Here is a 144,179-nt window from a genome sequence, read left to right as displayed (position 1 = left end):
GATTGTTGCATGGATTTGAAGAACTTGAATCCATCGAATGTGGTGTTTCGTGGAATGGTGAATGTGATATTGAGTTCGTGAACGCGTTCGTGTGTGGTGCATTTTTCTATTGGTGTATGAGGGTTTTTCTGGTGATAATTTCTTCTTGCTTCTGCTCCAAGTGATAAGTAAATAGGGCTTTTAACTTTTGTGTCTGCTTCATCCCACGGTATTCTGTCTACTAGTGCTCCTTTCCGTTCTATTACCTTGCAATTCGTTCTCAAAGTCTACTCTCATTCTTTCGTTTCTCTGCTCTCTATTTTTTGCTTCATCTTCTGTCTCTCCTTCAAATTCCTCTTCGTATGTTGGTAGTGGAGGGTAAAATAAGTCTGTGGGTTGTGGTTTCAGTTTGAGTAACTTGTCTACTTCGATGCTGTCGCGTGCAATTATCGCCATTTTAGTGTGGAGAATCATTGTATGCATTCTATTGGGGGTGTTGCTCCGGATTCCCAAAACGGGTTTACTCCTAATGGAGTTTTAGCTGACTGCGCCATGTCGAGAAGGCAATTTGAATAAGCGATCTGTCGTGTATTTGAGGATTTAAACTGCTTCGAATAGGGGATGACCAAACCAGTTGGTTATCAATAATTGTGTTAGAGGTGGATGTTGACGGTACAATTGATGTATCTATTTCTTCGTTCATATGAGTTTCACTATTCTCTAATGGACCCTCTAATGGAAAACCAGATTGTGCAGTAACATTCAATTGGCCACAAGGCGACCGTATCATAACGCTATCTTTTCTCGTCTGCACTCTATCAATGTGTTATTAACACTTTTTCTGTGTAACAGACAGGTTGCTGCGAAAGAGCAACTAACACCAACTGGTACTTATTTACAAAGACAGTATTTAAATAACATATGCATAAAGTGTTTATACGTAGACAGTATAAGGCTTAGTTACTGACTCCTACACACTGGATACTCCTGTATCACAGAAGCAACAGCAATCAACTCAACTATTTAAATAAGTTCACTTCTGTCTGCAAATGAAGCCATTATTTTTACATAATTTTTTTATATGCCAACAAAAAGAACGTCAGAAAAGGAAGAACAACAAAAGTTTCCATTGAATTCTGATAGAGGACGGTGTCGAATTCATTAAAACCATAATCTATTCGGTGAAAATGATTGATATGTTCACCTGCGCTGTCTTTTTAAAGGAAGATATCTGATATCTGACTTGTCAATAGAAGAACCAAAAATCGTGAAGATGAGAAAATGTCCGATAATCGAAAATTTTTTCTGGAAATTAGAAATGTCAAAGACAAAAAAACATTACCTGAAACGTAAAACCGCAGAAAAATATTAAATTTTCATCAGTTAGAAAGGCAAACTGAACAGTGTCTACTCAACTCAAGCTAAAGATGGACCAAAAAAACAGCAATTGGCTAAGCTCAAAGAACCGTTTTTTATTTTGATATTAAGTTTTTTTTTATAAAAGTCAAAATTTTTTTCCGAAACTCACATGCCTCTGACTAACTAGATATGTTTTCTTGACAACCCTAAGACTATAATTGGAACTACTGCCCTTGATTTGAACTATTCTGTTCTGTAAACTATGAAGAAACGCAAGTAAATGCCAAAATATTTTTTAAAAAGACAGAAAAAGAACGGAATTTTTTTGGACTGCAAAAAAAACATTTAGACCAAAATTAACCTTGTTGTTGCTGTTCCACCATTAAGTACACTTAGTCTTTCCAAATATTATGGATATGAATTATTTGACGCATTCAAAATGATGACAAATATTGAGTTAAACCAGGAAAAGAACAGCAAAATTTTTACTCAATGACACTCTCAAAGGATGCACAAGTAAAATTAGCCCTCTTTGACGTTAACCAAGATTTTGTCAGCGGTGTTTAGGTGTCAGTGGTTCCGGCAAATTTAAAAAAGTGAATGGACCAGAGAAGGGAACGGACTAGAGACGTTTTTGATGTACTGTTCAACTAAACTGTTCTATCTTTAGAGTTAACACCAACAACAATATCGTTGACCAATTTGATACATTTTTTAGCAAAACTAGCAACGAAATGCGTTAAGACAAAAAAATATTTGAACAGAATCAATGAAAATCTGTCAAACGTTCACAAAACTTTAAAGCTTGATAACGCAAAAAGAGAAATTCAGAAAAAAAACATTTCAATTATATTTTCAACGATAGACGGACTTTGCAATGATACCACTATTTTTTTTATAGTCCCCCCAAAGTGGGTCAAAAGAAAATTGTTCAAAAGTTAAATCTCCCTAAATGTACCCCAATTTGTTAGAACTGAAGTGCACATTCACTAACCAACCCCTTAGATTAGATTGTAAAGAAGGAAGATATATGAGTTCAAATTAAAATTCAATCGCTGTTTTCATTTCGTTACTAGGATTTGGAATTTTTGTCCGGCCATAAATTGGACAAATAGAGGTCAAGAAAAAATTTTAGTCAACAAAATAACTGAAAAAAACAGGCAAACCTAGAGTGTGTTTAAAGCGGAAGTCCCAGTGAAACTATTGACCATGTTGAGTGAGGTTCATTAGAAACGTGGTAAAGGTCAAGATACGATCGCGCTATATTAATGAAGTCACAAAAAACAGATGCATGAAGTGTGATTAATCTTTGATGTGTTGATAGTTAATTTTTGGTTTTTTAAACAATATGTGGCTACAGCTGACTATAAAAACTATCTGCATCGTGAGAAACTACTCGGCAAAGCATTTTGGTAATTAGTCATGCGGTGTTCCTTCTTTTTGCGTGAAATTTAATATTGCCAAAAAATGAGATTGAGGCTTGGATAATTGCCAGTAGTGTGTTACTGCAGTTTAGAGTACCCCTAAAGTGGGTCGAAAAAAAGCTTTCAAAGTTATTTCTCCCTATGTGTACCCAATTTTGTTGGAGCCGAAGTGCATATTCACTAACCAACCCCTATCGATGGCACATGAAGTCAATGGTTGTCAGATTAGATTGTAATGAAGGAAGATATATCAGTTGAAATTGAATTTCAATCGCTCTTTTTGTTTCGTTACTTGGATTGGGTTTTTTTGATCCGTCATAATTCAGACAAATAATTGTCCAGTAAAAATTTTAGTCAGCAAAACACCTCAGGAAAAGAAACAAACGAGAGTGTGTGTGAAACAGAATTCCGAATGAAACTATTGACCATGTTGAGTGATGTTAATTAGGAACGTGGTAAAGGTCAAGACACGAACGCGCTATGTTAATGAAGTCACAAAAAGCAGATGCATGAACTCTGACATAACTTGGATGTCTTGATGGTTAATTTTTGGTTTTTAAACATCATGTGGCTACAGCTCACTAAAAAAAATATCTGCACGGTAAGAACCTACTCCGCCAAAAAAATTGGTAAATAGTCATGTGGTTTTCCGTCTTTTGGGCGGGAAATTTAATATTGCCAATAAAATTGAGAGTGAGGCATAGATAATTGCCACGATTGTGTTACTGCAGTATTGAGTCGCCCTAAAGTGGGTCGAAACAAAAAACTTTCAACTATTAATTCTCCCTAAATTTACTCCAAATTGTTGGAACCGAAGTGCACATTCATTAACCAATCCCTTATCAAATGGTACAATAGTTCAATGGTGATCAGATTAGTTTGTAAAGAATGAAATTATATGAGTTCAAAACAAAATTCTTTCGCTGTTTTCGTTTCGTTACTAGGATTGGAATTTTTGTTCGGCAATAAAACAAACAAATAAAGATCAAGAAAAAATGTTAGTCAGCAAAATACCTCAAATAAACAGGCAACCCGAGAGTGTGTTTAAAGCGGAAATGCCAGTGAAACTGTTGACCATGTTGAGTGGTGTTAATTAGGAACGTAGTAAAGATCAAGACTCGAACAAGCTATACAAATGAAGTCACAAAAAACAGATGCATGAAGTCTGATATAACTTTGATGTATTGATGGTTATTTTTTGGTTTTTAAACAACATAAGGCTGCAGCTCACTATAAAAGCTATATGCACGGTAAAAGCCTACTCCGCCAAAAAAGTTTGTTTAAAAGTCATATGGTTTTTCTTTCTTTTGGCGGGAAATTTAATATTGCCAATAAAATTGAGAGTGAGGCTTGGATAATTGCCATTATTGTGTTACTGCAATATAGAGTCCCCCTAAAGTTGCTCGAAACAAAAAAACTTTCAAAAGTTAAATCTCCCTAAATGTACTCCAAATTGTTGGAACTGAAGTGCACATTCACTAACTAATCCCTTATCAAATGGCTTAAGAGTTCAACGGTGATCAGATTGGATTGTAAAGGAGGAAGATATATGAGTTCAAAGTAAAATGCAATCGCTGTTTTCGTTTCGTTACTAGGATTGGGACTTTTTTTTGGCCATAAACCAAACAATTTAAGTTAAAAAAATGTTAGTCAGCAAAAAACCTCAAAAAAACAGACAACCAGATCGTGTGTTTAAGTCGGAAATTCCAGTGAAACTGTTGACCATGTTGAGTGATGTTCATTAGGAACGTGGTAAAGGTCAAGACTAGAACGCGCTTTATTAATGAAGTCACAAAAAACAGATGCATGAAGTCTGATATAACTTTGATGTATTGATGGCTGTAATTTTGGCTGTAATCGGAAGGTTAAACGCGAGAGAAAATTTCAGCTCTGTTTTAAGATTTTGGTATAAACGGGAACTTTTTTGTTTTGAGACTTCAACAGAAAAACAACTTAGTATCCATTTAAGGCCAAGCTCGTGTCCCTTTTAAGATTACTTTGTTGCCGATTGTTCCGATTGTCATTCGTGTAAAAGCGCACATTACCTAAAGAATATTGATTGATTGATTTATCTATCAACTTTACTTGTTTATTACTATATAGTTCATTAATCAACACTTTAGAACGGCCCGGAGCAAAACCCGGGTCGAGGTGTCACCGCTAAAAATCGCTTAAAGATGTAAGATTTGCGGTTAATTTGAGAAAAAGTGTAAGATTTGCGCTCAATGCGATGAATGCGGTGAAAATAATTTTTAAGCGGTGAAAATATTTTTTTCACCGCATAAGCGGTGAAAGAAAATTTTTCAACGCAACCAGTAGAATGCGGTGAAAAAAAATTATTCACCGCTACCAGTAGAAAAACTCTGTACTCCAGTTTATTTTTTGTACGAAATCCAGTGAATGCGGTGAAAAAAAATTTTTCACCGCTAAATTCAACGCAAATCTTACAAAAATTCACCGCTTTCACCGCATTCAACGGTAAAAGATGCGGGCGCTTTGCGGTGAAATAAGTCTTTTTCACCGCTATTCACCGCTAATCTTACTTTTTTTGATAAAACCTCGACCCGGGAAGGCTGGGAGGTGCCGTGGCCAAATTTGAACCAATTTTTTCATCAATATCAGCAAACAAAAACTACCGTGCCGAATGGACAAAAATTATCTCCAGTATAATTTCTCACTTTTTGCGAGTGTAGCTAGGTCTTCAAACGTTTTGCCATCTTCACATGTTCTTGATAGCATCAACCGCTGCTGATGAAGCTATTGACTCGAAGACAAGAATAAATCGTTTCAAAAATCAGGACAGTTTGCCTAAATGACTAAAGGATATATTTGTCTCCTGTTAACAAGCTGTAAACAATTCTTCTGTCCAACTGCTCGTAAAGAATCACAAGTCCCACTTCTACAAAAGGTCAAAAAGATAAAAAAAATAAAGAAACAGTCAGGAAACTGCCAACCAACCAACTTAACTAACCAACTGGTCGAAATAATAGACGAAACCTCTGTACAACTGATGACGCGCTCAAACTAACGCAGCACATATCAGAAGCGTATCTGTTGTCCAAAATGTTTTTGGTCTGCTTAGATATTGAAGAACGTTTTAAGCAGTGTACTAGCACTCCCAAACAAACAGCAAAATTTAGAATGCTCATGAATCTGTGATAAAATGGAGTCAAGTGTATTATGATAAATAAACAATGAGTAAACTGTAAATACGAGGGGTTACGTAGTTTCATTCTCATTTATTGCATTTTACTATTAACAGTTACAGATAACACCGAAAAGTAGATCATCTTCTTTACTGTTACACCAATGAGTTAGAAATCAATGGAATAAAGATATTTAAAAATTTACGCCTGCATATATAATTTACCTTAACTTTATTTAGTGTGTATTAGCTTCAGATTTAGGGAAGCTTTACTTCAGCGTATTTTGTCTTCAGTTGGCTCAGTAATTAAGGTTACAATAAAGTTAGTGCTAAAGTTACGCATTAGGATATTTATCGGATATTGTCAGGAGTCTGACTTCAAAATTGTGAAACAGGGAACTCGGTTGTTTTGGAAAATCAATGGAAAAATGGCAACTGTTCTTCAGTAAAAAAAATGTCAAAAGTTTCTTCTTCTTTTATGCAAAATCTTCAGGGGTTTACGGATTTTTAATATGTAGCAAGAGTTTTCTTATCTCTGATATCATTGAATGGCAATCTGTAAATTATTTGTCTCTTTTGATAGAAACAGGTAACTATAACAGGCATGTATAGTATCCCAGTGATATTTTTGGTGATTCGCTTGTTCAGATTCTTTTTCTTCATTTTGTTGGTTCAACACACGGTGCGTAAAAATGACTTATTCAAGTTTTGTTTGATTCTAAGTGTTAACTTCAACCATTATTTGACACAAAATGGTAAAATTTTGTTTGGAAGGAAAGATTCTATTGAGTTGGCAGAAGGTAACAGAGATGATACAAAAATATTTGTAAAATTGATAAGTTGAAACCTCCCTTTTGAACAGTATGTAGAACAGATATATCCTGATTCAGTTAAATATTGATTAAAAATGTTGATTAGCATTGATGTCACCGGTAACGCTAATAGACCGTTAAGCATTATGCAGCGACAGAATTTTCACTGAACTTTCATTTTGCTTAATCCACGCAACGCAGATATTGATTTGAACTGACTTGAAAAGAACAAATGGATACAACTTTGATTTGAAATCCATTGAACAACTTTTGCCCTTAAAAGTTTAATTTATATTATTATCAATTATGTCAGACGAGAACTCGGAAGAAAAGACCATAGAGCAGATTATTGAAATCTAATTGAGGAAGTAAAAGTACTTCGACAACAAAGTAAGGTTACGAATCAAATGGTTAGAGACTGAGGAAATTTTGTAGATGAACTTAACTATACACTCCGCGACGAGATCGGGAACCGTATACACAGAAAGATAGTGTGCTAATCATGAACGCCAGTAGAATAATCCTTTGACGCCAGTAAAAACGAAACCTTGGCGGAAGAGATCATAACTTTTTTTGAAAATTGTTTGGATATTAAATGCATCACAGAGAGGGCATTATTGGCGTTTCTTGTTTTCCCTTCTCGCAACACAAAACCGGCAAGAAACATGCCCAATGTGATCATTAGGTTCCTTCAATTTTATAAAAAAGGCATTTTTTTTTGAAAAGTCAACGCTAACTAAGATGTAAAAAAAACCGTTGAATGATATATATATATATATATATATATATATATATATATATATATATACATAAATACATATATTTATATATATATTTATATATTTATATATATATATATATATATATATATATATAAATATATATATCAACGAGCCTCTTGGGCCTGTAGAAAAAAGTATATTCTCAGATGCTGAAAAGCGTGGGCTTAATGTGACGCCAAGAAGTTGCAACATTTCATAATTATGCTTTGAAACTGACAGCGATGTTAAAGTATTTGTGCTTGTGGACTATCTGAATGATCTCGACAAGTTGAAAAACTCTATCAAAAAGCAAGCTAGGCAAAATATCAATAAAACACGAGAGTGGAAGCAAAATCATGATCGCACAGAAAAGGCGAGGTTACGAGCTCAAAGAATGTCTTCGGAAGAAAAAAAGCAAATGACTAACAAAACCTCCCTAGCTGAAGCAGAAGAAGGAAGAATAACTCTAACAATCTAAGCTCAAAATTTTTTTGTGGTGTTCGTTAAAATTTTTTTTCTCGTTTGAAAACATATTTAGGTTGTCCTCTAGGGGAGAGTCTCGGTTCAACAATCTCAGGATATTTTTTGAACGTTTTCTGATTTATGTAAACTAGATTTTCAAAAAAGGGGTCTTGTATTTTTCTGTAAGAAGTTTCGTTTATTTTCTTTCAGAAATTTTAAAGATGATTTTTCTTTTTATTTCGTCAATGTTTTGTTCTGCGACTTTCACAGAACAGCAACAGTTACAACAAGGTATTTTTATGAGATAGGATGTTTTTCTGCGACTTCCGCGGAGATTCATTTGGGAATACTTTTGAGAATATTTACGCAAAAAGTACAATTGTATTCCTTTGACTTCCAACGGGTTACAATCAAACTGACGGAAGCAAGTTTTTTATTTTGTCGAAAACTAACCGTTCGATAAAGTTTAATCTACAGTCAAATTATTGCGACTTCCTGATATTTCATGACTTTTTAATTGAGCACAACAATAAATTTTTGTTTTTTGTCCTTTTAAATGAATTCTTGATGGTGAACCGCAACTATTTTTTCTTTCTCACTATCGCAATGGTTTAGCGTGCAATTATGTTAAATAGATGGAAAAACTTCTACTTTCTTCCTACTGCAGAATGTAACTCCAATGAGCAAAAATTGTGAAAAACTAACTCATTTGGTCTGCAAAAGACACTCTTTGGTAGTAGTTTTACCTGGAACATGGACTACTGAAATTAGGAATTCAAAATTGTTGAAAGTAAAAAAAACTATCAGGAAGTTTTTTATGCATCCGGAGAAAAAACGAGGAGCTTGTGTATGAATCTGCCGTAAAAGGACTTGAGTATGTAGTATTACATTGTGAACTCAGCAATGCTACGCAATTGCTTACCATTTCTGTTCTTAACAATGAACCTCAGTTTGCATTCGCAATTGTGTACAAACCACTTAATACAAACGAAGATATTTTCCATGCAAGCAATGAATTTACATCTAGTCAATCTACCCAGAATTAAAACTATACATCATGTTGTTTGCGAGAAATTCCATATTAATCTGTTGAACAGTTCGTTCACGAAATCATGGTTAGTAGCATTTATGGAGAGCTACGGTTTTTCTCTGACAAATCATGAACCCACAAGACAAGGAAGGATTTGTACAATAGATTTTTGCCTCGCCAGTTTTACCCTTTATTGTGACGTTGAAAAAACCGATATAACCATTTCAGCGTTCAAGGCATAACAGGTATATTTAAAAATGAAAATATCCCACTTGAAAAGTTTTTTTTGAAGGACTGGGAAAAATCTGAACACGAAACTTACTTAAGTCAACTTAAAAGTTGGATGTATTTTGCTGTTCAGGATTGTGAAGAAGAACTCCGAAATTGGGATATCAATTACGATTGTGCATAGATCATTGGTTTAATAAGTGCAGCAGTCTAAACTTTTTTTCCAAAAAAGAAAACCCGAAAATAAATAAACTAAAAGCAAGGTTTGGATTACAAATAACATCAAAAATGCTTGGATAAAAAAAATGAAGATTTACAAAAATTTCTTTTTTTTTGGAGAACCCAAAACTCTTGATAACGCTACAAAAACCATAGAAACAAATTAAAAAAAACTATTTGACGAAACGAATAAAAAAAATTATCAAATCGGTTTTAATGATACCCAGGGCAAAAATTAAAACTTTTTAGGATAATGAAAAAAAAATTCCAGAATGAATGAATTAATGACCAGCTCTGTGTAAATAATTTAAACGCCGATAGCCTGAAAACATATTTTGTTAATTTTGGTAAAAAATATTCCATCAGTTCAAAAGTAATGATAAGTGTAATCATCTTTTTCCTCAGACAAACACGTCTTGAAATCGCTGGATGTATTAGTAGCCTTAAGAACAGTGTGTGTGAAATTTTTATGGGTAGACGTATGAATGTTTTAAAATTTTTCAATTCTGAAATCAGCGTAGATGTCTTTCCTGATTAAAAGGGGGGAAAATCCAAATGGTTTAAAAACAAGTTATTCCATTATTTAAGTCAGGAAGTACACTAGGTTCCAGCAATTATTGTCCTTTATCTTTGCTCTCTGAAATCAGCAAAATTTTATAAACAAGTTTTGAATACAAGAATCGTTTATGTGCCAGAAAAGTTTAATCTGTTGTGCTCCAAGCAATTTGTTGTCCGGGGAAAACGAAGTACTGTAGAAGCAATTACAGATATATTTGAAAGACTCAGAACTAATAATATCAATAAATTAAAAAGTATCTGCAAGTTCCTTGATTTCAAGAAAGCATTCGAGACTCTTGATCACAAGTTGCTTCTACAAAAGTTTTCAAAATATAGTTTAAGAGCACTAATGTTAGCAATTTTGCAAGACTATTTTTCCAACAGAACACAATTTGTCATCCCTGCAGCCAAAAAGTCTGACTTACAAAAGATAGATACGGGGGTTTCCCAACGTACTTTGCTCGGTACCAATCTCATTCTCATATATATAACTGATCTTCAAAAACATTTTCAGAGATTCAAGTAACATCAATTGCAGACAACACATTAGTACTGCAGAACTACAAAAATAATGCTGGAATTTCAATTGCAAATGAAAATTTAAAAATATCAACTGGTTTGCAGAACAATAAATTACGGTTAACATGTCAAAAACACATATAGTTGAGTTTCCTAGCAACTCTGGCAAAAGTTTTGTTAATGGACAAGAAAAAGAAACAAGCCACAGTGTCAAGTACCTAGGTTTGACCATTGATCAGAAACTGGTTTTTGAAGCGCACTTATGAGAAATTACAAAAGCTATAATACCAAATGAGAGTACAATAAAATATTCGTCTAAGGTTGTTCACCGTTAAAGGTTGATTAGAATCAATATTACCTACATTCAACCAGTTAATCATTCCGGCATATAAAACTATGAGACAATAAGTATAACGAAGATCATGAAAATTGAAATATATCAAAGATTAATTTGGAGAATTATCTTTAATTTGAAGAGAAACTATCTTGTCAGAAAATCAAAAGTAAAACAGAAAACCATGCACTGTGAGGGAACTCCACATATACGAACTTTGTAAACTTCTATAAAAACGTCAAATAGACAATTAGGCGGAACAAAACAATTCCGTACGGAAATTTTTACTGAAGAATAGTTTAGAATAATACAATCAGATTAAAGAAGAATACAGTTAAAATTAAGCAAAAGAACCAAAGAAAAAACAAAGATGATACGGAATGGGTTGAGACGATTTACTAATAAGATCGTAAATGTAGATAGAGTCATAATAAACAATTTGTTAAGGCTAAATTTTGATACCGCCAAAACGTTCTAACATAATTTTCCGACAATTACATATGCGGTACTGAAGATCTTTTTTGCCCCTTTTGGTGAAAAAAAGTTAACCAATATTCAATTAACGTAACAGAAGTGACTCAAAACTTTCAATCTGCTCAGTCAATGCGTCTCTAAACAGGCTTCTCAAAACTTTGATGTCCTTGCAAGTACATTGTTTATGTTCTTGAAAGTAATTTATCATTATTATTAATATTACATGTAACAGTTTTGAACGAAGACACCTGAAAAATAGGGATACACAATTGGCTTGCATGCGTTAATTCGAGTGAAATTTCCTTTAAAAGAGTGGATTGAAGTTTAAAATTTTCTGCGTTTTTAAGATTTAGCTAATGGTGCTTCGGCTTTGATACTACAAGTTTTCGAAAATTTTTCTTCAATATTTGGACATTTTCTCATTCTTTTCTTGTTTTATCAAACTATTGACTCCTCAAATATCACAAAACTGGTCTTCAAAAGCAGACACGTTTGAACTGTTAGTGATTTAGATCTTTTTTAGTGAATAGATTATGGTTTTAAAGGCTTTATCACCGTCTTCGAGAAGAATTTAATGGAATCTCTGTTTTTGTCTTTATTTGTCGTTTTATTGTAAAAGTTGGAAAGACTCTGGATAATTGTAGGTGTTATCAGCTTCCTCTTGATGAACAAAGGAACGAATTTTCTCATGATTTTAGAATCAAACATTTTTTTGTAAAAAATATAAAGAAGTATTTTTTAAGTTTGCACTTTTCTGTTCGTATTTTTGTTTAGTTGTCACCTAGTCTCGTTACTTAAAGGTCACAATCATAATTTTGGTTTTACAGTATTCGCAAGTTTTATATGACTTTCTGTTTTTTGTCTGTTTTTGTCTTTCGCATGACATATATTGGATAATAAAAGATCTCAATGTCTTCATACGGAAATATGAATTAACAAAGCTATTTAAATGGTTGTTTTGTTTTCAGAAAATATCGAAGTATTTTTTGAATTTGCTGTTTTTCTTTTTCTCTACTTGTTGCCGAGTTTTATGTAGGAGTGTTCACTTGTCTCGCATTCTTGTCTCGCATTCCTTATAATTCCAGGTCTCATCGGCGCTCTAATGTGGCATTATTTACCTTAAACGATTTGAATTGGTAGCAATTTTTTTATTGAAACACCAATAATTTTTGTAAGAATTGTAAGAATTGCTGATAAGTTTATTTTTCTACAACTGACTGCATCTCCCGAGTTAAAGAAACCAATGCATTGTGGCAAAAATTTGGAAATTCATTTTTTTTGAAGTGCTCTAAGGAAAAGATTTCAATAGTTTGACGGCTATTTTTCATATTTTCAGAATTAGGTTTTTGAATTTTAGTTCAGCATGTCATAATTTTTCGAATATTTTTACTCTGTTAAAAATGAATGTTTAATTGATATATTATTGAACTATATTTTTTAAACAATTATATTGTACTAAACCATAATTAATGTTATTTTCTAACATGCAATTGCTTTTAGCGTCTTGCAAACTCTCTTCGAGAATCCTCCTACGCCAAGGAAAAAGGGATCCTAATGTTGCAATACTTTTGAGCGTGTTGCTCTGCTCGTATTTCACGAAAATTTGAACCGGAAATTGTCAAATGTTTTTCTTTTCTTCGTGTAAGGCCTCTCCTTCCTGATACCATAAGTTGTCTTCAGTATTCTGTTCGCTCTAACTCCAAAATATCAAATTTAAAAAAGGCGCTAACATAAAACGCGGTCACTCCGCCCATATTTGTTTAAAAGTAAATACTTCAAGAGTTTTTTATCACTTGAAATGTCATTTTGAAGATAGCTGTGGCTTCAGATTTGTGAGAAGTTGCTCACAGCTATACATGAGAATGTTCACAAATACTTATGAAATTCAGCAAATCTTTGTTTGGTTCAATGTTGGTGATTACAAATATTAAACAGTAAAACCTTGATCACATACAAAAATTAAGAGCGCTTTGAATTACATTTCTTCAATTGGTGCATTAATAGGCAGTGAAATTTGATCGTTTCCCTCTCATTGGATGAGATCAAAAAGATAAGAGTGTTTGCACCCTCTCAAAGGGTGGAAAGATTTCTTGATAAAAACAAGCATAGTTGGTTCTGATCGTTCAACTGACCTCCTGCTTCTCAAGAGAAAAGAAAATAAAGCAACTTCTATTTCTTGTCAGCAACTGTAATAAATCTAAAGAACTTTTTACAAAGAAAGAGAAAGTCGGTTTCAAATGGATACAGCAACTCCGAGTTCATAAACTTAATCTTGGAATTTCAGTTGAATTGTATAATTTCCTTTTTCCTGCGTTTTGGGATAAATAGTTGCTATTGTTGATCACTATACGCAGAAAAAGGTGACATTGAATTAATATAACGTATCTTATATTGAGGAAAAAATCTTGGCTACAACAAATGAAATTGTTTCGGAAACCAACCCCTTTATATTCTGTCAAAATCTATATTGTTTTTTTATAATAGCTGATAATAGAAACAAAATGCTGACATTTTTTACAAACAGTGGCGGTTACCGAAACAGATTGAGATGCTTTATTCCAGACTCCGAATAAGGACAAGGTGCATCCTATAAGATTGTGATGGGGAGGGGGTGAGGAACCACATGTGGATATTGTTGGGACTTTTGGTTGAAAGGACCTATAGAGAAATAGTATCATTGTCCGGGGGAGTGTTAAGAGTATATGTTAGCATTGACAATCTGTGGCTGCTGGCTCTTCTGTTTCTCGAGATAGACGACCTCAGTTGGTTTGATCTCCTTCACTCTGATGTCTCTCTTATAGCAGAAGAAGTACATCCATACACACCCCAGTCCCACTAAGTAAACCCACCCCACTATGATCACCACTAGGGTAAACACCCAGATACCTGCAACATCATCTTTATACACAAAAGCTACCACGGTCAAAGAAAATTGAACATAGAAAAAATTTTTGACAAAATTTTTAGCGGCAAATGATTTGAAACCAGTGCAACATCTGTTGTAGAAACGCGGTGAAAAATTTACCAATTTTAATCAGTCCGATTAAAAAATTTCACGTGTTTTCTTTCTGATAATAGTTTGTATAACCTAACAAGTGGGTGAAACTATCAGAGTTAATGGGATGTGGCTGACACTTTTCGAGGAGTTAATGCAATTTTACGCAAATTTTGTGAAAATTTGGCATACTGTTATTTTGCTCTCATTTATGGCTATTTTCGATTATTTTTTGCTGAATTGCGTTACTATTCTCAACATGAAAATGCATATGGTTTTATTGTGAATAGATACTGTTATCTGAGAAATTAATAGTTTTTCGACCTTGACACTGTTTTCATTGAAAATATAAAAATTTTGTTAAGTATCAAAAAACACACAGGGTTTCATTGCAGTTCTATTGAGGTCAAAGTGAATCTTTAGAAGGTTTTCAGTTATTTTATGGTATTAAAAACCAGAAACTGTTTGTTTTCGAAAAACCAGTTGCAGTCGAAATACGAAAAATGGTAACCGTTTTTTCTGCAATTTTGTCACAGCATCAAAACCTGAGTAACAAAAATTTTAACTGATTGCTCGTTTCATAAATGAACCTTTTCAATTGTTGGAGTCTCCAAGACTAACAATTTCCAGGGCTAACAAAATTTTATTTCTTAAAAAGTGAATTTCGAGATCTGACCAACCGTTTGCGTTGTTATTTTTGATTTCTTGCCCTTTAAATTTGTCAACAAGATCCTCCATAGTTAAAAAAAAGAGGCATCTATGAAACCTAAATTTATTTTTAATTGAACGTTAATAGTAGATATGTAATTGGTTTTTGATTTCGTAGAATTTTGGAAACATTGTCTGATTTCGACTATTTGGTTCTTATACTTTCTGATTCAAATTAGCTAATGATTCCAGTTAGTAGCTTATTTTATGGTTGACAGTTTTGCTATTGATTGGCTGCCAATTTCAACATCGGATATCGGATTTTTTCATAGTTGATGCCGTTTACGTTCAGACAGATTTTGATTTTGTTAAAACTTTCATTTATTTGTCATTTTTTACTCATTGTTTTCCATATGCGCGTATTTTGACTTTTTTATCCAGCTGTTTTTTTTGTTTCTGGCATGAAGATTCTCTACAGAAACTGAAGTTCTTTTTTCAGCATCTTTTTGTTTTTTTTTCTAACCACATGTTTCGAACCGAGCATACGACTTAATTGTCAACCAAATGAAGAGATAATCAAAAAAGATGTTTGAGTTTAAAGAAATCGTTACACACTCAAAAAAACCCACTGAATTACATAACGCCATACCTCATCAGAGCACTCACAAGATCTACCATTATTAAAATAACAAGAAAAACAAACAAAAAAGCGAAAACACAATTTTTTTACAGCAAAAACTTATTATCTAAATTTAAAAGCACCTAGTAACAAACTAAAATTGCAATCAGAAAAACCCTAATTACATAAATTTACTTTTTTTAATTACAAAGCAGACTGGACTTTTCTTTAATGGAACTAGGTAACAAGTCGACAAAAAGAAGAAATATTGAAGAAATTAATGAACCAACATTTTTAAAAAACCAAGTAACTTCAAAGGTCTTATAAACCAGTAGCTCTTATTTAAAAAATAGATAAAATTACTACAACGTCATTAAGAAATCAATGAGGCCTCTCATTGATTAGACTAAGCCTTAGAAATGGACTAACGGTTCAGAAAAACAAACAAACAATTTGCGAAAACAATGGATTTAGGGAATTAAAATCCTCAGCTAATGTGATTACAATTTTTATTTCAGTTGTTTTAAACGCTAATTCAGTTGAAAATTTACTGAAGGCTTAAATTCTCGGCCTCATTTGAAAAACATTGGGGTATGTTATTAAGAAAATTTGCTTACAAGAAGACAAAAAGAACACAATAAATGACCACTCACAAAATATTAATGAAAACGCATATTGTCCAACAAAAAAAAACAGTTACAACATAATATCAAAAAACACTTGAAAGTTTGAATTGCAAGGAAGTGGTTGGGACCTCTCAATGATGAGAATACGTTACAAGTTGACAAAAACAAAAAAATAAAATGAAAAGTTAAAAAAAACTTGACAACTATCAGAAAATTCAAGACCTTTAACTATACACTGCATTGAATAAGTTCGTTCAATCCTCAATTAGAAAGTTTGGAACTCTCAGCATTTGGACAAAAATTTACGACTTACAAGAAAGAAAACAAGTGAAAACAGCAATTTCAAAAAAAAGAGCGAAGTGTCAAAGTCATTAAAAAATGAACTATTCTGCAAAACCTTTTTTTCAATTAATTTTTTAATAGCAAAGAGGTCGTTTTTGTAACAAAATGACTGAAAACGTCAATATGAACAAATATATCAAAACCACGAAATTTTGAGAACACGCGTAGTTTCAAATCTAATAAATTCAATAGCTTTCAACAATATTCAAAAAATACGCTAAGCACTGCCTCGATGTGAAGGCAATAATATATGTCATTCCTAAGTCTTCGATAGGTCATCAGAACAAGTCCTATGACTATGAAATTGACAACAAAAACAAGCGAAAACAAAAAAGTTTATTAGAAAAATGCAAGAAGAAAAGGTCATTAAAGCTATAAGCTTTTCTCTGAAAGATCATTTGAACTCCTTCTATAAGACAATGGGAACTATCGAAATTAGGATAATATAAGATTTCAGAAGAAACCAAAAATATTTAAAATATCCAAAAATTAATTTAAAAACTTTGAAAACTCGTGGCATCGAAGTCATAAAACCAATGGTTAAAAGATAAAACCACTGATCAATTTAATTTGGTTGCTGTAGAAGAGAAAGTGATCCTGTCATCATTGAGACTGACCTACAAATACACAAAATAAGCTTAAGATGGGTTAGTTTCGAAAAAAAATTGAAAAGCTGTTTTTGAAGTCCTAACAGCTATTAGTTGTCCACTCAAAACACTAGATAGGTTTAGTTGATGCCTATAAGGGAACATATTTCCATTTTAGTCAATGAGACTTCCATAGCAAAAAATTAAAATCAGAATATCAAAATTATATTAAAAATTACGAGTCGAAGCCGTGAAAAAGTTGAGCGAATTGTTCAAACGAAATATTTGGTCTTTGGGCATCGCTAGATTGTAAATGAGGTTTGCTTTTAACTGAACCTTGATATGAAAAGTGATTAGTCTCTAAGTGACTTCAAATAAAAAAACATGAAAAATTTTTAATTAACAGCTCAATTAGACTTCAATTTTTTTGATTCCAAAATTTGCTATGAGACCATAGCTAGCCTTTTTATTGCCTTTCGTCTATTAGGAACACGAAACTGTTTGATTTTAAAGCGTAAAATATGATTTTTAAAAGAAAAAATCTATATTTGAGCAAAAATTCACCTAAAAGTGAACAAAATCATGCAACTATCACATGCTCACACGTGTTAACCCCGCTAACTCCTCGGAAAAAAACGAAATTCAAAAAATTAAAAATTCAAAAAAAGGATACCACTCACATTCCTCAATGGTGAATACATCGATCGGCCAGTCTGAAAAAAAACCCATTTGAGTACATATCCCCCCACAATTGGGGTCGGAACAATTAACTTGTTACTTATAAGACAATACTAATTTGAATCTCAATCAAAAGCGTGACAGATGACGATTTCTGAATCTCAATTTTTATCGTTTGGTAAAAATTAGTTAAAAAAAAGAAAACATTGAATTCCAAAATGTTACACACCTTAAAAGTGTCAACAAAATAGCAATGTACAAATTCTAATATACATAAAACAAAAAGAATATATTTTATTTACAACGTTCGGAATACTAAAAACATTTAAAAAAACTATATTGGATAATTAGGAAATTAAAAAAAATGAAAGCTTAAAAAAGGTCCCTCAACAAATCTCTGTACTCCAGTGCCTTTGGGTCCTTCAGGTATTCCTTGAAATAGAATTCTTTCAAAAAACGTTTGATGTTTTTGACCTTATCAATTTTTTGTCTTTGTTCATATGGAACTTCATTGTACAATTTCATGGCTTGCAGCATCAATGATTTATCGAGGAATTCCGAATTACTTTTCATAGCCGGATAAATTTTTCCCGTTCTCGCATTTTGCTTACAATTGGAAGTTTGCAGTTCATTGTTGTTACTAAAAGCCTGGTAATTGTTTCCTAACATATTTCTTGAAAAATACCATACATCGATATTTGAGAAGGAATTCAACAGGCATGATTCTGTTTTTTATTTTTGAATCAGTCGAGCGATCAAACTTTTTTCTTTTGAAACACACTTATTTCCCAATTAAATTGTTTTTCTAATGTTATCATGAGATTTTTTCTGATACCAACAAGCATAAGAGATGAGTATTGAATGTGACTTAAAACAAGCGCGTTCAATAGTGTTACTCTAGTTTTTATAGGAAAACAGTTCCTTATATCTTTCAAGATTTTGATGCTGCACGCCATTCTGGAGAGTATTCTTTTGATCTCTTCTTTAAAGTTTAATTTGTTGTCTAGTATTACTCCTAGATATCTTACCGACGACGATTCTCCTATGTTCACATCGTTAACCTTGAGATGAGACGGAGTTTGTGCTTTTTTTGATGGAGCAAACACGATATATTCAGTCTTCTTATTGTTCATCATTAATTGGTGTGATTGGAAGTAACAACATAGTTTTTCAATATTTTTTTCCAAATAACTTCTAGCTATATTTTCATTAGTATGAGAAGAATAGAGGAAAGTGTCATCGGCGTACTGGATTACTTGACAATTGTGACTATCAATAACTATATGAAGATCATTCACATAAATGTTGAACAATATTGATCCTAACACTGTCCCTTGTGGCACTCCTCTGTTAAGTAAAATCCAGTCGGACTCATTTCCCGAGAAAACTACTTTTTGAGTTCTGTCTTTCAAATATGATCTAATCAAGTGTGTAGATGTTCCGTCGAATCCTGAACATTTCAATTTTTCTATTAGTATTTCGTGTGAGATTGAGTCAAATGCTTTTGAGAGATCGAGGAATGCTCCACAAACTGTATTTTTTTATCCATTTCAATTCTTACATATTCCGTACATTGTAGTAGGGCATCTGTTGTGGGCACTTTTTTTCTATATCCAAATTGTTTAGGTGACAGCAATCTATTTGAGATCAAATAGTCATTAATTTGGATCCTTATAACTTGCTCAAAATTTTTTGCCAAGGCGCCGGTTACTGATATTGGACGATAGTTAGTGGGATCTTCTGTGTTTCCTTTTTTATAAAGAGGTGAGACCAAAGCTTTTTTGAGGTCAGTCGGAAAAGAAGACTCAGAAACAGACTCATTTATCAGAAAACAGAGAAGCTCCGCAAGGACCGATTGGGCATCTTTCAACGCCCATGCGGGAATTTTTGAAGGACCCAAAGGTTTGTTCACAGTCAAACATTTTATTAAATCATGGACTTCTTTACAAGTAACATATTTGAAGAAGAATCTATTTGCATTTCCCGTATCAGCTGAGAACAATGTTTTATCAAATTTTTTTCTGTCGCCAAAGTGTTCCCCCAAAACTGAAAACTTGAACTTGAAATTCAAAAGGTTTGCGATGTCCTTTCCGTTCGCGATAAGCTGACCGAAGCTGTTACGCAGAGTGTCTATTACAATTCGTTGTTTTTCATTGTTCCTAACTTCTTGTATAAATTTCCAGCGACTTTTTTCTGTGTTCAGAGAAATAAAGTCTTTTAACAAGGAAGCTTCATTTTCTGATTTGAAATTTTTTCCAGATAGGAACTTATTTCTATTCAGGAAAATTTTCGGTTGGTCATTCCTCACAAAACAAGATTTCAATGGTGCATGCACATTTATTGCCTGCTCGACTATGATACAAAATTGCAACATCATTTCGTTAGCATTTTGTGACATCCAGAAAAGACTCCAATCTGAACTCCGAATATATTCCTGGAAATTTTCTTTAGAATAGTTCTTTTTGTCGAAAAAATTTTTTTGATTGGCATTTGTTTCATCATCATTTTTTCGTCTATTATAGCAACTGTTCCGTAATGATCACTATTCAAGATGCTCTCTGTAACAAAACATTTTTTGAAGTTTTCCGTGATGGTATAATCAATCAGTGCAGTCTTATTGACACTCTGTCTTGTCCCTATATTTGTGTTACATGACACCAACCCGTACGGAATAAATAGCGTTTCTAATTTTCGTTTTTCGTTCTTTTAATAATCAATATTGTAATCGCCCATTAAAATTATTCGTTTGTTCTCAGCTGCAGCACAGTCAATTCCCAGAGCCAGTTCTGACAGAAACATTTCAGAAAGGTGTTTGGTCGGGCAGTACGAAATATTTATCAATTACTTTTTTTTATTGAACTGACATTCTACCCAGATGCTTTCGAAACGGGATTCCGAGACGGTGGTAAGATCTGAACGTTCTTTAGGTTTAAATGATCTAGGTATATAGAATAGCAGGCCACCTCCACTTGTTTTGTCATGTAATGAAAGATTCCTATCTTTTCTGAAACATTGAAAATTTTCACTGCGTACTTCCTAAAAACGGATATCGTCATTCATTTTGAGCCATGTTTCTGAAAAGCCAAAAATTGTGTTTTTTCACAAATCATCCATTAATTGTTTCAAGGTAGAGTTCTGACCAACAGTACTTCTACAATTGAGGGAGAAAATCTTTACAATATTCTTAAAAGACGCACCTATTGTTTTAACACACTCAGCATATTTCAGAACTGGCCCTGGGTTTTGTTCTACATCTCCACATTGAATCATGATAGAAGCCTTAACTATTAAGACAAAACAAATATTTAATACACGGGAAAAAGAAATTGTAATTAAATTAAAAGGCGTTCCCGGTGTTCTATTGTTTAACACGAAAAGTGGCACCTCATGAAAATTGTCGTACACAAATTCTCTTGAAGATAGAGTTCGTGAAGATTAAATAAGTAGAATAATGAGACTGATTCTCCATTTCCATGAAGTGCCTTCCCTAAACATCGATATCAAAATTGAAAAATAAAACAAGCAATACATCATCTCGCGTTACTATACGAATTATTAAAAATGATTATTTCCCCTGGTGTTGTAATAGGTTTGGTTGAAAGGTTTGCGTCGAAAAGAATGAAATTTATTTCTATTAAACGATTGGTTGAAATTGCGATTGTATTGAGCGTCTGCAACAATATTGTTTGATGTGAGAAGAAAGTGTCCTAAAACTGCATTCTTTAAAAAAGGTACTCCCTGCTGGTAATTAAAATATAAATCATCATAAAACAGATAGTTGTAGTGGGGTAGTTTCATCATCATTTGATGAATAGGTAATAATTTCAAATTCATATTATTAGCAGAGTTTGCATAAATTTCAAGTTTTTTGTTGAAAGCATATATTCGTTCATTAGCAACAGCGTTATAATTTGATGACTTGATTGGTGGGATTTCCATTAGCACTAGAGATTTGGGTTTAAATTTGTGAGACACTACTTCAACTAATTCAATGTATACATTGAAAAAGTCGTTCACATCACGATGTTTTTGTTTTAAAATCGAATTGGTTCCATCTTGCAAAACAACAGTTTTAAGTTCTTTCTCGGGATATTTTTCTAGAACAGCTATCTTTTCTTTTGTTGTTGAACCTCTATATGCGTGAATGCAGATGTCTTGCGGTATTGAATAACCAAATTCTTAACCAAACTACTTCCAAGTAATAAATTCTCCGTGTTTTCTGGAATACTAAAAGTTGGAAACGTTCTCACCTTGTATTCGTTATTTAATTTATGTGGTACTTCCTGATCTTTTTTGTATGTTGCCTGATTACCCTCCTGTCTGCTTTCTTTGATGTAAACGCTGCATTGTATAACATAATTTTTTATAAGGTCATCTTTTTCAACTTTTTTGAAAAGGTCATTATAAATTTGATAAAGTTCGCATTTAGAGAGTTTCTCGAAGGATTGGAGGGATAGCATTGCGGTAGAAATGTACAATTTGTTTATTTACAGATGGGACAATATTAACAATAAGGGTATAATTCGTAAAAGCAAGCGAAATAATGTATCTAATCTAAGCAAAAATCATCTTTTTAAAACATGGAGGTTAAAAGAGCAATTCGAGTTAAAACATAGAAGCAACTGTACAGTAAAATGAAACGTTCGCTTGTGAAATGAAACGTTTGCTTGTTAGTGAAACGTTCGCTTGTAAAATGAAACGTTCGCTTGTGAAATGAAACGTTCGCTTGTGAATGAAACGTTCGCTTGTGATGAAACGTTCGCTTGTGAATGAAACGTTCGCTTGTGATGAAACGTTCGCTTGTGAATCAGAAAAAATCAGAAAGTTTTTAATGATTATTTTTCTACTTGATAAAATTGGATTAGAGTTGATTTCATGTCTGTCGTTTCGTTTGTTCCAGTGTTCATTCTAGTTAAAGGACAAGTTTGATCTCACTGACTTTAACCTACTTTTTATTATACGTCTTTTCTTTTTCTGATTCTCTCATCACTAGGGCTAGTATAACCCGATGAAACGAAACTTGACGCTCATTGCCCAAGCATGCAAGATTTTCAATCTCTAGAAGGAAACCTGCGATGTCTCATCAATAACTTGATTACGTGAAGGTCTTGTCAAACTCTTTTAAATCAACTTTCTTGGCACAACTGGCTATATTCTTAATGTATTTGTTCGTATTAGGGAAACAAAAAATTTAAAGAAATTTTATATAGCTTCAGTTAAGTGGTATTGCTTGCAGTGGATAATGAACAGGATTTGCAAATTTTGGTCTATCAGTTCGCGTGTTTTAATAGGCATATCAAGTATTTTTCACTGGTAGTTTATTAGTGCTGCTTTTCAATGTTGAATCAATTGGTCTTAGAATATCTGCCAACAGAAAGACAGTAAATTGCGTTCTTATTTCACAAAACAAGCACTATTTATTTAACTCTTTTCTGAACTGCCTATTAGAAGTATGTGGCTATTGTTCACCTGGATCACAGTAGTCTGGATTCATGATCTCTGCGTCGTAGAACCGGCTCAGTCCAGTCTGTCTCCTGTCATAGTCTTCAAACTGGTCGTTGATCAAGTCGTCTCTCTCCAACTCAAATTCAGGTCTCCTAAAAAGTAATTTCCTAAGTTCATAAACATTCCATATGAAAGTATCCCAAAAGTGAATATGCAATATCAGTGAATAGTGCAAGAAAACAAAGATTTGCAAAAAAATGAAGGTCTGTTGATAGATAGAATGAAAACCGAATCTTAAATTGACGTTTGAGTTTTAAAATTTTTGTTGTGTTTGATTTGCAATTCGTCAAAATTTATTTTAAACCACGCTGTCATCACAATTTACATCGTTTTTGCTCTCAATTTACATTGTATCTCAATTTACATCATTTTGGATTTGAAAACAGCTCTAAGTTTGAAGTCACTGCAATAACTAGATCTATTAGAGCAAACCTTTGCTCGTCATGTTGATTCCATGTTATAGTGAGTAAATTTGAGACCTTTGCGGGTTCGGACCCCTCAATATCTTAACTGATTGCAATCCTGTGCTCTCCACTGAGCCAACTGGTCCAAACTGCGAGTCTTACTATGCTCCCTTATATTGAACTATCATTTCAAGCTCCATCTTATGATCACAACTTATATAATAGAGTGTATACTCAAGATCACATATTTCTTTTGATTTCCGACTCAGATCTGCTAAAATGTTGTCTGCTCTACAGACACCACTCATAAGATTGTAGTTGTAGATTACCTACTATCTGCTGCATTTTTCATTCTTTTTGGAGCTGTCAACTTCATTACAGAGCAGTTCTACAGGTTCAGGCAGAGCTCTGAAGTGACTTGTGCAAAGTCACCTAGCTCGCAACCTGTAAGTATGAAAAAGCCGCGAGTTCTTGGAAGTCAACTTCCGGCTACGTCAACAGGAACTTCTGGCATTAACTTCGAGCACTGCAGACTTTGGCTTTCTTCAAACTGTAAATGTTTTTAGCCATGACTATATGTTTTGCCTCATGCTTGTCATGTAGTGATTCTAAAATTTGGACATCTCTAACGATTGTTTTTGTCGTTTTTGGATATTTGGAAACTACACGAACAATTTGCTACTTTTTAAAAGATACATAAAGGGGAAATGTTTAGTACAAATCGGAATAATATTCAAATTTGGAGAATCAAAGTGCTCCCGTAAAAAAAATGGAATTGAAAAAACTAAAGATCACAAAATTGAAATAAAAAGTTACATCAAAATTTATTTAAAAACACAAAATCGAACAACACAGTCCCGGAAAGCAGAAATTTTTTTCCAATTTCTATACCAAGATACACCAAGACGCTTACTTTCTCGATAAGCTAACTCAACGAAAGTACAAGCAGATGATTAAAATAAAATACTAACTAAATTTTTGAATCCTTGGGCAAAAGGGGAAGGCTTGTCATTTATTATCTATCAATCCCAATGACCAGAAGCAAAAAAAACACGTTGAGTACCGTTATCGGGGTTTCAAAAATCCAATCTTTTGTATTCAATGTCAAACGTAATAATAAAACTATCACCTACTGAAATTTGTGTTTTGCAAAACTCACATGTTAGAATGGAAAACAGTTTAGTCAGTCTAAAAAATTTAAAATATGGAAAACCACAAAAATCTGAAAATTCTAATATGTAACTGAATGCAATTGCTTTATAATGATAACAAATTTAACACGCATACAGAACGCACATTTTCACCTCGAATAGTCATTTTTAGCAGCAAACTCCCATAAGTGGACATTGCTTTTAAGATGTGGAAAATCTTTGGAAAACCTTATCCGAAAAAAACTACGATTCCCTCAGCATTATCTCTGACGCTATGAAAATCAACACAGCTTGCTAATTAACTGTGCTTTGAGGAACTCTTTCAACGTGCTAGCCAAATAAGAACCTTTAGTCACCATATGTTTTTCGAATCAGTCAGTTGAAAAACTTCAACTCAATCATGTTTAGTCCCCCTATATAAAAAATCGATTCGATGTTAGCAAAAAATCAGTAAATTTTGCGTTCGTGGAAACGAAACCATTCGCAGCATTTAATTAGCCTAAAACTGTTTTGCCCGAATTTAGGTAATTACTTGAGATCAACATAAAAACTTAAACGTTCTTGCGGACAAAGCTATGGGTTATTTCAAAACCGTTATATTTCTTCTTAATCGATAATTAGTATAGAGAGGGACAGTTCGGAAATCAAGCACCAATAAGGGTTTCTTCTATTCCGGTAATTAGATACTGTATCCGTTGGAAAGGGTTAATTTTGAAACTAGTTTCCTCACGCGATTACAACTCTAATCTCTTTACATGGTTCGTGAATATATACTCGATTTTTCGGCTGTATCTTTTTAAATGACGCTGATTAAATTATTCAGTTTCGAGTTTAAAATCTCAGCCTTCTCTTTGAATGATGCAGTTGCATGTTTAAGTTAGGAAAACAATACACGCAAGATTCAAACACGAAATGCTTAAAATTTGACTCATTCAGTTCAGTCCTTAATTGTTATGCAACCGTCCTCAATTTCAATTTCTACTTCAAAAAAGACGTTTTCAATTGATAGAAATGCGGATTTTAAAATTATTTGAGATTGTGAAAACAAGCCTACCTTCGAGCAATGATGATGGTCCCGGAGGTCCAGGCAAGCAACTGGATGATGCTCAAAAAGAGCCAGGACATCTTGTGGAACTGTCCAAGTGAATTAGCAGACCGTGCTCTGTCATCAAAAGGCTTCAAAGATCTACTTGAAGACTTCCTTTTTAGACGTTCCCATCCGTGTAAAAGCGCAATCAAAGCGATAATGACCAAAGTAGTTCCTGCAATCACAAGGTTCCATTCTGGAATGTAGTCATTCGCTGGACACCTGTACAGGTAAACAGCGCCCATGATGATTTGGGTGATGCAGAATAAACAAACAACAGCGTAAACAAAAACAACGATGCTTGTTTTTGAGATTTTCACTCTCATGTTTTCGTCATTGTCTTCGTCATAATCAATGTTCAATTCTCCGGTGGCGTAAGTTGGAGCGTAAGTACTTCCTCCATTCCGCCTTTCATCTTCGTAAAAGCGTTCTGCTGTCCCTGGTCGATAGTTTTCAGAGAAGTCGTGATTTATACTTCCAGGTCCACGCTCAAATGTCTCCTCGTAGTACGGTTGCAATTCCGATTCTCGAACGTATCCGGGGTCGTAGTCCGCGTACCGGCTTTGTCCCCCCATCCGTTCCCTGGATCCTAACTCTTCCTCAGGTCTGTACCTAGGATCTCTGGGGTCAAATTCTCGCGACTGCTGAGGTCTGGAGTACCCATACGATGACCCATCTCTCGACTCTGGCCGTCGCTGTTGATAGTTGAACCCAGCTCCATCGCGAGATCCGGGTCGTTGAGGACTGTTGTAATCGCTGAATCTGGGTTCCATTTCGATGTCCGGGCCTCGTTGCACTGGAGGGTTCGGGCGGTACTGGTATCCTCTGTCATCATATCTGGGATCTCTTTGATCTCTCGGATCCCTGCCTCTTGGATCGTAATCATCGTACCTCCGATCGTCGTAATCGTAGACTAATCTACCTGGCGCCGGGGGTCTTGCTGGTGGCGCATCCATTATATCGTCATCGTTGTCGTTGTAACGCGCCATAAAATTCCTCTCAGGAATTCGACGTTCACGTTCATCGTCGTCGTAATACATGTTAAAACCAACTAACTAATCTGTAAGTTTGTAAGGTAAACAAGTTATAACCTTTCTACAGAAATGTGATGGATACTTTAAACACCTACGTTAGTAAAAAAAAATAATATATAAAGCGAATAGAGGAAGTGTAAAAAGCGGAATGTTATTAGTTTGTAACTGGTTCTAAATTTCGCACTTCTAAGTTTGCTATATTTGGAATCTGAAATGACGAAATATGAGATTTTATATCTTTTCCTATTTCCCTGCACGTTGTTTTCTGCTCGAGTAATATTATCTGTTGTACGTGAAGGTCTCTCTGTAACAATTGCGTAATAAGGGAACCGCTAAACTGCGGCGGTGGTATTCCCACGTATTAAGATACAAAGACGGTGGAAAGGAAAATGTTCACACACCGACTATTTTGACTGTACGTGCGTGCTTTTTCTGAGCTGCATTTGCTGTACGTAAAATTTTCACATGTACTTTATGTGTGCATAATTTTCATGCAACAAAATAGCTTTATTTTTTCTGTTGCTTATGGCATATATTTGGTCGTTATTTTTCTTTCTTTTTTTCAGTGTTGTAGTTGTAATAGTTCAGCTTAAATGTAAGATCAAATGTATGCAAAAATGCACGGCATTATGTACAATGTAGATTTTTTTCAGTTCGTGTTAAAAACACGTTTCATTAATTTATACCACAATAGAATCTACTCGGAGTTAGATTGAGTCATGCTTGGCTATACTGTGAAAAATAAGCAATAGTGACGCAAAACGTCATTTACAAAATAGCTGCAATGTCTCAATCTGAACGCAAATGTTTCAGTAAACAAGTTTTAAGTTCAAATCAATTATCGCCACAAACAAAACTCTATTAGTCCTCTAGTTTCAACACAAAGCTCATATCGTGATCACAAACAAGGGCGAATTCCCCAAATGACCAAATTCGGCGACCACTTGTCAAAAACCTGCTGTTCATTGTACAAACAAATTGTATATCGATTGGCTTTTGCAAATTAGGTCTCATTGTCTAGTAGTTGAGGAAACAAATCCTCAGAACCAGTCATTTGAGCCGCTTAAAGTGGGAAAACTGACAGGCTGGACTCCGAATGCTTTTGACATTGAACATGTAGTAACTTGAATTAATATGTCTAGCTCAGTTCTAGAGTTACGTTCAAGCGCAAAAGAGTGCAAATTGATATTTAATATATCATTAGTAACCCACAGGTACAGCTTTTGTCATTGCCATGAGACTAACCAAAGACCCAAAGGGAGAAATCTTAATATTTCATTTGTTCGCCCTCCCAATCCACAAATCTGTGCACTAAATGACCTTTGAAAATGAGAATTAGGACTGAGAATTCAGTATGTCTGCTTTTGAAGCTGATAACCAGATTTAAGTCAAATTTAAAAGGAGCCCCTCCGTTTGAAGGAACGATTAAAAACTATTGAAACTTTGAAGTTAATCTTTTTGTATTTAGTCATTCAAATTTGCTATTCAAATGTCACATGAGTTAACTCTTACTTTATCGTTGTTTTTCATGCAAACAATTTGGTAATTTTAATCTGGATTGTTCAGTATTTGCTATTATTTGTTGTTATGCAATCAATCCACTGTTCTTTGGCTTGTGCAGGTTTTTTTAAAGATAAATGTTGTGGTTCAGAAAAATATCAAGAGATTAAGAAGTTTTTCCAATAAAGTTTGAAAGAACGAACGAAGAAGTTACCTGACGATCTCTACTGTTGTGTCGATGAATAATGGCCACAAAACTAAACTCGACGCTAATTTTTTTGGCGCTATCATTACCTTATTGACGTATCAATCGGATATCAGAAGTAAATTCTCGCACACAGAAACCTGATTCTAACATCCACAAACCTCCAACTAATAAACTCGATTGTATCAAGGATAATTATAATTCTCATGAAAAATTGATGAAAATAGAAAACAACGTCTGGGATTCGGAACTAAGGCTTATTTACCAGTCAATCAAGTAAAATATTTTTTAGCTAATCTAAATATTCTGTGTATTTTTGCATAGATAAGTACTTTAAATGAGCTAAATTTTCAGTTCCAATTTAAATTAAATTTTATCTCAATGAATTGTTTTGACCCGTGTTATCGACAACGACCATGCTGTCCGATTAATGAATTGTTTTGACCCGTGTTATCGACAACGACCATGCTGTCCGACCATTAGCAGTCAGATTAATTCTGGACCCATTGAAAGCAGAGCAGCTACTGCGTGGATTGTCTTTTGTGGCAAAATGTCGGACAGAGAAGAGGACAGGATCAACACCGATGGTACTAAAGCGGACGTACAGGTAACCAATCTCTTTCATGGTATGGGCGGGCAAGGTGCAATTCTTCAACTTAGGCGGATAGTGAGTCTCAAGAATTTGATGGGCATATAAATTCCTTGATCTATAGTATTTGATAGAGGTATAAAGACATTAGATTGGCAATTAAAAAATATTTTTCTCCTAATGAGAGAGTAGTAACGGCAGAAAAAGCCAAATTTTGGTCCGTAATACAGGCGTAGGAGAGCCAGACGACAAATTCTTATCACTTCTCAGTGATGAAGCACGCTGTTATGACTTCGAAAAACTCAAAACAGCTGCCAACCCCGAAAAGGGTTTGGTGAAATCATGTTTTTCTCAGGATTGACGGACCCTGAATCAAAACTTACGGCTACTGGACGGTATTAAATCTTAACCAGCAATATTAGTTACTGAAATGACCGAGAGCTTTCACTTTATGGCAATGGCTTCTGCAATCTCTATCAGGTAATAGGCCCCTTGTGAAAATGAGTACAACTTCAAAAAGACCTTTCGAAAACCAAACGAATAGCTTACGGCTAATAAAAGCAACAATTTGTAGACTAGCCGTGGAGGTAATCCACATTTTAGTAGGCATTGTTCAGCTCTAATAAAAAAGTGCAACACCCGGGGAAAAAGAACACTTCTAATAAAATTGTAGAAGCAAACACCAACCAATCTCATAAGTACATTTAACAGAAAAACCTTTTTGAAGAAAATAATTCTTCACCGCAAGCATCTCCAGCGTCGGAGCTGGAAATATTTCAAGCTAAAGAACAAATCTTTATCATGTTTTTGACATTGGAAAATATCTCAAATTGTAACTGCAAAAAAAAGTGCAGGTAGACACAGGTGCAGAGAGAACAGTGATATCATCAGAAATGTGGACTGGACTTGGTAAACCGCAATGAGATGGTAGGACAAGACATCTCGAAACTTATGATGGTAATCAACTAACGCTTCTGGGATTATTTACTTATGGTGTTCGTGTGTGGAACGGAAGCAGGCGCACACAAAACCACTAGCAATTATGCATTATATTAACAAATTTGGGCTACCTGGAAGACATCTTCTGCTCAAGCACGGTGTAGCCAACCTCAAAATCAAACGCTTCACTGCTGTGAAGGGTTACAAAGCCCAAACAAAGTTAAAACTAGGATAACAGCCAAAGGTCTGCAAAGACCTGAAAATACCTCTACCTCTTCAAGACAAGGCCAAAGAGAAGCTGGAAGAGATAGTTAAACAGGTCATTTTGGAGCCTCTGCAGCCAGGAGGAGCCACGAATGCATCACCCGTGGCGTGAGAGAAGGAACAGCGGTGAACTGAGACTATGAAGAGTTAAAAGTTCCTATCAATGACAAAGTCCTGGACGAGGACTACCCAATACCAGATAATTCCATAATCTTCATGGGGCCCGCATACTTTGGAAAAAAAGACGTTTCAGACGCTTACTATCAAACAGAAGTTGAAGAAGACCCAAAAAACATATGCATAATCAACAAATCTCAGGGATTGTTCAACATGTACTTACTACCTCAGGGATTGAAAAACTCTTCTGCAACCTTCCCGAATTGCATCGCATCAACACTGCATCGAATCAAAGCTGTTGTGGTCTTTCGAATCAAAGCTGTTGTGATCTTTCAAGACAATGTGTTGGTCTATGAAACTACCAGTGAGCATTTCGACAAACGATTGCTTGTATAGTCAAGTGTCGATCACGACTAGCTGGATGGAAGTTTTCCCCGCGGGAATTAGAACCTCAGAAAGAGTATATTTTAGTCGATAATTTGAAAGATTTGGAATACCAAAAACGAATCTGATAATGGTCCCGGATTTGTAGGTGCTGACCTCAAACAATGACTTGAATCACAAATAATTAAAATGGAATCATCCGACTGTCATCAAGAGTGAATGGGGCTTAGAGAGCAGCTCAGACAGTGAAGCGTGCACTTCAAGCCGAGAGTCCCAATCTAAACGTGTCAGTTAGGGTATTCCTGCAAAGCGCACTGATGGAACATCGGAACACTTCAAAGACGAGGGGCAAAACTATAAATAAACTACTTTCTGTGACGAAGAGTGAGACTACCCGCAAAAGCAGATTTCGACTCGTGCAAACTCATTCTATTAAAAGCAAACGAAAAATCAGGAAGATTTAAACACATCTTTCATACAGCCCGAAATTTTCATTCGGACTATTCTAGTGAGGGACAATCAAAATTCGAGACTAGATGACAATTGAAAACTGAACCATCAGTAGAGCCGACAATATCTCAATCGCATTGACATGTTCAGAATAAAGTTGTGGGACCTCCACATCAAGATGAAGCTTCTAGATCCACATCAACTGTTGAGCAACGACAACCCGAATCATCAGAGCCTTGACGAACATCAACAAGAAACAGAAATTAACCCGACAGATTTGGAGAACCTATACCCACAAAACTTTCATTTTGACTAGTAGAAATGTGTACAACTTGAAAAATGGTGTGAAAGTTTTCTCAAAAGTCCCAAAAGGGGAAAAGTTTACACTTCCCGACTTCGTCCCGGGTAGAAAAAAAACACATCTGCTCTTGAGTGTTTCATAAATTTGTGGAACAATTAACTCTGATTGGGAAAACTAACCAGTATGTGGCACAAAAAGGAAAAGAGAACTTTCTGATTGTAGGTGATGACATTAATTTTTGCAACACAAATTGGGATCACCTGACCAGCAGTACCCTCAGTGAAAAGCGATTGCTCCAGAAAGTGACAAAATTGAATTTAGTATTGCTCCAAAAAACAAGCTCATCGCTCGATATATTTCTTTGCAATAACTTGAGTATATGCTCTTAGTTTTCGGAAGAAGAAATTTTCTCTGATCATAAACTACTACTTGCGGAAACTATGGTTCAGTTTAATAAGGATGAAGCCTATCTGTTTTTAGATTAAGTCTAAAGAATGATTATTGGAATAATTACAAAGAGCATCTTTTCCTATCCACTTGATGCAAATTCTAGTGTAACCGAAGCAAAGGAAATATTTTACAAAAAATTTTTATTGGCAATTAGGTCTCCAATACCGTTGAAATCTCGTCCTAGAAATCTGTCCCCTCTATGTCTTCTCGATCCATTCATTTAGAAAAGAAACTTTTGACCGCCAGGCGACAAAGAAATGCGCCTAAAGTTAACATGTTAGCAAATGAGCAATAGATCGCTTGAGCTAGATAGAAAAAAGTTCGAAGAATGATCAACATGTTGGAATCCAAAGAAGGTTACAAAGTACATAGAAGTATTTCAAAAGAAAGCTCAATCCCTGCGAAGATGATGTATAATGCCAAACACGTCAGTGGACTCCAAATCATATGTGAAGCTTTCAACGATCATTTCACTTCTTGTTTTCATTCGGGACGAATCGGTACGGCAAGTTACAAAGTTTTCGAATATTTTAATAAGCTCAGATGAAATCAGTTTTTTAAAAAAGAAGTCATGAAACAAAACTCCAAAAGCAAATCGGGTTCAAATTCGATTGACGAGATGTTGCCAGGTTTCCTCAAAACAACTGCACCATTCCTGATAAACCATATTTTGATTTTCAGTTGTTCGATTAGCAAATGCCAGTTCCCAGACATTTGCAAAAAAGTTGATGCAAGTCTCAATCCTACTAGTGGTATGAAACTTGACATCAAAAATTACCGACGTATTGCGATGATTACGTCTTTGCCATTATTTTAAAAGATTCCTCTAAACATTTTAAACAACAGATTCAAAAACAACTCTGCAGCAATCAGCATGCTTTTCGCATGGGTCAATCAACCATAACTCAACACCTTACTTACTGCGACATTTTTTGTTACAAGCTAGAGGTCAAAATAAAACCAATATCTTATGATAGAGCAAAAACGTTTGACACAATTAACTACAGAATTATCATCTACAAACTGTCTCAATTTGGTTTTGATGAAAAGTTCCTCTTTTTCTTCAAAAAATAGTTTTAGAAAGGCAACAACGAGAAGTTATTTCAACCTTTACTTCCAATTACCTGAACGTAACCAGTGGAGGACCACAAGGGTCAATTTTCGCAGTCTTTCTGCTCTCGGTTTATGTAAATGATTTATCAGAAGTTTTCTGGAAAGTATTCTCGGACGACACAAAAATTATTGGTTCAGAATCCCATCAACCAGATTTACAAAAAGGATATTGATAGTAGTATCAAGTGGAGTGAAAAAACTATTTGATTTAAGTTTCAAGAAGTTCAAGTTTATGAAATTTTCTCTACAATTTCGCGCTGACCAAGAATTGTCGTTTCAAGCAAGAGAACATCATTTGAACGGGTCAAGTTGATAAGAGATCTTTGCATAAATTTCTCTAAAAACTTTTCTTGGGACTTTCACGTCGACGTTATTGTAAAGAAGTGTCTCCTGAAGCTAGCTCATTCGACGAGTTATACCTGCTGAAGCAAAAGCGAATGCTTAGTGTATTCTCGCTAAAAGCTATGTACTTTCAATTCTCCACTACGGATCAAGTATTTGGTTCCCCAGTAAAATTAGACTATAGCGTCTGGAACAAGTTCAAAGAAGTTGTATTGAGTGGATATTAAGAAAATGGAATCTCTCCAATTCAGACTATGAATTTAATATGATTAACCAAAGTCTTTTGACCGTTGGGTAACAGCTGGTCCTCACTAATCTCCTTCTTTTGAACAAACTACTTGTTAGACAGACTATTCTGAATCCACTCAAATTTTGGGTGATCAAATCACACCCCTTCAAAGCAAGGTTCAGTGGCAAAGTCTTTATTTATGCTAGAGAATTGAAACAGATGCGGTGCGAAGAAAATTTTTTTGTTTGTGTAGCTAAAAATAACAATGCGTTTTCATTCACCTACAATTTTTCCTGTTGTACGCCTCTGATGAATCCCAAAACATTCCAAGAAGAAATGAAAAAAAAATCTTTGAGGCGGAAGCAAAGTTAAATTCAGATACTACTGCTTTTCTTCTGGATGTGATCCGTTAAAAAAACTTAATCAAAATTGTAACTCACATAATTCGGGCAAAACCAAGATGGTGTAAACCATGTTTGGTTTGATGTCATCTTTTTTATTTTCATTATTATTTTTTTTGTTATTTTTATTACTATTATTATTATTATTATTATTATTATTATTATTATTATTATTATTATTAATATTTTTTATTATTATTATTATTATTATTATTATTGTTATTATTATTATTATTATTATTATTATTATTATTATTATTATTATTATTATTATTAGTATTATTATTATTTGATATTATTTGATTAATTAATATTGATATTATTAAAACAAAATACAACTAACAATTTGGAAAGACTATATTTTTAAGATACTGAAGTCTTATCTGGAATTACTTTTTTTCTTTTTTTTATGCGAACTCGTGCATGAATGAAAATGTCAATCTTGTTATTTCTTCAGAACTTTGTTTGTCAGGACGTCCATCGAACGCAAAATAACAATGAAACAAATTCCAGTGACACTTAGTGACCATTTACGAACAAATTTGCTATCGGAAATATCGATGACTGTCTTCCAACTCTGCTCTTAACATTTCCAGAAGTTCCAAAAAAACATCTTGTGTTTCAGTTCAATAATAAAAATTGCAATTGACATCAAACAATCTGCAATTAAAAAGAGTACAAATTTTGAGAATTTTCAGTTTATGTAATCTCTTCTGGGGTCATCATGATATAATCCTGATGATTATAGATTTCTAGTTAAAATAAGCGATCTGAACACATTCCTCGAGCTTAAGGTTTTCCTTTAGAAGTTGAAATTGCTTAACGTTTTCCTTTAGAAAAATTGAGTATGCGCTAGCTCATTGAAGCAGGTTCGAAACGTTCTGCGTTTAATACTGCACTAGCAGGCACGTAAAACCATAAGAAAATTATTTACACGAACATAAGGTTTAAAAGAAATAAAGAATTGTTTCGCACCAAAGCGGGCACCAACCTATGCTCGTCGTTTAACAGCCATAAGTCGCACCGCTAAGGCCATCTATGCGTATTGCACTTGTCTTTAGCTCTTTCTACAGCAAATTTCGGGACAATGGCGTTTGTGACTTGTTTGTTTTAGCTATATTGCGTGCATAAACAGCGCAAAAATGTGCATAATAGGAACTTAAAAATGATGGCAAAGCGGGTCTCAAAACGCATATATGACGCTAGGTTGCATGATTAAGGACCCTTAAAACATCTTACGAAGGGATCGCTGTTGACCATTGTGCTCAATTGCGACTGATATTACCTGTAAAAAAGGAAGATTAGACAATACGATTAAAACTGCTCAAAACTTAGTTTCCTAGCAACTTTATGGATAGTGGTAAACGAAAAATACTTCAAACTTCATGTTAGCAATCCTCCATCCTACGAACTGCGCAATAACCACTACAAACCACCGTTTCTCACAATCGCTTTTATCAAAAAAATAGTCTTATCCCTCCGGCGTCATGGTGTTGATTAGAAATCTTCATGTCTTTAAAAATGGAAGGTACCCGAGACTGGATCGAACAATGCTGCTCAATGCGACTCCTAACATGCGCTTCGAGTAGCCCCTTAAACATTCAAAAAATTTGTCCCATGTTAAAGCTCACGCGTTTAATGTATAGGAAGGATAGGATCACCATTTTCATCCCCCAAAACACACACAGGAAATTAAACCAAATCGCGTCGCAAGAATTGCTATTGAACAACAGGCAGCATGGTGATGAGTAAAAAGTGTCATGTCAACAAAAGGGAAAGAACCCGACACGGGTTCGAACCATCGACCCTCAGAACAGCAGTCCTCCGTCTTATCAACTGCTCTGTAACCACTATAGACCAACGTTTCCCGCTATTGCTTTTATCGTATCAATAAACATTTCAAATTGAGAGCATTTGAGATCACGCAAAATTCTGAAAGTACAGCGTGGAAAACTTAGCAAAGAGTGTTCTAGAATAACGCAGAATCTCTAAAGCTAAAACTTTGCAGAAAGACACCTTTACAATAAATAATTCAAACTTCGTTCAGGAGCAATTAAAAAACACGTAGTATCCAGGGCAGTAAATCCTCCCTGTGGGCGAGCATACTTTTTAAGCCCTCATAGCCTCGTGGTAACCGCGCCAGACTAACAGTCTTTTGTCCCAGGTTGTGTTCTCACCCATCTACTTTGAGCTTTTTAGGTCATTGCCCTCTCTCAATATTTTTGCCTAACCATGGTGCTCAATGTGGCTCTTAAACATGTGCTTCGAGAGACCACTTAAACATGCAAAAATTTTGTCCCATTTTACAACTCACGCGTTTAATATATAGGATAGGATAATTCCTCCGCATACTGATATAAATATTTTTTATAAATCGATTGAACATTTATTCCAAATAAGCTCACTATCATTATTATCGTTATCGTTGTTATAAAAATTATCTAAATCATCCAGTGTATCTATTGTTGTTTGGGCTCCGGTTGATCACACCTCCCCAGCCTGTGCCACCCCACCCACTGGAGCCTCTTCTTTGTCCTCTATTGCCCGACCGGCCAGTTCTGTAGCTTTGAGAAGACACTCTGCCATTTGGCACCCAAGATCTAGCATTTCCTCTGGCTCCTGAAACAAATCCCAGTCTTTTCCTCTCACTCGTACAGATATAACAACTTTTTTTGTCGAAGTTTTTGAGGTCTTTGACAATTTTCACGGCCTTTTCTTTTTGTACCGGTATATTGTAGGTGATTACCGTATATGACCATTTTGTTATGGATTGGCCCTTTTTTGAAAAGTATTCCAAGGACACAAATTTCAGGCTGATATTAATGCATATAAATATTATCAAATGACATAACAGAAAAACAAGAAAACCATAGTTACTCAGAGAAGCTCTACAAAAGCAGACGTTTCTAATGAACTACTCTTGCAAGGTATTTTACAAATTTACAGGCTCTAGATCCTAACCTTTAACCAAAATTATGGTTGCATAAAAACTTTCTTCTTTCGCATAAACTTGCTTTTCTTAGAGTAAAAACTGTCATTTGATGTCTTTTAAAAACTACTATTTGTTTGCACTAATTTTAAAAAGCAATGTTGCTTTGATCAGTTAATTAGAGAATCAAGCGTGAAAAATAGTTAGGACATAAAACTTCGAGGAAGCTTAACTTCGCCAATTATTTGCCATTAAATCTTAGAAACGCAAACGGAAAATACGCATGTAAAATAATTATGTTCTTGAAGCTCAATTGTTTCTAAGTTTCTAGTCCAATTAGTTGCCCTCCTAAGTCAAAATTTGGGTGCACTACCTAGTGTCTTTACTCAGTCGACCTCTAGCACTAACAAAAGCTCATTTTTTACACTGAAATGGGTTAAGAAAAAAATCCCCTTTTTCCCACCCTTTGACTCTTTAAATTCGTTAAAATATAAATATTAGTCCCCCTAGTGCCTTGTATCCAACACTAGCGTGCAAGCGCCCTCGTTTGAGGGCAGTAAGTCCCTCACTCGATTAATGTTTTTATTAATGTTTATATCTGTACACATAAAAAGTATATGTTAGAACAAAATCTTAGTCGCCCAGACACTAGGGCGCTTGGCTCCCGATTGCTGGGCAGGAGGCCCCAGGGTACTAAGATTTTTTTCTTAAGTTTTCAGAGAACCAAAAGGTACAGAAGTGTTGAATTTCATTTGAAATTGAAATGTTTGCAATTTCGCTGATTAGTGAAAGAAAAGTTTTCTTAAAAATTTACACGAGTTGATCTAAACCAAGGGACTCCGTCTCTGATCGCGAAGCAGGAAAATACATATGCGAAACAAATTTTTTCCTCTATTTCTCCTCCCAAACTCTTACTTTATTTAGGCTCCAGTAAAATCCCACATCCGTCTTTTGTCTAGCGTCAAAAAAGCTCCTAATTTTTACCCCTTGATTCTCTATATACATTAGAACATAAATCCTGTTTTCCTCCTGTATTGTGCCCAGAAAATGAGCGCACGCCCGTGTCAACGCATTAAGTCACTCGGAAGGGTCTGTTACTCTGTGAATAGAACGGAATTTTAGGGTTGTTTTGACATCAAACTTTCGGGGTTATGACGAGTTGTCGAAAACCGTTGAGAGATCGATAACAAACAACTGCTTTTTTTAAAACCAAATCTCTCTGATTACAACTGTTGCGTAACTTATCGAAGATACAACTTATTAGCTATCGGTCAAAGATACCATTATCTGACGCAGTAGTTATTTATCAGCTAAGCTAACAACTCTTTTAGGTGGATCCCAATCTAAAATTTCCAGAAAGTTCTAATTGTAGGAATGCTTCCGAGAGAAGATTCAGATTTTCAGGAAGATTATATTGATCTCTTCGGCAGTCTTAATTGATCTCTTTGGCAGTTTTCTGGTATCGTAGTAATTTTAGCTCCCATGGACTTCTCCTTGGGTCTGCAAAGGTCCCTCATTATTTTATTATTTTTATTGTTTAGCTCATGTCCAGTTGTTGCTTGTTTTGGCATTGACGTGCACACACAAGAAAACTGAAACTTTATAAGCATGACATTTTTAACGAAGTACTCAATTATATATGGCCATTAGGAGAACCGTGCAGCATAAATTTGCCAAATTTTGACATGTTCAACTGTTATTGAGAATACTTCGTCTGCAATAATTTTGCTGTCAATTTGTGAATCAGTCTGAACCAATTCAACTTTAGTTATTAGAGGCCGCTCTCACGTTAACATCATCTACATAGCACTATGGTAACAATTCTGACGTGATATAAGTTTTTATTATGGATAAAAAATGGCAACGCAAAATTGTTATGAGTCAGTTTTGTGGAGGTTCAAAACCTTTTTAGGGACCTTCAATAGCAGAATGACCTTAGTACTGGTGTGAACGGATTGGTAGGAACATAAAATTAGTGTGGAATATTTTTGCCTGACAACTGAAAATTGTCTCGGAGCTTTTAAGAGGTTTTCTACCTACTTTCACCAGTGATAAAAAATATGAATGGTGACTTTCTCACAATCAATTGTAGATTACTTTTGGGTTCGATTTGTTTATGGCTTCAGAAATGTATATTTATTTTTCTTTTTCTCTTTTAAGCGGCCTTTTTTTACTTATGATCTTAGTATGGTTGTCAAGATTCCATAATACCATATAAGATGCTATAATACCATAATACCATGATTACTAAGATGCTTTTTGTTAATAAGGGCATCGTTTGGTCGTTTGTTCACCTTTTAGCTGAAAGGATGGAAGGACTTGTTGGTTTGATCTATTGTGTTCTATTCTAAAGCATCAACCAATTTTTCATGATCTTAGCATGATTGCCAAAATTTCATACAGGTCATATATGAATTTGTATGATTGCTAAGAAACAATTATGGTGAGCAACACGGGTATATTCTTAGATGGATGTTAAAGATCGAATTAGCACTGAAACTATTAAGACAGACGTAACATAGGGTCTATCAAAAACCGATTATTGCTAAAATATAAAAATCAGAGCAGTCAGCAAGGCCAAGGGGAAATGGTTATTTTCCATAAAAGATTGGTTATTTTCCATAATACTTTGTTAATTTTCATTAATACATGTCAAAATTAATTGTATTACATTCGAAAAGCGATCCTAATCGGTCACATCTGTCAAAAAAAGTAAATGGCGTCAAACACTCTGCCCTACAGATAACGATCATGATTGTTTAACACTAAGATTAAGATGTAACAACTTTGACAGAAGAAACAGACATTACAAATTCGTCTCGAGATAACTGAAAAACTAATAACATTTTGACCTCTCAGATTATGTTTAAAAGCTTCAACGAGTCTTGCAAATTACTACCAAAACATATTGGAACGAATTTCGCAAGGAAGCAACAATTGGTTGCTCATTTTGACGCTTGATACTGTTTATTTCTCATTAGCAATATAAATTCTGCCAACACTTGTACAACAGCGAAAAACTTAATTGTTGTTTTTCTGAAACCCAATTAACTTAAGAGTTAAAATCATTGAGAAAATGGGGAACCAACTCACCCCTGCCATACTCGGAGTGTCTGTTGTATCTGGACCCATAGTATGTTCCCCCTCCCCCTCTTCTGTAGTTCCTGTTGTGTCTCCTCCGACCAGACCGTCCAAAGTATCCATCGTCGTAATAGTACCTACAATGTTGCTCAGGTTTTTTCAGCCCAAAATATAACAGTTTTGCTACTGACAAATTAGTCTCTCTAAATACTGCTGTTTCCCTAAAACAAGAAGTCGATTATAGTATCAAATACACTTTTGCTTTTCTCGCTCTAATATATACTCTCCTTTAACATCAATCTAATATGCTCTCCTTTAATCTCTTGTCTAATAATACAGTTGAGGGCTCTTTCTGGTTTTTATATCTTCAGACAATAACTAAATTTAGACCAAAAGTGAGGCTGATCAGACAGTGGAGGAGTATCAGTAAATCTGATATGACCGCTAGGTGTATCGCAGATGAAACCTGTGCTAAATATGGAAAATGTGGTTGCATTCAAATCAATTTTTCTATCTGGCTGCATTCAAATCAATTTTTAGTAATTTTGTTTTGCAAAAATTTTGCGAGATTGTCTACTATAATCGGAGATCAGAACGGTTTCTCATCTTTAACCAGTTGCACGTTATCAAGGTTATGCGACGCTAGGGCCCAGGAATCTTATGCGCGTGCAAATCATTTCAAAATTATACTGATTATGTATGGTATAATATCAGAATATTATTGAGGCGATCAAAAAATTAAGAAGCACATGTTTTTCTTGTAAGTCACTGTTTTCTTGATGTCATGAATCTGGTTGACTATTCGCGGATTTTTGTTGAAACTGTGTGAACTTATATCCAAAACAAATGGATGTAGTTTGATGTATAAATTCTTGACATTTGAATAAAAATAGGCTAAAACCCCCCCTTCGGATGTCAACCCTATGTCTTTAGCTACCAAGAAGATGTTGCCGGAACTTCTCGGTTTTTATTTTACCGAGACTTTTTGTTAGTATGTCAGCTGGTTGTTTGTCTGTAGGAACATACTCTAATAACTTAAGATCACCTCTCTCGCACAAATCCCAAAGATATTGTACTTTGATTGCAAAATGCTTAGCTTTGCTATGGTGAGAAGTTTGCTTACTTAGTGCGATACTGGCTTGATGATCAACGAACAAATTAGGTCGGCTTGGTACAGGAAGGTTGAGTTCATCTAAAATACCATTAAAGTTCACCAATTCTCGAGCAGCTGAAACATGCGTAAACTTCAGCCTTCTCTGAAGATGTAGCAATACAGTTTTGAGTTTTACTTGCCCAACTAATTTGACCAGAATTGTTAAACATTTTAAAACAAAAACCCGTAGTTCTTTTGCGATTCTCAATATTCACAGGCCAGTCAGAGTCGCTATAACCAGCCAAATTGTCATCCACCGATGGCGTTTTCCTGAAAGTTAGGTTTAGATGTTTTGTACCTTTTAAAAATTTTAGTACAAGTTTAGCTGCGCCGCCTGTGAACGATTGGGTCGCGCTGATAGTGCTAAACAATTAAGGCTCCCAACAAGACTGCGATAAGTTGTATTGTCAATAGCAGGTTTATCAGTATTAAAATTTAGTGATCTTTTGTTTTTATGCAATAGGTGTTGATACACCTTTGCAGTAGCTCATTCCAAATTTTATCAAAAGGTTATCAATGAATTTTTCCTGGCTAATTTCAATTCCCATCGGAAAACTCAAATTTCAATCCCAAAAATCATTTGAGATCAGAACATTCACTAACAATGAATTTGTTTAAAATCTTTCTTTCAAATAATTGGTAAAATTTAGTTTCAGGACAATGGAAACTAATATCTACCCAACCGCAAAAAATTGCCAAACTGTTCTTTCATTTTTTCATGAATAAACAAGGATAATGTGTGCAAGCTTCAAAACCTTTGGTTTCTAAATGTTCTTTAAGAGTAAGGAACCAATTTCTTCCCGACTGTTTCAAACGGTAAATGCTTTTGTTCAATTTACAATCTAATTTTGCCTAAATCTGCCACTATTTGAAGTATGATACGTACGTTACTAAGTATAGTAGTTGGTGAGTATGTGTATTTGTAACCAATAACTTGTTGTTGACTATTAACTTTTGCCACAAAACGTGCTTTGTGTTTAGTGACAGTACCATCACTAAAAATTTTGTTGCAAAATGCCATTTGATCCCAAATGCTTTCATATTTTCTGGAAGAGGAACTAACTCCCAAACGTGGTTTTTCAGAAATGTTGCATTGCGTCTCGCCAGTTTTCATTTTTCAAGGCTTCATCAGTATTTTGAGACAGTTCAGCATAACAGTTCAAAATTTCCTCGATTTCTGCAGAAAACCTTTTATTCTGGTTAAGTCGAGCAGATCTACGAAGATGTGATATTTGACTGTCTACTGTCTCTTCATTCAGGACCGCAACAGGTTCATTGCAAAAGTTTGTCACTAACGTCACCTAAGTTGATATGCGCTACTGAGGGATCTTCCGAATGAGAATGTTGATAGCGGTCGATTTTGGCTTTACAAAAAATCACATCCTCGTGGAATTTTGCATTGCGAGTTTGAAATCTTCTAACTTGCTTTCTAAACGTTATGCTGTTATTTGAAAAACCCAAAAAAGTTCCTCCCTGAGCAGTATGGTCAAGTTTTCTCCGAAACCGTTCTTCGATATAGCTAAAGCCCTTACAACCAAAAATCTTTACAAAAGAAACGTTTGGTTTGAATCCATACATTTTTTCGTAAGGCGTTAATCAAATTGCTGAGTGAAAACAGTAGTTTTTGATGTAAAAAAGCGTAGTTCTTTGCATAGGTCCAGTTTTATTTCCCAATCCTGCGTTATCCAACAAACATTGTCAGGCCGGTAGCAGTGCCCCATTTTCTATCTACATTGCCATTTTCCTCTGGCGTATAAGGTGCTCAATTTTCAATTCTCACCTTATATTCATGACGGAACCTGGAAAACTGACTAGAGGAAAACTCATTTGCGCCATCATAAGTGTTAGCGGTGTACCTAAATCTGCGCAAAACTGTTCAAAATACTGTAGGCATTAGTCACTAATTTTCATAAAGTAAACTTTCAATTATCTGGAAAAACTGTCAAAAAATGAAAATGCATATCTGTGATTGTCAACTGATACAGGTGTTAATTGTCCAAAAATTTCAACATGAACGATATCAAGCGCATTGTTCGCTCTGTCAACACTATCTTTTGGAACTGGTTTACGTTTTGCTTTGTTTTAAGTGTCGCACTTCCTTTCACCCCTATCAATTTTTTCAATTTGTATCCCATCAACATGGTTTTGCAGTTTTATCAAATCCTAAAAGTAATTATGACCTAATCTGTAGTGCCAAAGTTTCAAGTTTGACGAAGCTATTTATTGTCCGTTGCAAAACTCATTTTCTTGAGTCTATATAATGAAAAACTTAGCATTCATCGGAATAAATGGTTCTCTTGCATCAGAGGAAAAACAGTGATATCTCTTGTTACTATCTGATCGTTGTCTCCAAATTCCAATCTATAAATAGATTTTTTAAATTTTCTCACTAATTAAATTCATCCCGCAGTCAAGAACAAAAAGAGTTGACAGCGTCAACTTTGCTCTCTTTCCATTATTCTCACACAACAAAAAAATTCAGTCCTGTACTTTCTTTTGGTTTTGGATCCAGAATTGGTTGCACAGCAAACGGATACCAAAAAACTTTCATCTAATGAAGCAAACAGTTTGCAATCTTTCAACATGTAATTTGTACACCCCCATAAAAATTAATATATCATTTCAGTCGTGGTTAAAAAATTGTTATCACTCATTGTAAAAGAACAAAACTTTGTTTCTTGAGCTTTTTATTTCCAGAAGTAAATCAGCTGATTCATTGTTACTGGTACCATTTTTAAGTTTACGGCAATTGCTGCAGTCATGGTTGTTCTTTTTGAAAGAACAGTACTGTTTGTTTTGTTTTGGGTTGCGGCAATCCTTTGCTAGGTGACCTGAAGTACTAAAATTATGGCATTTCATGTTTCTTTTGTTAGAATTTTTCGCAAAACAAAACACTTCCTTATGACCCTTTTCCCACAAAAATTGTCGAAAAATTCTCACTTTTGGTTTCTGTTTTTTACTGCCAAAGAAAGTAGACTCCGGTAGCCCATCATTGCTACGTTGTCTTTTTTCAGATTCAAAATTCACTAAATCTCTTAATACTATCCAGATTTTGTTCATCCTTACTGAATTTGCATAATTTTCTCAATTTATCAAAATCTTCTTGGAGATCTTTCAAAAAACTAGAAATAAGCATGGGCTCACTGTCTTGTTCACCAATTTCTCTTCAATTACTGTGCAACTATTCAGCTCATGTGATATAATCAAAGACACTTTCATTTGCTATCACTTTCAAGTTAGTCAACTTTTCAATCAATTGCTTTAGACAAGGCCGTTCAAAACTTTTTTATCTATCACACACTACTGCCCAAGCCTTTGGACAATCCTCTTTGTAAGTTCTCAAAAACATTGCAGAATTTTTGTCAAGTGATTTTATGATCTCCACCAAACACGCATCTATAACTCAAAATTTTTCCCGAGATGGCTGTTTATTTCTAAAATCAGCTTCCTCGCAAGCATTAGATTTCAAACTCTTCTCAAACTCAGTTTCATCACACTGCTCTTTTAAAACTCTTAAGAGTTCATCTTAACCATCTTTGCTTCAATTAGATCCTGAAAATAAGCAAAGTCTTCTTTTCTCCAAAAAAAACACCTTTCTTCTACACAACTGATCTCATATTTTTATGTGTCGCACTGTGTAAAGAAACTTCCAATTTTATGTTGAAATTTCAAATGACTATTGCAATAGTTAGAACATGTTCCGAAACTTGTTTTCCCGTCGAACTCCTATAAACGATTTGCTATTATTTAAAAAACCCAGAAAAGTTCCTCCCTGAGCACGATGGTCAAGTTTTCCCCGAAACTGTTCTTCGATATAGCTAAAGTCCTTACAGCCAAAACTCTTTACAAAAGAAACGTTTGGTTTGAAACCAGACACTTTTTTGGTAAGGCGTTAATCAAATTGCTGAGTGAAAACAGTAGTTTTTGATGTAAAAAAGCGTAGTTCATTGCTTAGGTTCAGTATTACTTTCCCAATCCTGCGTTATCCAACAAACATCTTGTCATGCCAGTAGGACTACCCCATTTTCTCTCTACTTTGCCAGTTTCTTTTGGCGTATAAGGTGCTCAATTTTCAAGTCTCACCTTATTTTCACGACAGAACCTGGAAAAGTGACTAGAGGAAAACTCATTTGCGCCATCATAAGTGTTAGTGGTGGACCTAAATCTGCGCAAAGCTGTTGAAAATACTGTTGTCATTCGTCACTAGTTTTCATAAAGTGAACTTTCAAATATCTGGAAAAACTGTCAAGAAATGAAATTGCACATGTGATTGTCAACTGATACAGGTGTTACTGGTCCAAAAATTTCAACATGAACAATATCAAGCGCATTGTTCGCTCTGTCAACACTATCTTTTGGAACAGGTTTACGTTTTGCTTTGTTTATTTCACAAGTGTCGCACTTCAACAATTCACTGCTATCAAATTTTTCCATTTGTATCCCATCAATATGGTTTTGAAGTTTTATCAAATCCTGAAATTAAATATGGCCTAATCTGTCATGCCAAGGATTCAAGTTTGACGAAGCTAAGCATTGTTCGTTGCAAAACTCATTTTGAGTCTCACAATTAATAAACTTAGCATTCCATCGGAACAAATGGTTCTCTTGCATCAGTGGAAAAACAGTGCCATCTCTTGTTACTATCTGATCGTTGTCTCCAAATTCCAATCTAATAGATTTTTTGAATTTGCTCATTGTAATTAAATTCTTCCCGCAGTCGGGAACAAAAAGAGTTGACAGCGTCAACTTTGCTCTCTTTCCATTATTCTTACACAACATAAAATTCAGCCCTGTCCTTTTGGTCTTTTGGTTTTGGATTCAGAATTGGTTGCACAGCAAATGGATCCCAAAAAACTTTCTCTGATGAAGCAAACAGTTCGCAATCTTTAAACATGTAATTTGTAAACCCCGAATCAATTATTATATCATTTCAGTCGTAGTTAAAACGTTATCACTCATTGCAAAAAAGCAGAAAACTTTTTCATGAGCTTCTTTTATTTAATGTTACTGGTACCAGTTTTAAGTTTACGGCAATGGCTGCCGTCATGGTTGTTCATTTTGAAAGAACAGTACTGTTTGTTTTGTTTTGGTTTGCGGCAATCCTTTGCTAGGTGACCTGAAGTACCACAATTATGACATTTCATATTTCCTTTGTTAGAAGTTTTGCAAAGAAAAAACACTTCCTTATGACCCTTTTTCCCACAAAAATCATCCCATAAAATTCTCACTTTTGGTTTCTGTCTATTACCGCCGAAGAAAGTAGGCTCCGGACGCTCATCATTGCTACCTTGTCTTTTGTCAGATTCAAAATTTACTAAATCTCTTAATACTATCCAGATTTTTTCATCCTTACTGAATTTGCATAATGTTTCAAAATTATCAAAATCATCTGTGAGACCTTTCAAAAAATTAGGAATAAGCATGGGCTCACTGTCTTGTTCATCAACTTCTCTTAAATTACATTGCAACTCTTAAGCCCATGTGATATAATCAATGACACTTTCATTGCTATCACTTTCAGGTTAATCAACTTTTCAATCAGTTGCTTTAGACAAGGCCGTTCAAAACTTTTTTATCTATCACACACTACTGCCCAAGCCTTTGGACAATCCTCTTTGTAAGTTCTCAAAAACATTGCAGAATTTTTGTCAAGTGATATTATGATCTCTCACCAAACACGCATCTATAACTCAAAATTGTTCCCGAGATGGCTGTTTATTTCTAAAATCAGCTTCCTCGCAAGCATTCGATTTCAAATTCTTCTCAAACTCAGTTTCATCACAATGCTTCATCAAAAGTTCATCTTAAACATCTTGGCTCCAATTAGACACTGAAAATAAGCAAAGTCCTCCTGTTCTCCAGAGAAATAAACACTTTTACTTCTACACAACTGATCACACTTTTTTATGTATCGCACTGTGTAAAGAAACTTCCAATGTTATGTCGAAATTTCGAAATGACTATTGCAATAGTCAGAACATGATCCGAAAAACAAATTTCGTTTGAGTGTTATACATCCGACTCAAAAATCAGAAAATTTGAAAATCTTGGAGTGACTGGTGTTTTCTATCTGTTAAAAGTCCTTAATTGTGGGCTTTAGCCGGAAAAAGCAAACACTACTTTTATTACCAAATTTTTTAATATGTATCAAAAAAACTATTAGATTACTGCGAATTCGGTCAATATTCAAAAAAAACTTGCAGCATGAATACTCCAAGAATTTTTTGTATACGAGATGAATAGGTGGCATTATTATTCTGACAATTGTTTGTTGATATTAAAAAATTGTCAACATGAACAAAATCTGCACATCCCCAACTTCAACTTGCATTATATTCCGTGAATACAGCATAACTGCGTATATACTGTCGACGTGATAGCAGATTTTCATTGTCTTTGGTAGAATATCTTCTCGTTTTTAGGTTTTTAGGTTGCTAAAGACTGTCAGTTAAAAAAATCTGACAAAATATTTGACATATATCTTTAAACCAATGAATATCTTCGATATCTTCGATACTTTCAATTTGCAGTTTCAAGTTCGACATTCATTATCTTGAATACTGCAGAAAAAAATGTTGGTAGAATATCTTTGAATAATAGTTGGCAGTAAATTGCGCAGGCAAAAGATCAAAAATTGGCGTTATTTTTTCTCTTTTTGATTAATTGTAGGGATTTTAAATTCCTTGCCCATAACCTATTGTCGTACGCGAGTCGAATTGCGTACTTGATCTTGAGTCGCGAGTTGTGTTTATGTTCTATGTCATACTTGCGCGGCGAGTGCTCTTTACACAATTTCCAAATGAATTCGCTTAGCGAATCGCGTAACTACTAATGTTTACTTTACTCGGATTGCAAAGACAGTTAGTGAAGAATAAATTAAATTGGGCAATTGTACGCGAGAAGCAAAATAAAGAGAATGAAAGAATAACTCAACTGTTATTCCAGAAGTCAAATAAAATATGAACAATATTTTCCCGTTGTGGGAAAATGGTAGCAACAGACATGCATGTGAAGTAATAATGATTTATACACATGCCCCTCAGGAATGGGTACACTGATTAAATTAAGTACATCGTATGATAAGTTTACTGCACTAAATTATGATGTACGACATTTCTCCCGCTTTCAAATTAAAATTGCATGAAATAAAATTTTAATAACAATATGAATAATAATAATACTTAGTCACCGGTTAAATAGTATCAACAATATATTTACTGGTTATCATAGCTAGTCATAATTAATAATATATCAGTTTTCACATGTCCTCTTCATCAATAATCAGTTCATTTGAAGTGCTATGATCGGCTGGCCGAATACGGGGGTCCGTCGGAGACACCTGTCCTACGATAGGCGAGGGAACGTCGTTGCGAATCGGTTCAACTTGAGTAGCAGTGTCCACAATGGTTTGTATCACTGAGGGTTGAATCGATTCTATGTCACCCACTCGACGCTTCCTACGGGGTGGAGCAAAGTTCGGGGGACACGAATTAGTGGAAACACCCGAGGAGTCGTCTTTATCGTAACCATAGTATTTGGGGCTTTTTCGAGTTCGTTTAGTGGATCGTGTTAGAGTATCGGCGAAAGATGTTGTTGGAGCAGGACGAGGTGGTTCAATTGTTTCATGCTGTGTGTTTGTAGGCGGAGGTGCAATAAGCACTTCTTCCGTTATAATTGGCTGGTCGAGAGCAGCCTCTGGAATTACGGGTAGTACTTGCGGGGCGAAATTATCCGGAACTTTTGGCATACGTACTCGCATTGCGCGAGCAATATTAGATTTGTTCGAGGATACGCCACTACCAGTCTCCCGTTTTCGATGTTTCATTTTCCTGTCTCCTTTCTGGATGCGGGTACACTCTTTGGTATGGATGAGTATCTTGGCTTCCGCTGTCTTTTCATGCGTGCGGGGTCCTCTGCGGTTGATGTACTCCGTCAACTTAGTCTTTCGTTCCTCACGAGTGCCAAATTTTGCAATATCACTATTGCGTACAGTGACTTCAACCTTACCCGGCTCGCGAATGACCGAAGTGTATTGATCGGTCTTTTGGACGACCGATCCCGGTGCCAACACCTCATACAATCCGTCCAGGTTTTTCTTAAATCGCTTGTGGAGGTGCTTCTTTCTGGCAATATTGAGTTGGACCGCGTGTTCTTTCAATGGTAGTGGACGGTGTGCATGCGTGGTACGAAGGAAGCGTGATTCGTTATCTGTGGCTTGCCGTTCGCGATTAGTAGCATCCTTAGTCGCCTTGCACATATTGCGCTCAACTTCATCATCACTCCGGATGTTTCCCCAATGTTCTTCCGGCAGCAATTCGTTGGGGGTTACAGTTTCTTCATCTAAATAATGATTCAAAATTTTTTCATAACTGAGGTCAGATGATTTAGGTTGAGTACTTATATTACTAAGTGGTGTATTGGCCGTACGCCCGAAGTGATATTCGAATGGCGAAAGCTTAGTTGTTTTATGTTTGCATATGCGAAGCTGGTATATAATTGATTTTAATGCTGCTTTAATGGTGAACGTATTTAGTTCTTTGTGTGCGTCTTTAATACATGCCAAGCGTTGTTCAATTGTACCAATTAATCGTTCTACTAAACCTATTGCACGATGATCATTTGCCGGAGCTGGTATTAATGTGATATTGTTTTTTGTACAAAAATTTTTTACTTGGTTACCTATAAGACAACGGGCTTGATCTATTCTTAAGGAACGAAGAACTCCATGAATTTTTATATAATTATCTAAAAATTTTATGACATTCGAGGAATTTGCATTATGTTAAAATATATATTTCATGTTCTTTTTCGTTATTAATGGGCCCTGCAAAGTCTATTTGTATTTCTTGGTTGGGAACTATACATGGTTTATGTGCTTTAAATTGTTTTGCGGGAATAACAGATTTTAAACTTTTACCGATAGCAGTGCAAGATTTGCACTCTATTGCTTTGACTAGCAAATCGCGATTCATGTATGGCCACCAGCAGTGCTGGGCCATACATATCATCCCCCAGCTACCCGGGTGACTGGCATGGAGGTCGTCAATGAGGGCCTCTTTGAGTGCATTGGGGATTGCCACCTTCTCGTCCATGCAGACACACCCGCCTGTCACGTGAAGGTCCCGCCAATAACTGTGGAGGTATGGGTTGAGGGCCTTCAGTCTTTCTTCGTCCCCCCGAATTATGCAGTCTCGCACTTCTTTTAAGACTGCATCCTTACTTGTCAGTGACGCAATGAGGCCTTTGCTAAAAACTTTCCCCACCACTCGTTCGAACATTACTTGGGGGCTATCCGTTAGCGAGGTACTTAGGTTGGAGTGAGATGAAGATCTGCGAGGCGTGCTCGTTGTTGCATTGTCAGTGAATGACAAGCGAGGCGAAGCACTAGTAGATCGAGTTGAGAGAGATTTTCCCTTGAGAGAAGATGCTTGTTGACTCATTGTTGATGAGGTTGTTGTTTTTTCAATTAAATTGATTGAAGAAAAGGAAGGCAACTGAATTTCAGATTGAGTTTGGGCAAAAAGCACTTGATTTTTGTTTACCAATTGGGCACGTGAGTTATTTAAAGTATTTGAATGTGGCTTACTAAAAAAGGTAGGAATTTGAGGCTGACTTTTGATTGACAAGTGAGAATGACTTAAAGGAGTAAATTTTGATGTATTTTGGTGAGCGAGTGACGCTTTTCTTGTATTTACTAGTCTTTGAGACTCAATTTGTACTGGAGTAGTTGTAAATGGTAGACTATGTGACGCATATTTGGAATGATTTGGGTATTTAGTAACTCGCGTTGCAAAAGAGTCATCTAAGGAATGCATTTTAGTCTTTTGAGTAACTAGTAAAGGATTATGCCAGGCGGGTGTTAATTTGTTAAAAGACTTGCGTACTCGCGATGCGAGATTAGGGGTGGTATCAATTAAATTAGAAGTGTTAACTTTTGGGGGAGAATATGTGTTAGCGTGTACGAAATTGTTTTGACTGAAGTGTACTCGCTGATCGTGTACACTAGTACAATTAATACCATTAGTGGAAGTGGTAAATATATGTTGCATTTGATCCGGGAATGAATTATTATTTTGAGCTAAATGTACGTCTGGAGCGTGTGTGCTATACATATGTTTAGGTTTGAAAGGGATAATATTAGAGTTGTGTTTTTGCGACGCGAGATTTGAATTATAATTTGTTAAGCGAACATGCTGAGCGGGATTCAAGTCTAAATTGAAAGTTTGTTTGGATGAGAATTTTAGACTACTAATTCGCGGAGCGAAATTTGATTTAACGTTTGTTAAGCGTACCCGCTGAGCGGGTTTTATATCTGGAGTAGAACATTGTTTTGAATAGTATTTTGAACTATTGTTTCGCAAAGCGAGTGAATTAGAAATGTCGGATTGAGGATTTTGAGTTTCATAATCTATGGTTAAAACTTGTTCTGTAATGTTTGTGGAATTTTTATGTTCTCTATCAATATCAATATATAATTTATGAAGTGAATTGGCTTTGAGGTTGTGTTTTTGTTGAAGTAATCGGGCATCAGTATGTATACTCGATAATGTTGCAACTAGAAATTCTTCGTCATATTTGGAAACACTTTCTGCTGGTTGATATGGGTTACGGGATATGTAATCAACTAGGCCCATTTTTGCGCCGGGTAAATGCTCTATTGAGAATTGATAAGGCAAGAGGCGGTCAGCCCACCGTGCTAACCTACTATTATAACTTTTATTTGATCGATGCTCTTTTAAAATGGAAAGTAATGCGCGGTGGTCAGTTATAACAGTAAATTCTTTTCCATATAAACAGTTTTTAAAATATTCTATTGACCACACTACCCCAAGGAGTTCTAATTCGTTAATACTATAACGTTCTTCACTACTGTTTAAAAATCGGGATGCAAAAGATATCGGTTTCCAACCATCAACTGTTAGTTGTTCTAGTGCTGCTCCCAAACCAGAACGTGAAGCATCACATTTGATTCGCGTTTCAAATTGGGGATTATAATGCATGTTTTTGGTATGATTTGCTATGCGAGTTTTAATTGAATTAAAATGTAATGTGTGAGTGTCAGTCCAGACAAATTTAGTGGATTTACGAAGTAGGGGTCTTAAAGGATGTCAGAGTTGAGCTAAATTGGGAATAAATTTGCTAATATAGTGAACTGAGCCGAGAAATGAGCGTAATTTTTTGAGTGTATTAGGAGGTTGTAATGATATAATGGATGATGTTTTGGATTCGAGTGGCGAGATTCCAGATTGAGTTATTTTATATCCTAACCATGAAATTTGTTGTTTTGCAAAATGGCATTTCGGAAGATTGATACGGAGGTTGTCTGCATCTAACTTTCGAAGACAATCCTGTACGAGTTGAAAGTGGTCATCCTCTGAACCTCTACTAACAATTAAAATATCATCTAAGAAACAGAATGTTTTTTTAAGTCCAATCAGGGTGTAGTCCATTGCCTTCTGAAACTCGGCAGGCATGTCAGTAAGACCGTAGAATCCTGTTTTGAATCGGTATGTGCCTGTCATGTCACCACTAATAATATTAAAATTACAATGATTAGCAGTTTCAGGGTGTAAATTTAGTTGACTGTAAGCATATTTAAGATCAATAGTAGAGAAATGTATTTGCTCCGCGGGTTCTGTTTTGTAGTTTGTAATTATTTGTGATATCGAATCTATGAGTGTTTCAATATTTGGCATTTGATATTTGTTCTTATGTATTGCTTTGTTAAGAGTTTTAGAATCTAGTGCTAATTTTATGGTTTGATCTCGTTTGACTGTCATTACAATAGGTGAAATAAAATATTGGTCAGAACAGTTATTCAATTTTTCTATATGTCCCTCTGCAAGAAGTTTTTTAATTTCAGTCATTACTCGTTCTTGCAAGTTGATAGGTACTTTTCTACCCTTTTGATGTTTTGGCTGGAAATGACGATGAAATTTAGATTTTACTGTGTATTTTTGAGCGACCAATACGTGTTATAAGTTGAGGGAATTGTTGTGCAATGCGTGTTTTGAATGGACATTGTGATGTGATAGTGTTGACCATACTACCTTCCGGTTTTGGGGTTTGAGTTACTGAAATTCCGAGAGCGTCAAATAGATCTGTTCCCACTAGTGGTTTTAGTCCATCACGAACTACAACAAATTCAGCTTCTTCAAGTCGCCATCCATTGCTCGCAATTGGTGCCTGTATCATACCTATCACGTTTATAGGTTCATTGGAAAATGTTTTGAGTTCCTGGGGAGGCGCTGTCATCAACCATCGAGCAAGGGGAGAATTTTCCACAATTTCCGAAGCAAGGGACTCAGGCAAAATACTGCATACACTGCCGGAGTCGATGAGAAGTCCAACATGGTTGTTACCAATTTGTAGGATAGTGTTCTTCGGTTCAATCTGAATTGCGGTACTTGCGATGCTGGCGACCATATTGTCATCTGAGCTGTCGTAATCCGATTCGCATTGCGGGTTATAGTTTATATTTCGTATGGCATTTACTGTTTGGTCAGTTGTAGTTTCTTCAACAGAGTTAACATTAGAGCGATTGGGTTTGTTTGGTGATGATTTTGGTTTTCTGCATACTCGCGAAAAATGGTTTTGAAGGCAACAATTGTTGCAAGTCTGGCCTCTCTCAATGCATTTGACTCTATGGTTAGTTGACCAAGTTAGGCCACAGTTCCTGCATAGTTGGTTTGGTGACCGAGTAAAGCTTGATGTATTTGGTCTCTGATTTGGTGTCGAAATGTTCGTTGAGGGATTATTGCATTAACTTGCGGAGCAGATTGCGAGTTTGTAATTTGTAGCTGATTTCTTTGGCCTAATTCCATATATATGGCCAAACGTAATGCTTGAGCTGGTTCTAAGGTTTCTCGCAGCAATTCCCGTTGAATTTCTGGATCTAACATATTTGCAATAAATAAGTCTCTAATGAGGGTGTCTTCCTGGCTTCCGAGCTCACAATTTTCAGGAAGTTCTTTCAATTTTCCGATGAAATGTTCGATAGACTCTCCTCTTGTCTGTTTCGTGGTGAGAAGAACATATCTGTCGAATGTAATGTTGCGCTGACGAATAAATGCTTTTTCCATGATTGTCCAAAGTTCTGCTGTTGAGAGACTGTCCATCTTGAGGTGTGGGTTTTGACTACAGACAATTCGACGTCCTTCAGTGCCCAAACTGAGGTATAGCATTGACACAGTTTTTCGATCGGCTTGTGCCCATGGCTTGTCTCCGCACATTATTCCTATCTCCAGTTGTCTCTGACATCGGTTTTCCCAATTCATTTTTGATTGAGCGTTTCTCGCCAATCTTTCCCGCTCCGATTGTGCCGATGATCCTGTTATCGTAACCTCATAGATCGGTTCAAGTGGTAGTTGTACTATTTCAGGCTTTGGTTCCAACAAAGTGTCTATTGTGATATTTTCCTTTGCAAGAAGCGCTAACTTGGCCTGCATCTGCCACTTTTCCCATTTCAGTGGCGGATCTACACTAGGCTTATCCCAAAATGGCTCAATGCCAAGTGGAGTTCGTTTTTGAGCTGCTGACTGCGCCATGTCGTACGCGAGTCGAATTGCGTACTTGATCTTGAGTCGCGAGTTGTGTTTATGTTCTATGTCCTACTTGCGCGGCGAGTGCGCTTTACACAATTTCCAAATGAATTCGCTTAGCGAATCGCGTAACTACTAATGTTTACTTTACTCGGATTGCAAAGACAGTTAGTGAAGAATAAATTAAATTGGGCAACTGTACGCGAGAAGCAAAATAAAGAGAATGAAAGAATAACTCAACTGTTATTCCAGAAGTCAAATAAAATATGAACAATATTTTCCCGTTGTGGGAAAATGGTAGCAACAGACATGCATGTGAAGTAATAATGATTTATGCACATGCCCCTCAGGAATGGGTACACTGATTAAATTAAGTACATCGTATGATAAGTTTACTGCACTAAATTATGATGTACGACACCTATCAAGGTTATGCGATGGTAGGGCCCAGGAAGCTTATGTGCATGTCAAACATTTTAATCAAAGAAAAACGTGTGCTTCTGAATTTTTCGATCGCCTTTTTTATTCTGACATTATACCATACATAATCAGTAAAGAGGCGATCAAAAAATTCAGAAGCACATGTTTTTCTTGTAAGTCAAGTTTTCTTGTTGATGTCATGAAACTGGTTTACTATTTGCGTATTATTGTTGAAACTGCGTGAACTTGTATCCAAAACAAACGGATGCACTTTGATGTAAGACTTCTGACATTCGAACAAAAATAGGCTAAAACACGTTTAAGTTGTATGACCACATCAATCTTCAAAACAATTAAAGCTCAGCTACTTACGCTGTTCAAAGAACATGTTATATATTCTTCCTCTGATGCATTCAGAACTTTGGAAATTGATTTATTAATCTTCACTTAGATACCACCATTATTAAGCGTCATTGATTGCCCCTTCTTTCGAACAAATCTAAAATTTGAAAACTCATGATTATGTAAACCTGTAAGCTCGAGAAACTATAATTCTTGATACCAAAATTATAAACATAGAAGTCAGGTTGCCGAAAAATAGCTACCATTGACAGCGCTGACCCACGTTGGGATTGAAACACTTAGAGAACAATAAAGAGAAAAATCGATGATTGCCCAAGTGTCAGAAAAGTGTTCTATTTTGATCCGCAATTTCATTAGAATGATTAACAGTAAATTCAGCCTCCAGATTTGAGGACTATAAGCTATATATTAACACCGGTTAGCAGTAAACAGTAAACTAGACGCAGAACCGACTAGGATTGAGCTCGGATCACCAATTAAAGAAATCTAATCGAAAAAAATGAAAACAGTACAAAATGATAATTAAAATGCCGCATGTGAAAGAGCATCTCACACTAGTGAGAAAGTAAATTTTCGCTTAAATACTTTTTTATACCCAATTTTAAAATTAGAGTGAGAAAATTTTGCACCAAAAAACCACTCATGTTTTCGCTTCACTTCCTGTTTCGGCGTAACTACTCCAATTTGGCTTCAAAAATCTTGAAAATGAGCGAAGATCTTTAAGATAACGCCCCAATAAAATTAAAACTTTGAATTTTAAAACCGGAGCCGGAGAGCTCCTAAAAACTAGCCGTTGAGAGCCATCTAATGGCGACTGTTGAAAACAAAACTCAAGAGTTATTTGTGCGTTTTCCATAGTGATTGTTTCTTCTTGTAAATTTCGATGGGTAAGCTATCATCTTGTTGAGTTATAAATTTTTCTAAGTTCAATTGAAGAGTTTCCGAAGTCAATTGTTTAAACCAACTTAATGAGGCAGCAACTATACTTGCGGGGTATTACCACTTTGCCTGAAAACTTAAATAGATTAATTTTACGAAGCCGAAAGTTATGCTCATATGGCGCTAATTTAGCCGATATTATGGCGGCTTTCAGACCAATTTAGAACGTTTTAGCAGCTACTGACCTCAATTTTTACGGTTTTCTTTGATAAAGTTGTTTAAAATGGAAATCATTTGTAAGGCATCAGTTCCTGCTGTTATCTGACCCATTTCATTTCCATTGGCAAATTTCTATTTGATCAAAATTTGAATAGGAAATTGAAGTGATCACTTATAACAGTTAAAAGTTTAAAATTTAAGTTTAGAACATATAAAAGTTTAAATTGCAGCGTTTCAGTTCCTTTGAGGAGTATAAATATATAAAAATCTAAAGCTCATTTTTTTGGTCGCACAACATTTCAAAAATTTCAGTTTTTTTGGCATTGCTTTTTAGATATGGAAATACAAGACAAAATTTGTTGGAATTGAAATCCTGGAATAAATAAGAAATTCTGAGTTCTGGCATTTCTACTTTTTCATTTTTTTGTGTTTCATATAACTTAACAACTTTGTTTTCTAAAAAAACAGGAATGTCGGAATCGAGAGGATCGTACTCCTTATAAAAGCCAAGTGAATTTTGTGTTTACGCAGTCAAGGTATGAAAATTTTTATTATAAGAAGCCTGTTTATTTTGTGTTTTTTTGGTATTATATCATGGTGAAGACATGTTTCTTGGGCGAAATTGTGCAGACGTGAGGTAGAAATAACATCAAGCGACATCAACTGACGCAGAAAAAGTCAAAATATTTTTTCAGTTTTTTTTGGATATCGGAACATTTTACAAGCTCAACTTGGTTTACAGGAAAATTGCTGCAATTTATGCAAATCATTATGCAAAATATTTGCTGATTGTTCTCTGCAAGAAATTAACAATTCTTTTATTAGAAAATGATTGCTGCTGCAACAGCCAACGGCAAACAAAATTTTTTTTTTCATACTGAGCGAGAAGAAAGTTCAAACAAAAAAGGCGTTAATGTTTTGGCTACAGATGCTTTCAATAAGTTTATTCAATTCCATTGTAGATTTCAAAACTGCTCTTAAATGAATACGTGTTTATAATTTTGTCTTGTCTTCTCACTCTGCCAAAAAGTTGCTGGCTCAAGAACAAGCAATCTATCTTTGACTGCTGCCAATTCAAATTTATGTGGAGATAGTTCACAATGAACTAAGTTGCGTTTTGAGTTTAAAGTTGAGTTTAAATTGCCGCTGTTTCACATGCAAATGCTAAACCCGATGAACGGAAATTCGTTTACAGAACCTGAACGCTATAAAAAAGCGAACACCGATATTTTAAAATGTTTGCGAACTCCAAGCACAATAGCAACGGTCAAAATCAGACACCCGTGTGGATTATTTGAGAAAAAACAAAACATTTATTTGATAAAGATACAAAACTGCTAAATTTTTAAAATTATGTGAATAGAAATCTGATAAGTGCAACCTTGGTTTTCTTGTAGTTTTTACATCATAAACAGGCCTCTGTGCCCATACAAACAATATATGCAGATATATATACACCATATAGCAACAAACGAACAGCTAGCAATCAGACGGGTCTTCCTCGCTCCTCTATTTTTGCTTTTCGCTCAACGTTTGATATCAAAGCGAGACTATTGTTTCATAACCTACTTTCGGCAGACAAAAATGGTTAATTCCCATCTTGTTAATGCAAATCGGCCAACTGAAAACTGCGAAATCGCCAAATTAGTCAAGTAACCTATGTTCAAAATTCCATCACTGGTGCAAGAAGTTGAACGTCAAAAAGATGCGTTTCGTCTACTGAACAAAAAAAATGATGAGCTTCAAAACCGTATGTCGACTCAGGAAAAAATACTCAGGAAAAAAAAGAATGTTTGATTTTCAAATACTTCCCAATCAAACCAAGTAGCAAACACTTAAATATGGATGATTGCAAAGCAATTTCTTTTTGTCAGTTGTCAAATTACTCCTCATTTCAATCAAGACGTACCATCCCTTGTAGCCTGCAACTTAAAAACGAAATGAGCCACATATTTGTAAAAATCGAAAATATTTTTTGGCCAGCCCGCGAAAAATTAAAAGGGAGTATAATAATAGTTAGCCATGAAAGCTTCCCCCCAAAGATGCTGAAATTTCGAATTACTGCTAAGAATTTGGGCTAATAGCAACATGGAACAGCCAAGAGAAAGTTCTTAGTTCTTCGAAAATTCAACCGTAATTACAACCATTCTGTAAATAGTAAAAAAGCGGTGGACAAGCTCTAAAATAGAGCAAACAAGAGACGGGAATTTCAGTATTTGCGGAATTAGTGCGAACATAGGGCACACGTCAAGCTGAATAACCAAATCATGATGAAAACAAGAAAATTTGAACCACTTAGCGAAACATAAAAACAAAAGGCAGAAAGGAAAAAACGGTAATCAGCTAACCATCCGCTTAATTCAGAAAAGACGGTTTGATCTATCAGCTACAACTACAAGCAGAGATTGTCCTCTGTTTTTGGAAGCTGAGAATGGATTTGAGGATAGGGGTGCTAGGAAAAAGCTCTGCGAACTGGTTAATTCAGAAATCGGTTTCTAAAAATCCAGTTGCCAAAAGCATTATTTTAAAAAAAAATGACTAACTTCCATTTTTTACAATTTTTTTCGGACCTATCTCGTGAGAATGTAAGTTTTTAAAAACTGTTTTACTGACAAAAAACTTCAACTTAATTTATTTATTGGCAGAGCAACCCGCGTTGCAAAACAAGAGTTGCAGTGAACAGCTCCTTGTAAAAGAATATCATGAAACTTACCAGCAAACTTTTGTGATCATTTCCCACTTTTGTTAATCAATGCTGAATTTGGGCCAATAGACTTTCACACAAAAAGTGAACATTCTTAATAAAACATTCGTTTTGATTATTTAATGGAATGCAAAAACCAGCACAGAGCAATATTTATTGTTGAAATGTTTCGAATACACTACTTGATCCATTTTCATCCTTTAAAGTTAAGAAAAACAACATGTTAAAATGAAAAAATAAAATCCCTGATAAACAAAAATCTGCTTTTCATTAAATTGGTTAAAATTTTATGATGCCTTGATATAACGAAGAAATTTTTGTTTCAGTCATATCAAAAAACCTGCAACACGAAAAAGCCAAATGTGTAAAGTTGAACCAAATGTTAATAGATATTTTTTGAAAAATATGTCTTGGGGATTTAAACCTTCCTCTATTGACATCAATGAAATCAAAAGAGTTGAACAGAGCTGCGTTTTCTTTCCAACATCACCAACGGAACTTAAAACAATTGGTCACTCAAAAACAATAGTTCTGCTGGTCATGATGGGTTAACCAAGAAAAATTTTACGATTTCATTAATGGTAATTTGTGAGTACTTGCGATGTTTTTAACATTGCTTTGAAAAAGTTAGTTCCAGTAACCATTTAAAAAGGGAAAACGGATTCTTTGCACAGAGAAGGCAGTAAAAGTGACCTTGAAAACTACAGACCTATCAGTCCGTTTATGGGTTTTGTTAGGAAACGTAAAAATTACCCCCAAACTGTTTGTATTCCAACCAAAAATCTTGCATCAATTCAAAAAATTTGCTGAGATCAATTGAAGCATTAGAAAAAAATTATCTGGCGTATCATTATTCATGCTTTTGACAGTAATCCACCATATTTTGATATCAATGCTAGAAAAATAACGTTTCAGATAACTCTCGAATTATTGGGTCACTTTACAGATAGATATTAATACGTTTTTTTAAAATCATCAGGTTCATTGATAAATACGGCGTACCACAAGAATCCATTTTAAACCAACGTTGTTTCTAATATACATAAATGATATACCTCCATGCTTCCTGAGCTCCAAAATAGTTTTGTATGCAGGATATACTACCGTAACATTGTTCTCAGTTAAAGAAAGTGCTGAATTTTGAGTACTGTACAAAACGTGAAGAAAAGTTTCGATCACAGTTAAGAGTCAATGAAAATAAAAACATGCTTATGCATTTCGGCCCCACTAAAAAGCTAAAAACATGGAGGCTATTTTCAAACAAGAACATATCAAAGATGAACGCAAATATTTGGGTATTAATTTTGACAAGCCAATGAAATGTGCGTAGCACTGTGACAAGTTTGTAAAAAAGTTTTCTGGTATTGCCTATACGGCAAGAAAATATTTCACAAAAGTCAAATAATAATTTTTTGACAATTCCTTTGTAATTTCTACAATAGATTATGGTCTTCTAATATACGGAAAAAATCACGAGACACATCGACAAATTTTATTTGATGCATAAAAGAATATGTCGGGGCACTTTTTAAAAAAACGCATGCGATTAAGGATGTTATCACAAAGCATCATCTTACCAAGCATGAGCTTTTTGCTAATAATGTTTTCAAATTCATTTGGTTTTCGTGAATATCTTATCGACCTCCTGCTAGGTAAGGCAGTAGTCTCTTCAATTATTCGTCCAGGCGTAAGTTTTCTTTTTAAATATTTTGTTTAATTAATGTTATACTGCTGGTAAACAATTTCAATTCATTTCAATATATACATTACTGCAGAAAAAATAGACAACCATATCCTTTGAGTCTGCAATGAAGCACGATTGTATCTGATTCTTCTTTTACTTCATTTTGGAAACTCCAACTCGAAGTTAGTTCTACACAACAGCTAAATCAGCTCGACAGGTTTGCTTCACTATCTTCCATTCTGCATTTCAGCTTTAGCAGTGCAATTTGAGCAGCACTAGACCTTTAAAGCCTTTAGACTCACTTTATGTCCCTCATTTTTATGTGCGACTAAAACAATGCTGTTTTTGCACTGATACTAGTTTGCATAGCTTAAATAGAAGTGGAATGAGCAGCCATTACAATTTATTATCCATATTTATTTTAATATCTCAATTATATGTGGTCATATTCTAACTCCCTCCTACTATTCGGCCACATCCGAAGATCAATTAGATCTTATATACTGAAGGATCAAAAGGAAACCAAATCGTTCACTGAAGGTGGTCCTTGCGTTCTTAATTATTGTCTGGAAATAGTAAAACTGCATTTATAACAGTAAACCGGAACCAATGAAGTTTTCATTAAAATGTCGAGCAGGGAAATTTTACAGGTTGCTGTTCCAGACCATCAACTATCTGTAATCAGATTGAGACAATCCAATTTTACTGCTATCAGATCACACCCGAACAACAAACAACTCTACTGATCAGGCTTCCTATCCAAGATTTTTCCAAACTATGTAAGTTGAGCTCATGAAGCGCAGGTGTGCGCTCGAACGCATCAGAGGTACCCGAGTCGAGGATTTCACCCAAAAAACAACAGATAAAAGAGTGGAAACCTTTCCAAAAAGCAATCTCTTATTTGTACTGTGACCTCAACCTGGGTTTGAACTTGATTATCAGAGATTGAGGTAGAAACAATCGGGAATTATTGCCAACCTGTCGTAGTAAGGTCGTTGAACGTAGTACACCCCTCCGTAATATGCTGTTGGGTATCCAGAATTGTACAAGTCGTGGTAATAGTAGTAACAGTTGCCCAATTCCCACAAAACAACAAACAAACATATCTGCGCCAAGTTTGCGCACAAAAACAAATTGAATACTTTCATGTTTGAAAAAGTAAACTTTGCTGCATGTGTTACGTTTGATGCAGCATTGGATGTTTTTTGGCTAAGTGTTCAGATCGGTGTTAAAGATGAAGGTCAATTGTAGTTTTGCTTTGAACAAATTCGTCTATATATATAGTCAGTCCCATAAAATTGCAACGCTATCGAACGTTTCAAAGGTCAAAGTTCAATATTAAAACGTGCAGATATCTATCAAAACGCTGTCAATTTGCATGCCCTGAGCTTTTCGAACGTTCGCTTGCGTTGCAACTTTATGGGACTTATAGTTTGTCCCATAAAATTGAAATAAGCGAACGTTCGAAAACGTCAAAAACAGGCAAGTGAGCATAAAATTGGTCATTTGAAAGTCAACGTTTTTTCCATTAAGCATCTATTTATCAATTTTTTCTACATGTTTTAAATTTGAACTTTGACCTTTGAACTGCAACCTGTGGCTTTGGAAACGTTCGCATTTTTCAACTTTGTGGGACACGCTAATGAGCACTTGAAATAGGCGATGAAACGAATTTTGAGTCACGATCAGAATATCTTAGTGTCCAATAAAGTTGAAATGATCGAATGTTTCAATTACACTGTCCACATTGCTCATTTGCACGTTTATCGAACGTTCAATTATTCCAACTGTATTGGGACAGTCTACATGCGAACCTTTCAAAATTACTGCACAAGGAAAGTTCAGATGCTAAAGTTTAAAATTACACATTAGGTCTACATTGAAAGAGACCCACGCGTAGGATATTCAGGATCAGTTTCTTATGGAAACATGTTAGATTTAAGGGTTAAATAATGTCAAAAAATCAATTTTCTTTGGGTTAGATTGGATACACGAATTGTGTGGTATAAGTTGCAATTTTAATTGGTTAGTATGTAATAATAACTTCTGCACTATCGACATGTTTTGTATATATATCTCCTCAATCAACGGACCTTGTACACCATTATGAGGATCAATTTAGTTTTCTTTTTTACGTTTACGATAAAAACAGCTGAAGTTGAACTAAATGGAAAAACGGTTAACACGAAAATTGTCATATTGAGTTCTTCGAAGGTTCGTGCATCTCCGTTATAGAGGACAAAGACTTCAGTTCTTCTTGAAATGTTAATAACCAACGCAACAAACAACCTGGATCTACAAAGATAATCATATTGGTTACTGAAGACATTAAATTAGTAGCGTTCCAAGATAACGTTGCGACAGTCCAATCTTGCCAATGGGCATATCATTATAAGTTTAATTGAATATGCTGTTTTCAACAATTTTGTTACCGTAAAGTAAGATTCACATGAACTCTTAAAAGTACAGTCATTTTCATAAGTAAAATAGAAGCCAACGTTGGATTAACGCCATCATACATGCAACAAAGCATCAACCTACTCCATTTCGCCAACTAAATGCTTATGTCATCAATTTTCTCCAATGTAAGTTCCACCTCATCTGCCATCTTCTGAAAAAAAATTCGGCCTAACAATGCAGGGATTCTGTCGCCCAAAAGATCGACCAAATAATAAAAGTCACGAGGTTATAATTGGTGAACCAAGCAGTACCTTGATACGTTGCTGCTCCTGTACGCTGTTTCCACTTTTATTATCTTAGAAAGAGCAAATTCACAATCAAGCAAACAATTCTAAAACTGATTAGCATAATAACTGAAGTAAAAAATACACTTGCAGTATCACGGAAAAAACAATAGCTATAGAACAAATAACAATAGCAATAACTAACATTAATACAGATAAAGTGGACCACTTCCCGGAGGCAACTAATATTAAATGCTCACAACATCTCAAACAGTCTTGCGTTTAAAGAATTTTTCAATAGTTCAGTCTCACTAAATCTAATATTCGTAGCAAATTATGCACAATTTTTTAACCCCGATAAATGAGTAATTTCTATCTCTATAGCTCAGTTTCTCTTCTGCGTGGTTTCTTCATGGTACATGATTTGTTACCTCCTGTTATTTATACTCAACCAACACGCTCTTACCTTAATCGAACATACCTTAAGCTGTTACGTAAATATCACATCTTGAGTTAGAAATCTGTCATAATCCGTAAGGGGTTTGTCTTTTGTGCGAACAGTTTAAGGCCAAACTACCATTTCATCACATCAATACTGTCAACGAGTGTTCAATCTTCAACTTATCTTAAAGCAACGACCTTTGGAGACTGATGGAAACAAACAAATTCCAATTTATGACAATATCCTTGTGCAACCTCAATCACTGTTTGCTTAGTGAATACTGCAAAGTTGATTGAAACGTTTTTATCACTCCCTCTCCGTTATAGAAACCAATTGGCAGTAACCAATCCCTGCCCTGTCAAAAGCTCCGCGTTTTCATTTGCTGACTTAACTAAACCCAAAAGCTAAGCGACATTGTTCGTCCCATTCTAAAACCAATTTATGCAATTGCCGGTAGTTAAAATCACCGGAAATAACAATCATTCAAAAAACCCACAATTCGACTCCTAGAGTTTAAACAGGGTTCACGCGTCCAAATTGGGTGTCAAAATCGTTAAAATAACTATTTTGTCGGAAAGTGCTTCCATAGGCCCACTGCCCTACAAATTTTCATTGCCTACTTCTCATTGATACATGAGAAATGTCTGTGCACACTGCATGGGTACGTCGCGTTTGGGCCAAAGTTAAAAGGGTCACATCTGGTGACTAAGGGGTCAAAATGATTCGGAATAAAATATATAGAAACTGTAGTGTGGGAACTAGTTGCATGTCAATAATTCGATGCCTCAAAATCTCCGTTAGGAGTTGTTTGCATTTTGAGTGCACAAAACCGAAAAATCCGAGTAAACCAAAATTAAAAGAGGTGGTTTTTTTTCAAAAACTTTCTCATGTTATTACATTATTACCATTTGAAAGTCACTCCGCTTCACAATTTCTGGTGGTCGGCACTCCGTTCAATCTGAAGCTCCAACCTGAGGCTGTAATAGGAAGCCAAAATCTTACCCTTCGAAGGCCAATAAGAAGTTACACTAAAACTCCAAAAATCATAAAAGTAATAGCAATATTCCAAGAGCCGCTCAAATTCTACGTCCCTCAGCGTTGGCGCGTGTTACTTACCGGGCGTGTTGATAAGGTTCAATTAAGACGTCAAATTTGGATTCCCCGTGCGGGATTTTTTCTACCTAACAAATTTCTTGTCCGTCCGACAACATCTTTAACATATATGACTTTTTTCAATATCGAGTGCTGATAGCTCTCACTTGAAAAAATACAATTTCTGTTTAGTGTAAATAAGATAAAAATCACTTCAATTCATTTCCCGTGGTACTACAACCAAAAAAACAGCTTTCTTATTTGTTTTGAGTCCTCTTTTTGCCGTTATTCCAACTTCGATCCTCTTTAGTTGCCAATAATTCTGGATTAGGTTGCCAGATCTTTCGCAAGAGCATTTTATATACCAATAAACACACCCAAATAAAAAAACACAAAAAGGCAACGTTTGACAGGTTTCATTCTAAGAAACCATACTATGGGTGTGTAATTGTCGCCACCCTATTTCAACAGAACTAGTAGATTATTATCTCTCTCGTAATTTTATTTTTTTCACGTCGAATTCATGTTCTGATTCTCTTCCAAATAACAAAATTTACTTTCAAAAACAAGATCAATTTCAAAATTAATTTATTCCGATCACATACGTGCACGTTGGTCTAAAAGTTATTCATCTTCGCTAAGTAATTGAAACATTTTGACAGCTCAAGTTCAAGGATCTGTTTGTTTAAGGTATTTTAATTTACTCCATCTCAAAGGCGCTTTTGAACCAATAGCGTAATTTTTTTAGAACTCTCAACTCAAAAAATTCAAAAATATAATGTAATTCAAAATACCTGATTTCGATTTTTTACTATCAGCATGAAATTATGCATCCCGGAGTATAGTCGCAGAGTAAAAATGTACTGAACCAGTATATCCCAAGAACAAATCTCAATACGCATTACAGATCATACTATATGAAGTTTTTTTGCGATTAAACATACTGTTCATACTTAAATCATACAATTTTTGAAAATTTCGAAAATCTCACATGATGTCATAAAAACTGCCTTTTTTGCCGTTACGTGCCTTTGCAAACGAACTTTTGCACTGGAAAGACACATTACCAGCAAATACACGTTTAAGACACGCATAGTTCGTGTATAATACATGTATAATACACGCTTAATACACGTTGCATATTGAGATTTCTTGGGATATACTGGTTCAGCACATTTTTACTCTGCGGCTATACTCCGGGGACACTGTAACTTTGTTTGAAAATTCCCCGATCTGTGCTCCAGTTGAATTATTTCATCAGGCGTTATATCTTTTCGAGACCTGGACCAGATTCCGTCTAACGTTTGAATGCTAACATAAACTACAATCATCATCAAAATAGAAATTTTGTGACAATGGAACGCGCCAATATCGGTGAACTCATATATTTGATTTTAGATCCATCTTAGATCACCAAGTATTAAATTGAGGGGGAGGAACGTAGTTGTTCGTATAGTAAATAGCTTACCTCATCCTTACTATGCCATGTATGAGCAAAGTGATAGCATCTGATGCACACACTAATGCCATTAACAGCATCGAACTGCGACTTGAGTCATACAATTAAACAAGTATCTCAATATAGTTCCAATTGTGTTTCACGTTTTGAAGAAATTGACTTGTTAATATCATGTACTCCATATGTCCCCCACACCACCCTACCGTATACCCCCCCAAGAGATGATTCAAAAGCAACTTCGTAAGTCATCACTTCTAATACACCGAGTCATCACTGTCAACACTTCTAATACCCCGAGTCATCACTGTTGTTAACCCTGGTATTACCGTCTTTCTTTGTTGCTATGCTTATTTTAGATCTACCATCTCGTACTGGATGCACTTTGACCAGAATCGACGGCAGATGGACTTCGCCTCCTTTTCCCGAAGTCACGTTCATGGTGCACTAAAGTGGTGCTGATGGCTCCTCCATTCAACATCTTCAAATGGTCAGCTGGTGTGAAATGGCACTTCATCTGTATGTTGGATGACAATGTAGAGAACTACTCGGCAGATGGACTTCTCCTCCTTTTCAAAGGAGATGACAAATATGAGATGAGAAAGATGAGATGGACTTCTCCTCCTTTTCAAAGGAGATGACAAAGATGAGATGACAAAGTACAGAACAGACTATTTATTGAGTTTATTTTAGTAATTTATGAAAGTTTGTTAATTTAAATCACATCAAAATCAATTCATTGTTTTCAGTGTAATTTTTTTAAAAGCGCTTTTTTTTATCAATTTTTCATGATATCCACAGACAGCAAATTGTGCTGCACAGAATTTTTCGAGACTGCAATATTAGTCTGCTCAGAAAAAACTAAGAAAGATTTTTGACTGGTCAGAGTTTATTCATAGAAGCAAATTTTTTGTCTGATTTTTGTCTGCGCAGGGTAAAAAGTGACATGATCATAAAATGGCAAGTGTAAAAAAACAGAATTGGAATATCATGACTCAGCACTGATTTACTCTGAGCGTGCACTCCGGGATCTCACATCGTCTGCATTTATCGGCATACTCAGTAATCAAAAAATACCCTGACCACCATCTGTCTTTCCGGCGCATAAAAGCTCGCTGCAGTTTCAATTTTAATGCAAGTTCAGTTTTATCACATGTTGATAGGAAATGCTGCAGTTAAATTTGAAGCTAGGTGGTCGTCTTGAACTTCCAAACTGTGCACTTATTTTTAGACACCACTGATTCCTTAAAAAATCTGCAGGTGTTTTCATTTTTTTAACCGTAACACTGATGTACCAGAATTATGCACAACCCAATTTCAGTTTTCGGACCGTTTTTTCCTTGACTTTTCTTAATGCTGCTAATATGCTCTGACACTTTTTCAATAGTTTTTTTTAATAATCTTTTTTGTCTTAAAGTTGAATAACCCTTTTAATACGTTTCTGTGTGATAGACGCCCTAAAAATGTACACTTAATGTAAAAGTCCAAACATCAATTCTAGCAATTAAGTTGTGATGAAATTCCCATGCAAAAACATTTGATAGTTTATTTCAGCGTTTTGAAAATTACCAATGGCTCATTTTGCTATCAGTTTTCAAAAGATAATCGACTTTCTGTCGAATACAGTGCAGAGCAATTGCTCTTTAAATTCGTTTGGAGCAGATTTCAGTGAAAAACTGAGCTAGCCTAGTGAAGTAAAGACAATTTCATGAACGTCGCAGTATTTATTGACGAAACAAATATTAGAGCAACAAAACTAAACCGAATTGTTGACTGAGCATGAAAAATTTTTTCTGACTTTTTGCTCTATTTTTTTTGAATATTTTTTTTGAATATCTCTATTAAAATGGTTGTAGTCGGACAAAAAATATTGGTTCGCAATGCACGCTTGTCGTGGCAAGTACTATACGCTCAACTGCGTTTTTTTTGTTCAGACAATTTTGATCGATCGATATATTTAGCGTAGAAATATGTGAATGGTAACACTAAAAAGCCCGTCAGCGTAAAAAAGAAAAATTGGTAAGTTTTTAAACTTTCGTTGTTTTCGAAGTTTGTTATGGGCAAAATTGTTTGTCAAAATGGTCAATTTCGATACTGTTCTTATTCAATTATTTGGTATTTTTTAAAGTAATCTTTGTAATTTTTGCCCAGTTATGATGCCAATTTCAATTTTTATTGATTTTAGTAACTCTGCAACGATACATTTTTTTTGTATCGTGTTTTATTAGAATGATACAAATTTGGATTTGAATCTAGATTTTAGAACAAATTTATATTTTTTTTCTTTTTTGCGTCCACCTGACTTCTGTTTTGTTTTCTTTTTATCCCGTTACTGAATATACTATATGAAGTGAGTTTGTTTTGAAGCTGAATATATGCTGTTGTCTGCATTGTTGTCCGGGCAACTAGTGATTTTGATTACTTTGACATTTAAAGTTTTCATTATTTTTTATTTGATGGATGTTTCTGTTACTTTGTTGTATTGTGTCTGAGTCACAAGACCAACAGGTCTCAGCAAAGTTCTCATGAAGTTTAAATGAAAGTACATTCATTTTTTGACTATAGATATTTTTTCTATAGATATTTTAGACTTTTTTCGGTAGCTTTGTCAAATCAGAATAACGGTCTCATTGATTTCAGCAGCGGACTAATGAGAAAATATCAATTGCCTCAGTTTAGAGTTTTCCAACAAATATTGTTTCGTCACTTTGTATATCTTTTCCATTAACAATACGCTCTAGCTGCTTCACATGTTTAATTGTTTGCTTGATCTTAATAGTTTTAGTTTTGAAATACTCATGAGATTGCTTTTCGTTTCAATGTTTTAACAACAAAATTGTTGTGAAATTGGTTTTACTCACAAATGCAAAATTAACAAAACACAAAACTTATGTGCGTTAATTAGAATTGATTACTAAGTTGTTAGAACGCTTGTTTGGTAAGTTCCACCGCAAACTTAACAAATATCGCACACATAACTTAGCTTGTGATTATCTAGCTTGGGTGACTTTGTTATGAATTTGCTTCTCAATTTGGATCTACAGGTGAGTGCAGAGCTTATTTTTTGTACTTTTGTACTAAATTGCAAACCGTAAATCAGACATTACACTCTAATAAAAAAAGATATACAGAACATGCAAGCTGGAAAATAACAAAGTTGTTAGGTGAGAGAAAACGGGATAGACTGTTGCTTTTGTATCCCACTTTTTGTTGTTTATTAAACCCCTTATTGTTCATGGAATTGATCACGTTATAATTATTTGCCTTTAGTAAAGGGTTAATAAACTTTTCAAATGTGACTATAGATATTTTGTAGATAGTTTTGTCAAGTCTGAGTAATGAAAGGTCTGATAAGTAGTAGAATAAGTGGAGTTTGAGTTTTGAGTTGATACTTACTGGTTTTGTGATTGGAGACCTAATGTTTGCGAATAATATAAAAGAGTTGTCATTTCTAAAGTTCTAACCAATTTATAATATTTGTTATCTTGCCCTACAGTCAATATTGAGGCATACCTGAATTTAACGATTTCATTTGTTCGCTAATCATGGATTTAAAATCGATGCCATTCAGCTTCCTACAATGCCCGAATAAATAAACAAATAAGTCTTTGTCTATTTCTTTAGTTCTTTCGTTTTTTTTTTTGTTAAATTCTGATGTTTATAATTGCATTTTTATTGCTTGAAGTTACCTTAATGAATTTATTTTGCTTGCTGACATGTCCAATTGGTTTATTTTCAAGTTTTTTTTCTATTTGACAAATTTCATTTTGATTTTGTCTGTCGTTTAGTTTGTTCGAATTTCATTCTTGTGACAAAATATTTTGATCTCACTGATATCAACCCTTCTTGTATAGACCCTTTCTTTTTCTGTCCTTTTCAAAGAATCTCTCAAAGTTTAAATACTAAAATTCGCTTCTTTAGAGTCAGTCTATCTCTGCTTCAATTGGTAGACAATTAGACAGGATTGTGGATGAGCGGAGCCATTGGACATTAGCGAGCCTCCTTGTTTAAAATAAATTAACAGCTTACCCAAAAAATTAGATCAAATGTGAAAAGTTACTATTCGTTCAATCCGACTTGAAGTACGATGTGCTGCGTGGTTTTGCGGCTCAGTTTTCATAGCTCTGTTAGCTTCTAACACAGTGTGTACATTGAGCTTGATTTTAATTTTTACTCGTTAGTTTTTTTTTTACAAATTTTGGATTTTTACTATCAAATTTGAGATGTGGGTATTTGCGCAGGGAAATTAAAATGAACGGCTAAAATGAAACAATTCTAAAAATAAATCTTCTGTTACACGTTGTAAAGCAGAGATAATATTCAAATACAACTTAAAAGTTAACAATAGTTCAGTTCAGTTTAACTAACTGCAGCTTGCGGATGTCGTGACTGCTGGCTCTGGAACGCATTCTGTGCATCAAAAATTCCACTTTTGCTCGACTTTTCTAGAATGTTCTGGAACTTGCAGGCTATACTCTCAATAATGCTTTCTTGCGAGTAAGGTCCTTCGGAGTTATAGTCGACGGAGTCCAAAAATTGCTTGACCTGTGCTGGCGAAACCAGAACCCCGGCAAGGCGGCTCAAGAACTCTGTAACTTCATCCAGAGTAATTTGCTGGGATGAAAATATTTGTTGGTTTTCGTAAAATTGGTTACTCCTCAGGTGTTTGATAAGAGCCGAGACAAAATGCCGGTACTGATCATCTTCGGCCAGAATCATTCCCCAATCGCGAGCTTTTTCCAGATATGCTGTAAGACTTAACAAATCATTATCACTCAAACCCATAGACTCCCAAAATACGTTATAAATATCGTCATGAATTTGGATCTGCAATAACTGCTCTATGATCTGTTTCGTGGACTTTTTGCTATGTTGACCTGATGTTTCTGTTTTCGACATTTTGCTTTGTTTTGCTCGCCATAATTTGCGAAGTTTATTCTGAGTGACTTTTGCGTTGGGGCCATACAATCGTGAAAATAGAGCTCGAATAAAGTACTTAAAAGCGTCAAATTTAAGTTGGGCATCGTTTGCATCGGAATTATGACGTCGAGGCGATAGAGAAAAGGATTCCGAAACTGCATGCAATGAAGTGTTCTCGGATATCTTTTCAGACATGTAACTTCTCGGGGACATGAAACTTTTCTGGAACTTTCCGGCAGCGTACTGCTTCTTAACGTACTGAATACTCTCCAAGTTCGCTGCAGCTTCGTCTTTCTTGATTTTGAGGAACACTGGGCTATGGGAGGGATCTCTTTGGGTTCCGGATGTAATTGACAGGTCCACCGAGACCCCAGCAGGTGTGTCATAGTCAACGGACTGATCTGTTCCTTTTACAGAAAGCCTGGAGGTAGTTTTCCGGGAATGCATTCCGCGATTAGAGCGATCTCGATGAGTTGAGGAGGTTTTCCTTGAGTGAATGCTTCCATTATTTGAACGGCGGCTTCTAAGATTAGCCCTTTGAGCGTATGTGCTTCCTTTATTATAAGGAGCCGGTGCTCGACCATAGCCTTGCCTTGGAATACTTCGCTTTCCTGGCAATCGTAGAGAAGTTTGCATAGGTCTTGCGGACACGCTTGGTGGTTTAGTCTGAAGTTTTGTAACCGAACCCCTGCTTGACAGCTTAGGTTTGGGTTTTTTAGGATAGGAATATCTACTACTGCTCTTGCTATTTTGGTTCCAACTTTTGGAGTCGGGCAAATCGCTGGAACTTAGACGTTGCATAGTGCGCTCATAGTTTTTGACGTGGCGGTCAAAATTCTTTGCAAGTTTTTCGGCTCGTTGAAGAACGCTTACTAACTGATTATTAAGAGTTTCCTTATCAATGTACGGAACTAAGCTGCTGATATCACCCGCACCTTTGCTCATTAGAGCTTCTTTTAAACTAGTGTGGCCAATGAAACCTAAAACGTAATTACGTAACAGCTGAGCGTCACCTCCGAGATAACATGAGTCAATTTTGATGTCTTCGTGAAACGTTATTCGTTCCAAAATCTTCAAATGTTTTGTAGTCTTTATCTTCCGATTTGCCTTCAAGACTTCTGGATAGGCGGGCATGTCGTCCATTGTCATAAATGTGAAAGGAAAGTCTTTCTGGAAGTCAACGGATGAATGTCGTTGACCATCCTGGGAAGTTTTCCTAGGTGTCGAATGCGGTCCATCTTCTGAAACCTTTCCTGATCCTGGATCTCGAGGAGTTTGTAGGTCTGCAAGGTCTGCAGGTGTTTCATGTTCTGGAGTAGGTTTTGTTTTGTTAGCTAAATCAGCGGTTTTGGATTTTGATTGGTCGCCTTCAATTTCTTCCGGGAAAGGTTCAACCCCTTCTTCGGGTTTATCTTTAATCCTCTCGATTACAGTCTCTCTTGTGAAACTAGTTTTTGTCGTCACTTCAGTTATCAAGTCTTCGTCACTTCGCATTTCCTCCATTTCGTAAATGGCATCGGTTGGTTTCTGACCCGTTGACACACTTGACTTCCTCGGACTCCGGCTGAACTTCACTTCATCATCAGTTCCAAACGGTGAGTCATAGCTCACGAAGTGAGGAGAGTTGTCCATTACTGGCATTTTTGGGACTTTAGGAGGAGTTGGCGCCACTTCAATCGATCTTGAGGGACCTCTTTCGTCTTTTTTGTCGCCAGGGCCGACTACTGAATCTAGCGAAGTAATTTGCATGTCACTTGGGTAGTTGGTCCTCGTGAATGACTTGGAATCAACAACTGGGTGACTATCATCGGAAGACTTTTCGATTGCTACCTTCTGACCGGCAGCTGTCAAATACGGAGGTCCTAAATCTTCACCGTGAATTGAACTGTCGTTTTCATCTTCAACCTCGGCAAGCGTCCAGATTTCCTCAATTTCATCTATTGGTCCGTGGAACACTTGTTCATAGGGTCTGGAAACGGGTTCCACTTCATAACCACCGTCGGAGCGTGGCGTGTACTTGTTTTCTGTCGTCTGGTATTGAGAAAGTTTCTCGTCATCATTTTCGTCATTTTCATATTGGATTAAACGTTGTCCTTTCACTGTAAACTCATCCGTGTTTTCGTTTTCTATTAATTCTGACTGGCAAACATCAGGATCATCGTAGTCCAGATCGGAACCAGATGATATCCCTTTCTGGCTTTCCTCCTCGCCAATAGTCATGAATGAACTGCTCTCGCTAGCTTGTTCGTCACCTGGTCGACCAGCAGACGGCATCTTATCTTTATCTTCTTCTTGTAACGCTCCGAACCCACTTCCTCCGGTATCTTCAAACTCCCCATCATCGTCACTGTAAATCGTCTCGTCGTCTCTCGAGTCCGATAAATTGCCCTCTTTCGCTTTCACAACCGACTTGAACGACTGGTACGACATTGATCCGGCATCGCTTGGTTGTCCCCGCGAATCCACAACGTCTTTAGACACAGCCGTTGGAAATTTGATCGATTCTGCAGTTGCATACAGCTCCTCATCGGCAGTTTTCCCAGTTTTATCCATACTTCGCAACAAGGTGTCATTAGGGTTACGGGAATCAACTGAGAAGTATGAAGGTCGATGAGGGTGAGAGGGGCTCGGAGGAGATTTACTCCCAGCCGACGATCGTGATTGGGATCTAACAGGTTGGCCATCGCGACCCAAACGCTGCATATTTGAAGCAGAACTCATTGAATGACTCGGAGTTCCAATTTTGGAGACCGATTGAAATGACGGGAGCTGATTTGATCTATCTGGTGGAGTTTGAATGACGTCATGGGATTCTTGCGACATTGGACCTTTACGATCGGTTTCGTTTCCCTCCAACAGAGTGAGATCGAACAAAATTTAAAAATCCCTAAAATGGTGTACATGAAATAATTACACCAGTGCTATTTTGTATCAGTCTATAAAAACTATTATATCTACCGTATAACATAGCCGAAAATAGCCGCGATAGACGCTTGTGGCGTTACATGAATTGAAACAACTATAGAAATAAAATAGACAGATCGACCACCAGTCCTTTAATAGACCACTAGACTTTTTGGATTAGCTTCGGACTAGTCATTTTTATGAGACACATAAGCTCTATAAGGAGAAAACCCTAATAGGGCTTTTCAAAATTAGGATCTTTTCCAATTGTGCCCCCTCAGCTTAGTGGGCGCAAGCACCCCCCCCCCCCAGATGCACGTGCAATATTTGGGGGGGGGGGCACAAACGGAAAAGATCCCAAAATTAACATTTGAAATCAAAAACTCAAGACTCTAATATTCAAGAATTAGGGCATATGTTTGGCACTACTTAGATGCACACTATTGACCTTTAATAAGTAAATGTTCATAAAATTTAAAGTTTCATAAGTGAGCTCAGAATGCATTTTTTTGAGTGAGGTAAGTCATTGAAAAAGTCAATTCCAAGAAGTCACGGTAAGACAAAACAAAAATCTGTTAGACGAAGTAAAAAACATAGCAGGACAAGTCCTGACGTACAATTCAAAGAATTTTCATTGACTAAACACAAAAACTAGACCTTGAATGGACTATGAGTGAATTGAGAAAACCATTTTTAAAAAATCAGATTAAAAAATTAGAAAAAAAACAGAAAATCAGTGTCAAAATTCCGCATGTGAACAAAAAAAACCCACTAGCGAGAAATAAAAATTTAATTCAAACAAAAAACTAGGCCTAAAATGAGCTGTGAATGGATTGGGAAAACTATTTAGAAAAAATCTGATCCAAAAAATTGAAAAAACAGTAAAAATTAGAGTGAAATTGCCGCATGTGAACAAAAAACCACTACCGAGAAACCGAATTTTTGTTCAAACACCGTTTTCTTACTCTATTTTAAAATTAGAGTGAAAAAAATTCACGCCGCAAAAGCACTCGCTTTTTCGCTCCATTTCCTGTTTCGGCGTGACCAAAATTACTACTCCAATTTGATTTCAAAAATCATGAAAATGTGTGAACAGATCTTAAAAAAAAGACAGCACCCCAATACAATTCAAATTCTTTGAATTGTAAAAAACATAGCAGGACAAGTCCTGACGTACAATTCAAAGAATTTTCATTGACTAAACAGAAAACTAGACCAAGAACGGACTGTGAATAGACTGGGAAAACCATTTAGAAAAAAAAATCCGATCCAAAAAATCGAAAAAAAAACTAAAAATCAAAGTGAAATTGCCGCATGTGAACAAAAAACCACTACCGAGAAACCGAATTTTGTTCAAACACCGTTTTTTTACTCTATTTTAAAATTAGAGTGACAAAAATTCACGCCGCAAAAGCACTCGCTTTTTCGCTCCATTTCCTGTTTCGGCGTGACCAAAATTACTACTCCAATTTGACTTCAAAAATCATGAAAATGTGTGAACAGATCTTAAAAAAAAGACAGCACCCCAATACAATTCAAATTCTTTGAATTGTAAAAAAAAATTTAGGAGCGCTATAATAGCCGCCTAGAATTGAGGACGCGGCTATTAATTATATCAGTGTATGAAACCCATTAGTCTGCACCAATTAAGTCAGAAACTTTGAATTTCAGGGGATGGGGAGAGGAGGGAACGAATTGGACCTTTGGAATGACGAAAACTATACTCCGATTCTCGCCTCCCAATTACTGTTATCTCTTGTGAGTTCGTGTAAGTGTACCGACTGCTTGCAGAGTTTTCATCAAAAGTCGGGGACTTGGCGCTTTCGATTGTCGGTTGCCTGTTGGGTCGATCAGGCGAGGAATCCTCATCCGATCTAGTTGTAGGTGGCCAGGAAAGAGTAGCAGGCTCAAAGCCTGTTTCCATGTAGATATCCGTCCTCTTTGCATATTGAGAGGGTGCGTTAACTGGTTCCACAGGAATGACCCCGCGATCACCAGCTGTAGTGGCATCGTTGTCTCTGAACTCCTGATCGGCGTCCTGGTACTCGTCAGAGGTGCTGGGGTTGTCAAGTGCCATCTCAGCTGTGAAATAGCTCTCTGGATTTCTGGTTTCCAAGTCTGAATTAGTGCTATATTTCAACAAATGAATTTTATAATATTGATGGGAATTGTGGGTCTTTTTCGTTAAACTCTGAAAAAAATGCATGTAAAATGCATAAATTGCGGGTAAATTTACCCCGAATTGCAAGTAGGTTGTTCTTTAATGCTAACATAGAATTTACCTCCAATTTACCTACTGTTACGCAGTAAATGAACGAATTTCATCCAATCAGAATCGAGTATTTCTAAACTTTAAAATAAGATTTAAATACGTCCTAATATACGTAGAAAGTTCCGAAAAAGTTAATTTAACCTAATTTTAAGTAAATATAACCACTATATGTATCGAATAAGCTGGTTTTCGGCTTCATATTTTTAGGTTTTCTAGACAATTGCCGATTGAATACGAACTGATTTTGACGTCAATGACATCAGACGAAAAAACCTGTTAAATGAACAACAAAGTCTTGCCGTCTAAGTTCCACTTGTTGGTATGTACGTTGTCTACTTATACGTTGCTTTGTCGATAAAAACGTTGCTATATAAAGCGAAAAAAGATTGAATTGAACATATACGAAAGAGTGGTTTTCACCTTTAATATGGTGCCGCTCCGGGTTTATGGGGGTTTACGAATACCCATTTCCTTTTAGCCTAATTGTTGAGATAGCTGTTATTAAATAGATTTTGTTAATGTCACAACCCGCAACATTGAAGGCCACCTAATAATGCTACGCAATCGGAACAGAAAAGAAACCCCAGACCAGGTCCAAAAACTGAACGCAACCAAAGGTGTGTCAAATGGTCCCGCAAAACTCTGCCAAGCTTTTAATATCACAAAAGATGAGTTCAACTGCAAACCTCTCAATATTGACACCAAATCAGACGCCGTAATCGGTGAAACAGTACCTCAAACTTCAGAAAACTTAAAAAATGAAATGGGCCCAGAAAAAGCTGACGAAAGTGAAGTCCCAGAAGATGAAATTGTGGTTTCGACTAGAGTTGGAATCGACGGTTGTGGAAAAGAGGCTGCTGCTTTGCCGCTCCAATTTTACATCAGGAACAACCTTTTTGTCAGTGTGATCAAAAAGGGTCATTCGTGAAGTTTTTGTGCCATGATGTTGCTGCAGGGTATTATATTATTAATAGCCGCCTTCATCTCAGCGTACCCGAAAAAAAAACTGTAAGACAGAACAGAAATTTTATTTACTGATATTGCACTAAATTGATGAGTTTTAGACGGCAAGAAACCCAACCCCTGATTTTTACATATAATTTCAAGTGGTAGTAAAATTAAGCAATATCTTGAAAAATGTCCTTAAAAGGTCAACAATAATCCCCCGCAAAAATATTTTTGGGACGAAAAACCATTGATTTTGAAAACTTCTGGTAGTTTTACCAAAAATTCAAACATTTTGATATAGTCGGTTCGTATATCAAAGAATAACCTCTGATAAAGAGAAAATTGAGAGAAATTTATGCTAATTTGTCCAATTTTAAAAATTTTTGGTCAATTTTGATGCAAATCAAAAAAACATAGAATATCAATTTAGAATATTGAAAAACCGTATTTCTGAGTTTAAAACCGTCCAATTTACTGGATTACCGTTTCGTAAACAAGAATTTGCAAAAAATTAGCCCAAATTCGAAAAAATTGGACAAATGCATAAAATTTTAACACATTTGTCAAAAAATCAATTTTCCTGCAAGAAGGTTCGTCAATTGAGTGAAACTCAATAGGCAAGAAAAGTTGTGAAAATTTTCACAACCTCCGGCCTCCAAAAAAAAAAGAAGGATCGAATCCCTATAACTTTTTCTCGTCGCTCATTTATGTACGGTTTCGTCCGCGTCCTTTTTGTCCTTTAACTTTTCAATTCTCCGTGTTCTGTTTTTTTTCTTCAATAACGTCGCTCTCCCAAGACTTTGCTTTTCGTTTTCTTCGTCTACGTTTCTGGATTTTGATGTAGTATGCTGTCATATGTGATGAAATTTGTTGTTGTTTTTCTTGTAGTATGTTGAGTATGCTAGTATGCTGGTTTGTTGTTTAGGTCTTATAGCTTTCTAGGGTGTGACTTAAATTTATTCTCGAGTTACGGCTGGATTATACTTTGACTTTTCAACTTAACTGATTCACTAGCCTTCCTGTTGTAGTATAATGATTTTGCTGCTCTATGTTTGTGTGTACCTGTATGATTGCTAGTTGTTTTGGTCTTATTGCCTTCTAGGGTGTGACTTAAGTTTATTCTCGAGTTACGGCTGGGTTGTTTCTTGACTTTTCCAACTATCTTAGTCTACAAATACACTATTGTAGTTTATTCAATTATGCTGTAGTTTATTTAATACCGTTAGTATGCTGATTGTTTGTTTTGGTTTGAGTTTTGCTATGAAGTGACTTAAGTTTATTCTGGAGTTACGGCTAGTAAATTTCTTGACCTTTACATCCTTTTAGTTTATTACTGCATTGCCGTAAATTAGTTTGTCGTTAAATTTGTCGTTATAAACCCATTATGAATTATATTAGATTGTCTTGCAGTAGCTTCTCTCCTTCTTCCTAGGGTGTGACTTAAGTTTGTTCTGGAGTTACGGCTAGGTTGTTTGCTTGAGTTTTTGCTGTAGTCTGCTAACATAGTTCTTTCCAACCTCATTTCCCGCCCGTTTTTTCCCACCGTCCCGTTTCGTTGCGTTTCACGTTTTTCACCAGCTTTCCCGCACGTTCCGTTTCCGTTCCGTCGCGCACTGTCCGCTCGATTTCTCGTCTGTTCCGTTCCCGTTGCGTCGCGCGTTGCTCGCCCGACTTCCCGTCCGTCACGTTTCCGTTTCGTCGCGCGTTCCTCGCTCGACTTCCCGTGTGTTCTTTGTCTCCCTCCGCGTTGAGCGCATAGCGTTCAGCGCTCCACTTCTGTTTTTGTTGGGCACTGTGTGCTCGATGACCTTTTCTGCCCTTAGGGCGGTTTGTCTTACAGACTTTTACATTGTGCTGTGTTTGGTGTCTTTTGCGTTGGGTTTGTTTTGCGTGGGTTTGGTTTGTTTGGAATGTGCATATAATAGATAACCGTGTGCAGTGGTAGGTTTGCTGGTCGTTGGAAATAATAGCACCGTGATGTCTAATAGTCTTGATCAAAAAGTAAAAAAGTTGTACGCTGCCAGGTCAAAGCGTGAAGCTAAATTGCATGCTATACATGAAGATATCCTTCATTGTATGAATAATCAAAGTAGGCGAGTGAAAATTGAACGCCTAGTAACAAAATGCAACGAAGCATTTTTGACTGTTGTAGATGCATTTGTTGGATTGCATTTGCTGGAAGAACGATGGATCCAAGTGCACTTGTTCCTTCATTAGAGTCTTACTTAGAGGCAATGACAACCAAGAACGACAAGATCCTCACTTCAGCACGAAACTACATCAACTCTGCTGACGATAAAGTGAGTGAGTTTCAGGAACCGAGGGCTCCATTCGTTCTAGACTTCCCTCATTGATGGCCTCGTCAAAAACATCTAGTCAGCCTAAACATGATTACGTAATTGCTAAAATGAAGCGCGAAGAAATTGAAAAACAAAATGAGGCAGCCATTCGCCTCGCTAAACAGAAAAAGCAAATGGAAATAGATGAACTGGAGGAAAACAACAGGAAACGGTTGGCAGAGGCAACTCTGCGAGAATTTGAATGGACGCCGTTTCTAAAGGTTGCCAATCTGAAACAACTGCAAGTGCTAGGAGCTCAATGAGAAGTGAAAAGGCTGTCCAGGATTGGATCAACACCTCACTTGCTTTAAGTTTTAACAATGAGGAGAAAACTAGTGAACCAGAGGTTACGATCGACCCTCCAGAATATCCTAGCCACAACAACGGCAAAACAGTGGAAGATCAGAAAACTGAAATTTCCAGGCATTCTGTTCCAAAAAATTGTCGAGGAAATTACATTTTAAGCAACGAGACCTTACAGCAACTCGATCCATATTATACCCACCTGAAAATTTTTTGGCTGCTGCTAACACACAGGCGTTGTACCAGGCGCACCTAAGGGCGCAAATGGATCAAACAGGCCAACAAGGGCTTCTTCACCACCCATTCAAGAGCCCCTTCGACCACAAATAAATCAAAATAATTCGTCCAATTTCTTTCCACATGCTCAACTTCAAATTTCAGAATCCAGGGGACCTGAAACATCAAGTCTGTCCAAGAATATTTCGGCCCAGCGTATATGCTCACGACAACAATATCATTTTGTCCCCCGAGCACCAAACGCCACTCTTTCTCCTTTTCCGACAACAAATCACCCAGCCCCCGCAATAAACGTTCCCTTGCACCCAAGCGCCCCACCAAGTCCAAACATTCAACAGCACAACTCCGAACCCGCTCATCCTAACGTCCTTCCCATTCCGAACCCAGTCTTTGCACCTAACCTTACAGCTCCCATCCCACAAGCCCCTTTGATTAACCCTCCTCTTGTGGAACAACACTTTCCAGAATATTAATAACCCAGTACACAAAGCTGTACGTTCTGTTGCTGTCCCAAAAACGCCCAATATCCCATTTGGCCAAAACTTTGTGCCAAATATGAGTCATTGGCGGTTTCCACAGCAAAGACCGTCAATAGTCAACCAAGACACAACCACCGTGAATAGTCTGCCTCTAAATGTACACACCCATATCGCACCATCAAGCACTTATGTTCCACTACGAATTTATCAGAATTCTCCACCTTTGATTGATATGCAATCACCACCAGGTGCACAGCAGGAAAACCTGATCGCGACTACTAGTAATGTTGCACCTGGTCTAGCCACTCCGGTTTTTCAGCCAACATACCCCTATGTTGGGCCCACTCCGTTGAGTTTGAGCGGTCCGCAGGTGTCTGCACCTGCCCCTCCGATACCGGACAATGCGTCATTGATTAGGGAATTAGCTGATGCAATAACAAGCAAGAGAAACGACCCTTTGCCCGAGTGGAAACTTGCAGAGTTTAATGGCGACCAATTAAAGTGGCATGAGTGGAGTGGTATGGTCAATTCAAAAGCGCGATTGACTCGCAGTTGCTCACTGATGACGTTAAATTGACATACCTTAAAACACTCGTCACCGGTAAAGCAAAGATTGCTATCGCCGAGTTTGCTTACTGTGGTTTAATGTACAAGGACGCACTTAGGACTTTGGAACGTAAATTTGGCCAGCCACAGGCAGTCGTAAGTGCACACTTGGATAAACTAAGCAACTCTCCGCCTCTTAAAATGCACAATAGTGATAACATCATTAACTATTCTGCAGCCATATCCAGCCTCGTTGGGGTTTTCATGTCACTATCATATGATGCTGACTTGAAGAGCGCTTCCCTACTTAACCAAGCGGTACAGATGTTACCACCAAACATGAAAGAGTCATGGTCACTCTTTACGGTTAAGAAGCACTGGGTTAAGCCTACTCTCCTTGACTTTAACGATTGGCTTAAAGAAAAGGCTGAGGCCCATGATCTTATGAAACAAAGCGCAACCAAGGCCAAACCTGAAGAGAACATCACTTCAGTAACAAAGACCAAAACAGCCTCAAAAGTGTTTGCATCAAACTCACAACAAAGGGACACAAAGAAGCAAATTCTATCTTCTTCCAAAAACACTTACTATCGGTGCATTGTATGCAAAGGTAACCACCGGCTATGGGAGTGTCGAGTTTTCAAGGAAAAGACTCCAACCCAGAGAGCTAAGTTGGTGTCGGATAACAAACTTTGCTTTTCATGCTTAAGGTACAAGCACTCGTTCCGCCAGTGCCCTCAGCCAAGAAAGTGCCGCGCAGAGGGGTGTAATAGTTCGCATAACTCACTATTGCATGGAGCAGATAGGGTTTTCCCAACAAAACAGTCAACAAATCCCAATACTATCCAGTGTTCTGGCAACACAGGTCAAAGTAAAGCAACTACTAGTCAACAGCCGTCTAATAAGACCACAACAATGTCATCTGTTACTGATGATAAGGGGCCCCTTCAGGTAACGGAATTGCAGTTGGTCAATTCGTCCGGTTTAGATACCAAGGCTTTAGTATTGTGTGACACCGCCTGCAGTAACTCTTGGGTGGCCGGTAGTCTCGCAGATAGACTCGGTTTGCACGGTAATGCACTAAAGCTAACTGTCAAGGGTATTAATACCGAAGTAGTTGACACTAGGATTGTTGAAATTACTGTGAAACCAAGAGAACATCAAGATTTCGAAGCATTTACCATCAACCCTTACGTTAAAGAGAGTCTGAACGTCGGCTCTGATATAATTAATGTACAGACCCTGCAAGAGACCTACCCACACTTAGCGGTCCTTGATCCCGTGACATATTCCTATAAAGACATTGAGATGATACTCGGACAAGATGTCTATCATGCCATCCGCCCGTTAGAATACTTCTCTGCCGATGAGAAGCGTTCACCCGTTGCCGTACGCTTACCCATAGGTTGGGTTTTAAGCGGTCCGTTACCATCAAGTTCTTGTTTAACCTCAACGTGCTTTCAAGTGAATATCGAACATGACAATGAGTTAGCAAGTCAAGTAAAGTCATGATACGACATTGAATCATTCGGAGCAAACAAGCAGGTCGACTCCAGATGTGCAGCAGACGCAAGGGCTCACGAGATCCTTGAGAGTACCACCATACACAATGGCCTGAGATACGATGTCGGAATGCTGTGGGCAGCAGACAACATCCAGCTCCCAAATAATTACTTCTCCTCCCTTGTGCAACTAAAATCGCTCGAAAAACGTTTGGCCAAGGATGAAGACCTCAGAGAGAAGTATACTAGTACCATCAAAGAAGACCTAAATAAGGGGTATGTAATTGAGGTTCCGGACGCTCACAAGGTTGAGAGCCGGTCTGATAAAGAGTGGTACCTACCCCACCATCCGGTTTTAAAACCGAACAAACCAGGTAAGGTGCGTAGGGTGCTCAATGGAGCAGCAAAATTTCATGGCGCCTCACTGAAGAAATCTTTGCTCACTGGCCCTGATCTGCTCCAAAATCTTATTTACGTACTTCTTCGCTTCCGACAACATCCATATGCCGTCTCCGCCGACATCGAGGGAATGTTTCTACAGGTTGGCGTGTTACCATAAGATCAAACATCACTTCGCTTTTTGTGGCGGAAGGACCCCACAACTAACGTTGTAGTGTATCAATATACGCGCCATATATTTGGGGCTAAAGACTCGCCCACATGCGCCAACTATGCATTACAACGCACTGCGAGAGGCAATGTCAAGTTTTACCCCGAAGCTGCAAAAGCCGTCCTTGAAAATTTCTACATGGACGATTATCTTGACTCAGTGGAGTCTCCAGAGAAAGCCATCAATAGATCGAAGGAATTGGTACATCTTCTCCATCTCGGTGGGTTCAAGCTTACAAAGTTCGTAAGCAATGTACCAAATCTGGCTGACCGAATTGATGGTTCCTCTCAATCTACTGAGCCCAGGGTTATTGTTTCATGTCAGGAGGATTCATCGCATGTGCTAGGGTTAAAGTGGGATCATACTAATGACACTTTAGTTGTGAGTAGGGGTACAAGCTGCGCTATCACCAAGTCCCTCACGCAACGCTTGGTCCTAAGTCTTGTCTCGAAAGTCTTTGACCCCAATGGTCTTGTCGCACCTTTTACGGTCGGTGCGCGACTGCTCTTAAAAGACATCTGGCGTGTCACAGAACAACAATGGGATGACGAGCTCCCACAGGACATCGTTCAAATATTTTTGGTTTGGAGTGCGGACTTACCAAAGCTTGAAAACATCAAAATTCCCCGAAGTTACTTTAGTGGACCCTTTGATAATATAGAGTTGCATACGTTCAGTGACAGTTCGCAGGATATTTTCAGTGCGGTCGCATTCTTGCGAGCCCGTGTAAAAACACCTACGGGCGAAGAAAAAACAGCTTGCGTTTAGTTTGGGAAAGCGCGCGTGGCGCTAATGAAAGTAATGACTGTCCCAAAACTCGAATTACAAGCAGCTCTACTTGCCGCTCTACTGAAAAGGGAAATTACACAAGCACTTATCGTACCTGTTAACCAATTATTCATGTGGACAGATAGCACGACCTTTCTCCAATGTATTAACTCTAATGAAAAGCAACCAATCTTTGTTGCAAACCGCGTTTGTGAAATTTTGGAGTATACCAGCGTTGACCAATGGAACCACGTCGCAACTAAGGATAATCCAGCTGACGCTGGCACGCGTGGAATGTCCGTTGAGGTTTTGCAACTAATCAGTTGGGTCAATGGTCCACATTTCTTAACTAACTCAAGTTTCCCTTTCGTGCCGAACAAAACATCAAATTCATTAATAACATCAAACTTGGCGTCAACCAAGCAGTCATTATAGAAGATACTGTTTCTCTCGCTACATCTGTTAAAAAACAGACAACTCCCGTTCCGTCGTTATTCCCATTTGATAAGTTTAGTTCTTATCAAAAGCACTTGCGCATTGCCGCAACGTTCTCCGGCTTTTGCCGAAACATGCCGGCTTCCGTAACCCCGATGGTAGCATTACCGACCCTACTGAGCTTGACGAAGCCGAGCCTCATCTACAGTATTTGGTGCAAGGAGAGTCTTTTGAAGCCAAAAGAAAAGATCTTCTTGACAATAAATTCGTTAAACGGAGTAGCCGAATTGCTCCACATTCACCGTTTATTAGTCCAAATGGACTAATCCGTTCCTCGGGCCGCATCAAGCGGTTAATTGAAGTTGGGTTTAACGTAAAGTGCCCAATCATCTTAGATGCACGTCATCCGTTTGTAAAATTGTTCCTTGAACACACGCACGTAAAGCATTATCATCAGGGCGTTGAATACCTAAGATCAATTGTGCAGGAACACTACACAGTACTGAAACTAAGATCATCCTTGCGTTCCATCAAAGCACACTGCCTGAGATGCCCAGAATTCCAAGCTGTAACTATGCAACCAATCATGTCTGACATACCTAAGGAGAGACTTGCTTACCAGTCTCTTCCCTTCACGAACACTTGCGTTGACTAATTTGGGCCATTCTATGTTACTGTCCGCCGTACTACTGAGAAAAGGTGGGGCTTCCTCTTCACCTGTCTCACTACTCGCGCTGTCCATGTCGAGATAGTTACATCCATGGACACCAGTTCTTGTGTTATGTGAGTAGAGCGGTTTGTGTCACGTAGGGGTACACCTGCCATGATTTGGTCGGACAATGGCACTAACTTTATTGGAGCGGAGAAAGAACTCCGAGAAAGTATTGAAAAGTAGAACGTTGTCATCATTGCAGCTGAGCTCGCTCACAAAGGTATTAAGTGGAGGTTCAATCCACCCAGCGCACCACATCAAGGTGGTATCTGGGAGAGGCTGGTACGCAGCTTCAAACGCGTGTTGTATACTATTCTTGGCACGCGTCGCCTCACGGATGAGGTACTGCATACTACCTTTTGTCTCGTGGAGATTGCTCTCAATTCGCTTCCTTTAACACCCGTAAGCGCCGATCCGTGCGATTTGAACGCTTTAACGCCCAACCACTTTCTTTTAGGAGAACACTCTGCCGGTTTTCCGTCTGTTGTCGGCAACAATTAGTTCGACCATCGTAAACGTTACGCCCGTGCGCAGTCGTACGCTAATGCGATCTGGTCCCGTTGGATCAAAGAGTACGTACCGACGCTGAACCGAGGCTCTAAGTGGCAGACGCCTGCCGAGCAACACCTTAAGACCGTTGACTTGATTTGGATAGTTGAGGAAACCAACCCTAGGGGTTACTACCCAACCGCTCGGATTGTGGAACTCCGTTACGGCTCCGATAGCGTCGCGCGCTCCGCCGTTTTACGTACGTCGACCCGTTCACTCGTCCTCCCGCTTGTAAAGTTGTACCAGTTTTCCCAACATCTTCTTCCGGGCCGGAGGATGTTACGCAGTAAATGAACGAATTTCATCCAATCAGAATCGAGTAATTCTAAACTTTAAAATAAGATTTAAATACGTCCTAATATACGTAGAAAGTTCCGAAAAAGTTAATTTAACCTAATTTTAAGTAAATATAACCACTATATATATCGAATAAGCTGGTTTTTGGCTTAATATATTTAGGTTTTCTAGACAATTGCCGATTGAATACGAACTGATTTTGACGTCAATGACATCAGGCGAAAAAACCTGTTAAATGAACAACAAAATCTTGCCGTCTAAGTTCCACTTGTTGCTATGTACGTTGTCTACTTATACGTTGCTTTGTCGATAAAAACGTTGCTATATACAGCGAAAAAGATTGAATTGAACATATACGAAAGAGTGGTTTTCACCTTTAATACCTACTTACAACTCTTGTTAACTTTACCAGCAACCTACCTAGAATTAGCAGATATACCCTCCTAAAAATTTACCAGCAAAAATTCTACCTGCAAATTTTATTTGCAAATTACAAGTAGATTTACCTTGAAAACTTTTGCAGTTAAACTTTCTTACTGTACATTTCTGGATATTTTCTTACTTAAACCCAACCCCCTCCCCCATCTCCTCTTCTTAGCGAATGCATTTCATTTGCAACCCCAAGCGAACATGCAGTTTGCAACGGGGCTGCATAATGTACGGGGGTAAACGCAAGTCAAAGATTCAGCGTTTAGATTCTATTTACCAGCTTGAATGATATAATTGTTATTCCAGTATATTATGTACTATTACATTATTACGTACTAATTGCTGTTACGCACAAAAATTCTGATGAGATTGTCTGGAGAGTCCACTGAAGAGCAATTCATTTCCTCATACAAAATCCCAGAGACGCCGAGAGAGCATGGGGGGTCCAAAAGCGTATTGTATACTATTCTTGGCACGCGTCGCCTCACGGATGAGGTACTGCATACTACCTTTTGTCTCGTGGAGATTGCTCTCAATTCGCTTCCTTTAACACCCGTAAGCGCCGATCCGTGCGATTTGAACGCTTTAACGCCCAACCACTTTCTTTTAGAAAACTCTGCCGGTATTCCGTCTGTTGTCGGCAACAATTAGTTCGACCATCGTAAACGTTACGCACGTGCGCAGTCGTACGCTAATGCGATCTGGTCCCGTTGGATCAAAGAGTACGTACCGACGCTGAACCGACGCTCTAAGTGGCAGACGCCTGCCGAGCAACACCTTAAGACCGGTGACTTGGTTTGGATACTTGAAGAAACCAACCCTAGGGGTTACTACCCAACCGCTCGGATTGTGGAACTCCGTTACGGCTCCGATAGCATCGCGCGCTCCACCGTTTTACGTACGTCGACCGGTTCACTCGTCCTCCCGCTTGTAAAGTTGTACCAGTTTTCCCAACATCTTCTTCCGGGCCGGAGGATGTTACGCAGTAAATGAACGAATTTCATCCAATCAGAATCGAGTATTTCTAAACTTTAAAATAAGATTTAAATACGTCCTAATATACGTAGAAAGTTCCGAAAAAGTTAGTTTAACCTAATTATAAGTAAATATAACCACTATATGTATCGAATAAGCTGGTTTTCGGCTTAATATTTTTTAGGTTTTCTAGACAATTGCCGATTGAATACGAACTGATTTTGACGTCAATGACATCAGGCGAAAAAACCTGTTAAATGAACAACAAAATCTTGCCGTCTAAGTTCCACTTGTTGCTATGTACGTTGTCTACTTATACGTTGCTTTGTCGATAAAAACGTTGCTATATACAGCGAAAAAGATTGAATTGAACATATACGAAAGAGTGGTTTTCACCTTTAATACCTACTTACAACTCTTGTTAACTTTACCAGCAACCTACTTAGAATTAGCAGATATACCCTCCTAAAAATTTACCAGCAAAAATTCTACCTGCAAATTTTATTTGCAAATTACAAGTAGATTTACCTTGAAAACTTTTGCAGTTAAATTTTTTTACTGGACATTTCTGGATATTTTCTTACTTAAACCCAACCCCCTCCCCCATCTCCTCTTCTTAGCGAATGCATTTCATTTGCAACCCCAAGCGAACATGCAGTTTGCAACGGGGCTGCATAATGTACGGGGGTAAACGCAAGTCAAAGATTCAGCGTTTAGATTCTATTTACCAGCTTGAATGATATAATTGTTATTCCAGTATATTACGTACTATTACATTATTACGTACTAATTGCTGTTACGCACAAAAATTCTGATGAGATTGTCTGGAGAGTCCACTGAAGAGCAATTCACTTCCTCATACAAAATCCCTGAGACGCCGAGAGAGCATGGGGGTGGCCGAACGCGCTATGTTACAGGTGAAACGATGTGCAAGGTGTCAGGGGTGAAGTGGAGGGGAGGGGTGTCCAACTCTAAAAGTCTGACCCCCCAGTGTTTTTTATGACCCCCAGTTACAAATTATATGTTGTTATAAGCACGTTACTGTGTAAGAAAATAGTACGTGCACCTGGGGCTCACTAAGCTATGGGGGGGGCAAACAGAATAGATCCGAAAAATCGGTCACCATAAAAACGCATAAAAAGGCTGCAGGGTTACATAATTGCGACAAACTTTGTTTAAAAGCATTTTATAAGTAATGTTGTGATAGCCGAGAGGTAATGTTGTGGCGTGATAGCCGAGAGGTAAGGTACGTGATTGACACACCAATGATCGATAGTTCGATCCCTGCCTCACCGAAGCTTTCTGTGTGATGATAAGCTCTTACTTAACCCTAGCTTCAGGCTCACCACAGCCTGACCAATGTTGGCCGCAATAATGGTAACACGTGAAAGTCTCAGACGCAAATAAAAATGGACATAGTCACCAAAAAAGAGCATGCATAGTCACAAAATGAACAGTCTGAGATGCGAGGATTAGTAGAAAAAGGAGAGCTGGAAACAGGCTATTGTTAATGCACGGCCGACTAAAAGCCTAATACTGATCCGCTAAGGTTACGCAGAAACAAACTTAATATTAATAGCCTCGCTTATACTTAGCGTTATTAAAATCTAATTTTTAATTTAGAAGGCCCCAATGGATCCCTAAAATCTGATAATACGCAACGATGGAATGTTGCTAGCAAATAGAAGGGCTTTCATATCTACTTTTTTGCCTTTTACGGACTGCCCGTGAGACACAATAATTGAAACATAGCCGGCAGATTGTCGGAAAATAGCCACCGTTGACGCGCTTGACGCATATCGGGATTGAAACAGAAAAAAAGAAGAGATAAATGGACCAAAAAGCGTTCCAATTCAGCGTGCAGTTTCAGTTGCAAACGAAAGCTACAATAAATTCAGCTTCTAAACTGAAAACTAATAATCTTTATACCAATGTCAGCTAGCAAACACTCTAATGAACTTTGATAACCTAATTCTGAATGATTTGATGACCGGGCTCTATCGGTGTATCCCGTCTGTTTTGATTTTGATTTTTGACCTTGACTATATTCATTGTCTTGCGTAATTCACTTAGTGAACGAATTTAAAAACCATTTAGTTGAAACAGTGAGTGAAATAAGTCAGAAGTCAAACGTGAAAGTCGTGACTTAAGTAAAACGAAAAAGGTGATCAAAAGGTAAAGGAAAATTAAAAAACATAGCAGGACAAGTCCTGAAATACAATCAAAGAATTGAATGGACAAACTTAGAAAAACTCTACCTGACCAGCAGATCAATTGAACAATGCCAGAAAAAATAAAAACAAAACCATTTCAAAGAATTGAGAAACAAACAATCAAACAAACTAAACAAAAATGTACTCATTGCTAAAACTCTTGAAGCTTTTACCCCTAAGGCAAAATTTGATACTTTTAAATATACTTTTTTCAAAAATGTTAAAAAAAAAACATTTTTTGTGTCTGAAATCGGTGCAGTATTATATCTGCGAGACCAGAAAAAAGTTCATTGGCCCTTAGAGATCGATTAACTCGAAAATGACCAAAAAACAAAAAAGAAATCAATTGCAAATTCTAATGAAGTTTTGCGAAAATTCGTGATAATAGTACCTTCAGAATCATTTCTTTGTCTCTAGATGCTATCCAGTAACCCAATTCCAAGCCATAAAAAACTCATTGGGTCGAAGATCCATAGGCAATAAGTTTTTGAAAAAATTTCAAAAAAAGAAATTCGTTCAATTAAAATGCTGAAAACCATTCAATTGCACCCTAGCAACTATTTAATAACATGATAACATCAAACCGAGGATGAAGTTATCTGGCTACTGAGGCAAGAAAAACTGAATAAAAGACAAATGTTTTGAAAAAATTTGAAAAAATTGCAGATTTTGTTAGAAAATTTTAAAAGTTCGAAAATTTAAATTGCTGAAACCAAATCCATTAAAACTAACAACAATGCAGTAGCTTTTAATCAAACAGTGAAATAGGTTTTCCGGCGCTTGAGAATGGACAAATATCAAAATAAATGAAAAAAACTTTAGGAATCCTTAAATAAATTGCAGATTTTATCAAAAATAATGCTGAAATTCGGGATATTACAATTATAAAAACCAATCCATTGTTACTAGAAAAAATGCAGTGCCCTATTATCAAACCTTCAAGAGATTCATTGGCGTCTGATGCTGGAAAAATTCAAAAAAAGACAAAACTTTTCAGAAACCTTGAAAAAATTGCAAAAATTAGTATCATTTTGGGTGTTTGTGTTTATGGTCACAACAGGTAATTTTGTCTCGCAAAAGGCCTTCATCAACATTTAACAACTTCAACTTGAGACTAATCAAACAAAAAACTTGAAAAAATCACTAAAACATGAAAAATACATAATTTTGACCCCGAAAACTTCTAAAAGGACCTTCTAGCCTTAAATTAAGGCCTTCCCAGCAAGCGCACCACTCTATGGACTTTAAGAACTAGTGAATCCCAATTTGGGCTTCTAACGAAACCTAATGCCCGATAGGCTTTAGGTGTTTATCCCCAAAGATCAAAGTCATTGAAAAATGTGTGAACACATCTTGAAAAAAACATAGCGCCCAATACAATTCAAATTCTGAAAACATAGCGAGAAAAAACTTGAAATACATTCCAAAGGATTGAGTGAAAAACTGCGACTATAGTATTTGACCAAAAGATCAATTGAACAATCACTGTCATAAAGACAAAATAGTAGTGGAGAAACTAACAAAGTCAAATACTTAACAAAAATTATTCATTGCCAAAACTCTCGAAGCTTTCACCCCGAAGGCCAAATCCTCTACAATTCAAGGTACTTTTTTATTCACAAGCCTTAAGAGAGAACAATTTGCCACTAAAGGTAGATAAACTCCAGAAGTATGACAAAAGCTTCAAAAAAAACTGAAAAGTTTGAAGTTCCAAGTTTCTAAATTGCGCAGAGAAAAAACGTTCAAAACCTTTTTTGTCCTGGGGTGCTGTCGAGTAACCCATCTGCAAAACTTGCAAAAGTTTTGTCGGCCCGCAACGATAGTTAAATCAGAAAACAAAATTCAAAAAATCTGTTAACAATTCCAAATTTTACTCAAATTTTGCTAAAATTCGTAATATTAAAACTTCAGAACCTTTTCATTGTCTCCAGAGACTATCAGGTATTCTTTTTTCAAGCTTTAAAGAATTTCACTGGCACATAAAGGCGGATACATTTGGAACAGGGTAATAAATTACAGAAAATTTGAAATTAAAACAAATTTTATCAAAATATCGCAAAAATTTGTGATGTCGAAAGGTTAAAAACCATTCCATTGCCCCTAGCAACCGTGCATTAACATGCTATCAAACCTAACCAAAATTGCCCGGCCGCTTAGGCCATAAAATTGAACAAAAGTCAAATATTTAAAAACTTGAAAATTGCGAATTTTATTAAAAAATTCTACAAATCGTAACTTTAATACGTTTAAATCTAATTCATGGCCACCAGAAACTTTGCAGTAACCTATTATCAAACTCATGAGGAGATTACTTGGCCCTTGAAGCTGGCGATACCTAACAGAAATGACAAAGTTTTTCAAAAAACTTGACAAAGTTGCAATTTTTTTTTCAAAAAATGCTATAGTTTGTGTTATTTAAATTTTCAGAACCATTCCATGACCCAAAAAAATCTTAACTTATTATCAGACTCTAGAAGAGGTTTCCTGACTCCTGGTGCTCGAGATGTTATAATGTTGAAAGCCATTCGTGATGTTATAATGTTGAAAACCTTTTCGTGATGTTATAATGTTGAAAACCATTCCATTACCACCAGAAGCTATGTAGTAACCTATTTTCAAGCCCTAGAGGAGGTCTGTTAACTCCTGTGGCTGAAAAAATTCAAAATATAACAATTTTTTTAAAAAGAAACTTGAAATTGAAAAAATTATTATAAAATTGCGTATTTATGTTTGGAGCTATTAAAATGATGAAAACTGTAACTATCGCTTGCAAAAGACCTTAATAAACTTTTGCAAACCTTAATTTTAGACTGGTGCAACAAAAAATACGAAAAATGACGAAAAAAGCAAAAAAGTCCAAATTTATGGGCTCGAAACCCCTAATGAGCTTTTCACCTTGAATTACGCCCTTCCCAGTAGCTTCACCAATCTGAGCACTTGAATGATAACTAAATGCCGCTAAGGGCCTCTAATGAAACTTACTGCTTGCTGAGTTTTACCTGTTTATGCCACTTTGAAAGCTCAAAGTCATGAAAAAAGGTGTGAAAACATATTACAAAAATAAAAAAGACAGAGCACCAATACAATTCGATTCTTGAATTGTAATAAAGGAGAACACCTTAATAACAGCCTTTTGAGAGGCTGACGGTAGCCAATAAGCAAGCCACACAACGTGGGAAAATAGCTAAATGCTTGAACAGAACTCTTGCCAAAACAAAATGATTAAAAAAAGAAAATTTTTTGGTTGTGAAGGTTTATATTTTTTTGTAAATCAAGACAGTCATGCCAAAAATTCATTGAGATCTTCACAGACAATATTATGCATTCGCTGAACAATATTTTAAATATTTGCAAAAATCGTTTTTGATTAGAATTTTATACTGTTAAAATTTACTGTTAAATTTAGAAATAGTTATGAGAAACAATAGCTATTGAAGGATTGGGAGAAAAACTTTTTTTACTAAAGGTAATTATTGTTGGCACCGTCAATTTCCTTTTTTTCCAATTTTTTAAAGTTTTTAAGCTCTGTCCAAAAAATGTTCATCCTGGTATAATCATTGTTCTTGCAGAAGTGTAAAAAGTGTTTAAACTTTAGCGAAATTGATATTTGAGAGCGCCAATCATGTATTGCCAGATTTCATATTAATCAACATACATCATCTTACTTAAGGTTCTTGACTAAGAACCTATTTGTTGTTGTGACTTTTAACTCACAGTGACACCAACTGAGCAGTTTATAAAACGAACATATTCTTTGCCGATATAAAAAACCCTTTTTAATTGTTCTAAAGCGTATTTATTAAGATAAATTTGATCCGAATTTGTTGATGAAACAAACGTTGAATTTAAAGATAGTTAAGAGAAACAATTGCTAAAAAATAACATGGCCGTAAACATTGACCAGAGGTCAAAGTTTACAGATTTTTCCCGCCATCAAGTTGCTTCTTCTTTAATATTCTAAAGCTTGATGCGGAAAATTGTCATCCGGATACCAGCATTGTTGTTCTCGCAGACGACTAAAAATGTTCAAAGCTTCTGAAGGTTTGATTTCTTGGGAGCCCCAAACATTTTCGATTAGTCACAAGGTTTAGCCATCTGTGTTTTTCTCCCATACGAGTCCAGAAACACCCGAACCTTTTAACTCCAGAAAACTTTGTTTCGAAACATCCATAAACGAAGCGAAAAAATTTCGGGTTTTTGGATACTTGTAAGATAAGGACTGGTAAGCAATTTAGAGACGGACTAAAAAAATGCGCACAAAGTGGGTGAACCCACTAGCTAATGCCATAGCAACAAAAAATTGCGACTCATGTCACAAAATCAGCCAGCTGTGAAAAATTTTAATGTCAAATAAAGAAAATGCCACCAAATTGCCAATAAGAGCTTCGCTCTATTTGTTTTCGCTAAAACTGCTTAACCTCGTTCTCATGGAGAATTAAAACAAATAAACATAGCTGGCAGATTGCCAGAAAATAGCCGCAATAGATTCTTAGATCGGCAGTCTAAGAAAAACAGTAAAAAAGACAGATCAAAAAAAATTCGTCTTTTCATTGAAGGCTGCTCTGTTATATTTTGATTAAAAATCCTGATAAGTTATTGCTGCCTCTATTAGCTGATCTCAAATAACCTTCATTTAGAGTGACACACACCCATTTGACCTTATCTCTTTGAATTAAAGTAAGTAAAAGTCAATTTCAAAGTGAGGAAGTCATTTTTGAGAGTGAGGTAAGTCAAGTGTGACCAAAAATTTAATCACGCGCATGAACAAAAGAACTCGCTCCACTAAGAGCGAAAAATAACGTCACACTTGCAATTCAGTTGAAATTGCATGAACGAATGAACAAAAAGTGGCTGTGACGTCATATGGTCGTAACAAAAATCATGACGACGAAATAAAAAACATAGCCGGAAGAATTCCGGAAGCGACTCGAAGCACCAAAACATCAGAAGAAACTGAAGCCATTACCTTTTGTATTACACCATTAACTCATTACCTCCCGGGTCTCATCTAAAAATCGGTGAAATTTAAACCACTGTCACCAAGAGAAAGAAAATGCAGCAAAACTTTATTAATGAAAACGTTTGGTAACGTTAGAAAAGTCTGAAATTTTTAAGATGGTAAAAAAACTGATAGCCTTACAGAGCTGACAGGGCCATCAATTGCCCTCAGATAATTTATGATTCTAATCTCAGAAAGATCGCGAAAGCAAACGGCAGATAAAAACTTTTCAAAAAAGACAGGAAAGTCAAAAAATTATTCAAAAAAAGTGTGCTCAAACTTAAGAATCAGAGAACCACTACAATCAGATTTCTAATCACGGCAATTAAGACAAAAATAATACATGATTCTTCCTTGTTGTATATATGCTAGACAACATGATTTCATACTAATTCAAAAATTAAATTAATCATAGAAAAACAAAAGCAACAGACTAATATTCAAAGGCAAAAAATAGTCTAAAAACAATATCAAGCCCGGAAGAAAATTGCAATGAATAGTAATAAGTAAAAATGTTGGAAAAGACTTTCTAGCAAACTACCAGTACTGCCTTATTTTGAATTAAATCAATTGCAAACCGAAGAAACCAAGATCTAAGAAAGAGCTGAATTCATTCAATTTTTTAACAACTGAAAAAATCAATATAACGAATATAAAAGTAGGTGCCAGGACAAAACAAGAATGATACAAACGAGAATGTGAAGAATATGGACTCAATGTTAGGAACACCGTAACAAAAAGACCAATTCTTGATTTTTGAAAGTTAAAAATCAAATTTAAAAAAATCAAGAAAAACGATTACATTTCATTGATCAGCATTCGAGACATAGAAAAGACAACGAGTCATTCGAGACAAAAATCCAACTTGCTGAACAGAATAAAACAAGAAAAAGCAGAATTCAGACATACGAAACAATGAAACATTTTTCAAAAAAGTGGTCAAAAAACATTTAAGACTGCATTTATGAAACAAAATTATCCGGTTTTTCAAAAAAATAACTCCAAAAAATGATTGAATTTTTATTAAAAACGAAACTTAAGTTCCTCATGTTCCCCAAAATACTATTTCTAGTAAATAAAAACAAAATACAAACAAAAAACTGAAAAAAATTGGCAAAAAACTACGAAAATCGGATTAGCAAATGTAGAGTTTTATGAAACAAAATTATACCAAGGTAGAAAGAGGCATTGAGTATATGAATTATCAAAGGGAAGTTGCCATATTAACTGATTTTTCACAAAAAACAGCTAAAAGATCCAAAAAAGAAGAAATTAATAGAAAAAAAGCCAAAAATTAACTAAAAAAATCAAGAAATATGTGCCAATTTCGCATTTGAAACGCAATTTCAGGCTATGCAAAATACTGTGCTAAGAATTTCCGGGGTTTAAATTTCAACATAGCATCGATTAAAAATTATTTCTACAAAAAACCAAATTACAAGCAAAAAAACTAGGCCACTTAGACGAAAAAACGGCTAAAAACGGTTATCTATATGTGCCATTCAGTCAAAAACTACTTTTCAATGTCAAAAAGTCATTCACTAAACGCAGCGCATGATCAAAAAACTTCTCTCGCTCAGAAAAAAATTAGTTCACACTGCAATTTTACTCGCTTTCGCTTTTAGGTCAAAACAGCGTCTGAACGAATAGTACTTCCGGTAAAAAAAAAACATAGCCGGAAGAATTCCGGAAGCGACTCGAAGCACCAAAAATTCACAAAAAGCTGAAGCCATTACCTTTTGTATTAAACCATTAACTCATTACTTCCCCTGGTCTGATCTAAAAATCGGTGAAATTTAAACCACTGTCACCAAGAGAAAGAAAATGCAGCAAAATTTTATTATTGAAAACGTTTGGTAACGTTAAAAAATTCTCAAATATTTAGGATGGTCAAAAAGCTGATAGCCTGACAAAGCTGACAGGGCCATCAATTGCCCTCAGATAATTATTGATTTTAATCTCAAAAGATCGCGAAAGCAAACGGCAGATAAAAACTTTTCAAAAAAGACAGGAAAGTCAAAACTATTCAAAAAAGAGTGCTCAAACTTAAGAATCAGAGAAACACTACAATTAGATTTCTAATCACGGCAATTAAGACAAAAACAACACATGATTCTTCCTTGTTGTGTATATGCTAGACAACATGATTTCATACTAATTCAAAAATTAAATTAATCATAGAAAAACAAAAGCAACAGAATAAAGTCAAAGGCAAAAAATCGTCTAAAAACAATACCAAGCCCGGAAGAAAATTGCAATGAATAGTAAAAAGTAGAAATGTTGGAAAAGATTTTCTAGTAAACTCCCGGTACTGCCTTATTTTGAATTAAATCAATTGCAAACCGAAGAAAACAAGATCTAAGAAAAAGCTGAATTCATTCAATTTTTTAACAAATGAAAAAATCAATATAACGAATATAAAAGTAGATGCCAGGAGAAAACTAGAATGACACAAACGAGAATGTGAAGAATATGGACACAATGTTAGGAAGACCGAAACAAAAAGACCAATTCTTGATTTTTGAAAGTAAAAAATCAAATTTAAAAAAATCAAGAAAAACGAGTACATTTCATTGATCAGCATTCGAGACATAGAAAAGACAACGAGTCATTCGAGACAAAAATCCAACTTGCTGAAGAGAATAAAACAAGAAAAAGCAGAATTCAGACATGCGAAACAATAAAACATTTTGCAAAAAAGTGGTCAAAAAAATTTAAGACATTTATGAAAAAAAAATTATCTGTTTTTTCAAAAACTTAACACCAAAAAATGATTGAATTTTTATTGAAGCAAAATTAAAGTCCCTCATGTTCCCCAAAATACTATTTCTAGTAATTAAAAGCAAAATACAAACAAAAAACTGAAAAAAATTGGCAAAAAAACTACGAAAATCGGATTAGCAAATGTACAATTTTATGAAACAAAATTACATCGAGGTAGAAAGAGGCATTGAGTATAAGAATTATCAAAAGGAAGTTGCCATATTAACTGATTTTTGACACAAACCAGCTAAAAGATCCAAAAATGAAGAAATTAATAGAAAAAAAGCCAAAAATTAACCAAAAAATCAAGAAATATGTGCCAATTTCGCATTTGAAACGCAATTTCAGGCTATGCAAAAATACTGTGCTAACAATTTCCGGGGTTTACATTTCAACATAGCATCGATTAAAAATTATTGCTACAAAAAAAACAATATACAAGCAAAAAAACTAGACCACTTAGACGAAAAAACGGCTAAAAACGGTTATCTATATGTGCCATTCATTCAAAAACTACTTTTCAATGTCAAAAAGTCATTCACTAAACGCAGCGCATGATCAAAAAACTTCTCTCGCTCAGAAAAAATTAGTTCACACTGCAATTTTACTCGCTTTCGCTTTTAGGTCAAAACATCGTCTGAACGAATAGTACTTCCGGTAAAAAAAAAAAACCTTAAGAAAACCAATACTCCTCTTCGAGTCGTAAAAACCTTAAGAAAACCAATACTCCTCTTCGAGTCGTAAAAAAACCAAGAGAAGGCCAATAATAGCCCCAGCTATCGCTGTGCGGCTATTAAACAATAAAGGACATCAAAGCTCACATGTCATAACCAAAATCTTACGGACAGCATTTTGAGCCTCCATTATCTATAATCTACTCCAAAGAACAATTACCTTATTCGGATTCGATCAGTTATAAAAGCATCCTTTACAATATATCCTCAATTAAAAAACACTTCGCAAGATCTCTGAAAATCTGCTTTCCCAAAAAAAACTTGCCAAATTTACACAACTAAATCGCTTCCATTTGAAACCACTCCTAGAATTGTTATCAAACATTCAAAAGCAAACTATAGCACTAAATGTGTTGAATTCGGTTTCTGTTTTGCTTCAGGAACGGCACTTTCGCCAGATTTCATATTAATCAAGGTATATCATCTTACCTAATTTTCCTGACGATGAACGTAATTCTAGTTATGCCCTTTAACTCACAGTGACCACAACTGAGCATTCTATAAAACAAATATCCTCTTTGCCGATATAATGACCCCTTTTCATTGTTCTTGATTTGTTGGGAGCGCTAAACAATTTCGATTAGTCACAAAATTTAGCTGTCTGCGGTTTTCTTCCAGACCAGTCCAGAAACACCCGTGCGGTTTACCAGGTTTCACTTTAACCAAGGTACATCATTTTAACTAATTTGCTTGAATATGAGGCTTGTTCTAGATATGCCTTCAAATCGCAGAGACAAGCTGATCAGTTCACCAAGGGTCTTCATATTCTTATTTGTCAAAGTGATCTACAAAAAGTTTTGTTTTTAAGAGCTAAAAAATTATTTTTTTTGCAAGCAATCAAATATAGCAAGCAAATTGCCAGATAAGGGCCAGTAACAGACAAATTATAAATCGAAGAAAAAGGTTTTCCAGAGTGTAAAACTATGATTATTTTGTTTTTTAGCATGTAACAACTCAACCAAAAAGAATCCATCAAAGTATAGTGACCTCCAAAGTAATAGGGCTCCTCTATATAAGTTGTACTCTACTGACCTTCCTTTACAGATGTGAATTCAGATGAATAAAATTTGGAAGAGGTAGTAGCGTATGAGCAAAAACATTGCCATTGACTATAAAACCATCAAGGAGAATGAAAAATGACGTCAAGCACACAATTTAAATTATAAGGTGGTTAAGGTCACTGAAAACAATAAAAAAGCTCAATTTTTACCCCCACTGCTATAATTTGTTATATAGCACGTTAGTATGTAAAAACTGCGCCGCTAATAAAGAAAACACTAATAATCATAAGAGGTATAGCAATTTCCTATTTTTAGCTTTGACAGTTAAAATCCGTGTTTGAAGAGTGGACTCATCTGCAATTTTAATAGAAGAATAGAATATATAGTAAACAAGGATGCTCGTTAATGTGCATTCGCACATGATGTTCCGATCCGAGGTCATCTACATTTTTGACTTAACTGTCAACCTAAATATGAGATAATTAAAAATAGATGTTTGAGTTTTAAACACCAAAATAAGCAGAAACAAAATTTTTTCAGTGAATGTGATAAAAGAAGAAAAAAAGAAACAAATATTGACTACTCACAAAATGTTGAACTTTTATGAAAATGCATATTGTCCAAAAAACAAAGCATGAGTTACGACATGACATCAATGAAAAACACCTTTTGAATTACAAGAAATTGGATGGAACCTCTCAATGATGAGATTAAATTACAAGCTGATGAAAAGAACAAAAACTGAAATGTATAGAAAATGTTTGAGAACGAACAATATCGTAAACTTTAACACTAATCGCTAACAATTGAATACACTGAGCAACATCATTCAATCAATTCTCAGTTAGAAGCCTATGAGACCAGTCAGCTTTTTACGACTAAATGAAGAATTAAATGGCAAAAATAGCAAATTCAAAAAAATTTGATCGAGAAAAGCGTCGAAGCCATTAACAAAAGAAATTGCTGAATAAAATTTTTCTAACCCCATATAAATTTTTAGCAGCCATGTGGTTCTTATTTTTTAACAATATGACTTCAAAAAATCAACAAGTATGAACAAATATAAAAAAAACCACGAAATTTTTTAGAAAACCCGTTATATCAACGACGTTAATTTCAATAGCTTTCAACGTAAGATAAAAATGCGCTAAGTTATGCCTCAATGAGAAGGCAAAGATGTTTGTCAATCATAAGTCATCAAAAGAACATCACAATAGGTCTTATGATTATGAAAACAACAACAAATACATGCAAAAACAAAAAAACTCAGTAGAAAAGTGCGAGCAGAAAGTGTCGAAGCCATTTAAACCATAAGAGTTTCTCTGAAAACTTAATCTATGGTCCATTGGACTTCTTCTATAGGCCAATGGGAACTATCAATATTGGGATAACGAGATAAGATTTCAAAAGGAACCAAAATTACGGATCTTTTCCGTTTGTGCCCCCCCCAGTACGTTATGAGCCCCCCCGTTACAGAGCACGTGCCATTGCATAGTAAATCATTATTTAAAAATATTGCACCTGCGTCTAGGGGATGCAAATAATATACGCCCACTAAGCTGGGGGGCACAAACGGAAAAGATCCAAAATTACAAAAGAAAACCCGAAATTTTTTTGAAATTATTAACACTCAAGGAATCGGAATCGTAAAACCACTAGTTATCCGATAAACCGCGTATCAGGTTGTTTTAATTGCAATGAAAAAGAATAGGGTGCTGTCATTACAGAGACTGACTAACAGTTCATGAAAAAACGTTTCATAATGGTTAGTGTCCAAAAAAGATTTTTGTAACGTCTTAACAGCCATTAAATTCAATCGCTCTCAACAGAAGTTAATAAATACGAAAAGTTATGCCTCAATAAAGAGATAAAGAGGTTTGATATTCTTAAGTCATTAGTTCGACATCAAAATAGGTCTTATGATTATGAAAACAACAACAAAAGCAGGCAAAAACCAAAAAATCAGCAGAAAAATGCAAGACAGTGAAAAAGCCATTTAAACCACAAATTTTTCTCTAAAAACTTTACCTATGACCCATTGAACGCCTTTTCTAAGCCACTAAGAACTATCAATATTAGGATAATGGGATAAAACTTCAAAGTGAACCAAAATTTTTAAAAATTTATCCAAAAATTAATAAAAAATTATGAAAACTGGTGGAAACGAAGTCATAAAACCAATAGTTAGAAGATAAGATAAAAACCACTAGCCAGATTATTTCCAGTTGCATTAGGAAATATGGAAGTCCTGTCATTACTGAGATTGACTTACAGTTCACGAAAATTAATTTATGATTGGATAATGTCCAAAAAAATTATTTAAATTTATTTTTGAAGTCTTAACAGCCATTAAAATCAAGAGCTTTCAACGGAAGTAAAAAAGAACTTACTATATGCCTGGAAGAAATGGAAGTTTGTCATCAGCATAAACAAAAGCAAACACAGGCAAAAACAAAAAAATGCAGCAGATTTTTGAGAAGAAAGTGTCGAAACTATTTAAACCATAATCACTTCTCCAACAACTTCATCTATAATCCCTTGGACGTCTATTTGAAGCCAATGGGAACTGCCATCACGAAGATAATGAGATAGGATTTCAAAAGGAAACAAAATTACAAAAAAAAACAAATATTTTTTTTTGAATTTAGAGAAAATTCGTGCTATCGAAGTCATAAAACCAATAGTTAGCAGATAAAACCGCTTACCAGATTAACTTTGGTTGCAGTAAAAAGAAAGGAAGGGGTTCCTGTCATTACTGAGACTGACTTGCTATTCATGATGATTAGTTTAATATCGGTTTGAAAATTTTTTTTTGAAGTCTTGACAGCCCTTAGCTGTCCCCTCAAAGCGCTATATAGGTTTATCTATTGCACATAAAAAAGCAAAATGAATTTTTATTTGGCCAGTCTGTGCAATAAGACTCCCAAAAAAAATAAAATCTCAAAAGAAAATCAAAATTTTATTAAAAATTTTGAAAAATCAGAGTAGAGGACAAAAAGACATGAGCGATGCCTTAAAACGATTTTTCTTTCATTGGGAATCATTGGACTGTAAATGAAGTTTGTCATTAATGGAACCTCGATATGAAAATGACAAATCTCTAAGTGGCTAATAATAAATAGGAAAAATTTTCTTAAGAAAACAGCTCTCAAATGGAATTCGAGTTTTTTATAGTAAACTTCCTCACGAGACCAGAACTAACTTTTTATTGATCTACTGGTATCACAAAATTGTTTCTTTTTGTAGCGTGAAATGTAATTTTGTAAAATTTTTTTCATAGAAAAGTCTTAATTTGAACAAAAAGTACGCTAAATTGAACAAAATCACGCTAAAAGTGAACAAACCACATGTTCACACAAAACTTAAAACCTCGATAACTCCTTAATGATACCACTCACCTTTCCCTGCGATGAATATATCAATCGGCCAAAATTGACTGAACAAAAAAACCATTTGACATTTGAGTATATAGTTTCCCCCCCCCCCCCCACAAGTGGGGTCCGAACATATAGTTATATAGGTAAACTAAGAAAAAATCTCAGGTGAAAAATAAAAAAACCGGGTAGTTCTTTGTTAAAACCAAAAATGCCATTTTATAGAGATCATCAGGAAGGATATTATGCATTCGGCTAAAAAAAAAATTCAAATGCTCCAACTTTCTGCTTATCTTCTTCCTTTGCCGAATCAATATTATTGTTTAGAAATATTTGATGAAACAACCGTTTTCAGATATTTAAGAGAAACACTTGCTAAAAAACGGCTCGGCCGGATAGTTGGATGGTGGAGACTTTTATTGCCGTCAATTTGCCTCTACTTCAGTATCCAACGGCTTGATGAAAATTTAAAAAATGCTGAAGAGCTTTTGGAATTAGCAAAAACTTGATTTTTAGGGGCACCGGATATTTCGATTTAGTCACAGAAAAAAGTTGGCTTTCTGCGTTTTTCATCCAGCTCAGTTTGGTAACCCTGTCTTACTTTTGCTCTAAAAACATTGTTTCAACATATAAATCCCTACAATAGAAAATAATTGGCTCAAGAATCTGTTGCGCTTTCCGATACTTGTAAAGAAAGAACTCGGAGATTTTGGAGTGAGACTACAAAAAGTGCCAAAATCGGGACACACTTTGTTTCTTTTCCAATAACTTAAGACTTGACCTCAAAAATTTGGCCCTCCAAGCTCTGAAAATGAAAAATTTGGAAAGATTTTTATGAGAAATGCAAAAATATGCCATCATTTTGCCAATAAGAACTTCAGTCAATTGCTTTCTATTAACAATGCTCATTTGCTTTCTGAAAAAAAATCATTAAAATTAATTGCAATCTGGAGAAATAGAGAATTTCCATAAACAAAAAATGCTCACTTTTTGTCATCAAAATTTTATTTTGACCAATAAGTGTCTTAATTAATTACCAATATTCTACTCCAAAGAACAATTACCTTGTTTATATATAAGATTTACTTCGGCTGGAAATTTCATTTCAGTTGATCAGATGCGATCATTTTTAAGAGCTTCCTTAAAACAGTATCCTTCATGAAAAGCACTTCTACTGCCTCATACTGCTACCAAAGTGAAGCAAAAACAAACTATTCAGTGTAAGAAAAGAGCTAAACATAAGGAAAATCCTTTTTTTGACAAAATGAATAAAGAAATGCTATATTGCGCCAATACGGACTCCTCTCAGCGTTGTGTTGCGGTCCTTAAAAACTCCAAGACTAGAGCAATTAATGTTTTTGGATCTATTCTGCCAGTGCTATAAGTTATAGTACTCACGCTAGTATACAAGAAAATAGCTCTTGTGCCCTGGGGTGGGGGGGGGGGGGGGGCTAAAAGTTAAATGCCCAGTTAGCTTGGGGGCCAAACAGTGTTTTTATTTTTGTGCACACACACACACACACACACTCACACACACACATACATACATACATACATACATACATACATACATACACATACACACACACACACACACACACACACACACACACACGGACGCACACACACACATACACGCGCGCGCGCGCACTCACACACACACACACACACACACACACACACACACACACACACACACACACACACACGCACAAACACACGCACTCGCATTATTTGCCGCAGATATATGCTATATAACAAATTAATGTGAATGGGTTTGCAAAAAATAGACGCTCGAAATTTTATCTTATCTCAAAGTGGCATATTAACATATAAAGTGGAGACCTTGCAGTGGTGAATTGGCTCCAGACAGATGGTCATCTGGATGGAGAGATTGGTCTTGTTCGGGTGGGGGCACAACCACAGTCGGCTCGCTGACAACCTGATCCTTCTGAAGGGTTGGGGTACTCCTCTGGTAATTCGAGTGAACGGGCTCCACCTGAGAGGTCACACACTCGTGACAGTTGTGATCAAATAAGTAAAAAGAATATATAATACGTTCAACAGTTTTTCACCATCACTTGTAGTCAAGTACAGTTTTGGTTCTACAGAGAAAACTGTGAGCAAGTCCATGTTCATTTCAAGTGAAGTATTGAAACTAATCAAATTTCGTAAAAATCTTTGAGATGCAGTTCAGTTAAGTCTTTGACGTATGCACGTATTAGTCTGTCAAAAGTCAAAAGTCAGGTCTTGTTTCAAGTTAAATTTGTTAATTATCTAGTCAAAAGAGCAATTGCGTTGTTATACTATTATCTGTAAACAAAGATGAATGTAAATGGATCAATGAAAGAATTTGGAGATCTGCTTCCAAATTGTGGAAAAAAATTGCAGCAAAAGAATTTTTTACCTCACTCACACCCCGCGCTTTTATGGGGCTTTATATTTTTTACACTGAAATATGAGTACGGATATGAGAAATTTGAAAATATTTTTCAAAAACAGTATAAACAAAGATTAACATGGGGATTTCAAAGCATAAAAGGCAGCATCACGTGGCCAATATTTTCGACGCAAAAAGCCAATAAACCCAATTTTTAAAATGATTCTGAAATGTATTGCTGTTTTTGAAAGTAAGTTGTATGACAAGTGTATGACAAATTTTACATTAGGCATGCTTTCCGGCTAAAAATGAGAATGGTATCAGAAGTTTTCTCACTTATTTTTTCCAGAAACGTATCTTCCAACGATTTTGGTCGATATAAATCTGCCTCAAAAATTAATTTCAACCAGGCGAAATGTTTTTCAACTGGGCTTAATTGTTTCAACATCAAAAGTTGACATTTAATTTATAAAAGGGCCACACGAAATAAGGTTCTCCTTCAAAAATTTGAAAAAAATGTAAAAGCAGAACTAAAATATTAAAAAAAGAGCTTTTATGTTTAAAAATACAGAATAGTCAAAAACTATTTTTAAAACTTATGAACAAAAAATTTAAGAACAACTTTTGATATATTCTTATTATTATGACTAAAAGAGGTTGAGAAGAAAATCATGAACTACATAGTTAAAAAAAGACTAGTTTTGACACCATAACACTCAAATGCGGAAACGCGTGCAGCCAATTTATATTTGCTCACTGGAAAATCTCGTTCGGTATCACAAGATAATTAAAAAAGCTTTTTTAAGCTCTTGCTAGGCAATTGAATTTTTATGATTGCAAGTTTTTTTAAAGAAACGAATCTATAGCTTTCATGATTATGTGAAATTGGAAAATTTTGACAATTCTCCAAGTATGATCCGGTTCATCTCTATTAGAATTGGACCGTTTCCACCAATATTTTGAATGAAAAGATTCAAAAAAGAGAATCATGACCCATTATTTAACGGAAATTTGAGCCTACTATTATTAGCAAGAAAATATCATACATGAAATCAAGTGCCCTTGTTTAGACTATTTGTTAAAACTTTTACTAAGGACTTAATTTTGAGAGAATTAACATTTCAATCAATACTTCGCGTTATCAACAAAAGCTATTAAACAGATTCAAAATTTTAGTTTTGAAATTATTTGCTATTCTGAGCCAAGATAATTGAAGTACGGCAAATCACAACGATTACTTAATGGGACTAATTGGGTATCAAGTAACGCGACGGTAATCTACAGCATGGAGGATAAATCAGTTCACATAAGCTAATTGCAGAAACGTAATATCCAGACAGATTCAAAACCGCCGAAAAGAACTGGGACTTGTAAAGTTTTCCTTGTCATAGATAACAGAGCAGCAATTACAAGTATTTTGAACAATCCAATGATGGAAAATTGAACATACTTGGCTACTCTGACCACAACTCGCGACAAAACTTAAGCTATGACGAAAAAGTTATACCCGGTCACTTATTCAATTTGGTCCATCTTCACGAAAATTCAGAAAGTGGCCTGACACATTATTCAAAAGAAATTTCAGCCTACTGTTGTTAGCAGACAATCATACATGAAATCAAGTCATTTTTTGTTCCGCTTAATTCTTAGCACTTTTAGTAAGGAATTAACTTTGAGACATGTCGATGTTTCAATTTATACTCTGCATTACCGACAAAATGTCAACAAATCATTTAACCACTCCTTCAATGCTTTGATTTTGAATTTATTTGGTAATCTGAGCGACGGTAATTGAAGTACATTAAATCTGAAGGATTAGTTATTGGAGTTAATTGGGCATCGAGTAATCCGACGACAATCTACAGCATAGAGTATAATACAGTTCAGAAAAGCTGACTGCAGAAACGTAATATCCAAACAGATCGAAACCTTTGAAACGAACTGGAAGGTGTAAAGCTTTCCTTGTCGGAGATATGAGATCAACCGCAAAAATTATTTTAAACAGTACAACGATGGAAAATTACTAGGCTCACCGCAATTCACGACAAAACTTCAGCTCTGTCGTAAAAGAGTCGCTGAAGTGTTGAGAGACACTGAGGAAAAGATTTTGAGAAAATAAAATAATAAAATAAATAGGTAAAAATACTTCCATAATTTTTCTTTAACTGTGCAAGTAAAAAATTAGCTCTCAGAGAATCTAATTCGCTACTTCAACCCGTGTTGAAGTGACAAATAAGGAGGGTCTGACTTGAGCTCTGGTGAATTTGACACTCCTGAAGGGCAACTTTATGGCCTTTCTGAGCGCTTAGTATAGATCTGAATTATGTTTGCATACTGAAAAATCTGATTTTGTAAGATTTTGTAAGCTCCAGTTAGACAATTGACCGTGTAGGTTTTTGAAAGAAATGAGTGTATAACATTTATGATTATCTGAGATTGGAAAAAGATAGAAACAATTTTGCCAATTCTGCAAGTCGATGTGGTTCATCTCTATTCGAGTTGCTACATTCTTCACCCTTAATTTATTGAGAAAAATTTTCAAAAACGGGATGGACGCATTGTTTAACATAAAATTTAGCCTACTATTATTAGTAAGAGAATATCATACATGAAATCAAGTCACCCTTGTTTAGATTATTTGTTAAAACTATTACTAAGGACTTAGTTTTGAGATAATTAACATTTCAATTTAGTTTTCGAGTTATCAACAAAAACTCTACAAAAACAATTAAACAACTTCAACGTTTTAATTTTGGAAATACTTGGTATTCTTAGCGAACTGAACCCAGGATTTTATAACTTGTCAGAAACATTATGAAAACACTATTATCAATGAAATTATTAGAAATTTCGATTGAGACTTCGAAATATTTGCAGCAATTCTTCTAAGCCATCATTATTTTTATTTGATTTCACTGATTTGTTAGCAGAAAATATGCACTTCAGGAGACCCAAGAGACCCTCTGATCAGACCATTTGTCGCACACAGGGGTTATACCTTGGGCGACCCAAATTACAGTGTGTGAAAAACTTTAAAGTCGCACAATTGTGTGGAAAATTGTCACATTATGTTATGATCAGAGGTCCTTTTGGCCTGGCAGGTCTGATTAGAGTGCAAAGTCTGAAAATGGTCAGACCACAGACCTCCTGGGTCTGTCACCTGAACTTGGACAGCTCTTCGATTTGCATCTCTTTATACCATTTCAGTATAAATTGATGCAATGATTTGCTATGTAATGACACAAAGTATGTAGCCTCTGTGGTGGAGGGTAGCTAACCTTTAGAGTGTCCTGATCTGGTATTTCTCCGACTGCACTCATTTGACCCATAGTCTGTGAGAGGATGTTGTCACACGTGGTGCCTGATCCAGATGCGAAGAAGTCGAAGTCACCAGAACTCAAGTCACCCCCTCCTGATTGGTCACTTCAACACATGTCAAATAGCCGGTCAGATTCTCTGAGAGATATTTTTGTACTTAATGTACAGTTAAAGAATTGAATCGAATTGAAATTAACCAGCACCAGTCAATGGAAAAGTTGTGGAAATTGTTAGTTTATCGCTTATTATTGCGAGTCAGCCTGCTGGTAGAGATTTAAGGGCCATTCACCGTAAAAATATAAGATTAGCAATGTGAGATTAGCGATGAATGAGATGAAAAACGAAAAATCGCATCTTAGCGGTCGTCTGCCGTAAATTCAACAATTCGCCTTTACATTATGGATGATATGATAGCTATGTTTACCTATTATTATCTGGTTATCGTAGCGCAGTTTCCACGCAAAAAATTTTGCCCTTCATCTGTTTCAATTGTTGCACAAATCTGTGCAGGCATCAAAGAGAACTAATATTTAAAATTGGTTAAAGCAAAAAATTCGGATAGCTTATCGATTCAAAGAGAAAGCAACTCATTGTGGCATGATAAGCAAGTTAGTCGCAAAGACGACGTCTTTCAAATGAGTTTTAGCTGATCAGGAAGATCTGATGGTATATTTGGAGATGTTAATGTGCCTGGATAGTTGATCATGCAGATATCCAGCCATCTGATCTCCTAGTTTGTCATACTCCCCATATCCATCATCATCATCCTCATCATCGTCTTCGTCACAATTGCAGACGCCCTGTTGGTTCTCAACACCTGGTGTCCTCGAATGTCCAAGATTGTCATAATTATCTTCATTGTCACCGACATCATCATCGTCATATCCACCGTCATCGCAGGGACATGCACCCCCACCTCCTCCAGGGGTTCTACTGCCTCCCTTCACTCCCGCGTCACCCTGATCAACAAATTAAGACTTCCCGCAATACAAAAACAAAAACACGAATAGCCATCAGTCCAGAAAAGATCTCATTTCGCTTTAGACCCCATGCTTAAACTTTATGTTCTCAAGCAAATTAATGCTCATAACTCTTGTTACAACAACTATTTTTGAGTAGTATTCTTTCTGATTCTGTCTTTTTTTCATGGTTTGTTTCATATGGTCAAAATTATCTTTTCAGTTGGACCAGAGCTATATTTTGTCAATTTATGCAAATTTGCTCTCCTAGCGAATCAACGCTAAGAACGATTTTAAAAACTGCGAATTTTTTTAAATCTTTTTCTCACAATCGTCCATACAATTATTCCCGGAAATTTTGTAGCAATCCATTACTATAATGCTGACAGCATTGTTAAGAACAGTATGAATGGTTCTTGATAATGATGGGTTCACTTAAGGCTATTTTAGTTATCTCTATCCTAAAGCAAAGAAGCCACTATGATCAGCACTGCTCTCAAAAAGACCTCCTTTTATACATTATGTTGGCCCAATGGAATGAAAGTTGATAATCTTGCTATGACTTGAGAGATCTTAATCTATTGACAATACTTGGGATACTTGAGCATAGTAAATTTTTTACTAAGGGTATGTTGTATATTTGTGATTTTTCAAACTCACATATAATCTAAATAAATAAATTGTCTTTCACTTTAAGCATATAATCTGTATAATCTGATACTATTGTTTTATGTTACATCTTTACGCTGCCATTTCTGATGTTTCAGGTATCCTGGCCTATTTATACGCATTTGGAAATTCAGTGGAAATTCATTTTTCGTAAGAGAATATTACGCTAAGTTTTCATGAAGAACCCTGACTTGTCAAGATTGCAAAAGTCTTAATTTTGAGAAAAACATGCACATGTCATGCCAATAGGGACATAGATTGATGGTTTCTTGTCAAGAACGCTGCTAAGTTTTTTTTTAAGTTTTTCAAGTTTGTTTAACTGTGGGGCGTACGAACAAGTTAGTGGTCGTTACAAATAACTACAGATTCCTTAGCCCGGATTCTATAAATTTGAACCTGCTGGCTAAATGTTCCGGAGTAGTTGGGAGAGAAGTCACTTGTGCCAGTTGTGTTCTCGCTCTGTTCACTTAAAGGGGTCACTCCTAGTCTCCATTTCTCGTCTCCTCTTCTAATGTTGTTGTACATCCCCACGTCCAGGTTATTATGTTCCTGATTTCTACATACAAAAACACCAATTCGTTCTGTTTATGAGTTCAGTTCAGGCAAATGGGCTAAAATGTATGTTACTAGGTGGTATGTTTTACCCAATGTATATTTTACCCAATACCAAAACAAGAAGGCTCACATGATACTAAGCGCAGCACAGAATGTTCCCACATTCGTATACACGAACAATGCATTAGATCACTGCAGTTGTACGAGCAATACAGCAAAGTTTGTTATTCAAAAAATATTTGTACAAAATTAGGCTGAAAGTATCCATTTTTATTAAACAATTGACTTGGAGCGGAAAACAATCATTGAATGTAATGCGCAAACGCAATCTTATTTTTGCATTTCGTATGCATTGTTAATAATTGTTTTTACTAGTTGATGCTATACTTATTTTAGGTATTGCAATTATTTCATCGTGTCTCTCATGCTTGCTTTTTTCAGTTTCAAAGTTGAACAGATTGAAGTACGATTTGGTTTTAAAGTGTGAAAAATCCCGTTCAATTAACTAATAAAACATAGCAGGACAAGTCCTGACGTACAATTCAAAGAATTTTTATTGACTAAACAGAAAACTAGACCTAGAAGGGACTATGATTGGATTGGAAAAACCATTTAGAAAAAAAATAAAAGTAAAAGTAAAAGTAAAAGTCAAAGTGCAATTGCCGCATGTGAGCAAAAAAAACACTAGCGAGAAATCGAACTTCTGTTCAAACACCGTATTCACACTTTACTTTAAAATAAGAGCTAAAAATATTCACGCCGCAAAACCACTCGCTTTTTCGCTCCACTTCCTGTTTCGGGGTGACCAAAATTACTACTACAATTTGACTTCAAAAATCATGAAAATGTGTGAACAGATCTTAAAAAAAACATAGCCGAAAGAATTCCGGAAACGACTCAAAAGGGAAAATTGCCCATACTTATGACTAAACAACTAGAACAACTATTGTGAACCCTAAGCCTAAATAAAAGCCTTTAAAAATTAAGAAAGACTAGAAACGGCATTCAAAAACAAATTGAACAAAAAAAACTAGAAAAACTTAATAACTTTTTTTTAATAGAACAGGGAAACATAAAGCCGAAAAACGTTCCTTTTCAATTAGAACAATTAAAAGCTCGCAAAACAATGGGCAAGTCATAATAGGCTGAGAAACTTGTCTAAGATTAAAAATAAGAAAACTGCAAATAATAAGAAAAATGGTTTAAAATTTCTCAGTTTTTATGTCATTTTTCCTAAGAAAAAATGAATTATACCAACAAAATTTTAATCAATTGGTATCTGAAAACTCGTTAAGTTACAAGCTTCTATTCAAAACCCACTTAAAGAGTAAAACAAAAAAACAGGTAAAAAATCTGATCAAAAACCTCCAAATAAGCATTAAACTCAAATTAACCAATTGAAACCTTCAATTCCTATCAAAACAGGCCTAAAACTAATACAATATTATAAACAAACCTCATAGTCATCAAAAGTTGCAAAAAAACTGCTTTTAAAAGCCGCACGTGAACAAAAAATTTCGCTCGCTCAGAGAAAATTTATTCATAATACTTCTCCAATACTTCTCTTCGACTCGTAAAAAGACAGCGCCCCAATACAATTCAAATTCTTTGAATTGTAAAAAAAATAACTATAGACACTCTAAACGTGCCTTTCTTAAGAAAAACGTAAGTAGATTACGGTGAAAAATAGAAAAAAAATTTAAAAAATCTTTACTAAAAATTTTAGATTGCAAATTACGTCACAGAGGTATACAAACTTAATCACAAATCAAACTGAAGAGTTTTTGTAGGTCTGCTAATTCACTTCACTTTTACGCATCGCCTGATAAATCAATTATCAGTTTCATTTACGGATTGCAGCCGTTAACGGAAACGGGCGACAAAACCTTCAAAATATGCTGTTTAAGTTTGAGCTGTAATAGACACCAGAAATTCTATTGGATGGGAAAATCTTCAAAACGTAAGTAAAGAATTCAGGAAAGTTTACCCGATTTTTTTCCGAAGTCAGTCGAATTCTTGATTTCAATGTTGAAAATTCAAAAATAATTTTGGAACAATTTTGGAACCGGTAACTTCAAAAGCTCTCCCCGAGTCCCTATTACTGGTTACAGAATGCTATTGCTCCTAACAAAAAGCAACTGGAACTTTTGTGAACATCCAAGTGTTGTTTGTGGATTCACAGGTAAGATTCAAAAACAAATGCTTAAAAATAGACACACTTTTGAAAAATTCTGTTAAACGCTCCATGCAATGGTTATTTTTCTTGACGAAATGTTCAACCTTGCCTGCAAAAACATCAAAAATAACTTTAAATTTGCGTAAAGTCTGCTCTCAGCAGATATATTTATCAAATCCAATCAAAGTTGATTAATAATTTTTAAATTTGATCTCTTCCTTTAAACTCATAAAAAACCTTTTATTACAGTGTCCAAGATAAGTTTGCAGTCATGCAACTGTTGGGCAAGACTTTTTTTTGAAAAAAAAACAATAAGAGACAAATTTTCCAGAACTGATGGTTTATCTGACTTAAAACACGATAAAAAGTTTGGGTGAATACTACGAGTGGCGCTACTCTTTCCACTTTCGGCTAGTAAAACGAAAAAAAAAACTATATTGCTCCAAAAAAGTTGTGGCTTTGTTAGAGATCATCAATAGAGAAATCAGGTTTTTGATGCGTCCTAAATAAAAGTCTCAGGCAACAACTATGAGAGGGCTGGGCCATGTGAAAAACGGAAAGGATAAAACCAATTCTTGAGGATAAAATCTGATAGGATAGGATAAAACCAATAAGAGTCTAGTATAAAACCAATTCTTGTTAAAGGAAAAGTTAGCAAACCACAACTTATTGAAATAACCTGCCTTTGATTTTGAGCAGTGTTTAATTACAACAGAGTCCGACTCAGTTCTGCTAAAAAAACTTTTTTTAGTCTACCAAAAGAGTTGAGCTGAAATTTTATGGATCTATTCTGTTTCGCCCCCCCCCCAAGCTTAGTGAGCATAATTCTTTTATGACCCCCAAGCGCACGTGCTATATTCTTAGATAGTAACGTGCTATATAACAACATATAATTTGTAACGGGGGGTCATAAAAACACTTGAGGTTGGCGAAACAATAGATCCCAGTTTCTAAATTGACGTGAAAAAAATCAACAAGAATTTTTTTTTAGTCTTTTGCAAATTGACCGAAAAATAGCCTCCAATGGTTGCCATAACCCCGATTAGGCTTGAAAGAACAGAAAAAAGGAAAAAAGAAAGAAATTGATGTACCAAAACATATTTTAAGTGCAAGATATTTCGAATTCATTTCGTCGTTAAACATACTCCAGCTTCTTCACAAGAATATACAGTGGCAATAAAATTAATACCAATGAACATGAGAAATGGAAACTGAAACTTAACCAGGACAAAGTTCAAGCAGCTGGCATCTGATATTGGGTTATGCCGTTACTAATTTTGATTCGTTTTCGATACTGATTCCGTTCTTTTTAGATTGCTTTGCAGAGGAGCTGATGCTTAAAAATGCAGTTTAAAAGCAATATGATCAGAAAAAAAACAAAAAAAATTGCCCAGAGAAGAGAAAGCTATGACAGTCAACAACTTCTATGACCCTATATACGCAAGAAAACGATAAAAAGAATTAAAAGAAAAGTAAAGAAATCTTTTCCCAAAATCTAATGTTTTACGAATTACTAAAATTAAAATCAAGCTATGAAAAATATTGATTCTACCTATTCTTCGAGCATAGAAAAGCAACCCAGTGAGAATAAATGATAAACCATGCAGTGTCAAAATCAAGCTAACAACTTCAGAAAACACATGTCGTAAAAAACTCAATAACTAAGAGCTACAGCTTCGAAAACCTGTTTCAAAATAATCAATCCTCAATAGCAACCATGAAACGATTCATTAAGGAGAATAAGAGAAAACAGCAGAATGCCTGATAAAAACCGGCAAAAATCAAATATTCGACAAAAACTCATGAAAAAAACCTCAAAATTATACAGAGCATTAGCTTTAAATATAAACAGACAACTTCAATAAGATGACCCCAATTAGTTTCCTATGAGATGTGCCTCTAATGAAAAATCAAATGATCAGAGGACAAAAAAGACTTCAAATAGTAGCAAACACTCAACGGTTCACCAAAAATTTCTTAGAGAAAGTAGTGTCAAAAATATGAAACCAGTAGCTGTTAACTCGAACCGTTAAATTTGTTCAATAACACTGGAAGTCAATTAGGCCTGTATCCAATGATGCTAAGTGATACGACAATTAATAAACAATGACGCAAAATCGAGTCTTCACTAAGAGATTATAACCAAGAATTGAATCCAAGTGATAACAAGCATTAGCTGCCCGTTAATGAATTCAAGTCATTGCAATTAGACGCAACTAGAACACTTATTTATCATATTTAAAAGCACGCAAGAGAGCAAACCATAGAAAGGAAACTCAAATTGAAGCACGTGAACAGAAATCATTCAAACACCAATTTTCACTCCACTTTAAAAGCAGTTTGAAAAACTCAGGCCTCAGAGTTGCAACATTTCTGCTGCCTCTACTACTTCAGCGTGACTAAAATCACCACTCTAATTTGACTTCACGCTGACGGGAAAAAACCGAAAAAAATTGTCGAGAAATTGACGTGAAAAAAACAAAAATGCCAAAAAAGCCTGAAATAGCAAAAAAATAGAGAAGTAAGATGTACTTCAAGGAAAATGTTAAAAAAGCAACATAATGAGGTAAAAAGAGACCAAGTTTTGTTCGACAAAGTAAAAAAAACTCAGAAAGGCAAAACCTGAAAAAAATCAAAGGACTGAGTTAACGTATCACCTGACATATATTAATTTTGCAATAACATAAAACTATGACAGTCAGCGAAACCTATGACCCTTCATAAGCAAAAAACGCCAAAGAAAATTAAAATCAAAGTCAAGATATCTTTTACCAGGATCTAGCGCTTTAGGAATCACTAATTTCAACATCAGTTTATTAAAAAATATTAATTCTACTTATTGTTCGATCGAGCATAAAACAAAACAACCCAATGGGAATGATTGACAAACCAAGCCAAAAGCGGCGAGAAAAAAACACAAGAATTGGCCAAAAAATAAATGGCAGAAAAATTGTTTTTGAAAGTCAGTGCCCCCTGAAAGTGCGAAAACAACATGACTTCATACCAACCTTTGAACCAAAGCATATGAAATAAACTTGGAAGTCATGAAACACAATTAAGCAGCTTTAGTGACGAGAAGAGAAAGAGACAATATAACTAAAAAAGGCAAGATTCACAAATTTAAGGTAATAATTGTTAGGTAAAAGCTAATAAATTTACCAAGAGCACGCCACACGAGAAAACCAAGAATGACTGCTTTTTTGAGACTAGTGACAAAGCCATTAGGAAAACAATCATTTGCAAGACTAAAGAATCAAATTTAATTTTTTGAATAAAAGATGTGTCAAAATCAAGCCAAATACTTCTAAAAGCACATGTTGTAAAAATCACAGTATTTAAGAGCTACAGTTTCGCTTTACTTAATCCTCAATAGCAACCATGACGCCAGTCATTAAAGAGAATAAGAGAAGCCAAAAATATTCCCGATAAAACCGGAAAATTTCTAAATTCCGATAAAGATTCATAAAAAAACTCTCATAATTAATTTTAAACATAAACAGATAAATTGATTAACATGACCCCAAGTGGCTCCCTATTAAATGTGCCTCGAATGAGATCAAATGATCAGAGGACATCAAATAGCAGCGAACACTCCGAATATTTCTTAGAAAAAGTAGTGACAAAGTCATGAAATCCAGTAGCTGTTAACTCGGAACATTAAATTTAACAATCGATACTAAGTGATACGAGAAATAACAAATAACGGGGTAAATTCATAATTTCTCTTTAATGTTATAACCATGAATTGAGTCTAAATGATGACAAGCATTAGCTGCCCGTTGATGAATTCCAAAAATTGGAATTAGGCCTAATTAGAGTACTTATGTATCATATTTCAAAGCACTCAAGATTAAAAACACTAGAAAGAGAAACCAAAGGGACGCACGTGAACAAAAATAGTTCAAACACCACTTTCTCACTCCATTATAAAGTAACTTGAAGAAACTGTTCGATTTTTTGCTCCCTTTTACTACTTCTGCGTGACTAAAATCAGCACTCCAATTTGACTTCAACCTGACGAGAAAAAAAGCCGAAAAAAGTTGTGAACAAATCGTGAAGAAAAGGCAGCTCACCAATACAATGACAAAAATTTGGATTGTACTAAAATAGGATTTAAATTTGATCTCTTCCTTTAAACTCATAAAAACCTTTGATTACAGTGTCCAAGATAAGTTTGCAGGCATGCAACTGTTGGGCAAGACTTTTTTTGAAAAAAAACAATAAGAGACAAATTTTCCAGAACTGATGGTTTATCTGACTTAAAACACGATAAAAAGTTTGGGTGAATACTACGAGTGGCGCTACTCTTTCTACTTTCGGCTAGTAAAACGGAAAAAAACTATATTGCTCCAAAAAAGTTGTGGCTTTTTTAGAGATCATCAATAGAGAATTCAGGTTTTTGATGCGTCCTAAACAAAAGTCTCAGGCAACAACTATGAGAGGGCTGGGCCATGTGAAAAACGGAAAGGATAAAACCAATTCTTGAGGATAAAATCTGATAGGATAGGATAAAACCAAATAAGAGTCTAGGATAAAACCAATTCTTGTTAAAGGAAAAGTTAGCAAACCACAACTTATTGAAATAACCTGCCTTTGATTTTGAGCAGTGTTTAATTACAACAGAGTCCGACTCAGTTCTGCTAAAAAAAAACTTTTTTTAGTCTACCAAAAGAGTTGAGCTGAAATTTTATGGATCTATTCTGTTTCGCCCCCCCCCCAAGCTTAGCGAGCATAATTTTTTTATGACCCCCAAGCGCACTTGCTATATTCTTAGATAGTAACGTGCTATATAACAACATATAATTTGTAACGGGGGGTCATAAAAACACTTGAGGTTGGCGAAACAATAGATCCCAGTTTCTAAAATGACGTGAAAAAAATCAACAATTTTTTTTAGTCTTTTGCAAATTGACCGGAAAAGAGCCTCCAATGGTTGCCATAACCCCGATTAGGCTTGAAAGAACAGAAAAAAGGAAAAAAGAAAGAAATTGATGTACCAAAACATATTTTAAGTGCAAGATATTTCGAATTCATTTCGTCGTTAAACATACTCCAGCTTCTTCACAAGAATATACAGTGGCAATAAAGTTAATACCAATAAACATGAGAAATGGAAACTGAAACTTAACCAGGACAAAGTTCAAGCAGCTGGCATCTGATATTGGGTCTTAAGAATTATGCCGTTACTAATTTTGATTCGTTTTCGATACTGATTCCGTCCTTTTTAGATTGCTTGGCAGAGGAGCTGATGCTTAAAAATGCAGTTTAAAAGCAATATGATCAGAAAAAAACAAACAAAATTGCCCAGAGAAGAGAAAGCTATGACAGTCAACAACTTCTATGACCCTATATACGCAAGAAAACGCTAAAAAGAATTAAAAGAAAAGTAAAGAAATCTTTTCCCAAAATCTAATGTTTTACGAATTACTAATATTAAAATCAAGATATGAAAAATATTGATTCTACCTATTCGTCGAGCATAGAAAAACAACCCAGTGAGAATAAATGACAAACCATGCAGAAGGGGGAAAAAGCCGAAGAATTGGTCAAAAAATGGCAGAAAAATTATTTTTGACCCCCTGAAAGAGCGAAAACAACATAAATTCATGCCAACTTTTGAACCAAAGCACAGAAAAAACTCGGAAGTCAAAAAACACAATTAAGCAGTTCTAATGACGAGAAGAAAAAGAGACAATATAATTACAAAAGGCAAGAGTCACAAATGTTAGGTAAAAAATGTTACGTAAAAGCTAATAAATTGACAATAAACACGCCACACAAGAAAGCCAAGAATGACTGTTTAATTGAGACTAAGTAATAAAACCATTAGAAAAACAACAAACATTTGCAAGACTAGAGAATAAAATTTATTTTTTTAAAAAGAGTGTCAAAATTAAGCTAACAACTTCAGAAAACACATGTCGTAAAAAACTCAATAACTAAGAGCTACAGCTTCGAAAACCTGTTTCAAAATAATCAATCCTCAATAGCAACCATGAAACGATTCATTAAGGAGAATAAGAGAAAACAGCAGAATGCCTGATAAAAACCGGCAAAAATCAAATATTCGACAAAAACTCATGAAAAAAACCTCAAAATTATACAGAGCATTAGCTTTAAATATAAACAGACAACTTCAATAAGATGACCCCAATTAGTTTCCTATGAGATGTGCCTCTAATGAAAAATCAAATGATCAGACGACAAAAAAGACTTCAAATAGTAGCAAACACTCAACGGTTCACCAAAAATTTCTTAGAGAAAGTAGTGTCAAAAATATGAAACCAGTAGCTGTTAACTCGAACCGTTAAATTTGTTCAATAACACTGGAAGTCAATTAGGCCTGTATCCAATGATGCTAAGTGATACGACAATTAATAAACAATGACGCAAAATCGAGTCTTCACTAAGAGATTATAACCAAGAATTGAATCCAAGTGATAACAAGCATTAGCTGCCCGTTAATGAATTCAAGTCATTGCAATTAGACGCAACTAGAACACTTATTTATCATATTTAAAAGCACGCAAGAGAGCAAACCATAGAAAGGAAACTCAAATTGAAGCACGTGAACAGAAATCATTCAAACACCAATTTTCACTCCACTTTAAAAGCAGTTTGAAAAACTCAGGCCTCAGAGTGGCAACAATTTTGCTGCCTCTACTACTTCAGCGCGACTAAAATCACCACTCTAATTTGACTTCACGCTGACGGGAAAAAACCGAAAAAAATTGTCGAGAAATTGACGTGAAAAAAACAAAAATGCCAAAAAAGCCTGAAATAGCAAAAAAAATAGAGAAGTAAGATGTACTTCAAGGAAAATGTTAAAAAAGCAACAAAATGAGGTAAAAAGAGACCAAGTTTTGTTCGACAAAGTAAAAAAAAACTTAGAAAGGCAAAACATAAAAAAAATCAAAGGACTGAGTTAACGTATCACCTGACATATAATAATTTTGCAATAACATAAAACTATGACAGTCAGCGAAACCTATGACCCTTCATACACAAAAAACGCCAAAGAAAATTAAAATCAAAGTCAAGATATCTTTTACCAGGATCTAGCGCTTTAGGAATCGCTAATTTCAACATCAGTTAATTAAAAAATATTAATTCTACTTATTGTTCGATCGAGCATAAAACAAAACAACCCAATGGGAATGATTGATAAACCAAGCCAAAAGCGGCGAGAAAAAACACAAGAATTGGCCAAAAAATATAAGGCAGAAAAATTGTTTTTGAAAGTCAGTGCCCCCTGAAAGTGCGAAAACAACATGACTTCATACCAACCTTTGAACCAAAGCATATAAAATAAACTTGGAAGTCATAAAACACAATTAAGCAGCTTTAGTGACGAGAAGAGAAAGAGACAATATAACTAAAAAAGGCAAGATTCACAAATTTAAGGTAATAATTGTTAGGTAAAAGCTAATAAATTTACCAAGAGCACGCCACACGAGAAAACCAAGAATGACTGCTTTTTTGAGACTAGTGACAAAGCCATTAGGAAAACAATCATTTGCAAGACTAAAGAATCAAATTTAATTTTTTGAGAAAAAGATGTGTCAAAATCAAGCCAAATACTTCTAAAAGCACATGTTGTAAAAATCACAGTATTTAAGAGCTACAGTTTCGCTTTACTTAATCCTCAATAGCAACCATGACGCCAGTCATTAAGGAGAATAAGAGAAGCCAAAAATATTCCCGATAAAACCGGAAAATTTCTAAATTCCGATAAAGATTCATAAAAAAATTCAAAACTATAGAGAGCATTAATTTTAAACATAAACAGATAAATTGATTAACATGACCCCAACTAGCTCCCCATTAGATGTGCCTCGAATGAGATCAAATGATCAGAGGACATCAAATAGCAGCGAACACTCCGAATATTTCTTAGAAAAAGTAGTGACAAAGTCATGAAATCCAGTAGCTGTTAACTCGGAACATTAAATTTAACAATTGATACTAAGTGATACGAGAAATAATAAATAACGGGGAAAATTCATAATTTCTCTATAATGTTATAACCATGAATTGAGTCTAAATGATGACAAGCATTAGCTGCCCGTTGATGAATTCCAAAAATTGGAATTAGACGCAATTAGAGTACTTATGTATCATATTTCAAAGCACTCAAGATTGAAAACACTAGAAAGAGAAACCAAAGGGACGCACGTGAACAAAAATAGTTCAAACACCACTTTCTCACTCCATTATAAAGTAATTTGAAGAAACTGTTCGATTTTTTGCTCCCTTTTACTACTTCTGCGTGACTAAAATCAGCACTCCAATTTGACTTCAACCTGAGTAGAAAAAAAGCCGAAAAAAGTTGTGAACAAATCGTGAAGAAAAGACAGCTCACCAATACAATGACAATACTTTGGATTGTACTAAAATAGGATTGCAACAATAGCCAGCGGAAAAGATGAGGTCGGCCGTTATACAACAACTATAAAAGAGATTCAACTAAAATAAGCCGTTGTTTCTCTCTGATGGATGTAGTCATTAAGTCTGAAGCTAACTAAAGGCATTTTAATTCTTTATTTAAAATGAACATCTAAAACATCTCTGCAAATTAAAATTACGATTTGTTGAAATATGTTGGAAAGTTTCTATTGGTCCGAGCTCAGTAACAAGTTCGATAGATGCCTTTTTTTTTACTTTGACTCAACCAATAGTTTGCCGGTGAAATTCAGTGCTTAAAGTTAGGTCTGGCTTACTGTAAAAAAAACTTAAAATTCTTGACCGCAGTTTTAAATATCAATCCGTTCCCTTCGTCATATGACAGTAGAAATAGATTTTATAACCTGCTTTGACTGGGAACGAGGTTTGGATAAGGTCGAGCATTGCCTCGGGGGAGAGACGTGGATCCCAATTGGCCTATGAACTCATTTGGGGTCACTCTGCGTCTGTTGCGGATGTCTGCGATTCGACTGTCCTCTTTGAAAGGGTTCTCCAACACAACATCCGTCTCAGTTTCTATCGTAGTCCGGAACTGCTGCAATAAAACACTATAGTCAAGTATTGGGCTCATTTTTTTCTCAAAAATTTAAGAAATGAGCGGAATGAGTAGGACTTAATAAGGACTGATCAAATCGTGTGAAACTGAAGACGTTTTAAGTTTTCGGAAACAGTTATGGACAATTCATAAATATTATTTTTCCTTTCAATAATAATAAGGTTATTGTTCGATTAAGGAAAGCCTAAGTAGCCAAAATATTTAACAGATGAGATTCAATGTACTATTAAAAATCCTAGACATGTTAATTAGTTATTGAGTTCAAGATACTAAAGCAAGCAGACAGAACATTTCAGCTAATGTTTATGATTTGAGAAGATGCATGCTTTGATTACCGCGAATTTTAAAATATTATTTAATCAAAATCAAGGAAAAAATGGAATAATGCACCACTTAACTTCTAATTTCGGAAATAATACTCCCTTACTTTGCCCAAGATTGCTTTATTTCACCAAGATTCACCAAGATGCTTTATTTATTTTCAGTTTTGGTAAGATTTGCAATTTTTAGGGGTGAAATCCTTGTTTTTCGCCGCATTCAACGCTAAAAATTGCTATTCTTACATCTTTTCACCGTATTAAACGCAAATCATACATTTTAAAAGCAATTTCTAGCGTTGACACCTCGACCCGGGTCATAAAAAAAGTGGCACGAAAATGAGCCGTTGACCAAAAATGAGTTGGATGAGTTGTGAGGAGCGTACCTTGTTCTTGTTAGCCTGTTTTCCCTTCTGGTTCTGGTCACTTCCTTCTCCACTACTTGTCTGCACACTCCAGGATTTAGTCTGGCCATCCTTGTACCTACAACAGATTGTTCAACATATTTTCTAGTTTCATAAAACATTTTTGTATGGAGCGTATGTCCGTTCGAATCCCTAATTTTGAAAAGTTGCACCTTTTGTTGAAAAGAACTTTGAGAAAAATTAAAACTTAATTCAAGTGCGTGATTCAGTTCACAAGTAACGGTGTCGACTGAGGATTAAATTGAGTATTGTTATACACGACGTTACTGTGCTTAGAAATTAGTGTAGCATATAAAATACTGAATGTACACCTTCAATCAATCAGAGACTGAGAAGACTCTATTCTTTTATATATAGTACTTGTACGGCTGACTTCAGTCTGTCTAGTTGTAATTGAATACACCATGTGTATGCTCAATTTCTTGACTCCGTTGATACCTATATTATATACCGTTATAATTGAAGTATTCCTTCAGTGTTTTACAGAGTCGGTTAGTCTGGGAGAACTAGGTTAGTCTACCTTGCGCGCAGAAAAAAGTAGCCCTATGAAGGTTCTTTATATTTTAAGGTTGTAAAAGGAGCCCTCCAAAGGTCCGCCTTAACTAGTTAACTGGTGCGATCAGTGAATTAATAAACTCTCATTGTAAAACACAAATATCTCTCCTACAGAGAAACTTAGAGATAGAATTTTTTAATTTTTTATCTATATCCTTTTAGATTCTTATTCATATAAATAGGAGCCACAATCCTACCGAACAATTAGACAAGTAACAAAACAAGCAAACTCGCAAATTACTAATACCACAATGAGCCATAACCACGGCCAAACATAGACCACAATTGATAATACTCCAACAATAACTAATTGTCTACAATAAGACAAGAAAAAAATCATTTGACAGAAGAATTAAAATCGATTAAAATCTCAAAATTTAAAGAAGCAGATGAATTGAATATAGTTATAAATACAGCTCTTCAGCCAAAAAAAACTCATTATTTTAAACAAGAGCAACAAACTTTTCTCGCTCTACCAGAGAAGGCCAATGCCCAACAGATCGCTCGAACAGCTTTCCTTTCTTAATTGCCAGAAATCTATGCAAAACAACAAAAAAGGCACATTCCTTTTTATTCTTGATCCAATCACGAATTGACATACCTCGATTTTATGATACACTATCCTGTCTACTATAGGATACCCTGTTTGAAATCTTGAGAGGAGTACATGATGAAAAATACACACCGCTGATAGAGGACATGGAATTAGAATATCATCATTTGAGTTTCTAATAAGATTTGTACCTGCACTGAACGCAGCTGCACAATCGAGAGTGGGAAAACTTACATAAAATAGCTAGAGAAGATATAAAATACTTTAACTATTTAAATTTTGAGTTCAGTGCAAGACGCGGGTCTACCAGACTCAGAAAAACAAGAAGTACCTATAAATCTATCTTGGTTCACAAACCGTTTTCGGAAGAGCTTTGTGAGTCATGTTTTTTTTAGCTACACAAATCTTAGCGAAAAAATACCATTATCTAGTTCCTAAAATGCCAGAAGTATCACAATATATTTACGACACAAACAGGTTTCCAGAAATATATTTATGTGTTACAGAGGCACCATCAGAACTTACTCAAAAATTAAAAATTGATCACTCTAAATACCTCTTTAGAAGCAACACCAACAGAACAAAATTTAGATACCATTATACATTCACAACTCATGGATACGAATTCAAAGGAAACAACTGAAACATCTTTTTTTTCAACGCTGCTCGATGTTGGAACAATGTTTTCATCACACCCTATACATAATGTTTCGTTCATTGACTTGCAGAGCAATAATAAATAAAAAAAGCAATTTTGACACTCAACCAAAAAATAAACTCAACAGAACTAACACAATGCTCAAATCCACTAAATAGCACCGTGGCGTGGCAGCTTTACCTAATGTAAATACGCCACTACCTCGTTTAACAAGACAAAATTTGGTACATTTTAATAATCAGCCAGTAATTCTAAACCCAACCACTCAACAATCACAGCAAGCTACAAATAACCAAAACAAACAAATGACAGCACAACAACTATTGTGTTTTGTTAGACAATTAAATTCACAAAAACACCAATCAACCACAAATCCTCCGGCGCCCTACTATTTACATGAGGCATCAACACAAACACCTTGTCCCGTTGTCAGAGGAAACTCACAAATGATGTATACCTATATAGCTGGTTCAGTAGCTATGCAACAATCATTATGACCGTTCGATGGCAGAGATCCAACGTACACTAGAGTGGATTTTTTAAATACTATCACAGCAAACATGGTCATGACGGAATGACCAGAACAAACTGATTCGCCTTTTCACGTAGCACGGAATCTAAAACAAACTGCCATGATAAACACAGCACTATTAGGCCCTGCTCAACATTCAATTTTGCCATTAAACATTAAAAAGAACTTTTCAGCCAAGAATTTCAAAAAATATTTGATTAACAACAATCGCAAACACAAGCCAAACTACAATTAGAAAGCATTACTTGTGCTTTCGGATAACACATTAAACGTTAGCGCTTAGGATTGCACAAATGGCAGGAAAAGCATACGTTAATAGTTCATCAGATCTGAGAATCCTACAAACAAACGACGCACTAGTTAAAGCGGTAGACTCACAATTAGCAAAGATATCACTAAAAGAAGATACCTAACCATAAAACAACGGCATTAAAGCCATAACTTTCGTTGTACAACTAGTAGAAAAAAAATCCACCAGGAAGATATTACCAGAAAACACATTGATCAACAGAAGATCAAAAAACGTACTCTCTCATCTTCAATAAACAACACGACTACCAAAATTGACAATCTCACAGTAGATGATGCCAGAATTATGGAACAAGATATAGCATATGGTATTAATATAGTACAAAACAAGTACTCACGCGACCAAAATTTCAAAGGAAAACCACTGTTCCTGAAATTCGATAACAAATGTTCACGTTCAGGACATAGCATCTCAACCTGCCTTGATCTACGGTTTGCAAAACCGGTAGACAAACACAATTTACGAAAACAAACATTTAGTCAAGCTATGAAAGCAGATCAAAATCTCCCCAGCAAACAACTAACAAAAAGCAACATGACAGGAAAACCTCTAACGTTTATCTATCGCTCACGGAGCAATAGTTCTGACAAACGAGTTACTTCACGTCATAGACGTCCAAATAGATTCTCAATACAGACCGCTTCAAACAACAAAAACATACAATGGAAACAGTAACTTAAAAGCAACAAGTAAATCAGGTTCACCATACCCAAAACAACAAAAATTTTCGAAACAACAAACCAAACACTAATTCTAATTATACATCTAACTCACGAGCACAATCACCTAATTATCGTAAAGATGGTAATCGTTCTCAAAAAATCCGTCTCGACAAATGGCCTTAGAACTGAACGAAACTGCATTAAATCACCTTTAAACGAAGAACAAACGGAGGACACAATGGTTCAACCAGAAAAAAAAAACAGAAACACAAAGTGTTTTAGACGAGCAAATGTTTCAACAACAGTTTAATGGTTTGCATATAGAATTACATCAAGGTACACAGAATGATTACTTCGATTGTCAGGAAGAATTCAACGCTCTCACAAAAGAGTATCTTACAACTTCCTGCAAAAGCAACATTTGAGTACTCCCCCATAATTTATACACACTACAATTACAATAGAATGATATCAACACTTCATATAGAAATCGATTTCTTAATTGATTCATCTACTACACTAAAAGCGTTAAAAATGACACTTGGAACAAAATAAAAAATACCACAAAATTGAAATAAAGGAATGCAAATTTGTTCTCTCCGCATCAAAACAAACTACAATCTCATGGAACAATTGAAATCGATTTATATCCAGATGATACGGAATATCAAAAATATCAAAACACGGCCTTGACTTAAACATTTGATGTATCAAAAACAAAATTAAACATTCTAGGAACACCATTCCTAGAAAAAAATCGGAATCTCTAAAACGCTCAAAATACATACTTGAAATAAAACATAATAAACAACCGAAAACAATTATGATTCGTCAAAAAATCCACCACCATATCACTTTAGATTACTCTCAGTCACTGGAGATCACAACTTACATTTTCAATGCTTCGAAGACCGCTACCCGAACGGAACACCACTAATTCAGTCAGATCATTTATACCATTATACAAAAATATAATTTTCTTTATAATGGACATAAACAATTTAGAATACCCCTTTAAAATCTTCATACAATTTTTAATCCAAGATCCTCTAAACCATCCACTAACATTGACTAACGGAGTAATTGGATACGCAAAACAAGATGTTTCTCCAATAGGTTACCAGACTGCAAAGTATCGTGTCAAGGAAATTTAAATTTATGAACGCGTAATTTGCTGAATACTTAACATACCGCACATCTGAAACTCTCAAAAGACTATGTTGTTTCAACCGGCAATTTCACTGGCAATGGAAGACATTATACCTATAGCTCCAAGAATTAACAATTATTTCTTCCCACAACAAACTGAACTGATTGAATCGTTTTGACAGAAAACACAACAGCACGACGCTGTAGTCTGCAAAATTATACCTTAGAAAAATCTTCCTATTACCCCAACATTAATAATACGAGAAAATGAACGAATTCTCGACTATTATCGTAGTTTTAAGGACTAAAGCATAAATGAATCAAATCAACTTTTGTTTTTTCTTCAAAAAACAAAACCACCAAAAATTTGTATGCCACTCTCTCTGTTTATGGTAAAATTTTATAAAGCACACACACACATGATTTTTCAGGCCATCAAGGTCGTAAAAAAACCTACAATTGCATCACACAGGAATAATACTTTTCCAGCATTAAAATTTGGATAGGAATTCTTAAGCAAGATTGCCTAGATTGTAAGGCGGGCAAACAATGCCAAAACTCTTAATGTCAACTCAGCAGTCATTTCTAGAATTTTAACCATGCTTCAATCACCGTATTTCAATGAATACCAAAAGATCAATTGTACCCTCTTTGGACGAAAATTCTTAAATTTATGTAGTAATTGACGGATTATCGCAATATGTTGCTCTACACCCATCATCCCTGTCGTACTTCATTATATTTGTGTATTCTTTTGCAGTGCGCGTGCTTATTGTTTTACGAGTTGAGTTGAATTTCGCGGCGCCAGATCAGTACTTATGAACCTATGACCAAACAAACCTGATCACGAGGTGGGAAACAAAAGTTAAATGAATAAAGATAACTCCTGACAGGAAGTTTGAACAAGAGGATTAAAAAAGAAATGAAGGGCAAATTGAAATGAACTAAGTAAATATATCATATGAATTTTACCGTACCAAACAAATAAGATGAAGATACATACTTAGGTATCACATACCCCTTAATGCGAAAAAAAATTGTACTTAAAGGGCAATTTTATCTTTGCATATATCAATAAGAACAACCTTTACAAATTAATACCTGGTCTCCAGTTAAATAAATAATGACCATATATGTACTGGTTATCATATCTAATAAAAGAATAATATTAAAATTATGAGTTCAAAAGTTTTTTTAAAAAGTTTAAATGATGGTTCATGAGTTTCAATCATAGTTCTCCTGGTTTTCCGCTTCATACATCGTCATTGATCTGACGTCATCATCAAGGGTTGGAGTGTGCTGATCAACTAGAGGCCGGACTCGTGGATCAGATCGAGACACTTATCCAACAACACTTTAGATATTATCCTCCTCGGGTAGCAGATTCGCAGTTGTATAAACTGTTTCCTCCACCGATGCAGATGGAGGTTATGCAAAATGAAGTTTTTGAGGTTGGGAAACTGCCTGATAGAACAATTTAAAAAAATAATACGATTATTTTCAGATGGACATATGACGCACACGGTGCTTCATAAAATTTTCCTAAGAAACTCACGGAAGCGCAGTAAAAAATGCGATTGTTATTTAAGTCCTAAAAGTGTGCACAGTCTTCTGGTTGAGGATAAGTGAAAATCAATGAGATATTTTTAGGGAAATTAGTTGTTTATTAGAGCCACTACAATGCATCTTTTTAGCCTAACCTGTATGGTCATTTTTCTGCAATTGAACTTTGAGCTTTAATCAAGGGTGCTGCAATACTGAAAATCATCTATCCTCTGAGCTTACTGAGTAAATATACATTTTACATCCCAGCGGCATGCACTGTTTTTTTTACATAGTAACGTGTTATATAATAACAGATAAATAGGAATGCGGAGACAGATCCAAACCTTTATCATGTACCGCTGGGAATTCTTATCGTGAAAGTCTTGATTACTATCTTATCAGATCCCACAAGGTGTATCCGCGTACATCTATATAAGATTGGTTTCGAGAAAATTTTCCGATTATGGATATTATAAAATCATTTTGTACATACTTGACACCGATTACGAGATCCTGGTCCATTTCAATTCCAGCTGTCTCAGTGTCATAATTGTCATCGTCACCTTCATCTTCTTCCTCTTCCTCCCCTTCCCACTCCTCCTCTTCTAACAGGTTGCTATCCTCATTGTACTCATAGTTATCCTGTGTCTCAGCTGATGCAGTTCCCTGGCTCACAGAGTATGAGTAGTCGAGTGGAGTTATCCCCTGTCATCACCATCACCAAATAGGACAAATTATTACTGTCAATTGAATATATTCAGCAGAAAGCAAGCGTCCCCTTAGACTTTTCAAAACGAGCAACTGCTCAGTTGCATCTGGAGATTATCTTGAGAGTTTGATTTGCACCCCCTCCCCCAGCTTAGTGGTTTTATTATGTATAGCACCCACCTCAAAAATACAGTAAATATAAACCATAATAGGGGCTCATATTTTTGAGGAGATTGGGTACAGCGGGAAAGACCCAAAATTTGTTGGGGTATTTATTATAAATGGGGGAAGAACAAATATCACTCTTTAATATCACGCTTCATTTCGCCACCAAATCTATTGAAAAAATTCGCAACTGATAACGAAGAATAATTACAACCCAGAAGACTCATGTTAATGTTTATGGACAAAATTGAAACAATTTTTTTGCTTCAACAGGCAAAAGTTAAAAAAGCAGAAAAAGTAGGTAAAAGGGATCTACTCGACAACGATCTACTCGACGAACTGAACAAAATGAACAAATGGGCCATGAACGGCAACAAAGGAAATTACAGAAACGAAGAGAGCTCAGTTCTCAATATCTGACCAGATTCAGTACATCAGCCATTTTTTGGTATCAGTGTAGATAAAAATACAAAATATCAGAAAAAATACATAATTATGATGCATCCAAAGATACTTTCACCGCAAATATTTCTGCATTGGTTGAATCATAACATTGTTTTATTAAGAAACAGATAATCGTCATCAAAGTAATTAAAACGGGATGTGAACCATTGACAAAAAATGTTTAAACATGTTTAAAATGTTTATAGAAAATGGTTAAACAACCCAAGCGACCTCAATCATATGAGATACAAAAAAAACAACGCAAATTGACAACAAAAATTATAAGAGATGAAAAACAAAACCCACTGGATAGAATAGTTGCCAACAAAAACATTTTTGCAGCATATAATGAGCTAGTTAAAGGAAAACAAAATATATCATACGAAATTACATCTAAGCAATTTAACGAGCGTTCAGTCAACACTAGCAGGAAACTAGCTGAAAATTTAAAAAATGTAGATCTCATGTCGATCCCACATAGCAAGATAGCTAAGTCGTTTGTATTCTTTCACATCAAATCCAATGAAGTATTTTCTGCAGGCCATGACGGCATTACCAACAACATTCTTAAATTATCTACTGTCGTTATTAATTAGTTTTCAGCGAATTTATAACGAAATGAGTATAAATAAGTCGTATTTCTCAGATTCACTCAAAATTGCAAAAGTAACTCCCTTGTATAGAAAGGGCGACATGACAGATGCAATAAATTTTTGGACAATTAGTCCCATAAGCTCGATTGCCAAAGTATTTGAGAAAGTTACTCAACAAAGGATGTTCCCCTTTCTCAATAAGCATAAGTTATTGTCACCGGAGCAATTTGGGTTTTTACTTTAAAAATTGTGCGTAAAAGCATTTTTGAAGTTCACAGAATACATTAGAGAGGCTATGGATAAAAGAGAATTGGGTTCGGCTTTTTTGTGAACATCAAAAAAAGCATTTGATTCAATTAATTATAAGAAGCTCTTCTCTAAATGAAATCAATGGGATTCAGAGAAATGTCTTACAGCTTCTTGTTATCTAATTCGAAAATCGAGTCCAATATGTAAAAAGTGATCAAGGTACTTCCTTTTATGAAAAACTAACTTGCGCTGTTCCTCGAGGATCGGTTCGGGGTCCGCTCTTTTTCCTCATTTATATAAACGACTTACCTTAAAAAGTAACTGTAAAAACAATTCTATTTGCTGACGACACAATTTTTTACATTAAAAACAAACGCATCACATATTTGACCAAAGAGATAGACAAGGCCAGATTATTGAAAATCAATGATCAATTCATAAGGCAAAAAAATGGCAGTTCAAGACTTTTTGCTCAAATAAACAATCAAATAATTGTTTCAGGGAAAAAATAATCGAAAACGTGAATCGTTGTAAATACCTAGGGGTGATAGTAGACCATAAACTAAATTTCAAAGAACATATTAAAAAAGCTCGTAAAAAAACTTACAAAATTCCGTGGAATTGTATATTGAGATATATATTTTTTCCGCCAAGTAACCAATTATTTTCTACAATGCATGTGCAAAGAGTATAATCGAATTTGGTATTCTAATTTATGGTTGTACATCAAAATCCCACCTAAATGAAATCCCGAAATTACAACGATTTATTGGAGCTAATTTGTTTAAACGAAAATATGATTCAATCAGTTATTTGATGGAATTACACAAAATTTGTTCACAATATATTATTTATCTTCACTGCCTTTTTTCATGTTTTCCAAAATTTCTCAGCAACTGATAAAAAGACATCCCGATGAAACATCGTTATAGAACTAAAGCAAAATCAAAGGGTTTGAGGTCGCCCACTGCAATGTCATCAGTGGTAACGGAAAAATCTGTTAAGAATCTTGAACGCATAGCCTTTAACATACTCAGACCTCTTGAACTTATCCCAACAGAATTAGCTGATACGAAATGCATGAAGAGCTTCTGTTAATTTTCTCGAAACCTATATTAAAGATAGTTAACTGATAAAGCAGTTTTTTTTAAATAGTTCTAGGAAAATTGGGTTTCTGTGCAGTAATTTATAGTTAGGGTTACCTTTAGTCGAGCTTTGTCGCTCTTCGGTTATCCTTCCAAGGTTTCACAGATGCTAAATTCTTTCTGTTTTGTTAACCTTTTTACCTTGGTAAAAGAATTCAATTCAATTAAAATTTGAAAAACAGTCTGGCAAATCGTCAGAGCGAACTATGAAAACTCTCGTTGCTAAAAAATTATCCTTTTTTTCTAAACATTTTTCTTTGAATTTATAAAATTTATCTGTATTAGTAGATGAACCTAGCTACAACTAGACATTAAAGCAACTCAATGTTTCTTTAGAGTTTCTAATTTATGGTTGTACATCAAAATCCCACCTAAATGAAATCCTGAAATTACAACGATTTATTGGAGCTAATTTGTTTAAACGAAAATATGATTCAATCAGTTAATTGATGGAATTACACAAAATTTGTTCACAATATTTTATTTATCTTCACTGCCTTTTTTCATGTTTTCCAAAATTTCTCAGCAACTGATAAAAAGACATCCCGATGTAACATCGTTATAGAACTAAAGCAAAATCAAAGGGCTTGAGGTCGCCCACTCCGATGTCATCAGTGGTAACGGAAACATCCGTTAAGAATCTTGAACGCATAGCCTTTAACATACTCAGAACTCTTGAACTTATCCCAACAGAATTAGCTGATACGAAATGCATGAAGAGCTTCTGTTAATTTTCACGAAACCTATATTAAAGATAGTTAACTGATAAAGCAGTTTTTTTAAAATAGTTCTAGGAAAATTGGGTTTCAGTGCAGTAATTTATAGTTAGGGTTACCTTTAGTCGAGCTTTGTCGCTCTTCGGTTATCCTTCCAAGGTTTCACAGATGCTAAATTCTTTCTGTTTTGTTAACCTTCTTACCTTGGTAAAAGAATTCAATTCAATTAAAAATTGAAAAACAGTCTGGCAAATCGTCAGAGCGAACTATGAAAACACTCGTTGCTAAAAAAATTATCCTTTTTTCTAAACATTTTTCTTTGAATTTATAAAATTTATCTGTATTAGTAGATGAACCTAGCTACAACTAGACATTAAAGCAACTCAATGTTTCTTTAGAGTTTCTAATTTATGGTTGTACATCAAAATCCCACCTAAATGAAATCCTGAAATTACAACGATTTATTGGAGCTAATTTGTTTAAACGAAAATATGATTCAATCAGTTAATTGATGGAATTACACAAAATTTGTTCACAATATATTATTTATCTTCACTGCCTTTTTTCATGTTTTCCAAAATTTCTCAGCAACTGATAAAAAGACATCCCGATGAAACATCGTTATAGAACTAAAGCAAAATCAAAGGGTTTGAGGTCGCCCACTGCAATGTCATCAGTGGTAACGGAAAAATCCGTTAAGAATCTTGAACGCATAGCCTTTAACATACTCAGAACTCTTGAACTTATCCCAACAGAATTAGCTGATACGAAATGCATGAAGAGCTTCTGTTAATTTTCTCGAAAACTATATTAAAGATAGTTAACTGATAAAGCAGTTTTTTTAAATAGTTCTAGGAAAATTGGGTTTCTGTGCATTAATTTATAGTTAGGGTTACCTTTAGTTGAGCTTTGTCGCTCTTCGGTTATCCTTCCAAGGTTTCACAGATGCTAAATCCAAGGTCTTTCTGTTTTGTTAACCTTCTTACCTTGGTAAAAGAATTCAATTCAATTAAAAATTGAAAAACAGTCTGGCAAATCGTCAGAGCGAACTATGAAAACTCTCGTTGCTAAAAAAATTAACCTTTTTTTCTAAACATTTTTTTTTTTGAATTTATAAAATTTATCTGTATTAGTAGATGAACCTAGCTAAAACTAGACATTAAAGCAACTCAATGTTTCTTTAGAGTTCGTCAGGAAACCATATAATAAAAAGAAAAAGTAGAGAAAAAGCATTAGTCAAAACGATGCAAGTGAACAAACGACCGCGGCAATTTTGCTACCTGCCACGCTCAAGTATTACTAAAAATTCGCTCCGAAATTAATTTTGAATTGACTGCAACATCTTGAAGAATTTGATTAAATCTATAAGAAAAGACTACGCTCAAAATCGTCTCATATTTAATGACAACATAAGCTCAATAAAAGACATCTGATTATATCAGAGTACATGAAATTGCCACTAATATTCTAATAATTGTTTTTTCAATGTTTGAAAAAAAGACAAAAAACTAATTAAATAGCTGCACAAAATTCTATAAATCGAAAAAGGATCAACACGAATCCGTGATCGTATAGTGAAATCTCAAGGTGACCACAATCAGAACTCACGAGCAACAAGCAGTTTTCGGTAGCTTCTCAACAAATTGGGCCTCCTAACGAAGCTCTAAAACATAGCTTTTCTAAGTTCACAAAAAAAATATCCACAACCTTTGTAATTTTTCTATAAGTTTAATGAACAGTTAATCAACTAAAAACAGATCTCAAGCAATCTTCGCATTACTTCTCAACATTCATTTTAAAAACTTCAAACCAAATGATACTACTGGTAAAATGACTGCTTAAAACTTAAAGGTAAAAATGGGAGAAAAATAAAAAAATGACGGAAATCGCGAAAAATTTGCTTGAACTTTGGCTCCAATTTTTTTTGTTTTTAAAAATAATATGACTAATCATGATTTAACATACCTTGCTAAGAAAACCGCAATTTGTTTAAAATGATAAAAATTCGAACTTAATTTAAAGTAATTTAATCAAAATTACGGCTAAGTTGCATTAATTTGTGCCCAATATTGGTCCTAAAACTTTCCTAACAAAGTTCGTGAAGTTTCTTCTTGGTGTGAAATTTTAAACGTAGAGAGATTTAAGTTAACACTACACACGCTATTCTTGAATTGTATCGGAGAAGTAAAAAAGAGGCTTACCAAAAAAAGGTGGGGTTAGCATAAAGTTCAGAAAATTTGAGAACAATCAGTGTATCAGCTAGGTGGCAGCCAATCATTTACTTCTATGTCAATGATATCCTGGAAAGTCCAGAAACTAGTTTTAGCGACTGCCTCATCCACTTATGCGACTTGTTTTAAAAACAAGAAAGAAAATATGAAGTCGGCATATTAGCAGGTATTCATATTGGGATTTTAAAAATTTCAACCAACCTTGCAGAAAAAAATTAATATTTTTTCAAAATACATAACGCTTATTGAATATCAACAATCTGTTGTATGTTTTGCAATGAACCCAGGTTAAGACCTAATGGTTAAATTGTAAGAATTTACAAGTTTTTTGCAAAAGATGGTTAAATTTTCAGAAATTGCAAGTCCAGTTGTTAACTTGTAAGTTTCTTGTGAGTTCGTTCCAGTTGAGTTCAACTCTTATTGGTTAATTCAAATCTAGATTCAGTCATTTACCGTAGAAGACACGTGGGACTTAGTTGCTCAGTTTGGATAACAATACATTAGAACCTAAGTTGACAAAACAGTTACATTTTAATTTTATCGTTTAGAGGTCGTTTTGCAAATCAATAAATATTATATCTCCATTAGTTTATTCATGATTGGTTCCTTTAAAATGTTCGTAAATTTTATATTTTTCGATTTTGATTGAAATTTCAAATTCAGAAGTCATTATTTTTCTCGATAATTTGGCTATCCTTCATTTTTATATCGGTTTTTTATAGTTTTAATTCATACTTTTCCATATTCTGTATTTTTTGTATTAAACATCTGCTATATTCATATCTTTCAACGTTTTATTGTTTTTTGCTAGAATATAGGCAGAATTGTTATCTTTTAGCAACATTCTATAAACTTATGTAAGAACATATGTTTTATGTCGAATGTTTAACTTGTAAGAACCAATGGGTCTAATGGTTAACTTTCAAGAGCCTTATACGTCGAATGTTCAACTTGTACGAACTTTTAAGTCGAATGGTTAACTTGTAAAAACCTGTAAGTTTTTGGAAGAAAAACGTGCAAGACGGATGCATCGTCTTGTAAGAACTTGCAAGAAACTTACAGGATTTTACAAGTTAACCATTTGCATTCGACCCGGAAGTCCCGACATTCATATCACTTTTATTCAAAAGTAACTTTAACCACCAATAAATTTAGCTATAACAACTTGAACCCAAATCAGCTACGATTAGGTACTCTAATCGTGTCTATCAATATATGGGCCCTTATATTTCATAAATTCTGATCCGGCTTAAAAATTTCAAAATTGCATTATAGGCAGAGTAATTTAAAAATGTAGTGCCACAAAATTTTGTTGGACAATTCAATATAATTACGAGCGAACATTAAAAAGAAAGTGTTCAATTTGACGATGCCAAACTTTAGTAGTTGCTTCGGATCGGAAGAAGAGACTTTACAACTCTCAAGAAGGGATGGAACGATTTCCAGAGGCATCTAGCTCCTAATTGTCTAATATTTTCTGAACCGAGGCACGTCAATGGGTTGAAAGACAGACTTTTAAGATACAGCGAGGTTTAAACGAGATATAAACGTTTTAAATGAAGATTAGATCTTATCTGGCGGCGCAATTAGACCTATCTAGGTAACGAACGTTTGATCGCACGAAAGTCTGGTGAATGCACGAAAGTCTGGACATGGGCACTTTACGTCTGGGACCTCATCTTGGGAAGACAAGGAAATACTAACGACTTGACGTGGATCAAAATTGACATGACAATGAAGAAAGAATGGTTTTGAAGAATGGTGACCGAGAGTTCCGAAAGAATAGATTCAAAGTAAAGAGTCAACTATAGTTGCCCGGCTGCAGTGAAGTAAAATGAACCTCTGAATGGATAATTTATCAGACCACAAGAACAGAACTTGTTACGGCACTAGGCCAATCCCAGTGGATTTGGGATACTTATATTTGTTCATTTCGATTATCCTCGGTGATCCTCCTGGTCGAAATTCTCTAAAAAAAGATTATCTTTTCGGACAATATTATAGAGGTGTGAAAAGACAAACAAATTTAATGGGAAGGACAACATCGAAAGAGTACTGAATCTCAACCACACATTGCAATGACAGACAAGATAAACTGTTAACAGCTCAAAATGGCTTCATGATCACCAAAAATCAAGCAGTAATTGTCTCAACAACATGAAAAGCGTCAGTGTAAAAGTGCTCTAACTGTTACGCCTTCCGAAAAACAGGGAATGCCGCAGAACTTTTTCAAAAAGAATACAGTGCGCAGTTTCAAATATAGAAAAATATCTCTGGCTCATGTTGAGAAGTGAGCATCGCAATTATACAGGCTCAGCTTCAACTGGATGGTGATGGAAACGCATGTGATGGGAACAGATTCTTAATAGCAAGCAATTGTGACTTAGTCATATTAAAGCAGCACCAATCCGGTTGTAAACCACAAAAGGCTGGTTGGCAGATGTCGAAGTGAGCAAAATAAGCAAAAACGAAAAATCAGTAGGAGAAATGAAGTTCAAGAATAAAGAACTAGAAATCAAGATGAAAGACCGAGAGAAATATAAACAGTTCATAGCTTAAATATCATCTGAGACAATAGAGCGTTCTATTGAGCAACTTTCACTAAGTTTCGAAAGAACAAATGGAAATAAAAAAAAGCAGTAGAGATAAATATCTAAACAAAAGGCAGAGCAAAAAAGTCAATTAAACAATTTATACATGCCTAGCCTAGTAGTCGAATATGGGCACTACTGTTTTTGAAAAAGCAAATCATGTTTTGACAATAAACATTACGATACTTAAACTATTCAAAAAACTCTTTGAAAAAAAAACCTGTATTTTTAAGTGATAGAAGTTTCATTTGCCAAACTGATGCCGAGTGGAGCTAAGTGGAGCTTAAGCAATCAATCAAATGTTTGCATTGTCAGATTAGGTTCCACTTTCAATGTATTAACATAGTGAAAACGAACACGAGATACACGCATCGGGCATATCTGCCCGTGACGATTTGGGTTTACCTCTGCATCGTAATGTCTGGGACGGTCTGGACATAGACACTTTCCGTCTGGGACGGTCTGGACATATCGACTTTCGATCTGGCACCTCAACCTGGGGTTATATATTTATGCATTATGATTTGCTACGCAATGCACTTATTTTGTAAGGGTGGCGTAACTTACTAGTGGATCTGTAGCGGAAAAAAGGTCTTTTCCATTATAGCCCCCCACAAAATTATAGCTCTCATTATGGTATAATTACCATGCTTGGGAGCTATACATCATTGGACCACTAAGCTGGGGGGGGGGGCTATAATGGGAAAGACCCGGAAAAATCTGAAATTGCAAAAATCCATAATGTCAAAAAGTGAATTTTTCCTAGAATTTGTCCCATTCCTGGTATGGATGATATGGCTGCTGGTTGTTGTAATTACTCTCTCCTTGTCCAGAATAAAGAGGAGCACTTCCTTGCTGTTGGTGGTGGTGCTGCCATTGACTAGCTGAGGGGGGTGCATGTCCACCGGCTTCATTTCTTCGTCTTCTCTCATCTTCAGACCCTATTACATCACTTCCCCATGGCCACCTAATAGTTAACTAACATCGTCCTCTTAAAAAAGCTCCTTGTGGAGTCTTCGAAGTAATGCCATTCCTTCCTCCCCCACAAAATTACAACCCTCATGATGGTATTTTTGGAGTGAGGTGGGCAGTATACGTTATATGACCACTAAGCTGGGGCTATGGGAAGGGTACTCTTCATGAGGAAGTGAATGAGAAGTGTTGAAACCTCTTCGGTCTATTTGGTTGTTGGAATTCCTCGTCGGGTTTCTGATGTTTCGATTCATTCTGATGAAATTTAGGTCATTGAGGATAAAGGGACACAAAAGAGTGCACGTGCAAAATAAAAACCATAATCAACCAAAATACTAACATGCAGTTGACAGGTCATTAAAATACAATTGCAATGGAATAAAAGGGATCTTTGCCGTTTGTGCCCCCTAGTACGCTATTCTCCCCCCAGTTACACACTGCACACTAAATCTGGGTCTTTCCTGTTATAGCCCCCCCCCCCCCCCCCCCCCCAGCTTAGTGGTCAGATAACCTATAGCCCTCCCAATCATGGTAATTATACCATAATGGGGGGCTATAATTTCATGGGGAGGGCTATAATGGGAAAGACCCCTAAATATTTATGTATGGCACGTGCGTCTGGGGGTGCAAATAATATGAACCACTAAGCTGGGGGCACAAACGGAAAAGACCCGTAATTAACACTGAGCACGAATGGATATTACACAAGAAATATGTGGGTTCCATTGTTGCTGTCTCGATAGTTCTGAACCTGGACGTAACGAGACGAGAAAAATCGGGTCTTTCCCATTAAAGCCCCCCCACCGAAAAAAAAGCTACCCATTATGGTATATTTACCACGATTGGGGGGGGGGGCTACAGGTTATCTGACCACTAAGCTGGGGGGGGGGGGGGGGCTACAATGGGAAAGACCCGAAAAATCGGTGACGCCGTTATTATCTAAGCTGGGGGGGGGGGGGGGATGGAGGGACGGAAAAGATCCAATAAAAGCTTTAGGAAAGAAAAAAATAGCTCCTATTAAGGCATAATTACAGTTTGTGGGAGGGCTATAGTTCTAGCAAGCTGAAGTCTACAATTTAACAAATTCAACGAGCCCAAAAAAGTTTTAGCAGTTTTCGATTCAGTTGCAAAAATAAGGGGATCTTTTCCGTTTGAGCCCCCCAGCTAAGTGGGTGCATATTATTCCCCCCAGACACACGTGCCATATTTCTAATTGCTCTCAAACGAAGCTGGTAGCAATTATATCAGTCCTGTCGGTCTTTTTATGCGATTTTTCGCTTGACCGATTTTTCCTCTGACGCTTTTGACTTTTCGTCCTCAAAACGGGATAAACAGGAAGCGCCCAGCGGACATTAAGTGCTTATAGAGCCTTTCAGCTCTGCTTCAGCTCAAACTGTTTCGGAGACTTATACTTATGGTGTGAAGGGCGGAAGAGACCCCCCCCCCAGTTGTCCCCCGCCACTATTGCCCCCCACCGCGCTGTCGCCCCACAAACTACTATTGCCCACCCCCTCCCTCTCCATCAGCCCCCGATGCAGCCACCACCCACCGTGGTTACGTTCGAACAACCGATCGCTAAAAACACGCAATTTTATATTAATTTTAACAATTTATTTCAAGCTTTTTGAAATTCTTGTAACTTTTTGAGTTCTTCCGCCCTAGTTGTCAACTAAACTCTTCTAGGATTTTATAAAATGTTACTGCATAATTTTTATTGGTAGTGGAATGGTTTCAACATTTTAACATCACGAATTTTAGCATTTTTTGACCAAACGATTAAATTTTTTTTTCAATTTTTTCGGCATTTAGTTTTCGTTATTCAAGTTTTTACAGACCCAGGGGCCAGAAAACCTCCTTAAGGGTTTAATAAAAAATAAATGCAAAATTTTTTATTGGCCATGGAATAGTTTTAGTTTTTTATTGTCACGAATTTTAGCAATTTTTCGGTATAATTTCCAATTTTTTTCAAGTTTAATGTGTGATGCCTTCTGTCACTGACTCTGGATGCAACAACAATCATGCTGATGAGACATTAATGTGTGGGATATGACGGCATCCGAGATTGAGCAAAGGCTTGGAATCTTTTGAAAGAGAGATTTCAATGTGTGGAGACAACGACAGTGGCAACTTTAGTGGCTCAGCTTGCTCGACTGCAGCACGAGGATTCTAAGGATTTGGATTGCTTCTTTATCAGAGGACAGGAGTAGCTCAAAAGGCTACAAGAAGTAGGGGAAAAAGTCTCAGAGACCCTTTTCAACACCTTGGTCCACAATGATCTGCCAAGGAAATATGAAGTTTTTGTTATACTGGAAACCTTCAACCCGGTAACGAACTTCACAGAGTAGAGGAAAAGAAGAAGACACCTTGCTGGTGGCCAAACAGGTAGAAATCAACTGAAATTAAAGCTTGCAAAGCAATATGACGCTCGTCTATGTAATCAAAAACGCACTTTACCCCCCCCCCCCACCTGTGCGTTTTTAATTGCCTGATCAATAACGCACACCTCGACCCGGGGATGCCAGAAGCAGAAGCACTAGTTAATCTGATTAATTTACAAAGCGCCTGTATTTTTTGAATCGGTTATACCCGCAGGGCGTTTCAATCCAAATATACCATGTGCTGAACTAAACCACGATATACAAATTAATTCTGGGGACATATAATTGAGGAAAAGGGCAATGAAAAGTATAATTTAGCAGTACTAGATCAATTTGGTGAATATCATACACCATATAATTTCGCAAAAGCAAAGGGCCTATATGTAACTAAATTTTTGGACGTGTATATTGAAAACCATGGAGTGCCACGTACAATCTGACTGGATCAAGCGAAATATTTTATGGGAAATCAAGTAAAAAAATTGTAATAAGAACAATTGAGATATCAATGAAGCATCATTTATTGAATATCGGGCAATAAGACTGGTATAAAGACTAAGTCAGACCATTAAAAAAACTTCCTTGTATCGGTATGAATCAGAATTTAGCTCGCTAACGGTCAGACTTTAGCTCGTTAATGATCAGACTTTAGGCAGACAGCCTTTGACTAGGAAGCTTGTTCGTTCATGAGGGCAGACTTTAATATGACGCTCGTCCAAGTAATCAAAAACGCACTTTACCCCCCCCCCACCTGTGCGTTTTTAATTGCCTGATCAATAACGCACACCTCGATCTGGGGATGCCAGAAGCAGAAGCACTAGTTAATCTGATTAATATACAAAGCGCCTATATTTTTTGAATTTCATTTTATCGCAAAAAATTCAATGAGTTCTGTTGAAAAGCTGAGTTACTGGACAGTGATATTGGCCAGTTTAGCTTGTACCGATATATCATTGCACACAAAATCACCTTCTAATAAAAAAAAAACAGCTTACTCATTAGCTGAACCTTTATCTAATTTGTACTATAACAAATATGATACTTCAATTCATTTGTTTTCTTTATTGAAGCAAAATAGCCGAAAAATTTATATTGAAAATGGGATCTATTCTGTTTCATTTTGGCCTGCAGCTTAGTGGGCAAATAATTTTTAGGCCCCCCAGGCATGTGCTAAATTTCACATCCTAACGTACAAGGTAACAAAACTGGTTGGCATAAAAACACTATTCGTGGCAAACCAGAATATATCCAAGTATAATACATTCCGTTTACTTGTTTTTTAAGGCAACAGCTCGTGGCTCATAAACCCCTGCTAGTTAAACAATAACGGATCTTTTCCGTTATGCGCTCCCAGTGATAGCCCACTTGTCATTACATAGTAAATCATAATGTAAACATATGACACGTGCATCTGGAGTTAGTTAAGATAGCTACGAACTTGGGAGTTAGACTAACTTAGGTCCCTGATTAATATAACCCTCGTTTATCATAAATAAAAGCGACGCAAAGTGGAAGTTGGTGACGAGTTGATCACCTAGATATGGCAAAAAATATTATCCAAGATAGGTTAAATAATTTAAAGAGAATATCGTTAGAGATTTCGACAGAAACTAGAAACTGGATCTATCTCGCAGAAAAAGCTGTCAATATCCTAGCAAAAACTCCGTTTCTCAGTTAAAACATTTGTCGGTGAAAATTGAGCTGGTTACAACATTTTGAGCTTTTTTTGAAAATTGAGCTTGTTTTAGACCTCCTAGGGGTGACTGGTTTGTATGGATAGCGTCGTGTGACTCATTGAAAAGTTGTGTCTTTAGCATGGTTTGAGAACAAGGTAATCATCGAAATCATTAGGTGAACGAGAAGAAACTTTAAAGGCTAACAAACGAATTCGTACCTGAAATATCCCCGTGATGATCCTGTGACGGTCCCTCTAACATCAAGTTTTTTTTAAAAAAAAAATCAAAAAAAGCCCACTAACGTCGGGAAAGTTGCTCTCGAACGACTATTGGGAGCTCGGATCTATTGCAGCCTCATTAACGGGGTAATAATGTACATCAAAGAGACCTCAAACGACGTCATTATACACCTCTGGGGATTGACGGAATTTCGGATGAACCAACCCCAGACCTATTTCATTTTCTTTTGTTAGTTCAAGAACTCTTTGTTAGTTCAATATAAGCTAGCTCAGTTAGCAAAAAAAAACATCATCTTGGACACCCTACTTAACTGTAACCAATCTTCGAGAAGAAGGTCTTAGGTTCATCGGCCCAATATGAACGAGAATGAAGCGCCCGGACTGCACAGCAGAAACAGCAGACAAAATGGCAGAAAAAAAGCTAACGCTTGATAGAGATTGGCATAATGTGCCGTGACAAACCTTGTCACTCAGTGGATCGAAAGACCGTCATTTTTCTGTAATCGGTTGTTGGAGTGGAAGGTCAGCGAATAATTAACAGCAAGAATCCGCATATCATAGTAGATGCATTGGTTACAGCAGAATTCAGTTCTTTCGTGGGAGAGGCGTATGATGATAGACAAGCTTTTATGACAACGAAAAACTGAGAGGTTAAACAGTCAAATATTTCCATGAAAAACTTAAAGAACTGCAGAAATCTGCAACTTCGAAAACAAAGAAGACACACTCAAGAGTGATGTTTTTATAACGAATCTAATAGACCCCGAAATCCAAAAACTGTTGCAAAAAGAAATGGTAGAATCCAAAAAGGCTCCCGAATTAGCAAACAACACAAAAAGCAAACCCAAGACCGTAATAAATACTTGTCCCGGCAAGCGTCAGAGCAACCCAATACCAATCAAACAATCGCTCCGTCCATTGCTCAACTACAAACTACGTCGCAATAGAGTTTGCCCGCCCTCCAGCGTTCCAATGCCAAAACGTCGGATTGGCATGGACCCCAAGTCACACACACACACAAAAAAATTTTTCACCTCGTAAAACAAGCAATAATTGTGGTTCAATGAATC

The 144,179-nt window shown here is 35.7% G+C and overlaps 3 protein-coding genes across 4 annotated transcripts; all 3 read right to left on the bottom strand.

Moving 5' to 3' along the window:
* Window positions 1-13,458: 13,458 nt before the first annotated feature.
* On the bottom strand, window positions 13,459-27,724 carry LOC142344714 (uncharacterized). The gene is made up of 3 exons (XM_075396588.1): window positions 25,914-27,724; window positions 23,269-23,396; window positions 13,459-14,190 (listed from the first exon to the last, which is right to left on the bottom strand). The coding sequence occupies exons 1-3, from the start codon at window positions 26,984-26,986 to the stop codon at window positions 13,997-13,999; spliced, it is 1,395 nt and encodes a 464-aa protein (XP_075252703.1). The 5' UTR covers window positions 26,987-27,724; the 3' UTR covers window positions 13,459-13,996.
* Window positions 27,725-36,618: 8,894 nt separating this feature from the next.
* LOC142344107 (uncharacterized) lies at window positions 36,619-62,508 on the bottom strand. Its single transcript, XM_075395597.1, has 3 exons — window positions 62,216-62,508; window positions 40,287-40,411; window positions 36,619-36,883 (listed from the first exon to the last, which is right to left on the bottom strand). The coding sequence occupies exons 1-3, from the start codon at window positions 62,383-62,385 to the stop codon at window positions 36,711-36,713; spliced, it is 468 nt and encodes a 155-aa protein (XP_075251712.1). The 5' UTR covers window positions 62,386-62,508; the 3' UTR covers window positions 36,619-36,710.
* An 8,672-nt stretch (window positions 62,509-71,180) lies between these two features.
* On the bottom strand, window positions 71,181-139,130 carry LOC142344713 (uncharacterized). Of its 2 annotated transcripts, none has more exons than XM_075396585.1 (11): window positions 139,013-139,130; window positions 138,628-138,785; window positions 129,496-129,710; window positions 123,000-123,096; window positions 122,085-122,275; window positions 110,943-111,102; window positions 109,609-109,877; window positions 108,879-109,023; window positions 105,066-105,219; window positions 76,437-76,853; window positions 71,181-74,659 (listed from the first exon to the last, which is right to left on the bottom strand). In XM_075396585.1, exons 1-11 carry the CDS (start codon window positions 139,068-139,070, stop codon window positions 71,271-71,273), a joined length of 5,253 nt encoding a protein of 1,750 aa, XP_075252700.1. In that variant the 5' UTR covers window positions 139,071-139,130; the 3' UTR covers window positions 71,181-71,270. The 2 variants fall into 2 exon arrangements, with proteins under 2 accessions (XP_075252700.1, XP_075252702.1); XM_075396587.1 differs by having other exon boundaries at window positions 138,628-138,776; window positions 139,013-139,096.
* Window positions 139,131-144,179: the final 5,049 nt, after the last annotated feature.

Source organism: Convolutriloba macropyga, chromosome 8 (genome assembly GCF_964194025.1).
Source record: "Convolutriloba macropyga chromosome 8, txConMacr16.3, whole genome shotgun sequence".
In the NCBI taxonomy this organism is placed as follows: domain Eukaryota; kingdom Metazoa; phylum Xenacoelomorpha; order Acoela; family Convolutidae; genus Convolutriloba; species Convolutriloba macropyga.
This window is presented reverse-complemented; position numbering and strand designations above follow the sequence as displayed.

Coding starts and splice junctions, on each gene's coding strand:
- LOC142344714 (XM_075396588.1), bottom strand. CDS start 26,986: ATGTATTACGACGACGATGAACGTGAACGTCGAATTCCTGAGAGGAAT. Junction 23,397..25,913: donor ACCATCATCATTGCTCGAAG/GTAGGCTTGTTT, acceptor ATTACTTTTTAG/GAGACCTGAATTTGAGTTGG. Junction 14,191..23,268: donor TCCAGACTACTGTGATCCAG/GTGAACAATAGC, acceptor ATGATGTTGCAG/GTATCTGGGTGTTTACCCTA.
- LOC142344107 (XM_075395597.1), bottom strand. CDS start 62,385: ATGAAAGTATTCAATTTGTTTTTGTGCGCAAACTTGGCGCAGATATGT. Junction 40,412..62,215: donor CAACGACCTTACTACGACAG/GTTGGCAATAAT, acceptor GCAACATTGTAG/GTACTATTACGACGATGGAT. Junction 36,884..40,286: donor ACACTCCGAGTATGGCAGGG/GTGAGTTGGTTC, acceptor GATTTGTTTCAG/GAGCCAGAGGAAATGCTAGA.
- LOC142344713 (XM_075396585.1), bottom strand. CDS start 139,070: ATGAATCGAAACATCAGAAACCCGACGAGGAATTCCAACAACCAAATA. Junction 76,854..105,065: donor AGCCAATTCACCACTGCAAG/GTCTCCACTTTA, acceptor GCACTAATTCAG/ACTTGGAAACCAGAAATCCA. Junction 74,660..76,436: donor TAGTTTTCGTCATTCCAAAG/GTCCAATTCGTT, acceptor CCGATCGTAAAG/GTCCAATGTCGCAAGAATCC.